We start from the raw sequence: 144,179 nt of genomic DNA, 5'->3' as shown, positions 1-144,179 counted from the left end.
ATACGATCCAAATTTTCCTTGGCCGTGTGATCCCATAATCCCACACGCCCGTGTGGGCCACACAGTCAGTCGAGCCCGTGGTCGCATACGGCTTACCTGGCCATCACACGGTCGTGTCTTGTGCGCACGGCCTGGCCTCGTCGATCACACACCCGTGTTTTGTCACACACCCGTGTGGAATTGACAGTGGGGTTTTTATTTTTCACCAAAACCTCATTTTCTGTGTAATCGAGTACACACCTGTATCGTCTTTGATGCCTACACACTTCCGAGCACTCCAGTACCTATAATTAACCAATATTTCACTCAATTATCACTTAACCAACTGAACTAAACTAATCCCGAAACGAGATAAACATCTTTCAAACAACGATGAATAACATGAATTTCACGCCCTTAGAACGTCGATGAACTATAAACAACCCTTTGATAAGCCCCTAATCACCAAGCAAATCCTTATTAACACTTGTCTAAATCACAATTATAGTTTGATCAAAAACTAGACTTACCAAAAGAGCGACAAGGACGTTGTGCAGGAAGGAAGTAAAAGAGAGGTCAAAACAAGAAAAATAGTAGTAAGAGAAAGGAAGAAAAAGGTGGCTTAGCAATGGGAAGGCAAAAATCGGCAGCAATGGGGGAAAGGTGAAGAAAACGACAGAGAGTTTTTGAGAGAGAAGAAGAACCGAATTTTTAGAATAAATGAAAAACTACCAAATATTCCCTAATCCCCTAAATCACTCCACTACTTCCCACTACATCCAACTACTTAGTTTTTTAATCCAACACAAACTCTTCTAGATAAGTAAGCAAAAATAATGTTCTTGCCCAGACTCGAACACAAGACCTCCTTCACACTAACACTCCACTCAACCACCAAACCAGTAGGCCCATTCTGTTAATTACTTACCATCTTTTATTTAAAAGCTTATCAACCAAAGATTGGACTTTATTCATAAAATACCAAAATTTGCCCAAGTTATGGCTTGAAATTAGGACCTGCCACACACACCTAGAACATATAACCACTGAAGTAAATACACATTTAAGTCAAAATTTACAAGAACAAGAATAAAAAATTTAGGGCGTTACAGCTTTATGGACTTTTCATTAGCTTGTGGTGATGTTGCGCTATTTTCTTACAAATATGAAGATTTGGTACTGGAGGAAGAGTTTGAGAAGCATGGTAATATTTCATTATGGAAGGTTTGGTGTTTGCCTATGGTTCCAAGCATGGTCTTTTGGTTTCAAACTTGGATTTTAAAGCTTATAATTTTAATTGTAGTGTGTCTTATGCTAGATACAGCAACTTGTTATCTTTTCTTGTAGTTGAATTTTTATTTCTTGGATGCTTCTTACCGAGTTGAATTATGGAGTGTAACAACCTTGTTTCCAGTAGTGCTAGAAATTACAGTTTTGGGATCCTGTTTCTATAAACCGAGTCTGTAAATATTAAATAAAAATATTTATGAAGTTATTATCTATGTGAGTTGAAATTAGGATAGTTAATTTAATCAAAATTGTAATTAATTAAGGCTCAAGGACTAAATTGTAAAGTCCAATTGCTATAGATTTTTAACTAGAAATAGCTTGGGGACTTAAATTACAATTAACTAAAGGTTCCAAACAACAATTAAACAATGGAAAAGTAAGTGTTAGCGGACAATATAATCATAGGGCCATTAACTTAATTAATTAAAGATTTATTTAACTAAATTAAGGTTAGTTAACTTAATTAAGAAATTAATTTCACTATATAAGTGAAATTTCGATAGAAAGAGAGACAAAACTCATCTTCCCGAATTGAATTAAAAGAAAAGAAGAAGGCTTGATGTCATTGTTTAGTTTTGGAAGCTTTTGGTCCTTAATTTAAGTAAGTCCCTAACCATTTTTCTTTGGTTTTTTAGATTTTTTTATCTTGAAAGCTTGATTAAGCTAACCCAAGGATCAGTTTGATCAATTAGTGAAGTTTTGATGAGATGTCATGGTTTAAAATTGAAAGTTTTAGTTGTTAAATTGATAGAAATTAAGCTTAGTTTAAGAAAGTGACTAAATTATAAAGCTTAGTTGTTAGTTTTATACATTACGAACCAAATTGAATAAAATATAAAATTGAAAGTAGGAATAATAATAGGAGTCCCTAATGAGTAATTGTGAAAGCAGATTTCAACCTAAAGCTTTAAATTGAAAGTTATGTCTACTTCAGGTTTAGGGACTAAATTGAATAAATTGTAAAATATGATTAATTTTGTGATTGGCCCTAATTTGAATGGAATTTGATAATATTATATAATTTATGATTTTATTTAGCTAATGTTGACATAGAATCATTGAGAAGGAAAGGAAAATCAAAAGTCGACGACGAATAGCTCGAAATTTTGGTTTGTATTTCTATGATTTGGGACCCATTTAATCACTGCATATTTATGTTATTTTGCATCATATATTATCAAGGTGAGTCATTATTGGATTACTGAATTGAATTGTTATGGTTTAGATTGAATACATAAGTAGGGACTAAATTGAATAGAATGGAAAGTTGTATGAATTGATTGATATGTGATAATTGGTATGAAATTTAGTTTATATATGCTCTATATATGATGAATTGGTGAATTGATGGATTATTTGTACATGATTAAATATAATTTGAACTATGTTTATAATGAATCAAAAATTTGGTTACCTTGTTAGCTATTCGAATCGTGTCAGATATAGTTGGCATATCATAGGGTCAGATTATTGATTGAAAATCATAGTTTTTAGGCAACCCGAGGTAGTAGATTAATCAAATTGAGAAAGCCATTATTGCCGGGCAATCTGGGATTGTATTATGTATATGTATAGCATCATCGTTGTTGGGCAACTTGGGATGACGGATCTGCATATCTGTACTGAGTTCGTGTCTAGTTAATAGGGTTATAAACATAAGAATCGATAAATAATATGCAAATGAGTAAATGAAATTGTAATTAATATGTGACAATATTTGAAATGAGCTAAAACGAGTCTTAAGGGTAGATCTAGTAATAATGAGCCAAAAGGGCTTGGGAATGATTGAAATGTGGTATTAATTGTGACATATTCTATACATGCTAAAAGTGATAAAATGAATAAGTATGAATCAAACTAGAGATGGTAAGTGGAAAAAAACCAAATGGTATTTGTAAATGGTAGGTGATCGATAAGCTTGTGTATATATGCTCAAATGAATTGGTTATAAGTTTGGTTATATATATACATATTTATGGTGCTTTGGAAATGAAAGTGTTTTGGCATGATACTTGGTTTTGGATTGAATTGATATGAATGTATGAATATGTTTAATTTGTTCATATTGTCTTGAATCATGGAAATACCATTGAGCTTATTTGCTTCGTGTACGATTTGTTTTTTCCGTGCGTAGGTTTAGGAATTTCCAGTAGTTCAAACGATTATCTCGACATCTAGCAATTGATCCCCAACTTAGCAAAGTTCATATATTACTGTTTTGTTAAAGTGTGGCATGTACCTAGTTGTGTCAATTTTTGGTATATCATTACGTCTCTGTAAACTTTTAAGTAGAAATTGATATATATATAATTGAGTATTTGAATTTCTATATGTACATAAGTAAATCAAATGATTTGGAATGTGTTATATGTTGCAATGTAAATGGTTTTGGTGAATTTGGTATGGATTGATAACTAACTTATAGGTGTTAAGACTTTAGTATATTGATAAATAAGGTGATGTAGCTCATAATCATTGTTTGGGAATTTCATAGGTTAGCTGGTCATTGAGGTGAATATATATAATCGTTGATTGGAAAAAGAAATTACATGTCATAGTTCTTTAGAAATTGCAGAAACAACATGTGACGTTGCGACATCGTGAAAGTGTTGTTGCTATGAGATCATGACTCCAAGCCACAGTGCGATGTTGTGCATGGACGAGACCAGACAGTATGTTGCGTTGTGATGAAGAACCACTGACGTCGCAACATCAACTTGAAGTTTTGCCAACATTACAATTAGCCTTGTTTCAATCTCGAGTTAGCTTTAGAGCTTTCGTAAGCTCGTAAAAGACCCAAAGAATGATTATATGTCGTATTATATACTTATATTAATTTTATTTACATTTTAATCGGTGTTAATTGAATATAATTTGATCGTAGTTGCTTTGGCAACGAATAGGGCACCTTGTAGCTCAGACTCGATGATCAGGTCGTGTATAGGGTGTTACATGAAGTGTCATATGCTTTATGTTTTGTTGGTGTTTTACCTTCGTGGGCTTCTTTTGCTACTATGGTGAACTTTGTTCGAATCTTCTCTTTATTTTTGGTCGAAAGGTGGTTTCAAGTTGAAGGTGTTTATCTGGTTTAGTTTATTGAATTGACAACTTAAGATTAGTTCAGCAGGCTCTTTTTAGCTAAAAGATGGGATTCTAGCAATGCTTTTCCTAGTTTTAGTTGCATCAAGGAGAATCGTATAAGTTTTTTAAGGGGTTCTTTCAATGGGGTAAGCCTACCAGCTAATCAAAGGACTAGCTCGAGAGGTTGTTTTGGGACTATGCTCACAAGAAGGTTAATGGTGATCTTGGGTATGGAGGTAATTAAGAGTGTAGGTTTATATTTGCTTGCTAGATCTAGGTGCTATGGTCTTTTTTGCATGGCCTATTCAATTTAATTTGTTTTTGGTATTCTTATATTTGTTATTGAGTCTTCTTTTGTCTTATGCTATTCGGTGACTATGAGAGTTGGGTTGATGTTTTAGGTATGTTTTGATTTGGGGTTTTTAAGAGCTTGTTTGAGATTTTCTCTTCTTTTTTCTTTTGACATCCCCAACATTGTAATCTTATTTTCGACATTGATTATTAATGAAAATTTTATCGTTTTAGCAAAAAAAATACATATTATTTTTCTTCTTACTTTACATCGTATTGTCTCGTTAAAAATATGTTCTATTCTAATAGAAAATTGAACGAAATAAAAGAATATAAACCAGGTTTTAAAAAAAAATTCCTTTAATTTTCCGAAACAAAGTCTTAAATTTTGGTCTAGGTGAACACAAACGCAAAGTGCTTTTTGCAGTCAAGTTTGAAAAACTAGTAAAACCAAACATGTTAATTAATTTTTAAGAAAAATCCAAAACAAAAGAAGACGATGTATAAATTACAAAAAAACAGTCGTGGAGCTCAAACATAGGGTTCACAAGTTGCAATTCTTTTTTTTTCTTTTTTATAAAGTTTATTCTAGTTAATCACATGTTCTTTTATATTGAAAAACAATTAGAACATAAAATACTCGTTCCCTATTGGTTTAAACAAAAAATACTTTGATAGGTTTAATTTATATTAATTTAAAATTTTACGGATATTTTCACAAATTAACTCAATCAATGTATTAATAGAAAACTTAAATTATGAATTGAAAATATATAATTATAAAGAGATTAATATATTTTACTTTTTCTTAAAATTAAAAATAGCTCTTTTTCATAAATACTGCACTATATTTTCTATTCCCCATCGATGCTTTTTTCTTAATTTTTACCCATATAATAACTATATCATAGTTTTAATTAGAATATATATATCATAAATTAAACCTTATAAATATCAAAATAGAGTTCATGCATGCTAGTAATTAACGTACGTATGATCAACCGACCAACCAATAGAATCTCATTCGCAAGCAAATTTTGTCATTGTAATAAAATATCATATAATTAACTAAACAATCAAATCACTAGGGTTTATGGTTTACAAGTTTGGTGATAAGATAATGATAAAATATTGATAAATGCTTATCTATTTGTCATCGTGTGTTATGTACTGTTGACAGAAGTGTGTGGGGAAATACTATATATAAAATTTTGAATTGGAAATCAAGTTTTTAATTCGTCGACGGATGATAAGATGTAGAGATACGCCATGGACATCATAACTAAGTTATTGTTGATCCAAATGTTGGATAATGAAAGTAAATAAAATAAGAAAAATGGATATTTTTTATTTTAATATATGAAACTGAAATCCATACATAATTTGTATAAAATAAAAATTCAACCTTTGCTAACAACGCCAAGGCTCCTTTGGCAAATAAAAAAGATAAGTATGCATATTTATAAGATTATGTACTTTTTAAAGTTTTTTTTTCTCTAATTTTTCAACTATTCCAAGAAAGGAAAAATATTTTTCTTGTATAAAAAAATTAGATATTATCATATAGTTTTGTTTTGAGCTTTCAACTAAATTCATGGGTTGAAAATAAATAGACTCGAACTATTAACATCAATCACAAGATAAACCACCGTCTCTCAAACTCCTAACTGAATCTACTATAAAGGCCAATGATAGATAATAATTTCCCCTTAATACAACTTACAACTTTCATTGTACCTGCTCTCTAAAAAACAACTCTTCTCAAAATCTCAAAAAAATGATGAGATGGAATCCCATTTGTTTAACAAAGGGTTATTATGCTTCCGGAAGACCCGGCTAGAAGACAAGAAGGAACGATGGAGAATTTTGCCCCCTTCAACTTTTTTTTTTATAGAAAAACCAGACTATTAAATAGTGGCTATTTCCATATCCTTCCTCAATAGTTTTCGTACTTCGTCCAAAGGCCTTGTATACTCCTGGAGGCCTAGTGCCTGATGTCTTGTTGTTTTAGCCCTATAGTCTGCACCTGAATTTACTTCTCGATTAACATGTTGAACTCGAACATGAACAAGCGTACACATTAACTTTTGAATTCTTCGGACCAAAGGAAAATTTTGAGCATCATTATTTTCCTTTAACAACATATTTACTACCTACAAATTATCACACTCAACTATTACTCGTCTGAAGTCATATTTTTTTACTAGCATAAGTCCATCAAACACTGCCCACACCTCTAAAATTAAAAAGCAAACAGCACCCTATATTCCTTTCAAACTCGTTTTTTTTTCTTTTTTGCCAAGTACATTAATATTAATAAAAAGAGAATAAATACTCTAAAATTATTGTAGGACAAATTGAATCTTACCATATACCTACAAAAACATTAATAATTTAAAAAAGTCATATAAGATGCAAACTAAATTCAAAAATATTAAAAGCAAGGACTAAATCATAAAAAAAAAAACTACGAATTTAGGTTGGAATTAAAATAAAATTTAAAAATGAAAGACCTAAATAACAATATCTCAAAACACAATAGTTGTTTCCCTCCCACTCTCGTGGATTGAAAGGTTTGCAAGGTGTAGTGTGTTGTTTGTGCAACACCCACCTTTTTATTTTATTTTATTTTATTATTTTAATAATAACTAAGGATGGTGTCCCCCAAACATGTGCGATACCCAAAATTACTGCAACTTTCTTATTATTTTGGTAAATAATTTATAATTTATTTTATTTTTCATATTATTTTAATAAAAACCCAAGGTTTTGTTATGGTATTGATGGATATACTTTACTTTTTAGTGTTAGCAAGCACTAATATTAGTGCGCTTTGATGTATAATCAAACGTAATTATATACAAAAAGTATCCTTCAATTGTATATGTATAAATATAAAATTATTAATTATTAATTAAAGTTTGCATAATTTAATTTCATAATTACATTTTATTTTTAAATATAATTATAAGAAAATTGAATATTTATTTGTACTGATATGCATCAATACTTACTAATTTTAATGAATTCAATTGAATCACACCAAACCATTCAAACAAACTGAAAATTTTAATTAAAAGGGAATTTATGATAGCCACAACCATGATTAGAAGATGACATTCATCATTTTTAGAATTCAATTTTTAGTAATATTCTTTTAATTAACTGCATTGGTATATATATTACATTTTTAATGAGAGAATATAATTTTGTATCTTAGAGACAACATTGTTTGTATCTTAGAGATGAAGATACCAAAAAAAATTCTGTGTTGGTTTTCCTGTTAATTACGGACTGAACATGCAAGCAAACAATGAGTTGGCCAGTTGGGAATGAATGACAGTAGTGCGGGTTTTATTCATGAAAAACAGACAGTACAGGTGCCAGCTTGCGTAGTCTTTTACATCTGCATAATAATGGCCTCTACAGTATAGTCTAAATGGTTCAAGTTAAAAGTATACAATGGAATAAAGAGAAACTAAATGTAGTATATTTGAGAAGTTTTAGCGTAGGTTGCGGGTGGCAAAAGGGGATCAATCAAAGGGTATATGTTTACTTTGTTTCCCTCTCAAAACCCTCAAAACCCAAGCTTGCCAAAATCCAGTATAATAGACCTGCAGATAAGAAGCTGAAAAACCAAGCATTGTTGTATATGACAACAAAAGCATCTGAAACTGATGATAGAATCCCCACTTTTTGCAAGAATCCTGGGATTACTGGCAAAATCCCAATTACTAGAGCTGCCAATGCTGCCAAATTGAAGCCTCCACAATAGTAATAAGCCCCCTCGGGACTTAAAGAATACAAGTCCTTGAGGCTTAATTTGGTTTGCCGAATAAGATAATAATCTGCTAAGACAATGCCACCGATTGGACCCAACAACGCTGAGTATCCCACTAGCCATGTATATACAAAGCTTTCACTAGATTTTAGCAGTCTCCATGGCTGAAACGCAACGCAAAACAATGCTGACAGCAGAGCACCTGTTCTGTATGTGAGCTTGGAAGGGTAGAGATTGACCAATGCATTTGCTGGCGCAACGACATTGGCCGCAATGTTGGTTGCCATTGTGGCTAGGCTTATTCCTAGAATGGCTAGTATCATTGTTGTCAATCCTCCAATTTGGCCAAGAAGGTGAATTGGATTAGAGATAACATGGCCGAAAATAACTTGAGTAGAAGATGTTACAGCTAGGCCAACAAAAGTAAATAATCCCATGAAGATAGGAAGGCCGGCCTGACCAATAATTTGATCCCTCTGAGTCTTGGCAAACCGAGTAAAATCTGGAATGTTGAGTGCTATAGTAGTCCAGAAGCTTATATTAGCTGTGAGGGAAGGGAAAAACAAAGACCAAAACTCCGAGGAGGATAGCCTAGAGGACATGTTTAGTAAGTGGCCCAAACCAGCAGCCTTGACATAAGCCCAAATGAGAAGAAATGATGTGAGCATGATCAGGGTGGGTGCTGCGTACTTTTGGAAGGCTTTAACCCCTTCCATACCCTTCAAAACTGCGACCAGCTGGACCAACGAAAAGGCAATAAAACAAGCGAATTCAAGAGGGGAAGTGCCAAGCCATGGTAAGGGTTGAGAAAACGAAGATTGTTTAATGGAGTTTGGGAGAAAAAGGTAGATAGCCTCACCTCCAATCCAACTCTCTATCCCATACCACCCACAACAAACCAAAGCACTAAGCGAAGTAGGAACATGTGCACCACGAATGCCAAAAGATGATCTCGCCAGGACAGGGAAAGAGATTCCATATTTGGTGCCAGGGTGACCCGTGAGGACTAACGGCACTAACAAAATCATGTTGGCAGCAACAACAGTGGCAATCCCTTGCCACCAAGCCATCCCCAGCTCAACAAGACTACCTGCCATGTAATATGCTGGAACACCAACAACAAGACCAACCCAATGTCTGGCCATTTGCTTCCAGTGGTAGTTCCTTTGACTTGGTCTTGTCGGCTTGAGGTCATCATTGGTGAGAGTTGGATGAGGATCAAATTCATAAACCTTTTTTCCAACACTGGATTGACCTGAAGACGATGATGATGCCCTGGGGACTAAAATGATACATTTTTTCGGAAACGAGGCCTTAAATATGACTGGTAAGGATAAGTTAGTGGGAGGAAGGCGTGAGAAGTTGGGATGTTGATGAGGTATAGCAGAGTGAAGAGAAAGGTGGGGATACAAATGGAGATGGGAGACGATGCATTTGGAAGCCATGACTCAAAACTAATTCCTAGAAGTTTGAGGCTGAAACCGTGGGGTATAAGTCGTTTCCAGATAAATAAGATGAGTGGTTAATAGAAATATTCTATGATAAGTGATTTAGTATAAGCATCTTATAATCATACACAATTCGTAACCGTTAGATCAAATATGTTCATGTGAACCACTTAAACAAAATTAAATTGATAAATATAATTAACCGGTGAATTACTAAACGGCAGCCAAAAACCAAAATGACCGTATTTGGAATTTTTTCTTTCTCTCTTATAATATTCTTTTTCTTTTATTTCTGGTCACTTCTTTTTCTACTTTTGATATTACTTAACAATTTAAGCTGTGATGATATGATATGTTTGGAGTTCAGATTTTGAAACTACAGTGAAATATATTAGCACCCTGACATGCTTATCATTGCCTTTCGGCATTGGGGTTATAGCTACCTTTGACACATAAAAAGCTAGTTTGTAATTTGATTATTGCAGAACAGGACAAGAATTGATAAGCCATTAACCGTTCGCCACCTGCTAGAATGCGTGTCATGCCGTCATTGATTGCACCAGATATTGTGGACAAAATGATAAGCTTCAGATGTGATGGACGTGATGAAGTTATTTGCTTGGTGGAAAGACGCTTTTAATTAGAATCAGATGCTAAAGACGTCAATGTACTGACCTGGACTCATCAATCTTTTTCTTTCAATAAGAACATATTCATTTTTAAAAAATAAAGCCAGCTACGGAAAAAAAAAGGGAAAAAAGTCCGAAAGGAAAAAAGATACGACAAAGTTTAAGGCTTGGTTCAACCAAAAACCAGTCTTAAAGAAAACCTTAGTTGTCGTCAGCTATTGTCATCACCACAGTACAAAGAGGAGAGGGTGGGGGCTTCAAGAGAGATTGAGGATGAGAGAGTTCTTTAATTATTGAGGATTAAGAACGGTATTTTAACTTAGGGGGAAGCGAGAAATATTTTGCTAAGGAAGATTGAAATTAAATTTTAATTTTTATTAGTCTATATTTTTATAATTTTTAAAAGATTAAATTAAACTTTTATTATTTTTTAGGTGAAAAAATTTAATTTTACCTAAATAGACAATTTTCTATTTTAGAGTGGACCGGGGCCTCTGATACCCCTCTAGATATGTCACTACTCTAATTCTCAAAGAGTTGAATACATATCACTAGCTCTAATTCTCAAAGGGTTGAATACACGTCACTAGCTCCAATTCTCAAAGGGGTCACGAACGTATAATGATGCAATTTATTTACTTCTATATTCCTGGAGGGTGAGAGACTTCTCTAATTCTCAAAATATCGAGAACAATACCTGATTCTTGGAGGGTTGAGTAAATAATACTAGCTCTAATTTTTGGAGGGGTTGCGAGCGTATGTTGATGCATTTTATTTACTCCTGTATTATCGAGAATTCTCTAATTCCCTGAAGGGTTGAGAACGGTACTTAATTCCAGGAGGGTCAAGTAAACATTACTAGCTCCAAATCTTAGAGTCTTCGCAAGCGTATATTAATTCATTTTATTTACTCCTATATCCCCGAAGGGTGGGAGAGTTCTTTAATTCCCAAAGGGTCGAGTACATAACACTAGCTTCAATTCTCAAACCGGTTGTAAGCGTACATTAATGATAATATGTGTATTCGTCCTTGAGTCTGTATTTGATTAACATAGACTAAATAATAAAAATAAAATGGGATCAATATCTTGATAATGAAATGTGGTAACATGACACAATTCATTAATGCCATGGTTATTGCATTAAAATGTATATTGCCAATGAGATTTGATGCTTATAGACAAGCTCATTAATGATATTGTATAAATACCTTGAGGGTGGATTGATATATAGACTTGTGGATATATGCTCATTATTATACAAGTGGAAACTTAATTTAAATAAATTTATATATACATCTTGATGCTAAATTAGTGCATTTCCTTTCGCAATGCATTTATGAATTGAATTCAAATTGTATTAGCGTCACTGAGCTTTTCATGCTCAACGTGTGGACATGTTTATTTATGTGTACAAGTATCAAATGGCGTTCATTTGTGCCTGTATAGTTCGTTGGCACCCAAAGACATATATTTCAAATCACTAAAATCTTCCTAAGATTTATGGAATGTTTGATAAGTAATGACATGTACCTAAGTTTAGGAGATCTTATGAGGCTTACATGATGTTTAGAGTACTTGATTAACATGTTCAAAGGTCGTAAATAATGGTTATGTTTGTGTACATTAATGATTGGGATAATGCACTAGTTTACATAAGTTTCATGTAAGTTTCATGTAGGTATTCACTTGTAAGCGATTGTAGCATGTTTATGCCCGCTATGTTTGGAAATGTTTTGGTGTGTATTTTTTATGTTTTAAACTTGAATTATGAGTTTCCTAGGTCCATGATTTGATACCAAGCTTGTAGGTGCCAAAACAAGTAAGTGTTGAAGTGATTTTTAGATCACAACATAGTTGTATTAGTATTGGGGCCCAGTTGTATCGCGACAAGTGTAATAAAATGCAAAAAGCTATAATAACAAGGAGATGTATCGATACATTTCCCCACTTGTACCGATAGTGGCGTGCACCTACAAAGTGTCTTTTTAAGCTCCAAAATCGATCGAAGATTCATGGCTTCTTTCGTGGGCATGACTTGAGCCAATACATGTCATAAAAATCATTTTAATATAATTTTAAAGTCTTATAATTGTATTTATTTTCATAACATTATAAAAATGTTTTAAAATTTAATCTCTTGACTTGACTAATGAGATGAATGATTGTTGTTCGAGTTGTTCCGGCAATGGATGCTACATCTGGCATTCGAATTCACCATTCAAGACGGGTGTGTTGGAAAAATTGGTTAAGAAAATGGTTTTACAGTTACAACGAAAGATTTAAAAAGTTTCAAAACCGAGCCACTTTGTGATTTAGGTAAGTCACACCATGAACGTCAGAAGTAAATTAATTCACAAACGGATCCAGAATTAATTCAACTTGGCTCTAGTATGATGTATCATCCTTCTAATGAGTACATTTATGTCTGTACTTATGGAGTCAACTGCTTCAATAACCAAGGCTAATCATCTCTCTAATTGAAATTGTAGGCGGCATGATAATCCGTCTATGTATTTGAATCAAATGCTCATTTTGATTTTTTTTACGGGATTACGGATTTGTTTAGATTAGCTACTGAAGTAAGTTATCTTTCTCACAATGTAAATGTTCTTATAGTGTCATTTTTCATCAACTTGAACTTAGCCAATTAATAAGACAATTAATAAGCTAATATTTGCTTGTCATAATTTCGCTATGTATGCAAAACATAAAAGATAGAAACACAAAAGATATAATAGTGAAATGTGAAATTAAATTTATTTATTTATCCATTATTAAAATACATAGCAAATAATTACATGTTTACTACAATATGGACACATTTCCCAACTATCTCTTAAAATGTATGGATTGTAACATCATTTGTCTAGTCCCCGTTTATATTAAAATCCTACATTTGCTTTTATTTTAAATTAATAAATAATTAATATTTAAATAGTCAATAATTGTTTTAAAAAAAATAGAGTACGGAAGTGATGGCAAAATGTTGAATAGAAGTGTTAATGAAAATGAGTACTTTAGATGACACTACGATAAGCCAACAAAAACAAGAGGTAAGAAATTGTTTACACAATTCGATTTCTCTACGCCTGTGATGCTTAGCTTAATGAGAAAATCCACTGCCTTTAATCCTAATACAACAAATGATTTAAGTCCTATCATACCTTCGTATAACAACCTCACTTTTATACCTAAAAATCTAGATCTTACCTCTAAGTTCTTCCCCTAAGAACTTAGGTTGTAAAACCAAGCAACAAACTTGTTTTATGCTCTCAATGCACTCCTAAATACAAGTTTCTCAATAAACAAGTGTTGTATGTAACTACTGCTTTCTAACTTACACAAGTCTTTAATATATAAGGGTTTAATGCTCGCTAAGATAAAGATAAACTACAATCAAGATCCAACTAAAATAGCTTCATAAAAAGGCCTTATATATAACCTCATAAAGTCCACAATAAATCAAATATCTCCAAGACAAGTTTTCAAATTAGTCAAGTTAATCTCCACAAAACAAGGGCTTCGATTTGTTTGATTCGGATTGATTCAATCTTCAAAGATTTGTTGCTCCACAAGATGAATATTCAAATATGAGCTAACACAAGTCCAGAAAATCATCCAAGTCATGGCCCGACTAATTTTGTTGAAAAGATTGCTAACTCCAAAAATGGCAAGTTATGTTGTTTGTCGCAATGCTAACTCTAGTGGCCACTATTGTTGGCATTTCAATAGCCATTTCAAAAAAAACTTGCCTCAACAATATAACATCTATCAATGTCGAAAAAATCTTCTATATTTAGAGCACGAATCTATTTTCACAAAGTAACCTTTAATCCATCATGGTCTGCCCAAACCTCATCAAATCAATGATCCTTAATATAAAGATACAGAAGATCATAAAGTCGGCCCATGTTTTCTTGGAGTACATATCTCGTTATTTAAGATATGTAGAGCACATAAGAACCCTTCAAAAATAACTTTACTTGATTCAACCTCTTCTCTAATAATAAATAAATAATTAAAATATTTTGATCAAACATGCTAATAAATAATAAAATTCGTGTGTCTAGCACAATGATAGCTGTAATATTTACTTCTGTTGGCACATAGGCAATCACTTAAAAAACTTACCTCTACAATCAATATAATATTACACATAAAAAAAATTTTAAATTTACCAAAACCTACCTTGACTACCATACTTTTGTATCCCAAACCCATGGTGTAACACTGAATTTGGTAGAAAATATGTTTAAAACTCATGTTACAAGAGACGATGAATGTTTCAACCGTAACGAATCCAACATCCAAGGTTGTAAAGTTCTCGAATAATCTACTAGTTTAGTTAAGATGTATAAAACAAAATAGGAAGGAAGAATCGTGTTGTATATTTTACCACACAGGTACCGGTTCACGACATTATTGACTTTCAGGACATATTTATCGTTATTTTGGAGTTTTGTCATAAATCGGTGACATATTTGTTGCTACATAAACGAATTGATACATTGAGGTATGACGCGTGTTGATAATTTTGATACTATTGGTTGATGAGTTGTGCCAAAACTTAACATTTGTCATTCAAATATTAATCAAAATATTATTATGTATGGATATTAAAATTTGTGACTAATTTATTTTAATTAATAATTGTTTTTTAAAGTTAATTGATATTTGTAGAATATAAGTAACTCTGTCATATATACAGATATATATACCTGTTCATGGGTCAGATTATTTATCTAGGCCTGAAAATTTTAAAGGATCTGGGCAAAAATATTAGACCCGAAAAAGGGGTTTAGACAAAAAAAATAAGCTCGTTTAAAATATGGGTCGGGCTTAGAATTGAACATTCAAGGCCCAAGGTCGGTCCATTTTTAAGCTTATAATATTTTTTATTATAGTAATGTAATTTAGAACATATTAAAAAAAATAAATCTATACTAAATAAATAATAATATTCTAATGTAAACATTAAAATAATATTAAGATGACTATATAAAAATTTTCAATAAATAAAATATGTATAAAATTATTAAATATTAAAATAAAATAAAATATATATATTTAAAAATAACATAGAAGGGCCTAAAATGGGCTTGGATTAGTCTTTTACAAATATGATAGAGCTTGAGTAAAATTTTAAACTCATATTTCAGGTCGGGCTAGCTTAAGCAAGTATAAAGTATATTAATATTATGTTTAGGCCTGACTCGGCCTCTGAAGACTTGCAATCACATGATTTTTATGTCATTTTCTGACTAAACTCTGATCTTATATTAAAATTTATGTTGAACATTGATTTTAAATTATTTTAAGAAAAAAAAAAGAAAACAACTTTGAAATATTTTATTTCAGTATTTAATAATAAATTGATTTATAAGAAACATAAGAAACTAACATAAAATTTTTTTATTTTATAAAAATAGTCTTCAAAAATTAAAAATAAAAAGACAAAAAATGGATATCCTCTACTCTTACCCTTAATAAAAAATAATTAAAATACTTATTAAAAAATTATCATTTTTATTAAAAAATTAAATTGTAAAAATTTGAAGTTAAATGGAAAATTTTAAATTTAATATTAAGGATGGTGGTGTGCCTTTACAAGCAAATCCAGATTATAAGCCTAATCCAACTCTTAAATTTTCACTTGAATGGAAATCTTGGGTCCAAATTTTTTGGGTCTGAAATTCTTGATCCAAACTTCAAAATGCAATGGACATTATTGATCAATTATCTTAAAGACGAACCAACAGAAAAATGAAGTTTTGGCGCAGGTCACGCTCTTGCTCTGCCAGTTTCTTTCATTTTTCTAATCTCAAGAATACATCTGTTTCTGTTTATGTTTATGGATAGGAAACCCGATCACGCTCAAAAGTTTACTTTAAATTTAAAAATTTATAGACAAAAATATTAAGTTTGAAAATAATTTGGGGTAAAAAATTTAGGTTTATTTAAAATATAAGTCATACTCGGATTTAAAGATTTAAGGGTCGAATCTAGTCCGATTTATTTTTAAGTTTATAATAGTTTATATATTATTTAATTTGTAAGATATTAAAAAATAAACTTATATATAATATTATTCTAACATAAACATTAAAATAATGTTAACATAATTATATTTAATAAATTAAAAAAATAAAATTATTAAATATTAGATTAAAATAATATAAAAAAATTAAAAAATAATATAAATGAACTTAAAATGAGCTTGGGGTTAATCTTTTATAAATATAGATAGGCTTGAACAAAATTTTAAATCTATATTTCTTATTAAACTAGATTTAAACAAATCATAAAATACGTTAATATTATATTTAAGTCTGAGTCTAAACCGAGCCCGACTCCACCCATAATCAACTTTACTCGAGAATCGATAATATTTTGCCAAAGAAGCTACTGATTGGGATTTGGGACCTTGTGTTTGGACTTTGGAGCAGTCTGTTGGAAACGGCTTGATTTTCGAGGATAATTTTCAGGAGTTAGAGGGGATAATTGGTAAAAGGTTGCAGACTGAAAGAAGAGGTGACTCGGGACTTGGATGGAGGCTGGTTGGGAGAAGCCTCCTGAGAGGTGGCACCAGCTTATTTCGGATGGTGCTTCTGTTGCAGGTGGTGTTATCCGACCGAGATTATCGGGGACCTTGGGTGCAGGGGTACACCAGAAGTATTGGGGTGTGCTCTGTCCAGGAACCACTGATCTGGGGTGTGTCTGATGCTCTAACTCTGGCGTGCTGCTGGATGACTGCCAGCTTCTTTCTTTTGGTAACAATCAAGCGTTTCCAAGTATTAAAATAGTAAGCCTTTTAGACATTCTTTCAACAAATAAGGATTGTGCCTATATGATAAAATGATGTGAGCTCCCTTCCAATTCCCTATACGATAAATGATCTGCTCCTGCTCTGCCGGTTGGAGTTGGAAGATAGAAGTAAATTTTGGGTATAACTGCTTTACGCTTAAGGACTGCTAAATTTCAAACATCTGCTATTTGCAGTGCTCTGATATAATATAACAGATGGCCTACCATCAGAATATTGGATTCATATAACCAAAACCGTAGGTTGCTTATTGTAGGGAGTCTCACCTCTTCATTCTCTTGCAATTCACTCTCAATCGTTGCTGTACTATGGTTACCAATAACATTATTGAAAACTTTGTATGTGCGAAACTAACTTCTTAAAAGAGCTCAAGTAAATGAGAGCTTTATCCCAGAATTGGAACATTTCTCAGGTAATCTTTTGGTGGGGCTGGTTCATGCATCAATTCTTAAAAGGTGACATTCAACAGTGTTCTCACTGCATCCTTTCTCTTACCCAACAATGCAACCTCTTTTCTACTAAAAGTTGCAAGCAACTCATGCATCAACTCATGCTTGACACTAAAGGTGACAGCTTCAGTATTCTTTTTACAACTGCATAGATAATGGTCTATTTCCAGTCTTTAGAGTGTAATGGTTGAATGTGCTGATTCACCATAAATTATGTACACTCTCAATACCGTTTGCAAAGTGAAAATATACAAAGGAATAAAGTTAAAGACAAGCCTTGCCTTAGGATTTTGTTGGCAAAAGGGGATCTGAGGGTAAAGATTTATTTTGTTTTCCTCTCAAACTTGTCAAAATCCAATATAACAGACCTGCAGAGAAGAAGCTGAAAAACCAAGCATTGTTGTATATGACAACAAAAACATCTGAAACCGAAGATAGAATCCCCACCTTTTGCAAGAATCCTGGGATTACAGGCAAAATCCCAATTACTAGAGCTGCCATTGCTGCCAAATTGAAGCCTCCACAATAGTAATAAGCCCCACCGGGACTTGAAGAATACAAGTCCTTGATGCTTAAATCCGTTTGATGAATAAGATAATAATCTGCTAAGACTATGCCACCTATTGGACCCAACAAAGCAGAGTATCCCACTAGCCATGTATATACAAAGCTCTCACTAGATTTTAGCAGTCTCCATGGCTGAAAAGCAATGCCAAGCAAAGCAGTAAGCAGAGCCCCTCTTCTGAATGTGAATAGAGAAGGGCTTAGATTAACCAATGCGTTTGCTGGGGCAACCACGTTGGCTGCTATGTTGGTTGTGATGGTGGCTAGGCTTATTCCTAGAATGGCTAAGATGGTTGTTGTGAACCCTCCAATTCGGCCAAGAAGTTGAATTGGATTAGAGATCACTTGGCCGAAAATTACTGTAGTAGATGATGTCACAGCTAGGCCAACAAATGTAAATGCCCCCATGAAGATTGGAAGGCCAGCCTGACCAATAATTTGATCCCTCTGAGTCTTGGCAAACCGAGTAAAATCAGGAATGTTGAGTGCTATAGTAGCCCAGAAGCTTATATTTGCGGTGAGTGAAGGGAAAAATAGAGACCAAAACTCAGGGGAAGATAGCCTAGAGGATAAGGATAACATGTGGCCTAAACCATTAGCCTTGACATAAGCCCAAATGAGAAGAATGGATGTTAGTATGATCAGAATTGGAGCCGAGTATTTTTCAAGGTCTCTAATTCCTTCCATTCCCTTCCAAACTACGGCCAACTGGACCGACCAAAAGGCAATAAAACAAGCAAATTCAAGAGGGGAAGTGCCAAGCCATGGTAAGAGTTGAGAAAAGGAAGATTGTTTAATGGAATTAGGGAGAAGAAGGAAAATTGCCTCACCTCCAATCCAACTCTCTATACCGTACCACCCACAACCAACCAAGGCTCTAAGCAAAGTAGGAACATGGGCACCACGAATACCAAAACATGATCTCGCCAAGACAGGGAAAGAGATTCCGTATTTGGTGCCAGGGTGACCCGTGAGAACCAATGGCACTAACAAAATCATGTTGGCAACAACAACAGTGGCAATCCCTTGCCACCAAGCCATCCCGAGATCAACAAGACTACCAGCCATGTAATAGGATGGGATACCAACAACAAGGCCAATCCAAAGACTGGCCATTTCCCACCAGTGGAAGTTCCTTTGACTTGGGGTTGTCGGCTTGAGATCATCATTGGTGAAAGTTTGGTCAGGTTCAAATTCATCAAACTTGTCTCCAACACTGGATTGACCTGAAGATGCCATTGGAGTTAAAGTAGCACATCTTTTGGGAAACGATTGATAAATATGATAGTGGGAGGTTTTGATTGCGGCAGTTTTGACAGCTGAGAACAAAGTGGGGGCATGGCGTGATAGTTTTGGATTCTGGGGGAGTGCAGAGTAAAGAGAAAGGTGGGGATGGGGATGGAGATGGAAGCTGATGCATTTGGAAGCCATGAATCCCAACAGCACTCAAAACCAAAAGAGTTTGAGGCTCAGAATCCGTGGGGTATGAGTTGTTTGGAGATAGATAAGAATGAGTGGCTAAAATTTGCCAAGCATTGCTTTTGTGCGTACAGAAATGAGATTCCTTGTTCTATGAGTTTACTTGGTTGATGCTACGACAGATCAAAGTCTTCCATTAGTAATTCAATTATTTGTTTTCTGATTCTGAATCTAAAGATAATAATAAAAATTAGAAGAAAGTCGATTATTTGTTTGTCAATAATGCTTTCTCCCGCTTTTGATGAGGAAATAACATGGTTGAAACTTCAATATGCTATTTGAATAACATGTACATGCGTTGAAGTTACGACATAGACTTGGTCAGTGACGCGAAATAAATAAATAGTTTATAAGATTTAATTAAGAGGTGAATTCCGCTTGTAGAGAGTAAACAAGAATATTCATGTAGATGTAGTTTTTGCATTGTTTAGTTGCAGAGTCCTGGGCTAAGCTGAGTTGAGTTCAAAACTCTTACTCCTCACTCCACACCAACCTCAATTTGCTAAACGCTACTTAACAACCATTTTGGTCTATAATTTTCCATCAGGATTTATTTATGATTATGTCCTAAAAGCCCTATCCATATATCATAATATTAACGAATTTAGATATAATTTAAATACATATTTTCTACTTTACAACATCATATCTAAAATAAATATTTGATTTTTTCAAAAGTATTTTTTTATAACAATACTAAACACCTAAAACTTTTGAAAATCACTTTTTCTTTTTCGCAACATATTTTAAAAGTATTTTTCAATCTCAATGATAAATTGACCCTTAATATTATTTATATTCGTAAAACAAAAAAAAAAAGACCATATATTTAGACTCTCCATTATACAAACATGTATATATAAATTGTCAACAACCCTAGTTAGATGGAAGCACAAGTTAACGAAAGCATGGATATTATTTGGATCCTCGCCCTTTCACTTATCAAGGGTAGAGAAAGAAATTATTTGGTGGAGCTACTATTTTCAAAGATAACGATAATATTTTGATAATGGTCTGTCAAAGATTGCAAGTTAAAGCCCATTTCCAAGATAGAATCCTTCTCGTACATCTTATCCTACTCTTCATGAGAGAACAAGGGATCAACAAATTTAAATTGATTAATAGGAGAAGAAATGGAGTAATTTAGTGAAAAAAAAATCTAAGTAGGGATTAAAAGATGGCCCAAACTTTTATTTATATTAAAGTTTTAATGAAAGATTTCGTTATAATAAGATAAACATAAAAAGATAAGTTTAGGTAAAGAAGTAATTAATATGACATCAACTTCAAATGATTTAAAGATTCGTTGTGATGCATTATCTGATCTTTCTTATAGGTTTTTGTGTAGTTTACCAAAAGAAAACATAAACAAATTGCAAATTCATATTTTCTATTTGTTAATCTTTATTGTTTGGATCACTGAAAATCGATATAAATAATAATATTAATTTAAATTTTAAAATTAATAATATGTGTGATGTCAGTGTTGAGTAATAATTTTGTTTGTGTAGAATATTTAAGGTAATTTTTAATATGTTATTTTAATTAATGTTATTACTAAAAAAATATAATTATTTTTTTAGTTTAAAAATTAAATTAATAATACTTTTTTTCTTATTTATTGAAAAAGAAATATGGAAGTAGAAGATTATATTCATGGTTAGACTATATGTAATATATTTCTAACATCCATAATAATAAAAATATTGATAATGGTTCATAAAAATATTTAATGTGTAAACACGTTGAATTATCTATTTCAAATAAACTTTTTTTATTTATTTTAATGTTATAAATGGCTTAATAATATATTTTCAAAAAGTATTAATAATATGTTGTTTTAATTAGTATTATTGATAAAATAATTATAATTTTTTTAAATATTATATTAATAATAATTTTATCATATTTATTAAAAAATATAAAAGTAGAAAAGTATTACATCCACAATTAGATTATATGTCGTAACATTGGTATCGACTCAATTGTCCATATTGAGATGCAAGCAACACATGATAGATTATTTTTAGTTTAGGGTTTAGGAATCAAGTTTTTAATAATAAAAAGCGAGGATAAAAAGTATAAGCGAATTTAGAAGAGGGAAAAATTAGGATCTTGACCTTCCTCAAATGAAAATATTATCTTTTAATTTCTTATAAATGGTTGTTCAAAAATAATAAAATCTAACTGTTTGAACCATATAAAAGATTTCTTACTTTAAAAAAAATTGGATTAAAGGGATAATTAAATGGATGTAAGAGTAGCATGTAGAGAGCGGTGACTTAGCCTTGATAAAAAAACAAGAATTGGACTGCTAAATGCATACATGTATGTAGACAAGGTAAGGCAGCAGCAGATTGTATGGCTAAAAAAGGGAGTTGAATACAATCCAGGTCTTGTACGTTTTAATAATCCACCTGAAGAAATCATAGCTGCTGACCCAGTAGGTTCTGCTTGTAATGTTAATTGTGACTTGAGTATTTCTTGATTGAATAATCTACTACTTTTACCCCCAAAAAACATTAATTTTGCCAAAAGTTGTTTCTATATTTAACAAAACGTACTTGAAGTGAAAAGAAGGAAAAGCAATAAAGAAGATATCCACAACCAAATTGAACTTAAAATGATAGATCTACAAATCTGGGTAACAATTCATCACAAAAAGAAAAATGGGTTTATTTAATTAGTCCTATGAATTAAACAAATAGAAGGGAGTTTTGTTTCTTTATGTAAACCGCCCATGTGATTGATGGACCCATGAAAACTATAAAACAAACTCCACCCAATCACTTTGCTTTTCTTTTTTATAATTTCTTGATTACAATGTACACCTTACAACTATGCAATAATTAACATTTCCCAATTCTTGCATTATTGACCTTTCTTCACAACATACACAGAGAGAGGAATTTGTTGTTGAAAGGGACCCAATTCCAAAAGCCAAAACTTACTTTACTTCCCCCTCCCCCCACCCCCCCTTTTTTTTGTTTTTTAGGACTCCCCCTAACCAAATTATGATACCCTGCATAAAGGAGTTAGGACAATTGGACAAATTCAAAGACCCCCAAACAATCGTAATCTTTTTTCTTTTTTGGTAATAAATAAAGAAATGGGTACTTGGTTTTTTTTAGTGGAATTTTTAGGAGCCAAAAGGTGCACGGTGAGGGATTCCTTTCCTTCTCCTTGCACTTGAAGGAGGTGGGGGAGGCGTGGGCGGGTAAATGTCTTGTTGTGAGCCTTCACGCAATTCTTCTTCTTCCTTTGATATGCCTTCTCTTCTAGTTCTATCCATTACCACCACCTCATTCTTAGCCTCTAAGCTAAAACTTGCATTCCCATTTCTCTTTATTCCTACAAGCTAATTTCATATTAAAAATGGGATTAAAATTATAATTCACTGTTTTAACTGCTTAAAACCATTACTTAATCCAACCACAATTTATACAATTGTTTGAAATATCAAACAATGTGGAGCATTGGCCAGTTAATATATCTTACGGAATATCATATAATCATGATTGATGATCAATGCAGTGGTAGTTGGGATCATGATGCTTTTATATATGGGAAACGAATGAAGAAAATCATCATGTTATACCATATGTTATATATGAAGGTTGATGATAATGTAACCATATATACATCTGATGGGTGGTGAATGGTAATGGTGATGATGATAATTAATGGGAAGAAAGGATGAAGAGATATGAATTAGATAGAGAAAATGCTATTTACCTTACATCCCAAGGAACAAAAGCGAAATGGGTCCAAGAGGCTTCTTCCACAGATTTCGCAGATATGAGCTACACCTTTTCCAGATTTTGGTTGAGGCCTCTCATTCAGAAATAGAACCCTGGCACTGTTTATCACATATGTTTGAACCCCACTTATATCCAATACCTTTTGAATCTCTGTGACCCTCACTACATCATGATATGAAGATCTCCTTATCTGAACATCAAAACCCAAAAGAAAAACCAAAAAACAGTAAGGTTTTAACTTATGTACATTTATCAGAAAGTAAAATTTGTTAATTCCCATACATAGAGATTACCTGAATAACTTGATGATCTTTGTGTTTAGAAGAGCGGCAATAAAAGCAAAACGCATCCCCTTTACAGTCTAAACAATACATGTTACATTCACCCCTAGCTGCATCTCCATGTGTTGTGCAAACTGTGAAAAAGTCTGTACTTAGCAATGACTCTAGCCATGGCGGCACCGCCATTGTCCCCTATCTCCACAAAACCAAAGAAAAAGGATAATGAGACAAAGAAAACCAAACCAACGAAGAAGAATGAACAAGAAAGAAACAGTTAATATTGGGGCATTGATGGCAATGCCATTACCATTGATAATCGAAGCAAAGCAGTGGGATTTTGCCAAGGAAATGTATGAAGCTGGATTAATTTTTGCTTTGACGATAATAGAAGAGAAAAATTTAAGATCAAAATCCAAAGAAAGAGAAAGAAAGAGAGAGGGAGAGAGAGAGAGAGAGAAAGAGAGAGGGGGTAATTAAAATGAATTTGCAACTTAGAATTCAACCAACAAAGCAAACGCCTGAACTAAGGGACAAGGCTCATAAACAAATGCAGCGAAGTAATGTGGGGGAGTTTGGACGGCGGAGATCAAAAGTGGTGGCTGAAGTTGATGTAGAGCCGCTGGATGGACGGACAAGGATGGGTTTGGCGCTTACGCTACTTTTGGTTCTTTGTTTAGCGTCTTTACGTAGGCAGAAGGTCGGGCATCGGCCATGGCCTACGCAATTCAGCCTTCCAATTGAATATAGCTGTTCACACATGTTGATCACCACCTACCTTTGTGCCACCTGTGCAACCTTCCACCTGGCTTAATCACCATGGCTTGTTTTAAATAAGGAGGGGTCCCATCCTTTTAAGAAGGATGTATCTTTTCTACTAATGGCATTGCCAATGATGATTGCCTTCTCATAACTATTCTGAAACTAATTGGATTTTGTACCATTATTTCTTGTTAAAACTTTTTTTAACTAACTATTTTTTATCCAAATTTTTGAGTAATTAATTGTTTTATTCAAGTAGTTAACGGGTTTAATTGTATTTCTTAAAAATAATTATTTTTTAATTGGCATTGAAAACTAAATTTAAAATTTTATCTTATTTATAAAAAAGTAGGTAATATCGAAGTAGTAAAAAACTTCAAATTTAAATTTAATTATTAAACTATGTACGCTTTTCTGGCAAAAAAAAAAGAAACTATATATGCTTTAAATATAATGTAATGTTTACGATTGAAATTAAAATGAACCCTCGATATGATAAAAGATTAATATATGACACCTTTCTAGAATTTATCGTATTAAGTAAAATTAAATAGCCAGTTGTTTAATTATTTTAATATATTTTAGGTTACAACATGTTAATAAAAAGTTCAAACTTTAATAAAATTAAAATGTTGAAAATTATAGTATTATAAGTTTGAATCTTATTAAATATAAGTTTTTTAGAATTTTTTATAATTTAAAATGATAAAAATACTCTCTTATTAATTTATTTTATTTTATTTTTAAATAAATAATTAATATTAGATACATACCTATACATATTTTTAACATCACAAGTATAATTAAGAAGTTCTCATTTGTTATATATATATATATATATTTCAATTTTTTTTTGGTAAAAACACCTCCCTAATCTTTCTAATTTTGATGCTCAATTGTTTTCTTAGAAAAATGAGAGTAATTTAATTTATGTCAATTTTAAAAGTGAACAAACTAAATATAATTAATTACAACAATCCATGTTTTCAGTTAATTATACATAACTGTTATTGATATAATAACAAATTAAGCCCTTAATGTTTACATATTCTATTAATTTGGTCTAGATATGAAAAAACTATCCTAAAAATTATATAATTTTTTTAAAAAAAATCTAAACATAAAAAAGAATATATAAAAAAATTAGGTTAAAAAATATATAAATAGATAATATATGTAAATTTTGAGAGCTAAATTTATTATTATACCAATCAAAATTGTGTAAATTTGACGTAAAACATTAATACTGTGATTATTTATCCTTAAATAATCACTTTTAAAATTGACAAAGATTAAATCACTCCAATTCTTTTTTTAAAATTAATTTATTTAATATAAAAATTAAAAATAATCACAGAGGTCTTTTAGCAATTTTTATTATACCTTTCGGCCCCTTGTTATCACCCCCACTTAACCCCCCTTTTTCAAATAATTCTTCTATATATAATACAGTTGTAGAGTCCGCCGGCAGCACAGTGGTAACTATTGGTGGTTCCAGCGGTAGCACAAAATATATAAGGAAAATATCTTTAAGGATTTAAAATCAAATCATTCATATATTATGTGATTTATTAAAGTATGAAAATTAGAAAATGACATGATCTGATATTAAAAAGAGATTCATAATCTTCGGAATTAAAATGAACTGCCCATCACTACGGATACATAACTTTATTTTTCAGCCTTACTAATCAAATTTAATTTATTTACTATATGAAATTATTTTCATGCATATAGCATTTCTGTTAAAGAAAGGTTTGCCTTTTTAGCATTTTGTGAGAATAAAAAACAAGTATCTTAGGTTGAGAAATATTTGTAGAAAAGAAAAGTCTTTGAAGTAGGTTTTATTATTTTATAATATCTTATTTTTGGTTAAATTAGTGTTACAAATCAACTTGAAATCAACTCGATTAAAGAAATTATCGGATAGTATTACTCGTAGTAAATGTTCACATCTTTGGAGGGCTCTCTCTAATATATGGCCCTTATTTCGGGAGAATTTAGTTTGGTCAGTAGAAAATGGTAATAGCATTCCTTACTAGAAGGATTCATGGATTCCAACAATAGGTCCTTTGATAATATGCTAATCTTGATTTGGATTGCTTTTTTAGTGAAATAGTTACACCGGATGGAACTTGGAATCTTGACCTTTTCTGCATCTAGCTGTCAAAGGATGTGGTCAGGCAAATAGTAAGTATTTCACCTCCTCACCCTTCATCAGGACCGGATAGGGTTATTTGGACAAGTACGACGCGAGGGTCCTTTTTTGTTCAAAGTTCCTTTTGGTCTTTAAAGGAAAATTCTTGGAATTCTAGAGATGATTCTGAGAGAGCATGTGAAAATATCAAGGGCTGCAAATAGTCAAAATTTTCCTTTGCTTAGTATCTAAGTAAAGGCTACTTACTAATGTGAAGCGTACTAGGCGGGGAATTGAGCATAATAGCTCTTGCTCATTATGCGAACTTGAAACAGAGGATACCATTCATGTGCTACGGGATTATTCGGAAGCGAAGGAAGTGTGGATGCATATTGTCGCAATTGATAAACAACACAAGTTTTTTTTTTTTGGGACTCTACAGGATTGGTTAACTTCTAATCTTTGTTGTCCTACGAGGTTGCTTGGATGAGGAATAATTTGGTCTTGTTTTTTGGGCTAATCACTTAGCACATCTGGAAGAATAGGAATTTGTTTATCTTCCGAGGAATTACCTAGAACGCTCTTGAGATTGTTAAAGTTTCCTATAATTGGGCACAATAATATGAGTTAAGTCATAATGAATACAAGCAAAATGAGCATACTTTTGCTACTTGAGCACCATTGACAGGTAAGTGGATACACTTATTCACCAATGGTGCAGTAGATAGAGGATCTGGAAGTGATTTTGTTGGTGAACTATTGTATGGCTAGAATGAGAATTGGATCTTGGGGTATAATCACCACCTGGGAAAATGCACAGTTTTTTGATGTATTTTATGGTATACTTATTTTGCTTAGCAAAGGTTCTAAAAGAGTTACGATTCAAACCGATAATCTGGAGGTGGTCAAAGCCTTACAAGGTAGTATGATGGTAGATTTAGGAACCACAGTACGCAAGAGGGTCTAACAGATTATGAGAACTGAAGGATAGTGGTAGATCAAGTATATTCCTAGGGAAGTTAATCAAGTTGTTGATTGTTTGACTAAGCTAACTTTAGGATGGAAGACAGGCTTGAAGGTTTATGATGACGCACTTAATAAAGTCTTGAAAGTTCTACAACAAGATAAAGCTAGTGATACTTTCAAACAATTTAATTTGATGTAATTTTGTTATTTGTTTATCACCAAAAAAATATTAATAAATATAGATGTTTTTACATTTTTCTTATTTTTATATAAAATTTATAAATATTCAAAATAATATTCAAGTACATGGATTTAAGTTACACTTCAACCAAAACTTCATTATTTTCTTAAATAAATTTTATTTTTCACCTATATTATAAATGTGTCATAATCTAATTATTATAATTCATTTTATTTAAGTGAATATTAAATTTAGTGTTGACAAAAAAGTTGAAGTAAAATTTTAAACAAAGACAAAATTGAGATTAAAGTAATCAAGTATTATTTTTTAAAAAAATTACCTACTTTTCATTTTAGAAAAACAATATCAATATGTTGAATGTTCAAAAAGATTATAAGGAAAAAATCGTTTCATTTACATCATTGTTATACCAAATTCTAGTTTATATAAAATAAATTATCTAATCCAAATTTTACAAAAGAAAATAAAACAATGATAGGTGGTTAAAATAATTGGTCAAAACATGTTTCAAGTTCCAATAATTTACCTTTTTTTATACTTTTCAAATGAAAAAAATGAGACATGAAAATATGTAATTGACTTTTGAGATAAAAAATGTGCTTCAATATGATCAAATTTACATTCTACTGAATATCAATTAATTTAAGATTCAATTAGTATGGATGTGATGAATTCTAATTTTATGTGTAAATATATATTTATATGTATATTCTTGAGAAAAGTAGGTAGGTGTGAGCCAAAGCTTTATGCTTAAACAAACAAGTTATTAAGAAGAGAAAGAAAAAGAAAGTTTTCTCCAACACATCAAACACCATGTCTTAAGGACTTCCTCAACAAATGCTTTTCTTGATGCGCATGTTTTGAAGATGGCAATTTTCAATGTGACTCCCTATACTAAATTCCTGAATTCCTCCCCAAAGGTAATTAAAACCAGTAACACGCATTTGTGATAGAATATAAAATATTATAAATTAATTCACAAATATTATATTCATATAATAATTCCAACTCAAATCCGTAACAACCGCAACATTAGAATAATTTAAAAATAATTTATTATCATAATCAAAATGCTGAAAATTACATTGTTGCCTCATAATCATCATACTAAACTCTTAACCACGAAATTGCTTTTAAGAGCCCTAACAGACCTATCACATTAGTAATGTACAAAAGACTAAGTCTAAGAGTCTATCATTCTCCTCATCATTTGAAATTTGAATTTTACAAACACCATCATTGTACTCTATCATGATAAAGCCATTTGAAAATGGTCCCCGATAGATATAATAACACCCTTGATAAAACTCATATATACACTAGAACATGACTAGAAATTAAAAACTAAAACTAAAATTAAAACTATCATTGCTTTTAAGAAAAAAAAAATAGAATAGACAAAATAAAACCACAAAAAAAATGTGGACAAAAACCACGATAATTTGAATTGAAATTTAAAACAAAAGTAAAATTAAAGAATATTGTTAAAGAAAGTTGCGTTGTTGTTAAGACTTTACCCTTATTTTATAATTCACCAAAAAAAAAATTGAAGATATTAACATAAATATTGTGTATATAATTAATCCGCTTTACTATGGTAAAAATATAAATAAAATTAATGTTTTAACATTTTAGTAAAATAATAAAAGCAGATTATTTGACTGAAATGAAGGTTAACATGAATGTTGATATTTTGTATTCAAATTTTATTATGGGAATATGTTTGAATTTTATTTAAATTTGAATATATTTTGATTTTTAATTTCATTATGTTTTGTAAAAGAAAATTTAATCCCTTGACAAAGAGGCTTAATAGTTTATAAATATATTATTAACTTAAAACTTTCCACATGCCTCTTTTAAAAATTTTAGTAACGATTTTGAAGGATATTTTTAGTAATTATTAAAAAAAAAAGCAGAAAAAGGAAAATTGACATCATAGCATATGATAGTGAATTGTATAAGGTTCAAGTTTGGTGGAGAAATTAGGGCAAAAAGCGGAATTGGCGAAAGCATGAGATTTTTCAAATTTATTTTAATTAAAAAGAAAATACAGAAGAAAGAGTGGGATGGGTTTGTGTAGGAACCAAGGCTGGCAAAGGGAATGTGAATCATGGCAAGCTCTTTTTAGTTGTAAAATCATGAATTAATTAATCCAATCATAAAATATTCCATGTTACCCTCAGAATCTAAGAGTTAAATCAAATAATAATAATTAAACTATGAGTTGCCCAGCATATCATATGAACCCACATGCCACTACTTTTTAATGTTTCTTGATTCAATTTTATTTTGAAACTGAAAATGTAATTGCTAATAAAGCAAAAGATTATTGTCAAATTTGTATAACATCATGACCTTCGAGCTACCAAGACTGTGACTTTGATTTTGACATTTCAATTCCATAGCCCCACTAATCTCCCTATTCAATTCAAATTTTCATTTTCAGTGACAAAGGAGAACAATGTTATGAAACTTCATATTATTCCCATTATAGATTAAACATTCGTAATTTCATCCTTTTATTTTATGAAAATTAAGAAATTAATCGTTTTTTATTTTAATTTACCTGAATTTGCATTTCATACATAACCAATATATGTATATTAGAGAGGAATCGCTCTCTCTCTCTCTGTGCAAATGTTAACAAAGTATAAACAAAATGTGATAACTTAGAGAACAATAATTTGTCTTATGTTCATTTCTCCTTTCCAGGTATTGGAAAACTGCCCATTTCCAAGTTGAGTTTTGTACCAATGTGTCTATTTCTCAGTGAAAATGATAACCCAATTGTGGTCCTCCTAAAAGCGGTATTGTCCCATCCTTAAAACAAAGCAAATTGAAGGGACTTTTCAACTTGTTATCAAATAAACACAAACAAAGGACTGAGTTAACTAAAGTAATTCATGTATATGCTTCACATGTTATATTTCTTCTTCTTTTTTATGACAACCATACAGATAACTATGTTTTCTTATGCGATTTACAATGAGCATGAAAATGAAGTAAATATGATAAATTTGGGTGCTTAATTTTGATGGACCACCAACATAAATGTTAAGTACAAAATTTTGGCATATTGTAAAATAACCCCTCAAAAAGGGACTTCCATGTCTTTCGACTTTGAGTTTCAAAAAGTACTAATATCTGCGTCTATTGTCTTTATACTTGACAAGATTTAGTGATTATCCCATGGCAGACATTGTTCTGTGATTATCCCATGACAGCAGCTTTTTTCAATGTTCAAAAGTCACTTTTTATCTTAATTTATTTTAACTGAAAGTTAAACTTCTCCTAACTAAAAATATTATGGAGACTCCAGTAATAAAAATTAATTTGTATTTTATTTTTTCCACTAAAAAAATAAATTAATTCATGTATATTAAATAGAATAAAATTTTGATTATTTTGTTAAAAATTTCATTTATTTCTGTTCTTGAAAACTAGTCCTTAAACATTAGCATGAGGTACAATAACAAACCATGTGTCATTGTCTAGTTATTTCACCATGCATTTTAGTTTTTAACAATATAAATTGATAAAAATTTTAATAGAAAATATCAATTTGTTCTTTAATTTAATATGTAAAGACTAATTTACTTATTTTTCTAATAGAAAAGGTAAAATACCATAGTCCTTTATGATATTTTTACTTTGATATATGTGAATTTTTTTCAATTTTATTTTTATTTTAATTAACTTATTTAAAAATTAGATATTTAATCACATTATTGAAAAAAAAGAAAGAAAGAAGAAGTTGAACCAGCATAAAATCACCTGAATCGGTAAAAGTGAATTCAATTGACAACCTTAAGTTTAATAAATTAAACTTCAATTATACACTGTCCCTAAAGTTAAATTCAATTTAGTACAATTCAAAAAATTTATAATTTAATCTTGATACCTAATAAAAAAAATTATGTAGGCAGTGAATTTTAATTTTAAGTAATTTGATAGACAAATCTATAAATAATTTATTTTTATTAATTAGTTAAGTTACCAAATAAAATATAAAGTATACATATATATATATATATATATATTAAGATTATTTTCTTTTATTTATAATAGGAACTATCAAACTTGTAGGTAGTTTGAATGGAAATATCTCAAATAAACAAAATAATTTAAATATTAAATTGAAAATAGAAAATAGAAAAAAGATAACATATGGCATAAAAGAAATAGGCAATTAACTTAAGGGTAAACTATCAAAATTGTCATTTTTGTTTACCTCACTTATGTTTGAAATGTTACGTTTTAGTCACTGAGCCATTAATTTTTGTTAACGGTGTAACAGTAAGATGACGTGGCACGTTAAATCATCATTTCATACAAAAATTTTAGGTTAAATCATACAATTGGTCCTTATATTTTTTTTGTTTTGAGTAATTTTTATTTTATTTTATGTTCTTTTTAACTTTTAGAATAAACAAATAAATTGCATTGGATCAATATATATTCAATTTTTAATAATGTATTGAATCAAACTCCACATTTATCTAAAATTTTATGAGATGCAATGGCCTCATCAAAAAAGAAAACAAAGTCAAATTGATATAAAAAGAAGCAATGGATCGATGACATCTCTCATTATCATCTGGTAAAATAAGATCCTTCCTATCTTCAAGAATAATTGTCACTCACTATGAGAGACTCCACCATTTATGATGTAATTAGTCATCAAAGCATTCAACTCTCGCTTTTATCATGATCTCTGACCTCAAATTCTATGAAGAAACTATAATCATTCCAGGCTTGAAAATCCATGTTATTCTTCCAAAGTAAACAATTATGGGTACAATATTAATCACGAAATGTAAAAATAGTATCCCATTAAATACATAAAAGAAATAATATATAAAAGTCATGGTTAAAAAAATCAAAATGAAAAGACTAAACTAACTCATTTACTTCCTTTAAAAAAATTTAAAATGAAATTATAAGATTAAATTAAAATGACGTTTATAACCCTAATGGCCAAAGAACAAGAAGCTAATGTTATATTAAATATAGAGCAGTTGAACTTTTGATTGCAACTTTTAAAATTTCCTTTTGGGTCCTTAAAGGATGAAAAAACCTTTTAACATCTCCATGCATATAACGTGTCACCTAATCAACCTATTATGGGAAAATGATATCTTATTCTCAACACTCCAACTAATCTAACGTTCAATAATTAAAGCTGATGATTTTTATTGCATCATTTGCTATTGATAATTACACCCTAATATCAAACTATTTCCAACATTAATCATTATTTAAGTCATACAACAATTTCTAAAATTTCTTTATGGACTGTTTTGAAAAGTAATAAATAAATAAATAAATTTGGAATTTGGAATTTGGAATTTGGAATTTATTTAGTTGAATAATAAATAAAATTTAAGTCTAATTTTATAAGAGTTAAATTTTAAAATTTAAAATCTATTTTCAAAATCTAAGATTGATTAAAAAACATGAGAACTTTTTTGTTCTTTCTTCTTTCACACTTCCTTCAAAATTAAAATAATAAATATTTAACTTTGTGAGGATTTGATAATCTGTTTTTAGGTTGTTTGGATAATAAATCCTGTTTCTTTAGGGATAGTTATTTGTTTGATTTATTCAAAGTTGTTAAGTCATGGGCTCCTTTTCTTTCTCTTTTCAGTTGTGATGTACGGCTATAAAATGTAACGGCCCGATTTTGGGCCTAGTCGGAATAGTGGTCTCGGGACCACAAATCCGGATCGAATAAATTATTCCATTATTATTTTGATGTTATAGCATGATTATATGAATGCATGAAATATTTGGTGAAGTAATTTTAACATTTGTGAGCCCAATTGCAAAAAAGAATTAAATCACATAAAGTGTAAAAGTCCTGAATTGATAGCTAAAGGTGTCAAATAGCTAGGGAATAAATATTGGGGGCCTTTAAAGGGCAATTAGACCCTTAGAAATAGGGTGGCCGGCCATAGGGGGCAATGAATTGAAAATTTTCAATGTTAGGTAATTGATTTTTGACTTTTTGACTAAAGTAGAAATAAAATAATCAAAGGATGATATCATCTCTTTCACCTCTCCTTCTTCACTGATTTTACCAGCAAAAATAGGGCTTTGGGAGCTTGAAATTTCAGTTTCTTAGTTGACTCACAAGTAAGTGATTTCCATACCCTTTTGTTGATGATTTTTGCATTTTTGATACCCTTGAAGCATAAGCTTTCAAATGAAGGTACTATTTTGCAAAATGGTTAAAAGTCTAAGGTTTTTCCATGAGAGCATTTAGGGTGTTTTCTTAAATTTTATGGAAGAATATAAACTTAGTTGGGTGATAAACAACTTTTGTGAAAGGATTTTTCATGAAAACGCCTAAAAGGACCATTTTGCATAAGTTGTAAAATAGATGTTAAATATGTGAAATAGTGGGAATTTGGAGTTGTTATAAGAGTAAAAAAGGTTCGGCTAAGCTTAAGATGTGAAGAAATTTGATAAAAATCGATTTTCAAACCTAGGGGTAAAATGGTCATTTTGTCAAAGTCTAGGGGCAAAATGGTCATTTCACCGAAGAAGTGAAATTTTGTTTGCCTAATTTTATTTAGTGTCTAAATAAGTGCATTTTGTTATTATAGATTAAGAAATACCGAATCCAAATCTAGACTAGGGGAAAGCCAAGCAAATCGACTAAATTGACTAGTCACCACATTTTGTAATCCGAGGTAGATTGTATGTAAATAGTAAAACTACATAAATAATATATGTATTTGAATTGTATTGAAATTATTATAGCATAAATTGCTTGATTGTGGAAATGAGAAAATGTGATAAGAATAGAGATAGTAAATTTCCTGATTGAACCTTAGGAAATAAATCGGATATTCATGCCATGACATTTGGGTCACTTGTGTGAGCTAGTGTAAGACATGTCTTGGAAATGCCTCGGCCACATTTTGAAAGCTAGTGTAAGACCATGTCTGGGACATGGCATCGGCATTGAGACGAATGCTAGTGTAAGATATGTCTGGGACATGTTTCGGCCTCGAGACGTAAGCCAGTATAAGATACGTCTGGGACATGCATCGTCTACGAGATGTGTCAGTGTAAAACTATGTCTGGGACATGGCAACGATACAAATATGCTAAAACTTGTGTAAGACCATGTCTGGGACATGACATCGGCACCTGACCCCATGTTTAAGGCTAAATGAATATCCGATAATGTTCCAAATGGTTCAATGGTGAAAGTATAATTTCAAGTTAACAAGGAAAGTATAACCGTGTTGTGAGTCGTATAAGTACCTATATGGTATATATGAAATGTGAGCTCGATATATGCTATATGAGGTGTATTGAATATTGATGAGTAAGTTTTGCTTATGCCACTTATGTATTATGATACTTGTTGATAAACGGTAAAGTTATGTTGTATATTTATTTATGTGCAACTTACTAAGCTTTATGCTTACTCCCTCTCCTTTTTCATTTTCTTTTAGTGCCGCCTATCTAGCTCAAGGACCAAAGGAAGTTAAAGATATTGATCACACTATCAATAGAAGCAGTCAGTGTAGTTTGATTTATATTTTTGAATATGGCATGTATAGGGCTTAAACTTTACTATTTCTGTGCCATTGAGAACCAGCCAAATGTGTTGGCTTGGGTTGGAAACCCATCATTTTGTATTAAGCCTCAAATGATGGCTAATATTCATTTTGATTTATATGCAAAGATATTATTTTCATAAATGAATAAAATGCACAAATGGAATGTTGTTTATTGTGGCTGATTTGGTTGCTTGAGATAGTCTTATCTTGATTGTGGTTGCTATTATGTAGGTTATGTAAGTAAGGGTGGCAAATAGGCTTGGTAAATAGCCTTATATTGTCCACACGAGTAGACATACGAGCGTGTGTCTAGGCCGTGTGTGACGCACAGTCTGCCCTATGGGCATATGGTCCGACCGTGTGTCCCTAGCACGTAAAAATTTCAAGTCAGTATGCATGATAGTAAACACACGGGCGGAGACACGGTCATGTGTCTTAGCCTTGTGATGGACACGGCCTAGCACACGGGCGTGTGCCTTGGCCATGTGACATTTTGGGGGTGTTGACGTTAGAAACAGAATATCCATGTTTTTGTACACGAGCTAGGACACGGGCGTGTCATGGCCGTGTGAAGGACACGAGTCAGGGACATGAGCGTGTGCTAGACCGTATGAAAACCCCTGTAGGTGTGCATTTAGAATTAATTCCACACGGGTGGAGGACATGGGCGTGTCTCTGTATTGCTTAGGCCGTGTGAGTTACACAGGCCAATAGCCCGACCGTATCGAATTGGTCACACAGGCGTGTTGCCATTCCACATGGGCGTGTGCCTTGTTTTAAAGTCAATTTTTCTATAGATGGTTTAAGGACCCGGGTTGATCCCGAATAGTATCCAATGGCCAATTTAGGACTCGTAGGCCTATGATAAGAAGTTTAAAATAAAAATTAAAAAAGTTTTAAATTGAGTCGAGTTTAATGACTCGGAAATGTATGAAAGTTTGAGTTTAGAGTTAAGTAATGCCTTGTATCCCGTCCCGACGAAGGGTACGAGTGTGGGGTGTTACATAAAAAGTCATTTTCTCCTTCAATAATTGTTATATTCAATTCTTTTCAAAATTCTCTTTACCTTGCAAACTTTACCTATGATATATCATCAACAAAGCTCAAAATTTTTAGAATTGGACCGCTAGGCGAACCTGTCAGAGCACCAGTTCCCAATTCAACCAGTTCGATTGATCTAATTGGTGCAACTGAATAAATTATTAAAAAATATTTAAAAATAGGTAAAACTAATTCAATTATTGGTTTGATCGGTCTGATCGATTCAACCAATTCATGAGCCAACCAATCTAACCCCTTATTCTGGACTGGTACATTAGTCGATTCTTGATCCAATTAGTTTGACCGGTTGATTCGGTTCTGAAAATGATGAAGCTTCATGCATTTAATTTAATATTGTATAAATATTCAAAATTTTAATTTATACCATAATTTCCACAATTTTAATTTTAAACCCTTGACTTTTTAAGTAAGTCCACTTATGCCTAGTGCAATCTGTTTGACCAGCAAGTCAGATCTGATTTTTAAAACCAAATTGGTGATTGAACTAATTAGCCACTGTTTTGGTCCAACCAGTTTGATTGGTTTGACTAGTACGATTAGTTCAAATGTTCCGCCTAGTTTTATTAAATAAAACAAATTTTATAAATTAAATTCAATACTTAAAAATTTTCAACGTTGTCTTTTTAGTACTTAATTTTTTAATTTATCAAACTAAATATTGTTAAATTATTTTATTTAATTAGTTTTCATATAATAAAATATTTATATATGAAAAATGTCTCACTTATTCTAAGTTTGAAAAAAAATCATATTTAGCTTGATAATTAATATAAATATACTAAAAATAAACTTCCGAAAAATAAAAAAATTTATTTTGAAAAATGAGATTAAAGTTTGATTTAATTTGTATATGGTACACCGATAAATAAAATTAATTTTGATCTCAATGTATTAAAAAAGTATTAGTTAACTATTAATTTTTAAATTTAATGTAAAAAACATTAATTTCAATTTGTTTAATTGTTTTACTATTAAAAACTAATTTCTTCATCATTTTATATTTTAAATATATTTTTAAATTTATTATAAATAAAAAATTATTAAAAAGGTAGATTCAAATTGAATCAAATACATAGATCGTAAAAGCTAAAAAATGGTGACAGCTACTATTGTCAACGCTATATATCTATATTGTTGTAGTGTAAAAATAATATTATAATAAATTTAAATCTTAAACTTCAAATGTAGAAAGAGTATAGATGATAAGCAATAATTTTTTTTGTGAATCAATATTATACATTATACTATTCTATATAAAATCATGACATAGTTTGCATTGCAATTTTTTATCAACTCTAACTTCGGTTGAGGATAAAAGAAAGTTTGCTTCCTTTCTTTTAAAACAACATAAGAAAACATAAGACAGTGAAAGTAAAAGGTTGGTGGTATAGATGCCATATCCGAAAGGTCAGTCCAGAATGATGGTGCCATTGTCTCCAAGCAGAACTTGCATAAAGCAATAATTCCAAATATTATTCTGATTTGCATTCTTGTGTCCGCCCAACAAAAAGGTATCCTCAGTGTTAGCCGTATTGCCATGAAGCAAACACACCTCTTTGTTGGAGTTGTGTATAGCCACTACTTGTGCTCCTGCTCCTGTTTTGCAAATTATTAAGATGATACTTAATTGAAATAATACTACATTATTGGAAACACATTCATATAATGGTTGCTTTTACTTATCTCCGATCTTCATCCTCCTTACCAGTTTACAATCGCTCTTGATTTTTATTGAAATATAAAACTATGACTAATAACAATGACTTTCCCGAGAAAATTTAATCTAAGTAATTAAATAAACAATCCCAAAACATTCAGTATGAGCACTGTCAGAATCATGTGCTTATGATAATCACATAAGATGTGCTGCTTTTATGTTTCTCGAATCAATAACGTTGAAATAAAAAAAAAATTAGAATTTTGTTTATACAAATATCAAGGAAAATACAACATAAAAGAGTATAAGAATAATTAAGGATTGAGTGAAGTGATAAAGTAAATGATTGGAAGGAAGAATTATGAGCTGGACAAAAAAGATACCAAAATAAATAATTATATCTTTGTAGAACTTAGATTTAGTTGGTTATGATTCTTTTCCAATAAACTCTAGATAAATTTTATGTTTTCCTTTTCAAGATTTTAATTGAATATGAATGAGTGTGTTTTAAAATTAAATTTTTTAAGGCAAGTTAGTTATCCCCTACATGTTAGATAAATATATATATATATATAATTTTAAATTGTTTCTCATCCTTATGTAATAAAAAAACTCAAAAGACATTTAAAACGTTGTTGGAAGTTAGGAAAGAGATTGAAAATATAATGATATTAATAAAAGAAATATTATATCACCAACTAACAGGTTTGAGTGGTTGGAATGTTGACATCAATAGGTACTTGGGTGGGGGCATGCCCAGATTTGACACATTACTTGGACATATTTTAGATTGATTTATGACACAGCTAGGAAAATGGGCAACGATGGCTTTCCTTCATTCATAAAATATTGCTTTTTTATTCGATAAAGCCCCTTAGATTTAACCCAAATATGGGCTACATATATGATCCAATTTTAGCCATTTGGATCTGAGTCTATCAATGAACTTTTAAAAGAAACACTTATGGGAGGTTACTTTTAAACTATGTCATTACCATTTATTCTACATATTTTCCCCAAGCTGCTCCTGTTGTTTTTACTTCTAACTGCAGGTTTCTCATTGGCATGGATTTTATAAGTCTCCTAGTTAGCATTATTCACTGATAAACCTGATCTTGCATTTCATCACAAACTGAATATCTGCCAAAGCACTTCCTTTCATGCTTGCCTTTTCCATCCACCAATTTCTTGAATTTTTTAAGCAATTTCTGTCTTTTGGAGCTAACTTCGCCACCTTTTGCAACACCAAAGCGAGGCTCCACCATTTTTGGACTGCCTAGCTGCTCTTCTATTCTAAATCCTACACTTTCTCCACCTTCTTCAAAGTCTTGTTCCAGCTGATCCTTGCTCCCTTGGATATACTCTTGCAGCAGTTGATATCGCTTCAGCTCGTATCTCAAGCATGCATTGCACCATCTTAAGTACGTAAGCTCCATTAATTCATCACTTCTTTCCTTTTGAACTTGTTCATATTCATTGGCAAGTTGCGTGTATTCCTCCCTGGTTATCCCCTCTTCTGCACTCTGAAAACACACAAGTTGGGTCACAGTTAGAGGATATGCGTACTTAAATGAGGAGTCGGATTAGCATAGTACAAAAAGTATGTTCCTAAAATTAAAATTTACGAACCTTTGAGATTGATGAATGTGAAACCTCTGCTAATTCCAACTTCTTTGAAAGCTTATCTTTCTGATCCTGTAATTGAAGAGTCAAGCATTTGAGGTCCCTCATTTCATCGTCTAGTTTCTTGATAACATTGCTTCTTCCTTGTAGCTCTTCACCATTTCTTCTAATTTCTGCATCTTTAGCTTGAATCTTCAAATCTTTTTCTCCTATGAGTTTTTCTAGGCCTTTTGTTTTTCTCAAAAGCCTCTTTACTTTTCTCTCAAGCAACCCATTCTGTGATTTCCAATGCTCAATCTGCTCCACAACTCCTACAAATTCCATAACTATGTTTTCGACCCTTTTGTTCTCGGCCTCCATGGATGAAATTTCTCGATCCATGAACTCAACACACAAACTCTCCATCAACAACATGTTCCTAAGCTCCATAAGCACAGATTCTTGTTCTTTAAGATCAACGAAACGAAGAAACTTCCTTTCTAATTCCCATTCTCTCTTTTGAAGCTCTTCGACTCGGGATCTTAGGCCTAAAACCTCTTCTTCATAAGCAATTCTGTTCTGAATTTCAGAACTTGTAATCATGCTTGTAAAGTCAGTACTTGTACAAATATTTTCTCCATCATCTCCACTTGTAGAAGATGTAGGATAAAGTATAGCTTCACTTGATCTAAACTGTTGAGGATCAGTTTCCAGGGGACTTACCTGGGTTTCCATTGAAGAAACTTGTAGGTTTATTCTTCTTTTGGCAATGATCCTGGCATAGATAAAACCTGCAACAGAGAGTGCCAAGGGAATGGCAGCTTTAAGAAGCATTGGCTTTATTACTTCAGCTCTTGATGATGAACTTTCCATCAAAAAAAAAAAAAAACCCCAATTTCTGAATTTGAATGTTAAGTCTGATTGTAAGCTCTCTTTCTGTGCAAAACAAGGAAAATTTGGGAAAGGTTTATTAGAGTTGGTAAATGATAAATCTGTGCTTAAGTGATTTATATATAAAGGTATAAAGAGAAAGATTCTTAACCTTTATGTTAACATAACTTTTCTTGGCTTATAGGAATAGGTTAAATGGTGGTTGCTTTTTGACTACTCTAAAGCCTTAGTTCATAACTTCATTTTCATTTTGTTATCTGGAATCTGATTCCTTTTGTGTTGCTTAAACGTTATTTTTCTTTATGTTTAGCCAACTTTCATAATCAAACAATTCACCCATCACACCTTATCATCTTCCTTCCATCAAATTTATTATGTTGTTAAATAATATTTGTTGTTCACCCTAATAGAGCCTTGAATCAATTAATACAATTATTTTTACAATATATAAGAGCACTTAATAATTAATACCAATACATGATATTTACGTATGTTGATACCTAAAATTTCATTTTTCACTGTCATAACATGGTTGTGGATTACACTAAATAATAAATATATATAAAAGGTCAATGCTACTCTGAGAAGAGTTGAGAGGGTACTCGTAGAGTAAAAATTAAATATATAAAAAGGGGTTAAAAAAAAGGTACTTTGTTAGTGTTTTAAGTTTTTTTTGGTATTTTTTTATAAATTTTAGTTTTTATACTTTTATTTTTGAAAATTTCGTTTATTTTATTTTTCAGATTTTAAAAATCAAATTTAATTATTAATACAGTTATATTTGTTGGTGTAACATTTTAAAATAAAAAAAATGCCCACTTGATAGTTATATAACTAAAAAAAATAATATTGCAATGAACCTGAGTTAATAAAATTATTTAATATTAACAATTAGACTCGAATTTTGAAATATGAAATGTAACACCCTACACTCGACTTAAACGATGGATTCTAAAGCAAGGTAGAAATTGGGTCATTAAATGAAAAGTAGAAGGACTAAATTCTTAGGAATTTAAAGTAAAAAGACAAATTTCTAAAATTACGAAGAGTGCAAAGACTTATGGCATAGCTTAACCTTAGTATACCTACAACCAACACTAAAATAATTATTAGGGCAAACTACACTCAAAGTTACTAAACTAAAAGTAAGTTTACGTTTTAATCACTTAATTTTAAAAAAGTTACAAAATGATAATTGAACTATCCAAAAATTTTTATTTAAGTCGCTAAACTATTTGGGAGTTTTTATTTAAATCACTAGGTTATTAAGTTTTTTTTTTTAAAAAGTTTGATGATCAATATGATGGTTCAGTACTTATTAATGAGTAGAAGAACATAATTTAGATCCAGGTCGATTTGATGACCAATGTTAGAGACCGGAGAAGAAAGTTGTTTGGAATTTAGTTCACAAATTTGTAACGTTCAAAGTTGTTTCATGAAAAAAATTGTAACAACTCGCCTGAAGAAGTCTCTGTATCTGATTATTGTTTGGTGTGTTATTGGTAAAATAAGGATATATATGAGTAAGTAAAGTGTTTGTTTTGACTAAATATAAGATTTTGTGTGATGCGTCATTTGACGAACTCTTTGTTTTAGCGTGTTTTGTGGTTTGACAGACTTTTCTGTAAGCATTCACCCAACTCAGATGTTTTGGGCGAACTCAGTAAGTTCGCAATTGTTTAGATTTATTTATTATTTAAGTATGGTAATTTGAATTAGTTAAGTTGAGACTTAGTTAAAACAAAACTAAACTATTATAGATGATAAGACTTAAATTAAGTTAAGAGCACTTAATCACGGGAATCAAGAGAGTTAGTGAAATTATCTGCTTTTTCCACTAATAATTGTCTCCGAGTTTAAGTAAATAAAGATAGCGGTGGTCTTTCTGAACACTTTTATGTTTTCTTCTTCTTTCTTGATTTTTCTTTGAAAACTCTTTCAAAACTTAAGTTTAGAAAACCTCTTTGAAGTAAGGTTTGCAGTATTCAACTAACTCATACATTAGTACCAGCGTATTGCTCAAGAAGATAATGAAGGTCCAAGTGATAAGGGAAAGGGACCTGCTTTATAGATTTGTGTTAGAGATTTTAGTGAGTTCCTTTTTATTTCCATGTACTATAGTTTCTTTATTTTATATTTCATATAAGGTAATTATTCTTCCTTTGTAAAGGATGAAAAGTGTGTGAGTGAAAAATGAATGAAAGATGTTTGTGTGGATAATGGTTATCCATAGTTATCAGTCTGAGTACAGTCTGTCTGTAAAATGAAGTAAGTGTCATTATTCATGCTTAAGTCACTACCATCTGCTTTTAATATGTATGATACGATATGATTCGATATGTGGTGACGAGGATGTGGAGATATGTTTGTGTAGCCTCCAGTAGAGTAGATATATTGCAAACTAGATTGACAAATCATGATAAAACATGCTATTTTGAATGGAAATGATATGAGGAGTTAAGGGGGAGAATGATTGTGAATAAGTCTGAATGATATGCTTCTAATTCTGTATTTTGGGTACGTGGCTGGCATGAAGATGGATTTGTCTGAGTTATGTTAAGTTGGCGTACAGTATACGTCTAAAGAATAAGTAAGCTGGCATGTTGAGTCTATCTGTGTTCTGTATACGCCAGTGAGTGTACTTTATGTAGTTCATGTATGATCTTCAGAAAAGTTTGGTTAATGTACTAAGTAATGTACTGTATAATTTTTTTTTCTTTGAAACTCACTAAGTTCAAACAAACTTATTCTGCTATTCTTTTTTCCTTTTCACAGGATTGCTGATAGAAGAAGTCAATTCAAGGACTACGCCAAAGTAGTCCTGAAAAGGAAAATAAATAAGATGCCAACAATCCATTATCTAGTAACAAGATTAATTAATTGTAAAATAAATAAGATGCCAACAAGGCAAACGGAAGGACAAATTATAAACAAAAAATATAGTAAAATAATTATTCCCAAAAAGAAAAAATTTTGACTTTCAATTTTATAATTTTAATGTACTTTACTTAATATAAAAGATATTTTTATTGTGTAAAAAAATTGTATATTAAAAATTTAAGAAATTACAATTTCATTCCAAACTCTTCAATTTCTTTCAATTTCTTACACTTTTAATCCCCATTAATTAATGTAATTAATGAAAATTTTATTGTAATTAAGTTCTATTTCAAATTCTTCATTTCTTTAAATTTTTAGGCATTTTTCAATTCTTTAAATTTTTAGGCCCAATTAATTAATATAATTAAAACAATTAATGAAATTTAATTACAATAAAAATTTTATTTCAACTCTTCAATTTTTTAAACTTTTACTCCCCATATAAAACTTTTTTTAAAGAATAAAAATATGACAATGTCGCAATCTTCTGTCAATGATAAAGTGTCTTTGGCCTTTTTAAAAAATAGTATTGGTCTCGACAATCAGAGCATGCCGACCAAATTTTTTTTCAAAAACCACATCGGTACTGGCAATGAGAGCATTGATACCAAAACAGAAAAAAGTTATTTTTTAAAAAAAATTGAACTGGTGCATGCCGGCAATGTGAATGTTGACACAAAAAAAAATTCAATTTTTTTTAAAATTTGAACCGGTGCTAGCAGCGTGAACACCGACATCTATTAAAATATTATTTTTTCTTTTAAATCTCAGAATAAAAGTACATTTAAAGTGTATTTGAAAAAAAATACATATTGATGCTGGTGAACATAGTACCGACAAAAAAATATTATTTTTTTTATAGATTGAGCAATCATCGAGTAATCATTACAAGATGATAAAAGGTGGTGATGGTAGTGAGATAGCCGACACAAACATGCACTATAAAAAAACATGTCATTTTCATGCAAAATTTTACACTTAAATTATTTTTGTAAATAATTAATTTATTTAAATCAATTGAAAAAAAACTCATTTTATAAGTTAAGTTAATAATCAGTAAATAGTAACATGTTATTTTCGAGGTCTAAACATGTCGGGGCGGGTCAGGCCATGGACATCCGGCTCTAACGTCTAGTTCAATATATGGTAGCCCCAAACCCATAAATTCTACAAAGGCAAAAAGGGAGGCTTGTTCCGGAAAGCTTTTAAAAGGAGCCCACTTAGAAAAACTGTAATCGCCGATAAACAAACCTCTGAATTCTAAATATGCCAACAAATCTTGAAGTGAAAATGCTTTTTCTTTCCTATCAACTAAAAATCAAACAGCTTACAATTTTTTATTAGAGAAAAAGAAAAAAAAAAGCATCTTTAACCCTTTTATTAATGTTCCAGTGGTCTTTTTTTTATACATGATAACGCATTTGCAGTCAAAAACAATTAATAAAATTTCAACGGAATTAGACAGAACATCTAATCTTTTTTATTGGTTTTAATCATGAGTCATGTTGCATAAATAAATAAATAAAATTTAAAATTCTTTTTATTTTTATTTTTATTTTTTAAAATTTATTTTTTTTATTTTTTTAATTTTTAAAATTTAATTTTATTAATTTCTTTTGTTAAATTTATTAGTATGACATTTTAAAATTTTTAAAAAAGAAAATCTCACAATCATGTAACATACAAAATGATATTGTGATGAGTTTAAATCTAACATAAATTTTTTTATAATGTTAACAATTAAATTTATATTTTTTAAAATAAAAATAAGACTAAATTTTAAATTTATAAAAAATATAAAGACTTAACCATAAAAAAACCTTTTGAAACACCAAAAGTCCATAGGAATCAACTAGTTTTTCCATATTATGATATAGAAAATGTTAACAACCATGGTTTTAACTTTTTCTTTTTTTCCACATGCTTGGAAGAAAGTTTACCATTTATTTTTTCAATCTTTTGTAGGATTTTGACTGAGTCTCTTTTGCATATGATTGTGGGCCCCAATTATATATTATATAGACAATCATATTTCTGTCAGGTTCTATAAAAATGCCATCCCTCATGCTTACACTCAAGTTCAGTTATGTAATTAGTCTTATACACTGTCGTTTCTTGAGTTAAAATAATAATAATTTTGTTGATTCAACTCTCAAACTTTAAACTTTAGAGAGATTTTAGGAGGGACACCAGAATGAAAAATACTAAAAACTATTTTTTTATTAAATAATTATAGCTATTTTAATGATATAGATAAATGCTGTAATTCTACATATGCTTATTTCTCACCTTGATTTATTTGTACCCAATAATAAAATAATACAATTTTAACAAAACACCTTTTGTTTGAAGCGGCCAACACAATATGCCTTTATTTTTTTTAACGTATAGACACCAAACGCATAGAAAACCTTAACTTAAATCAGCAAAAAGAAATAGATCCAAAACTGATAGTTGTTAACTATTATACCTCTAAACTACATAACAAACAATTCCAAATTCGCAACTTGGTAATGAAGAACACAGAGGCCAATCTCCCAGCAGCACAGTGACACAAAATGGCACCCAACTGGGAGAGACCATGTAAAGTTATTACAAAAATAGGCTATGGGCCAATTTGGTTAGCCTAAATGGATGGAGAATGTGTACCCAGGAGTCTGCCTGAGAAGGAGGGTCTGTCTAAAAGGCAATTCTTTCGTTTAGGGGGCCAAGAGTCTGTTGGGTATGGGTCCCACTATGTGGGAAACCCATATTTTCTGCCATAATGTTTTGTCTTTCTTTGATTTTGTCAAAAGCCAATTTTTTTATGTGGGGGATGTGGGCAGCCTTTCTATTATTATTGAGTGTCAAATTCTCAATTTAAAAGAGAGAAAAACAGAGAGTGAGATTGAAGCTCGTTGGAGAAAAAGAGAGAACAGAAAAAAAAATCAGTTTTTTCAAGCTTGGTGCAGCAGTGATCAACTCCTCGATCGACGGTCCATCCGTGGTTCGATTGAGCTGATTTTTGGACAGCAGCTAGGTGATAAGGTGTTCTTGACTTTGTACGGTCGGATTTTTCATCCGAGACTTGTAGCGTCGGAAATACCCATTTTTCAGCAGCTACGTTTTTGGTGATGTTCTCTCATTTTTCTCTCTTTTGCTAAAGATTACATATTGTTAGCCTTGTCGGAATTGAATGCTTGTTGTAGGCTTGATATTGTGATCTTGTAGTCGAACATTTGATGATAGTAGAGCTCTTTATCGGACTCTAAAGTCCCGTGGTTTTTACCCTTGATTTAGAGGGGTTTTCCACGTAAAAATATCGGTGTCTCTATTTATTTTTGTTGTGGTTGCATTAGTTGATTTGTGGTTGATTAAGGTTGCTAGAGAACATATCTTATGCTATTGTGCTTGCCATAATTTTTTATAGGAGTTATAAGGAGAGAAAGAACATCGGTTGTGCTTTCGCTTTGTTTCGGTTGTTCGGTTTCTTCCCAACAAACTGGTATCAGAGCTTGGTTATTGTGTCAGGTAATTATGGAAATTAATACGAGCAAGATGATTATGTTGAATGGCACAAATTATCAACTTTGGCGGAATAAAATGAAGGACTTGTTGTTTGTGAAGGCTTTGCATCTTTCGGTCTTTACTACTCAAAAACCCGATTCGAAAAGTGATGAAGAATGGGAATTTGAGCATCAACAAGTGTGTGGCTTTATTCGGCAATTTGTTGAAGAAAATGTTTACAACCACATTGATCAGGAGACACATGCTCGAACATTGTGGGAGAAGCTTGAAAGCTTGTATGCTTCGAGGTCGAGCAATAACAAGTTATTTTTGCTGAAGAAAATGATGGCGCTGAAATATAAAGAAGGAATGTCTATAGCTGACCATGTTAGTGAATTTCAGAGTGTGATGAATCAGTTGCTTGGTATGGGTGTCAAATTTGATGACGAGATTTTAGGACTTTGGTTGCTTGCTACTCTACCAGACTCTCGGGAGACCTTTCGAGTCTCACTCATTAATTCTGCCCCACAGGGTATTATTACTTTGGATTTGGCTAAGAGTGGTGTGTTGAATGAAGAGGTTAGAAGAAGATCTCAGGGTTCTACATCACAGTCCGAGGTGTTGGTTATCGAGAACAGGGGGAGAAACAGAGACAAAGATGGAAAGGGTAGAGATAAAAGCCGAAGCAAGTCAAGATCGAGATACAAGAATCTTGAGTGTCATCATTGTGGTAAGAAAGGTCATATCAAGAAATATTGCTTCAAGTGGAAGAAAGAGAACAAAGGTGGTGGTGATAAACACGATCGGAATGACGATAAAAAATCCGAGCGTGTTACTACTGTTACTCGTGAAGATCTGTTAGTTATTTGTGATGAGAATTTGGTCAACCTAGCATGCGACGAGACTAGTTGGGTGATTGATACTGGTGCATCACTTCATGTCACGTCGAGAAAGGAATTCTTCACATCTTATACTCCTGGTGATTTTGGGGTATTGAAGATGGGTAATGATGGTTTGGTTTCGGTTATTGGTATGGGAGATGTTAGCTTGGTAAGTAACAATGGAACAAAGTTAACTCTCAAGGATGTCAGACATGCACCGGATGTCCGTTTGAATTTGATTTCTGCAGGAAAGCTTGATGATGAGGGATTCTGTAACACCTTCAGTGAAGGGCAGTGGAAGCTGACTAAAGGCTCCTTGGTTGTGGCTCGAGGAAAGAAGAGCTCAAATTTGTACTTGATGCAAGCTTTGACTTCTCGAGAGACGGTGAATGTGACACTGAATGACAACTCAACTGAGTTGTGGCATAAACGACTCAGTCACATGAGTGAGAAGGGGCTTAGCTGTTTAGCGAAGAAGAATCAACTTTCGGGTTTAAAGAATGCTACACTGAAGAATTGTGCTCATTGTCTAGCAGGAAAGCAGAAAAGAGTTTCATTTAGAAGCCATCCTCCTCATAGGAAATCAGAGTTGCTAGAGTTGGTCCATTCAGATATTTGTGGTCCGATAAAAGTAAGATCACATGGTGGTGCACTTTACTTTGTGACTTTCATTGATGATTGTTCAAGAAAGCTATGGGTTTACACTTTGAAGTCTAAAAATCAAGTCTTTTAGGTGTTTAAACAGTTTCAAGCATCAATTGAAAGGGAAACTGGGAAGAAGTTGAAGTGCATTCGTACTGATAATGGTGGAGAGTACCCAGGGTCGTTTCATGAGTATTGTCTACGACAGGGAATCAGACATCAGAGAACACCACCAAAGACTCCACAGTTAAATGGGTTAGCTGAAAGAATGAACCGAACATTGATTGAGAGAGTCAGATGTTTGTTGTCAGATGCAAAGTTACCAAGATCATTTTGGGCTGAAGCTTTGAATACAGTGACACATGTGATAAATCTGTCTCCTAGTGTTCCTTTGAAAGGTGATGTGCCAGATAGAGTTTGGTTTGGTAAAGACGTGTCATATGATCACCTACGTGTGTTCGGTTGTAAAGCATTTGTTCATGTTCCAAAGGATGAAAGATCCAAGTTGGATGCCAAGGCTCGACAATGCATTTTTATTGGTTATGGTATAGATGGTGAGTTTGGTTATAGACTCTATGATCCAGTTCAGAAGAAACTCGTGAGAAGCAGAGATGTTGTCTTCATTGAGGATCAGACCATTGATGACATTGATAAGATGGAGAAAGTGGATTCACAAGGTAGTGGTGACTTGATCGATGTGAATCCGGTTCCCCTAGACTCTTCACCAGATCCTATCCAGGATGATGTGCATGGTGATGTTAGTGGTGACCATCAGACTATAGGTGACTTTGATACTCCCATGGATGATGTTGTGAATGATCAACAACAAGCACCTATAGCTCCACCAGCAGTTCCACTTCGAAGGTCTTCCAGAGATCGACGATCTTCTGTCAGGTATTCTCCTGATGAATATGTTCTTTTGACTGACGGGGGAGAACCTGAATGTTATGAAGAAGCTATGGAGAGTGAATGCAAAGATCAGTGGGTTGAAGCGATGAAAGACGAACTTCAATCCTTGCATGAGAACCATACTTTTGAATTGGTGAAACTGCCTAAGGGCAAAAGAGCTTTGAATAATCGGTGGGTTTACAGGTTGAAGCAAGAAGAGAAGTCTTCATCTCCACGATACAAAGCTAGATTGGTCGTCAAGGGTTATACTCAGAAAAAAGGGGTTGATTTTGAAGAAATATTTTTTCCGGTTGTGAAGATGTCCTCTATCAGAACTATACTGAGTTTGGCATCTTGTTATGACCTAGAGGTTGAACAAATGGATGTGAAAACTGCTTTTCTTCATGGTGACTTGGAAGAAGAGCTTTACATGGAGCAACCAGAGGGTTTTGTTGCACAAGGGAAAGATGACTATGTGTGCAGATTGAAGAAGAGCTTGTATGGTTTGAAGCAAGCTCCAAGGCAATGGTACAAGAAGTTTGAGTCTGTTATAGGGGAGCAAGGCTACAAGAAGACTACTTCTGATCATTGTGTGTTTGTTAAGAGATTCTCTGGTGATGATTTTATTATTCTTTTGCTCTATGTTGATGATATGCTTATTGTTGGTCAGAATGCTTCTAGAATTGAGAAGTTGAAACAAGAGTTGAGTAAATCCTTTGCAATGAAGGATTTGGGGCCAGCAAAGCAAATTCTTGGCATAAGACTGACACGTGATAGAAAGGCTAAGAAATTATGGTTATCACAAGAGAGGTACATTGAGAAAGTACTTCAAAGGTTTAGTATGGACAAAGCTAAAGCGGTGAATACTCCCTTTGCTATGCACTTTAGATTGAGTGTTAAGCATAGTCCTTCCACAGAAAAGGAGAAGGAAGAGATGCAGAAAATTCCTTACTCTTCAGCCGTGGGTAGTTTGATGTACGCAATGGTTTGCACGAGACCAGACTTGGCTTATGCCGTTGGTACAGTTAGTCGGTTTCTTTCTAATCCAGGCAGAGAGCATTGGAATGCAGTGAAGTGGATTATGAGATATCTTCGTGGCACTTCCAACATGAAACTTTGTTTCAGCAATGAGAAACCTGTTCTTGTTGGGTATATAGATTTAGACATGGCCGGAGACATTGACTCGAGGAGATCTACTTCAGGTTACTTAATCACTTATGCAGGGGGAGCTGTGGCATGGCAATCGAGACTGCAAAAGTGTGTTGCATTGTCCACCACCGAATCAGAGTTCATTGCAGCAACCGAAGCGTGTAAGGAGATGCTTTGGATGAAGAAGTTTGTGCATGAGCTTGGTTTTACTCAGGAGAAGTATGTCCTGTACTGTGATAGCCAGAGTGCTATTCATCTTGGTAAGAACTCAACTTTTCATGCTAGATCTAAGCATATTGATGTGAGGTACCATTGGATACGAGATGTTCTTGAAGCTAAGCTGTTAGAGCTTGAGAAGATACACACTAATGATAATGGTGCTGATATGTTGACGAAGGCCTTACCAAGAGGAAAGTTTGAAGCATGTTGTTTGACCTCCGGCATGGAGGCATTCCCCACATAGTTGGAGGGGGAGATTTGTTGGGTATGGGTCCCACTATGTTGGAAACCCATATTTTCTGCCATAATGTTTTGTCTTTCTTTAATTTTGTCAAAAGCCAATTTTTTTATGTGTGGGATGTGGGCAGCCTTTCTATTATTATTGAGTGTCAAATTCTCAATTTAAAAGAGAGAAAAACAGAGAGTGAAATTGAAGCTCGTTGGAGAAAAAGAGAGAATAGAAAAAAAAAATTAGTTTTTTCAAGCTTGGTGCAGCAGTGATCAACTCCTCGATCGAAGGTCCATCCATGGTTCGATTGAGCTGATTTTTGGACAGCAGCTAGGTGATAAGGTGTTCTTGACTTTGTACGGTCGGATTTTTCATCCGAGACTTGTAGCGTCGGAAATACCCATTTTTCAGCAGCTACGTTTTTGGTGATGTTCTCTCATTTTTCTCTCTTTTGCTAAAGATTACATATTGTTAGCCTTGTCGGAGTTGAATGCTTGTTGTAGGCTTGATATTGTGATCTTGTAGTCGAACATTTGATGATAGTAGAGCTCTTTATCAGACTCTAAAGTCCCGTGGTTTTTACCCTTGATTTAGAGGGGTTTTCCACGTAAAAATATCGGTGTCTCTATTTATTTTTGTTGTGGTTGCATTAGTTGATTTGTGGTTGATTAAGGTTGCTAGAGAACATATCTTATGCTATTGTGCTTGCCATAATTTTTGACAGGAGTTATAAGGAGAGAAAGAACATCGGTTGTGCTTTCGCTTTGTTTCGGTTGTTCGGTTTCTTCCCAACAGAGTCTGCCTGCCTGCCATGGCTATACCCTTTCTTTTAGGTAGGTTTATTGGTAATAATAGTGATAGAGAGCCTTGATTTTAAATTCTTTTTTATTTCTTAAATTATTTATCGGAGCGAATCTGATAACTAATTCTTCGTATTTTATAGACCAATTAAGACTACAAGTTTTAAACATATTACATACCTAAGGCGAGGATCGAATCCTCAACCACTGATAAATAAAGAAAAATATTGTCACCTTACCTAACTCCCATAATTAAATTATGTTACACCTAATAATTTAAAAACACTAACATAAGTTATAATATGGAGTCAAGATTTTAAATTAGATTATGCTATATTTATGATTTAGACACAGTTTTAGTTGATGATTTTCATTTATGTATATGTATTTTTTAAAAAATTTATCAAAATATAAATATACTAATATAATTTTTTATTTTATAAATAAAAATTATTTTTAAGGTAAAATTATTTTTTTTATTTTATACAAAAATTATTATTTCAGTAACTTTTAAAGACATTTTTAGTATCTTTCTAATTAAAATTTAATTAACTCGTAAATATAGTGTTTTTAAAAAGAAAAAGGAAATGATATTTTGATGTCCTTTTACCTGCAGTAAGAGGCTTAAGTGACGTGTGAAATATTAATTGGTTGCTTTGTACAGTCCAAAATTGCGCCAAACCAAAAAACCTCTTATATATGCATAGTAATGTCCCGACCGAAGCCGCCCGACTTCTTAGAATAACACATTTTCCTTTTGACACGATTTTTCTTACTTTTTTTTTTTTCAAAAATTTTGAAGGAGAATGGAGGCTCTCCGCCTCTCACCACCTCAGACGCTACTACTCCGGCACAAAGAGAGGGTACCTCAGACACCCTTTGTTGGGTCCCACATTACGAAGAAATGTAACCTGCCTTTGATCAGAGTCGCTGTGTCTAAACCGACAGCTGAGATCTCTTCTCCCACCGTTACTTCTCGCGAAACCGATGTCGTCTCGTCAAGTTTTGCAGCCGCTCCTTCCGCGCCGCGTAAGAAGGTGCCTGCTAATTCCCTGCAGTATCCGTCTGGATACTTAGGTGCGTCACCGGAACGCTCGGTGGATGAAGGAAACCACGACGTCATCAATGCGATGGGTTATTTAACCAATATCTTGTCGTCTAAGGTTTACGATGTGGCGATAGAGTCACCATTACAGTTGGCGACTAAGCTCTCTGAACGATTGGGCAATCAAATTTGGCTCAAGAGAGAAGATTTACAGCCTGTAAGCAAATACTTCATTCTTTAAAAAGATTAAATTTCCGGGGGGGATTGTTTAGTGATTTTAAGTGTTTGACTTTCATTTAAAATTTGCAATCGTTTTGAGGGTGTGGTTTATGCTTTTTAATTCATATTTCTTGAATTTTGATGAATTATTATTTTTGAGTTTTCATTTCTAATGATATTTGTTTCTATGTTGGTGGGTTTTGGGAGATTTGGCTGTTTATACTCTATGATCATGATCGTGCTTTTGCTTTGCTTATTTTGACTTCTACGGAGTGATTTTTTCAGCTTGAATTTAGCTCTCTCTTTTTTTCTTTTTTTTTGATTTATTTGCTCTGAGAGGAATTGTTGTTGCTAGTAATTGTCACATGGTTTTTAGTTGAATTTTCCTTTTATTTGTTGGCATCTGTTAATGAATTGCCAAAGTGGAAACCCTTTATTTTGTAGTTCAATATAAACTTGAAGGAGGAATTTTGACATCTTTTTCATGTTCATTCAGATGAACTGCTTACGTATTTGATGTTTCAAATTTTCAGGTTTTCTCTTTTAAGCTTCGTGGAGCTTATAATATGATGGCAAAGCTTCCAAAGGAGCAGTTAGAAAGAGGGGTTATTTGCTCATCAGCAGGAAATCATGCCCAAGGGGTTGCATTGTCTGCCAAGAGACTTGGTTGCAATGCTGTTATTGCTATGCCTGTTACCACACCAGAAATTAAGGTAACTTTTTTCGTGATCTTCTTTTATCAATTGCAATATTGCATTGCTTATAAGATTTCTAAATTTGAGATGTGGTTTCATATTTTGCAGTGGCAATCTGTAGAGAGGTTGGGTGCAACTGTTGTTCTCATTGGAGATTCTTATGATGAGGCACAAGCATATGCTAAAAAACGGGCTAAAGAGGAAGGTCGCACCTTTATACCCCCATTTGATCACCCAGACGTTATCATCGGGCAAGGCACTGTTGGGATGGAGATTGTGCGCCAAATGCAGAGCCCGTTGCATGCAATCTTTGTACCTGTTGGTGGTGGTGGGCTTATAGCTGGCATTGCTGCATATGTAAAGAGGGTTTCCCCAGAGGTATGTCGTTTCTTTCTACAGACCTCTACTATTTCATAATGCTGGAGGTTGCCATTGTTTCCTAGTAGATGGCAAGTGCATGCCGCATCATGATCCTCAACTTCTTTCGTTTTCATACCTATTGAGCCTTGGATCATCATTTTAATTCCAATGCTTTAAATTTTATTAGTTTTTGGTTAAAGTTGGTCCTTCAGATAGTTGCTACTTGCTAGAGAGACTTGCTTTAATCTTTTTATTTCCAATTCTGTGGCAGCTTATTCCATTTCTGGGCTCTTCTGTTGACATAGCATAATAGGCACTCTGTTCAGATGCTTTGGATCTTCATAAAACTACAATAGCATAGTTTTCAATTGAATATTATCCATTGATGGCAATTCTGCCTTACAGAAATAGATGAACTTGAAAAGTTGAAGATGTAGAAGCATGCATCTGACTGGCATGACAAATGGCAACATTGACTAATTTAGTTATTTAGAGCTTGGTCTGTTTCAAATTTAACGTAACCCTTGAGGACCGCCAGTTATGTCAAAATAGTAGAGGTGACTTAAATTCTTGATGTGTGTTCTCTCATAATTGTATAATATGTGAGGGAACCTCTTAATAAACTGGTCGAAATCTGAGGCTATCTTATTCTTATGTTCTGCTTTTAAATATCTTTTTTCATTCAACTCTAGTTTCATTCTGCAAGCAACATCAATCATACTGTTCTGAGCTACCTAGAGACCTGACCTCCTACAAACCTGCTAAGTGCATAACTGAAACCTTAGGTTATACTGCTGCAAACACTTACATATTAATTCATTTTTATATTTTCTTTCTGTTCATTTTTTTCCTTGTGAAATTGATTTTTTTGACGAGTAGTTTAGGCTTTTAGCTTATTTATATTAATTTTATATTGTTTACGTTTGTCTGAAATGACACTGAGTGAGCTTGTTCCTTGCTACATGACATAATTCATCATTTCATCCACAGCACTTAGTGTTGTATTATTTTGCAGGTGAAAATTATTGGAGTGGAGCCTTTTGATGCAAATGCAATGGCATTGTCACTGCATCATGGTGAAAGAGTGATGTTGGAGAAGGTTGGAGGTTTTGCTGATGGAGTAGCTGTTAAGGAGGTTGGCGAAGAAACCTTCAGCATATGTAGAGAACTGGTGGATGGTGTCGTTCTTGTTAGCCGTGATGCTATTTGTGCCTCTATAAAGGTATGACTTTGATGTTTCAAAATTTTATTTATTCGATTTGCCTGATTTTTTTTCTCCTTTCTATTGTTAAGAAGACATTACAGTCACTTATAATAAACAGGTTCTGGTTTGTCTCTCATGTTTCGGGTGTTTGACTTGAATTTTAGATGCAGTTTGCTGGTATGCTATTTACCTTTTCGGAAAAGAGAGTGGCCTGTCTATGTTATAATTCGTTCTCTAATTATTTATTCTCAATGTTACAGATGTTAGATGCCCTTATTATGTTTTCGATTTTTTCACTCTGGGACTTATTTTATCTCTTATGTATGACTAGTGCTTTTTTTTTTTCGTTAGATACCTGATGGCCATCTAATTAACCCATGGATCTTTGGATGCTTAGGGATTTACAACTGTACTGCTTGTATTACAGGATATGTTCGAAGAGAAGAGAAGCATTCTTGAGCCAGCAGGTGCCCTAGCCCTTGCAGGAGCTGAAGCATATTGCAAATATTACGGCATTAAGGAGAAGAATGTTGCAGCAATAACTAGTGGTGCAAACATGAATTTTGATAAGCTTAGAGTGGTTACTGAACTGGCTAATGTGGGTAGACAACAGGAGGCAGTGCTTGCAACTGTTTTGCCAGAGGAACCTGGAAGTTTCAAGCAATTTTGTGAAATGGTATTTCTTTGCAATTTTTAGAATTTTAACTTTTCTACAAGATTACCAATTTTTTCATTTGTATTGCCAAATAATATAAGTAAAAATAACCATTAACCATTGGGATTTGACAGGTGGGGCCTATGAATATCACTGAGTTCAAATATAGATGTACTGCTGATAAAGCTGTCGTTTTGTACAGGTTGGTTCAGTCTGTGTTTAGTGACTAATGAAATTCAATAAGCTCATACATGTATTATTTCTCTATGCGAGTGTGTTGAACTTAGGATTGTTCTTTCCATGGCTGTGTTTTGTGTTGTTTATTCAAAGGATGATTCAATATTCAGAAATATAAGAACTAAGAGCATTCCATCATCCATCAATGTTGTTTGCAGTGTTGGTGTTCACACAGTTTCTGAACTTGAAGCAATGAAGCAGAGGCTGGAATCTTCTCAACTTAGAACTTACAATCTTACAGCAAGTGATTTGGTTAAAGATCACCTGCGGTATTTGGTAATTATCATTATTTTTCTTTTTCCATTTACTTGATTTTTGGCGGTGGCAGAAGTGCAGCCTTTGCTAATTCATTTTATATATCTCTTTCAGATGGGAGGCAGATCGGATGTTGAAAATGAGGTTCTGTGCCGGTTTATTTTCCCAGAGAGGCCTGGTGCTTTGATGAAGTTCTTAGACACATTTAGTCCACGCTGGAATATTAGTTTGTTCCATTATCGTGGTCAGGTTAGCATCTAAAGACTCTATTTCTAGTTGTTTTTTATTGAAAAAATTGTTAATCCTGATATATCCCATCCAACAGGGCGAAACAGGAGCAAATGTTTTGGTTGGAGTCCAAGTCTCAAAGAGTGAGGAGGATGAGTTTATCCATCGTGCTGATAGCCTCGGATATGAATATGTACTGGTAAATGATGACGAGAACTTTCAACTTTTGATGCATTAGTTAGATTTAATTCCCAAGTAGACAGGGAGAGGCTCAGTTCACATCTTAGAGAAAGCCATGAAGCCGATAGAAAGGGGCTTTCCAATCCTCTTAATCGCCAGTGGAATAGCCAGGTCATGTGGTTATTCTCATTCATTTTTTGTAATATATGGTTTTGGTTACTGCTGCCTTAGTAGATTACTAGTTTTCTTGCTATGTACCATCACACATGCATATATGTGTTTGATGCTTTGAATCAGTTAATAATCTATCTTGGTACCGTTGCTCCAATAATCTATTAGTGTCTCCTTTTTCTGGTAAAATTCACTTATACTACATTTTCTTAATTACAGTTTCATTTTCACCAATAACCTTAAAAGTCACATTTTATAATCTATGCCTTGGTTAGTCAAAAGTTTAGTTGTCATGTATGTGTAAGTGCCTCTTGTCAGTTCATATGGCTTAATGTGCAAATGGCATAGCTTAGGAATATAATGCATAACTTCTCAAAACATTTTATCATCTACTCATTAGTTACTCAAAAGTTGAATATTTTATTATCATGTCCTCCATGTAAGTGCCTCTTATCGATTCATATGGCTTAATAGCTTACCAGTATATGCATGAGGTGAAAAATCAATGAATAACAATGTATAAATTTGGTACACTTCAATCATATATGGGCACTTAATAACCAAGCTATCTAAGGCCTATCATAGTGCAAAACTAGAAACAATCTATTATGCATGAATTAAGTACGAGTTTTTATTTAGGTTTTGTTTACGATTGGGTTTAAAAAGTACTTTTCAAATCAAATTAATTTTTGCAGTCAAAAGCAATGATAAGCAGATAGTTTTTTTAAGCCAAATAAAGAAGGTTAATGACTAGATAAAATAAAAAAGAGAATAAAAAAATAAAGATTCAATGTACAAAATCCAATCCCTCTATTATTAAATGGATCAAATTTGTCTCTACATTATAAAAAATTAGATAATGTCAAATTTTAGGAAAGCTAACATTTACGGCTTAAAAATGTCCTTTATTGTTCAGTAGAGTTATATTTTAAAAACTTTTTACGATTCCACAAATGAAATAATTTGTTTGAAATTAAATTGTATAATGATTCAATTGATCCAATTTGACCTTGTTTGATTCGTTTAATAGTGCAGGGATTAAATTGTTACATATCTCTATGTTTCACCTCTAACCTAAGCAACTCAGCAATCCTTCATTCTTAACTCACTCACCAATTTGTTTCCCCTTTGACCAAAACCATAATCCTAGAAAATTCACAACTAAGCTATTCACATATCCTTACCTTGAATCAACAACCAAATATCACCGCAACCACAACTAAAGTAAATAAAGATACAAAAATGAAAAGGCAAATAAAAACAGGAAAAAGGTCCCATGTTTCAACAAGCCCCAATCAAGACTTACAAACTAGTGGACACAATAAAATCTAAGAAAAGAGAATAAAAATAGAAAAGAAAGGAGACTCGATATACCATATTTAGTCAAGAGTTAGTCAGAGAGTTCTAGGCAATAGAGGCTTAATCCAAAAGGTCAACAAGAAAGTCTCCTTGAGAATAGGAATATATCAGAGTTAGGGGGACCATGCAGCGGTGGTAAACAAAGATTAAAGAGCTTCTCCATCATGGCAATTTCAAAGATAGTTAAGTAATAAAATTGAAAGAGAAGGAGAAGAAAACTCTGGTTTGGTGTGTTTCTTTGCTAGAGGAGGTTAGACGGTGGCAAGATTGTTGGAATAGAATTGCGAAGGAGGTTAGTTTAGTAACCAACTTGTAAGTTTTTAAAAATTGAGTGGTCAAAGTATCAACTTGCTAATAGTTGAGTGACCTTGGGCGCAATTTACTAATATTTGAGTGACCTTGGGTGTAATTTACTCTATGATGAATAGTGAGTTAATAGCCACATCTAACGTTAGTTGCAAAGTTAACAAGCCAGTGACCAACTTGTAATTTTTAAATAGTTCAGTAATGAAATTGTAACTTTTTAAAATTGAGTAGCCTAAGTATAAAATTACTGATAATTAAATGATCTTTAGTGTAATTTACCTTAAAAATAAACACAAATAATTAAAATTTTTAATAAATGATATTTTACAATGCACATTTTTTTAAGACATAGTACATTGTTAATATATAAATTTATTTACCCGATGATGATGATACATCATGTATACATACATTTTCTTTAGGGGGAATTAGGCATACATGTCATGTTTAAAAAAAGTAATTAGAGAAATAAGTCGATTTTTTTCGAATTTAGAGAAATAAGTCAATTTTGGGTATAAGTAGCAAAAACACTACTTCAAAAACTAAAATAGTCGTCCGATTAAAACTTGAAAGAAAAATAAATGAAAACTTAATTGTTGGATTGAAATTTGAAAAAATCGAGAAAAGTTTAATAATTTTTTGAAAACCTGAGAATCCCTAATAAAATTTACAGTTTGTCTGGTCTTTTCTATGATAGAATTTTTTCACAAGAATACGAATCTTAAGAAAGAAAAACTTTTCAGAAAAATGCTTCTTGTTAGAAAGCATGGAAGTCTAAATTCCCACCAATCCTAAATGAAAGTAGATGGTCGTCTGTTTCAAGAACTCAATTTGAATTGCTGCCAAATATTGAATTGCATCACAAACAAAAAGGTTGATTGAAATCAAGTCAAATACGCAACAATATGACAAACTGTGTGTCACATTCGTTGTCAAAGCAACTACGATCAAAATAAACACAATTCAATCCATTTTAACATTCAAATATGAACATTATAAGCAAACAACAAGATAAGTAAACATTTTCGAGACTTATACAAGCTTACGAAAGCTTTAATGTTAACTGAGATCGAATCAAGACTAAATTGTAAAAGTTTCAAATTACAAGATTGACGTCGTAACGTGACAAATGGTTTGGTTTCATCAAGACAACAGGGTTCCTCGTCTTTCCGTGATATTATAGGCTATTTCTCGTCGCGACGTCACAGGCTGTTTCTGGAAAATTCTAAATGAAATCAACTTGTAAATTTTGCAACCCAAATACCAAACATATGCATTTCACATTCAGCCAATATATGTCATTCCTAGACACTAATTGATGCATTTCATTACCTTATACAATTATATACAAATGATTCATGTGCAATGAGCTAACTTCGAATGTAATCCAATCCAACACAATATTTCCAGCATTATGTCATTTCAACCATAATTATTAACCATTTATAAGCTATTACAACATAACTAATCAATACCTGCATTAACATTACAACATAACTAATCAATACCTACATTAACATTCTTAAAGCAAAAGTGAATTTGGACATAATTTGGTACAGAATAGACACAACTTAGGTACATACCAAACAACAAGTGAAAGAGGTACACAAACATCGTTGAGTTTGAGATCTATTACTAGATGTTGAAGTCCACACTCAAGATCACAAATTGAATCTATCCTGTACATGAAAAATAAATCGTACACTAAGCAAATAGCTCAGTGGTAAACCTATGATTCAAAAATAATTTAAACAAATGTAAGTCAATGCATACAACAAATTCAATTCAACTTAAATAAGTTCATATGCAAATTTTATGCTAATCATCTTCCAACATAATTTAACATGCTTATATTCATATTGGCACACCAATTCTACATGCATACATAATATCTTGCCATATAACATTTATTTTATAGGCAATTAGTTCATTTCTACTTGTTACATATAGTTACAATTATAATAATCATTTTTCATCTTTAGCATACATATATATGCACATACTTGTTTTCTCATACCATAATTTATGTCATTTTCGAGCCTATTGGCTCCTTAATACACAATCGACTCCCAGAGCTCGTTTTCGATTCATTTCGCACTTTGTATTTCCATATCATATATCTTATTACATGTTATTTAAACAATTCATTTGTTTAGAACACTATTAACAAACACAGACTCATAATGGATACACAGATCCGTCACCTCGGGTTGCCTAACAATACTGACGTTATAATGATTCATAATATGTAATACCCCCTACCTGTATTCGTTGCCAGAATAGGGTACGAGGCATTACCGGAGTTTACGAATTAATTTTTTTTAACTCAATATAACCCCTTTATAGATATCTAACCTTCCCTGCAATTTTAACCGAGACTAATCCACATCAACCAATCCAATTCAACATATTTTCAAGATAGATTCATGCATATTTATAAGATAGCCTTATCACATACCAAAACCAAGATTTGTTAGCCATATCAATTGCTGACCTTACAATCATTTCACATTAACATTTACTTTATTAGCTTATACATGCCATTGATTTTCAAAATAAAGTTTCCTTATATACCGAAATCTTGAGGTTGATAGTGTGATGTGTCTCCGACTGAATCCGACCTTTGAGCTCTTAACATTATAAAACAGGGGAAAAGGAAACAAGGTAAGCACTTTATGCTTAGTAAGCTCATGTAACAAGAATTATACTTACCTAATATTTTCAATACAATACAATAAACATTCAAATATTCATTCAATGCATTATTACCCTAAAATGCACAAACTCAACATTCAAGTTAGTATAATAATTTCCATGTATCAATAATATATACCATGATTGATGAGCTCATCAATACCATGATTTCCATTTCCTTATTATTTTTCTATATTTATCCCGTTGAATTTTTCGGAATTTCGATGGTTTTTCAGAGGTACACTTTTAGTGTACAATTTCCGGGTTCGTCAATTTATATTCATGTGCGCACATTTCCATTTCAAAGAGCACAATCCCGCAAACCTCATCCTTATAGCGGGATTACCAGTCCAGGCTAAATCTCCTGTAATATAAACTCATAGAGTATTGTCAAGATTACCAATCCAGGCTAAATCCCCTGCAACGACAATTACTCTAATGAGTTTGGATCTGAATAACCAGTCCAAGCTAAATTCAGACCCTAATTGAGATTACTTGTTTAGGCTAAATCCATTTTACACATATTCCTCGGGAGGGCTATATCAAGATAGAATCACCCATCCGGGCTAGATCCTTTTTACCGTTAATTCCTTTTCAGAGATCCATCGAATTTTCCTTTGATTCAACTGGGATTTCTTCCCCTTTTCATCCAATATATGAATGTTTCATAAATTTTCATACAATGAACATTCAAATCATATTCACATCAATAACATACATTTTAAGCATTTAAGAATATAATTCAAGTTACACGAACTTACCTCGATACTTGTTCGTATACAAAAAATCTATTAATCCCAAACTTTTTCTTTTCCTTGATCTAGCTTCGTATTTGAATTTTCTGAATCTATATAACTAAATTTAATCATCAATTTAATACATTTCATCTTCATATGTAACATTCTCTACAATTCCACTATTCTTTATAGTTCACTCAAAACTGTCTACTTGAGTCGTAGTCACTAAATTATTTATATTTTAAGCTACAGAACTCCAAATTAAGATCCGCTAATTTTCTTTGAAACCAAACTCACGTATCTTGTTACCATAAAATTTTAAAAAATTTTGGTTTAACCAATAAGTACAGTTTATTCTTTAAAGTCACCCATATTCTACTGTATGACAGTTCCGGCCCTTCTTCATTAAAAATTAATTATCTCCTCATACAAGATTCAAATTATGTTCTCGTTTATTTCTATTGAAAATAGACTCATTAAGGATTCTAAACATATAAATTTACTCCATAATTATTTTTATTTAATTTTTTATGATTTTTCAAAGTCAGAACAGGGGAACCCAAATTCATTCTGACATTGTCTCACAAAATTTATTATATCTCATGATTTATAATTCCATTGCTTACACCGTTTCTTCTATGAGAAATTAGACTCAATAAGCTTTAATTTTATATTTTGTTCATCTTTTAATTCGATTTCCACAATTTATGGTGATTTTTCAAATTTAGTCTACTGTTGCTGTCCAAAAGTGTTTTGGTGCAAGATGTTTTTTACCATTTTTCCCCTAAGCTTTTAATAAATAATAATTTCGTCCCTACTCAATTAGCCTCTCAATTGAGCTTATTTTTTTCTCAATTAACACTTTATTCTATCACTTTAAATTACTTTATAACCTTTGGGAATTATAATTTCAGCACTAGACTTTAATTCCAAACATTTTCACAATTAGGTCCTAAAAATCAATTTCTATTGAAATTATCTAATAAAGTCATCTCATAAACAAATTAAAGCTTCAATTTCATGCTATTTCATCATAAAATTACAACACTCAACCATGGTCACTTTCAATTTCATCCATGAAATCAAAAACTAATGAATTTAATACTAGGACCTAGTTGTAAAGTCTTAAAAACACAAAAATTATAAGAAAAAGGCAAGGATTAACTCACTTGGTGCAAAAATCATGAAATACCAGCTTAAATAAACCCTTGGGACGTTTTTGGCTGATGATAATGAAGAAATATGAAGAGAATTTTGGATATTCCAATTTGGTCCCCTTTTTATTTTAGTAAATTTTGTTATTTTCCCATTTTACCCTTATTTCACCAATTCTCCTGATTTTTCACGGCTTATGCGGCCCAAAATATCTTCATTTGGGCTTATTTGTAATTTATATCCCTCCTCATTTAACAATTGAGCTATTTAATCCTTTGAGTAACTTTTACATCTTTTTCAATTTAGTTCTTTTTACTTAATTAACTACCCAAACGTAAAAATTTTCTAACAAAATTTTAATACCATATTACTAACATTATATAAATATTTATAAAAATATTTTTGACTTAGTTTTACGAGATCGAGGTCTCGATACATTGTTTTTACCCAATTTCTTCAATAATTTCTTTTTCTAACTAACATTTAAATCGGTAAAATTTTTCTATCGATATTTTTATACGATTTTCCTATCATATCAATATTCATGAAAAAATATTAAAATAAATTTCTCTTTAAATTGAATTTGTGGTTACGAAACCACTGTTCCGATAACCTTGAATTTAGGCCATTACATAATACCACCTCAAATTGCTCGAAAACAATAGTTTTCTCAACTTAATCAATTTGTCACCCTAGATTGCTCGGTAACGATGAATCAATATATATAATCTACCATCCTGGGTTTTCGGGAAATGATGGCTATCAATAATACTCTGACCCTATGGCATGTCAACTATATCCAACTTGGTTTGAACAACTAAACGATATTCCATTTTCGATTCATTATATACAATTCAGTTTATAATTCAATAATCACCAATCAATCAACATGTCACAATTTCATAAATTATATGACATATTTTAGACAAGTCCATGCCAATTATCAAATATCAAGTCAATACTAAGTTTTGTACTTTATTCAATTTAGTCCCTATCTTGAAAATCAATTTCAAACACATTAGATCAGTTCAACTAATCCTAAATAACTCACCTAAAAAATATATGATGTAAAGTGACATGAAAATGAAACAATTAAATTGGTCCCGAATCATAGAAATACAAACTTGAAATTCTGAGGTATTTGTTGATGACTTTGGATTTTCCTTTCCCTTTCGATGAATCTAGGTCGACGTTAGCTATAGATTGACATAAAAAAATATTATTATCAATTATAAACCAATTAGCAGTCAATTATCAATTTTTACAAGTTTTGTAGTTTATTCAATTGAGTCCCTAAAACTAGGACTAACCTAACTTTCAATTTAAAGCTCCAAATTGAAACCCAATTTCACTATTATTCATTAGGGACCTCCTATTTACTATTCCTATTGTCAATTTTATAATTTATTATGTTTGGTCCCTAATGCACGAAATTATTAATTATCTTTTACAGTTTAGTCCTTTTGCATATCTAAGCTTAAAATTTATCAATTTAACACCTAGAACTTCAAGAACTCAACAATAGAAACGTCATAAACTTTAATATTTTTACAAAGTGGTACATGGACTAACTAAATCACAAGAAAAAGACTAAATTGCACTTATCAAATTAAGACCGAAAGCTTCAAACTTCCCCTAAGTTTTTTCTTTCGTTTTGTTGTAGTGATGATATGAAGAAGATGATGAAATGTTTATTATTCTTCCACTATCTCTATATTACATATATTTAATTAAGTTAATAAAACATAATTTAATTATTTAAACTTTAAATTAATTAAGCTAATAGCTCTTAATCAACCGTCGACTATCATATATATTAATATGGTCTAATTGCTATTTTAAACCTTTGGTTAATTAAAATTTAAGTCCTCAATTCATTTTCTAATTAAAAATCTATAGCGATTGAATTTTATAATTTATTCCCTAGGTCCTAATTAACTATAATTTCGGCTAAATTAACTATTCAAAATTCAATTCACCTATATAAAAACTTTATAAATATTTTTATTTGAATAACTACGGACTCAATTTACGGAAATAAAATCCCAAAATAAACCCCTAAATTTTCTTTCAAATTGACATATTCACCTGATTATTCCTTTTCATTAGCCTTATCTCTATCACATTTAATTGGATGCAAATTCTGAGATAAAGACCAACACCAATGCATAATATGTAATCACATTTAAAAATTGTTGAAAAGTATTATGGGCGGTGGAACGATTTTAGTTGTTCATGTCACCATCAATCACTTTCCTTCTACATTATAATAACTGAAATAAATAAAATGTTACAAATTTATCCCTACCTTCAATATTTCTTTAATCAAAACTTTAAAATATTATTTTTGATCTTTCACTCTCACATTTTCACCATTATCTCAATCTCAATTTTCATTTATACATTCATTCAATATATAAATTCAAATAATCCACATCACTTACACATTCATATCATCTATTTCCTTAATTCTCTCACTTTTCAATTTCATTTCACAATTTAACCACTTATATTAAATTATCAGAAGAGATTCTTTTATACCGATATAAAAATTAAGTAATTTTACATTTTTCGATTATTTTTTATTAATATTTTTATAATCTAACTGTCATATTTCAGATTTCATTTATGCATATCATACTTGTCAAGTTTAGCATATAATTAAAAAATTTTAACTATTCGCTTTATGTTAAAAACTTTCGAACGTTAAATATATATTAACAAAGGCGGCAACAAGGAGCTAGCAGGGTCCCTAACCCTCTTAAAATTGGAAATTTAAATTTTGATCCTTTAAAATTTATAAAATTTTAAACGAGTACATGGTAAAATTGTACTTTGGTCCCAAAAATGATATAAGCTATTAAAATGGTGAAATTGCATGTTAGTTCTTATAAAATTATACAAGTTAATTTCGAATCCCAATTTTTTTTTTTTTTTTTGCTTTGTCCTTGTATATTAATGTAGAAAACATTTTAAATCGATATGATAAAGATATCGAATCAATTCAAAATTTTAGATGCATGACAAGTGCAAACAGGGGCAAAGCCAAGGGGCTGGCAGAGGCCTCGCCCCCCTAAAATGGAAACATTTCCATTTAGTCTCTTTTATAATTTATAAAATTTTAAATTAATAATGATAAAATTGCATTTTGGCCTCCCAAAATGATAAAAAATTTGATTTAATCTTTTAAAAATTATAAAGATATAGGCTATTAAAATGGTAAAATTACATTTTTACTATCATAAAAAAAATTGGAGCACGATGTGGGAACCGCAGCGCCCTGGGCCGGCGTGTCGACCTATTTTGGCCTGATTTCGGTCGTTTTCATTTCCTTTTCGGCCCTCGATGTTAAGAATGAGTTGTAACTCTAGAGAGGCCACATAAACACATAGAAATAGCAAAATTTAAGTTAGGTTAAGCGTGGTATGTGTGGGGCAAAGTTTTATCGAATGCTGTTTTTAGTTTTACTCATAAACGATGCTTTGTCTCTTTCCTTCAATCGTGATCAAGGTGCATAATAGGTCGTCAAATTTAACTAGGACCCAAAGTTGCACGAATCGGCCCCTTTTTTTCCAGCATAGTAGCATTATCCACTTTCAGTAACTTCCAATTTTCTTCCCTATCCTCGCCAAGATGGGAGCTTCATAGTACTCTATGGGCAGTTCTAGGAGCCTAATCCATATTGCTACCGTGTTTAGTGAAGCTTGGATGCCCTGAAGTTGGGTTGCCAATTTCAAAATGTTAGAAACTTGCCATTATTGAACCATGGTCCCCCTTGATTGGGGTATCATAGTCTTCCTAACAAATGAATTTTACCAATAAAATTCACACCAGGGTTTCCGTAGTTGGTTTAGCTTGTAGTGATTAGTAAAGATACTGGTAGCCTACATTTTTCCCAAAAATCCTTATAATGAGGGTTTTTGGCCACCGCTGTCTGGTTAAAGTGATGGCAGCTTCATTAGTCTTGGTGTTATGGTTTCTTCTTCCTCAGAGTCTGTTATCATTGCTTCTTCATCCGAGAGCTCAAATTGTAGTTCGTAAGGGTTGTAGCTATGCCCCATAAGACAGTCTTTGTTAGTCCCTTGATTTGTTTTGTGCTTATCTACTGTTCGTCTTCTTCCCGTCAACAGGGGTTTTTCTTCTCTGGCCGTTTTGAGGGTGATTGATTCATTATACAGTTACACCTTACTCCCAAATCAAACAGTCCGCCGGCAATTTGGCTGTCTTTGTTTGGAATTTGGGAGAAAGGGCATTGATCGCTGGCTTCACGTTTCTTAATGTCTAAAAACGGGTAAAACTGAGCTCAATTAAGGAAAGCTAATATAGGCAATGGGATTGGGACGTTCAGTGGAATGAATTCATGGCCAGTTGCTGTTTTCCACTCTGAATGCATGCGGTGGCCAATGGCCATTCCTTTCATCAATAACAATTTAATATATTACTTATACGGTGAATTAATAAATGATCGGTAGGTGAATTAATAATCTCACTTCCAACCATTTGTAAGTACATCTATTTTAGCATCCACTCTAAATATTTAATTCATTACTTTTAGTTCCTATAGGCCTGATCTTCGACAAAGATTTTTAATAATGTGAGTTATTATTTAGTAGTCAATTTTTAGTTTAATTTAATTTAAAAAGTTATGAGTATTAATATAAAACACTAATAATAAAACTGTTGAAGTGAGGTTGGACTTTGGAGTCTCGGACACTCAATGAAAGTATTATATTGTGATTGGATTTTATTTCTTATATTCCGAGAATAACTTAAAAGGATTTTCACTTTTTACAAAGTTTAGGGAATGTCTCGATTGGTGGAGATATACATTGGTTAATAGTTCAAACCCTAGTAAGCACAATATGCATAAATTAATATTACGCACAATACTAACACTTTTCTTGTGAACTTGAAGGCCATATTTCCACCAATCAAGGTTCAAACCTTATGGAAACCCCTTTGAGCTCTTCTCAAAGTACGAAAGACAAAACCCCACCATTAGGATGATACTTTTTGTTGAGGGTTGGAGACTTAGACCTCCACTCAACAAAAACAAAGTCACAAATACTACTAAAGATTTAGGAATTGTATCGTGGTTTAATTTTATTGAAGTTTTTTACTCAAGTCGGATTTAGACTAGATGCAATATCAGTTTTACTATTTAAAAAGTGATAAATCTCAAAACTATACATGAACTTTGATTAGGTGAAATAATACTTATAAAACTTTAATTGTGGTTTAAATATATACATGAATTTTTTTTATGATTTAACTATACGCATTTAAAGAATTAAATACATTATTTTCTTTTCATATTAGATAAATATAATTATTTGAGTGTGTAATATGTAAATGTAAAATGATATTATTTTATGAAGATTGAATCAAATCAAAATTGCCTGAAAACATAATTCATGTATAACCAAAGTCCATATATAGTTTTAAAATTTATCCGATTAAAAAACCAATGAAATATTTAAAAATTAATTTCATATTAACATTTATATATTTCATAATTAATTTAAATAATATATATTTTGATCATTCAATAATAACTTTAGTAACATGAGCTAGGTCTATGCATATTTTATATTTAGTAGAGACAAGATGTTGACAGAGTTAACAAAAGTTGATAGTTAATATTCTCAACCAAGGGTCGTTGGTCACCTATCGATCCACACGCCAACAGGTCCATTTTGCATCTCCGAATAAGATAAAATTGGGCACCCATCCAGAATATGTTCGTACCGTCCACATTGAAAGCATATGAATTAGGATTCTTAAATGAGAGAGGTGAGCACGCACGGGATGATTGCAAATTAATACCTCCCAACTTATGCTCATAAATTTAACCTTCTTGTTATTCACGCCTATTTTTTTAAACATAATTAGTAAATACGTAGGACGGAAGAATTCATGTCAGCAAACCAATACCAACAGTAATGCGTGTTTTTTTCCCCATATAATTTATGCTTGAATATAACATTTTAAACTGATATAATAAATTATTTAATATTATATGCATTTATTGAAATTAATCATAATTTTACATTATGTATACTAATATATATTAAATAACTAGTTTTTTTATGTCGTGTTGTCTTTTTAAATTAAAGTATGCTTAATAATTTTGAAATCTTTTAAATGAATACAAATTGCTAATAAAATTTTAAATTTTCATTTAAATGAAGTTTTAAATAATTTTTTATTTAATTAAAATACAATAAAAATATATTTAATTTGTATACATGTTTAATTAACCATTCCTAATGTGCTTTAACATATTTTACCAATTTTTTAAACATTTATGGAAACTTTTGTAAAATTTGAAAAATTAAACAATTTATTTTAATACATGTTATACCGTTTTAAAAATTTTATTATTTTTTTAAATTTATAAAGTAATTATATAATTTCATAAAAGCTTGATATTAAAAATTAAAAATGAAAATTACTTGTTTAAAGTTGTTTATTATTGAAAATTTTATTATTATTATTATTTTTTATTATTACTGATAACCTAATTTAAAAATGAAATTTACTTTAAATATAATTTTTAAAAAAATATTTTGAAACTCAAAGTTTTCATTTTTGCTTTGGTTTAAATATTTTGAAACTCAAATATATATATATGTTTTCTTTAAAAAAGATCCTATAACTATATTTGATTGATAGGTTAAGAAATATAAAATCGGTTACAGTTAATAGATAATGACCTTTTTACATGTTGATTATCATATGATGTTTTATACCCATGTTGAACCCTCAAACAACCACAAATTTACATTTGATTAACATGTTATATAACTCTTAGTTATAGGGTAATGAATTTTATCCTATAATTATATATTTTTAAAAGATCTTTTAATCATATTTAATTGATAGGTTAAGAAATATAAAACCAGTAATAATTAATCCATAATGATATATTGTACTGATTGCAATTTCGAGTTTTTTATACATTGTCACTATCATATGATGTTCAACACCAATGTTGATTAATGAAAAATTTTTTTAGAAAGTAATTATATATTAATATATACAATTTCATACATTATCAATAAAGCAAATATAATTATCATTATTGATTAATGTGTCAATACATCATCAATAAAGCAAATATTATTATCAGTTTAGAATTTATGTATTTAAATATCTCATTAATGTAAATATACACTATCATTAATAAATGTAAATAAATTTTAATTAAAATGGTAAGAAAATCATATATAAAACTTAATTATAAAGGCGAGAACCACTTTAAATATAACTAAAAAAATGCAAAATTATTTTATGGACTCTTTCCACCACATCATCAATGGTTCCTTTCCAATTATTTAACGACATTTCAACAAATTTTTTTCCATGTTATTGATACATAATTTGGGTAATTTTTTACCCCAAACCTTAAACTTGGAACCTAAAACGTGAACCCTAAGATTCAAGGTTCAGGTCAAGGTTTAGAGTTTAGGGTCCTAATTTGCAGTTTAAGATTTAGGGTTTCGAGTAAAAAATTTACTAAAATTATGTATCAATGACATGTAAAAAATTACTAAAATAATATTAAATAATTGAAAGAGACTATGGATGATATAGTTAGAAGGGTTCATAAAATAATTTATATAAAAAAATAGAAACATTTTGGAACTAAAAAAATTAACCTAAAACTTAATGTTTCTATATATACTCCCATACATTCTTTTAATATATATATACATATATGATTTTTATATCTTCAAACTTTTAGTGAAAAAGAAAACATAAAACCATTTTTTGATATGTAATAAATTAATGATAACTTAATACAATATTTGGTATTTAGACTCTATTCTTTTTCTTAATTTGATATTTAATTTTTTTTAATTCAATTTGATGCTTGAATTTAAATTTTTTTTAAACTTGATATCTAACTCTTTTTTTTTAAGTCAACTTGTTATCTAATCTTTACGTTTTTCCTAATCTAGTACCTAAGCTTTTTTTGTGCCTGATTTAGTACTTAATTAAACTTGTTAATTGTTATACAAATTATTTCAATATACTAATAGTGTTAGTATAATCAACATGTGGTAGATGACATAAAATTTTATTTTATTTTTGTATTTCAAATGTTCAATTCATTTTATTTTATTTTTTAATTAACACATTGAATTTCTTTTATTGGATTTTTAAAATTCTTAAAATTCATTCTTTTAAGTATAGCTCAAAGCACATTTTTTAATATGAATTTCCTCTTATGCTAACAATATTTTTGTGGAAATAAGAGCTTTGTGAAGACTAAGTCATATTTTAAGCATGTAGTCCCTCATTTTTGCCATTAACAATTAATCTCAACTTGAATGAAAATGAAATTTAGATATATTGCTTAGCAAAATAGAGGAAACTCCAAACAAATGTAATCATTCCTGCCACTAAATTCTCATCATCTATCAAATGTCATTTATATGTAGCTATTTTTTTCCCTCATAATAAACTAACACCATTAATGTTCTGAGGTAATTTGTGTAACATTTGACAAAATTAGGTATTAAATCGGAAAAATAAAGCTTGGATACCAAATTAGGAAAATTTGTTAAGTTGCATATCAAATTGTAAAAAAATAATAATAAAGTACCAAATTGAAAACAAGTATCAAGTTTAGATATCAAATTGAAAAAAATTAGATATCAAATTTAAATACCAATTATTATATTAGTATTAATAAAATACATATGTTTAAAGTAATAAAGATAAAAGAAATTGTGAATTACACGAGTGGTTGTTAAATTAGTAATAATAATAAAAAAAACTTAATAAAAGCAAGTCATCCTACTTATATTAACCTTAAAAAAAAAACTGAAAACATAAATAAAACTAAGATTAATGGAAGGAACGATTGGCAAGAGAGACAGAGGATGTGAGCATGGAGCAGGAAGCACACCTAGCAAAGGCGCGTGAAGGGATGAATTAAATAGAGATTCGGTGATTGGAGAGGGGTGGAGTTGGAAATAAAAATTTTGCATGTCGGAACTGGAATAAAGAGGGGGGAAAACTGTGGACGCTTGGCATGAGCTATGAAGCTTTTGTGTCACCCGTTTTATTTCCACCTGGTTCCTTCCTTTATCAGACATCCCCTCAATTTTCCCATTTAATGAAAAACAACAAAACCCTCTTTAATCAATACCAAAGAAAGGGACTTCAGAGATAGAGAGATGAAGGTTTTGATAGCAAAGCAAAGCAAAGTACAGATTTTAGATAGATAGTGAAATTCCCCTTGAACAAACTGAGAGATGGGTAGGGATGGGAATAAAAGTTGCTTTGCATGTTGCTTTTCAACACCCACAACTTCTTCTTCATCGGCAATCAAGCTTTTGTTCTTTATAGTTCCCTTGATTCTGGTATCATTCATTGTGTTTGTTTTAGTACCAAGAAACTCAACTTGGGCTTTGATTTATAGCCTCCCTCCTTCTACCTCTGCGGTGGCGGCGGCGGCGGCAAATAGCAGCGAGAAGCTCGGTGCAGCTGTGCATGCTGAAAGCAGCCAACAAGTATTGGATTTGCCTTCCAGGGTGGTCAAGACGGTGGATGTTGGAGGCAGCTCGGGAGAAGCAACACTGTCTGACTCAGATGAGGTTGCTGTTAATCGCTCAGCTTCACCCCCACTTTCTGCTGTTGAAGCAGTCACCAAATTTCAAGAATTAGTGAGTGATTAGTTTCCTTCTCTTTCATGCAGTTTTCCTTTGTGGAATTTGTCCTTTTTTTCTCATCTTCTTTTACTATTATTATCTTTTTCTCACAGTTAGATTCTTCACATGATATAATGGTTGTCATTGTCAGCACAATTTCTTGCCTGCTGTTGTATTCCCTTTAATTTCCTTTTTAGAGAAGTAGTGTTTTTATCACACATGAATAACTCCCTTGTTGGATTCATTTGAACAGAACGAAACAAAGGAGTATAGTAGCTTAAACACCTCAATTACCGACTCAGATAGCTTAGACATTACCATTAACGGGACTCCAAATAATGCTACAACATCCCTGAATGAAACCATAGCTCTTCCCTTAAAGCACAGCAGACAAGTTCGAACCAAATTGGACAAGGTTGAAGCGGGTCTACAAAGAGCTCGATCGGCCATAAGAGAAGCTAAAAATGGGAGTCAATTACAGGATCCTGACTATGTCCCAATAGGTCCTATGTACTGGGATGCAAAGGCCTTTCACAGGTATATCTGTATCCTCTTTATTCTTGTACTTGAAACTTCAAACTTGGAATCACAATCATGTCACAAAAACTGTAGAAAAGAATGAAAAAGACCTTGACCTTTGTTCTTTTTTTGTTTCAAACAGAGTGAAACTAGAAAAAAGTGAAGAAACAGATAACTAAAGAAATCAGGATCAACTAGATATTGATAGAAAGTTTAGCGTGGAAACATTACAACATCTCTATTTATCTTAGATATATAAGATTCTTTTTTCCCCTTTTGTTGTGATGATTTTCATATGATTAGTAACCATCAAGAATTGGGTCATTATTCATTAAGATTTTGGGTCTGTACTTGCGAAATGGGTAGGAAAACTCGTAAACAGGGTTGAGTGGCAGCAATGGGACATTGAGGTGAGGATGGACAAGTCGTCCCATGTAGAGGTTGAAAGCCCAGTGTCTGAAATGGATAGGCTATTAAGATATGATAATTGCCCACATGGAAATCATACACATTTTTGACAATTCAAGCACAAATATAGAAATTTACCCACATGGAAATCATACACAATTTTGACATTTCAAAAACAAGCAAGGATAATCAATTCGATCCTGCCCGACCGTAGCAGCATGCTGATAGTCCCCAAGTCCCAGGGAACTTTGTGCTAAATCCAAACCGCACATCTATCCCCACTCTGCTTTTTTTTTTTTGGTAAATTTAAGATAGGATTATTTTCCCTTATACTAAACATATTTTGTTATCAAAATAATTCTAAAAATTAATTTATTATTTTTTAGAACATTTAAAATCTTAACCTAAAATCCTAAATTCTAGAACCTAAGTCTTAAACTTAAATCCTAAACTTATATCTTAAAAGAAATTATTTAAAATTTGAATGGTGTGGATTTGTGACTCATGGATTGAAACAACCAAGAAGACTGAGTTTATAGTTAGAAAATAAGGCATTGTATCCAAACAAGAATGTTAAATTTTTTACTTACACTTATTTATTTTGCCAATTTCTTTTTCCACAACATATGGTTAAAATATGTTGTTAGTCCCTGTACTTTATAAAATTTGAGATTTAGTCTGTACTTTAAAAGTTAAAACTGAAGCCCTCTTACTTTATTGATTTAAAAATCTCAGTCCTGTCATTAAAATCATAAATATTTTCTATCAATGTCATTAAAATTGACAAATTTTGACAGAAATTATCAATAACGATAATAATTAGACTATAATTTTTAAATTGAAAATGTGGAAGGATTGAATTTTTAATTTTTAAAATACAAAGATTAAATCTCATATCGGAATTCATGGCTTAGGTAATTCATTTACCAGCGTTTGCTACCCTAAAGTTCCTTTAATCTCTAATTCTTTGTAATTTATAGGAGCTACCTGGAAATGGAGAAACAATTTAAGGTGTTTGTTTACAAAGAAGGGGAACCTCCTGTGTTTCATGACGGTCCCTGCAAGAGCATATATTCCATGGAAGGAAATTTCATTTATAAGTTGGATGTTGATACCAAATTTCAAACTAAAGATCCCCAGAAAGCTCATGTTTTTTACCTTCCATTCAGTGTAGCAAAGATGGTCCGATTCGTTTATTCACGGGACTCGCGTGATTTTAGTCCCATACGAAGGACAGTGGTGGACTACATCAATCTTGTTGCTCAGAAGTACCCTTACTGGAATCGGAGCCACGGCGCGGACCATTTCATGCTCGCATGTCATGATTGGGTTAGTTTTTTTTTTTTTTTTTATCGTTTCAAGTTCTCAATTGATTTCAATTTGAGCTTGAGACGTGTATGGTTTTTTGAATGTAGGGGCCAGAAGCTAGCTTTTCACTTCCTCACCTAGAAAAGAACTCCATTAGAGCTCTATGCAACGCCAACACTTCTGAAAGATTCAACCCCGTCAAGGATGTTTCGATTCCAGAAATCAATCTCATAACTGATAAATTAACCGGTTTGATGGGTGGACCATCAGCGTCTCAGCGTCAAATCTTGGCCTTCTTTGCAGGAGGGGTTCATGGTCCGATAAGACCGGTCTTACTCGAGCATTGGGAAGACAAGGATGAAGACATTAAGGTACATAAATACCTACCAAGAGGTGTCAATTACTACGATATGATGAGAAATAGCAAGTATTGCATCTGTCCAAGCGGGTACGAAGTTGCAAGCCCGAGGATTGTGGAGGCATTGTACAATGGATGTGTTCCAGTTCTCATATCAAAAAGTTACGTGGCACCATTTAGCGATGTTCTACGATGGAAGTCGTTTTCGGTGACGGTGTCAGTGGATGACATCCCGAAACTGAAGGAAATATTAATGAATATATCGACGAGGCAATACATAAGAATGCAGAGGAGAGTGTTGCAAGTCAGAAGGCATTTCGAGTTCAATTCTCCGCCTAAGCGCTACGATGTGTTTCACATGATCCTACACTCGGTTTGGCTTAGAAGACTCAACGTTAGGATCACCGATGACCATGGAGTCGTGGCTAATTGATGGCTGGATTTTCAAGTAATAAATAGTTTCGACCAGATTAATTAAAAAATTTTGTTGTACATGTGTTTTTATGTCTTCTGTTTGTTGGGAAACATAGTAAGTTATGCGTAGACAGACGAAAATGACTCCAAAATTGAGGCATCATGAATTGTTTGTTTCGAGGGAGTTATTTTGTTAATTGATTTAGGCCTAGTTTTTTTTTTTTTATGTTGTTGCGGTTGAAATTTTAATATAATGATGTACGAGATATAAATTTTACATATTTTTGTAAAATTAATGATACTTGATAATAATATTTGAGTAATTTCATGGTACATCATTTCACCAATTCGTACATCATTTTATCAGTTCATGTACCATTTATGAATCATTTCTTCCGAAATGTAAATCTTTCTATGTAATTCTTGGAAACTAAATTATTTACAAATTATTATTATTTTATCCATGTTTCATGATTATTTGATTATATATTCGTATCAAGGTTAAAATTTAGTCTAAATTTCTATATATTTTGTATATTTAAAATTTAGTTCCATCACTTTTATTTTTAAAAATATAATTCTTTATTTTTTTAAATTTCAAATTAAAATTCAAGTGCATTTGTTACCACTGTTAAAATTCTTCTATTAAATTTTTTAGTGTGAATTAAAAAAAAATTATTTATTTGATAGTTATATCACAATAAAACTATAGTTAAAAATACTTATTATGATTTTTCTTAAGAACAATCATCCAAAACCGTTGCAATAAAGTAATTTATTTTTGTTGGAATAGTATTGTTGAGAAAAATTGAGGTCAATATTTTGATTGAAATAGTTGACAATATTAACCATCCAGACAGACTAAACTATGTCAAAAATTTAAGTATATAAATTAAATCTCAAATTTTCTACATAGTTTAGATAGCAAAATTGAAATTTGGCCATTGTCTTATCATATAAAAAATATGATGCAAACTTAAAAGAGATTAAAAGTTACATGTCGATCTCTACAACTCTTAGAATATTCAAATTATATATAATCATGTAATGTTTTAACCGAAAAGTTAATAATATTAATTATTTAATCTAATCAAAAACGTTATAAAATATGTAGAGAGTAAATTATGCTAAAATTAAAATATACAAATTAAATCTTAAAATTAACCGTATTAGAATGACGAAATATGATATTCAACTGTTTTTATAAAATGTAAAAGAAAAGATAAAAGAAAATGAAAGAAGCAATAGGCTACCAAAGAGAATAATGAGCTTGCTATGTGGCAACATAAGAAACATCCCTTTCTTCGTTTTATATATAGGTATATATTTACGGTACTATTTCCTTTTCAAGGGTTTTTTTATTTAAATAATATGAAAAAACAAATTATTTACGAAAATAAATTAAAATAAACAGTAAAAAGTGATATTGTCAATATATTAGACAACACTACTTATAAAAAATAATATTTTAATAAAATAAATAAAATATTTTAATTTAAAAAAGGGTGTCGCCAACACATAAAATTAAAAAAAAAAGTGTCCCTAGCACATAAGGTGACATTCTTTTCACCCATTTTTTTTATATTTTAAAGTTTTTTAGTTTTCATAATTTAATTTAATTTCATAAAAATGGTTGAGTTGTTTTATTTTTATAATATTATTCTTTAATATTTTATATATTTTTTTAATATTTAGAATAGTGACATAGTTGATAATGTGTAAAATATTGGGAGTAAAATTTATTATTATACCAATCAAAAGAATGTTACATCAGCATTCTATTTGGTGAGCAAATACATTTAATGGTGGAGTGACTAGAATTTAAAATTCACCTAACGGGAGTAACCAAATTTAAAAAATGTGATCAAAACATGAACTTGCTAAAAAACTTAAGTGACTACTTAAATAGTTTATTCTAACATTTTTATGTCAATTTACCAAAAATATATCAACTTATCATTATGCTAAATATTTAAAAATTTATAATTATAAAATATTAAAAATTATGAAATTTAAATAATTTAGCCATTTTTATTAAATAAAATAAAATTATAAAAACTATAAAATATAAATATAAAACTAAAAAACATAAAAAGAAAATAAGAAGAGAAATAGAAAAAAGGATGTATGTTGGCCACACTCTTTTTTAAATTAAAATATTATTTATTTTCATTTTATTTTATTTTTATAGTTGATATCACTTAACATGTTGACGATAACATTTTTTACCATTCATTTCAACTCATTAACTTATATAATTTTTTCTAATTAATTTTATAAATTGTATTTTTGGTATTATTAAATAAAAAAACCCCAGGTTTGAAACCGTTGATAAAATTAGGCAATTTGGTGAGTTTTAGCCATGGAAATGTAGAGCTCCATCATTTTGCTGCAAATTCAGCGTGTAATTGATCTGGAATATTAGCTCAAATCCCATATTTAGTTGAGCATCTTACAATGCTTACTTGGATAAGCACTAAAGCTCTTTTTAGATCAACTTTGCAAAAATAGAATGTAAACCAGAGAGCCACGTTGCAAATCATTTGACACGTGGAAAGATGCGTTAATGAACAACAGGTTGCCTAAATCAATGTCATCTCTGACAGACAAGTAGCATCCAATCCATTCCACCGCCTGATGACATTAACATATCTTCATTCCATCAGCATACGAGTCCACGTGTCGACTAATCATCAATTGATTAACACGCGGCAGCCAATCAGAGCAAGCAATCTCCCCCAACGTGTCATGCTCCCAGGAATGCAGCAAATTGTATATTAGATCGATCGCATGCATTTCACCGGCTTAAGGAAAGTATAAAGAGCGAAGGAACATATACACGCTGAACAGTCTTGTTGTGTTATATTATTTCCAGTGAGCTTGCGTTTGAGACTTGAATCGAGGTTGAATATTTACCCATGGCGACGAGGCAAGAGAAGGAGCGAAGAGCGGAGGCGGCAGCTAGACAAGCCGCGGATGATCTTAGGGATATTAACAGTGGAATAGAATGTGAAGAGAGAGTTGTTTATAAGGAGAAATTGGATCGATCGTCACAGCAACAACAACAAAGGTTGCCTGAAGAAAGTTTTGCGTATAAGGAGGAATGGGGAAGGGAAACTTCACCCCAGCAACAGCAACAGAGGCCTGGAGTTATTGGAACCGTGTTGAGGGCTGTGCAAGGTACTTACGAGCATGCAAAAGAAGCTGTGGTCGGAAAGAGCCATGAGAGGGAAGGAGTTTACGGAGGTGGAGGGAAGACATGGGGGACTACTGATGAAGGTGATAATGCGAAGGAGTTTGCTGAGAGGGCAAAGGACACTACCATGGAAAAGGCTGGTGAGTACAAAGACTATGCAGCTGAGAAAGCAAACCAGAGTGCTGATAAGGCCAAACAGATGGATACTACGAAGGAGAAGGCTGCTGAATATACAGATTACGCCGCTCAGAAGGCAAAGGAGACGAAAAACACAGCAGCCCAGAGGACAAAAGAAACCAAAGACACTGTAACAGGTAAAGCTTCTGAGTATACAGATTATGCTGCCCAGAAAGCTAAGGACGCAAAAGACACCACAGCACAAAAGGCTTCCGAGTATACAGACTATGCAGCACAGAAAACTAAGGGTGCAAAGGATGCTACAATGGGGAAAGCGACTGAATATAAGGATTATACCGCCGAGAAAGCCAAGGAGGCAAGAGATACCACAGCCCAAAAGGCTTCTGAGTATACAGATTACGCTACCCAGAAAGCTAAGGACGCAAAAGACACCACTGCACAGAAGGCTTCCGAGTATACAGGCTATGCAGCACAGAAAACTAAGGATGCAAAGGATGCTACAATGGGGAAAGCGGCTGAATATAAGGATTATACAGCTCAGAAAGCCAAGGAGGAAAGAGATACTACAGCCCAAAAAGCTTCTGAGTACACAGATTATGCAGCACAGAAAGCTAAGGATGCAAAGGATGCCGCAATTGGAAAAGCGACTGAATATAAGGACTATGCAGCTGAGAAAGCCAAGGGAGCAAAGGATACGACAGCGCAGAAGGCTTCCGAGTTTACAGACTACGCAGCACAGAAAGCTAAGGAAGCAAAAGATACTACAATGGAAAAAGCGACCGAGTATAAAGACTATGCAGCTGAAAAAGCGAAGGAAGCGAAGGACGTGACAGCTGAGAAGACAAAACAGGGGACGGAATATGCAGCGGAGAAAGCAAAGGAAGGTAAGGATACAACAGTTAGTAAGCTTGGGGAGTTGAAAGATTCAGCTGCAGACGCTGCTAAGAGGGCTATGGATTTCCTCACTGGGAAGACGGAAGAAACGAAGCAGAAGGCATCCGAGACTGCACAGAACACCAAGGTGATGACCTTATTTATTCCAACTTTATTTTTTTTAATTTTCTCATATTGAAAATGTACTCAAAATGTTGCTTAAATTATCTAGGAGACATTGAGTGAAACGACGGAGTCAGCTAGACAGAAGATGGAAGAGATGAAGCTGAGAGGTGATGAAGGTAGAAGGAAGACTTATGATGATGATGCGAAACGCCACGGTCGTGAAGGGTTTTCAGAGACGATAGTGATTAAGGTTGAAGAATCCCCGGCAGGAGCCGTTGATGCTACACTGAGATCATCTGATGAAACATTCAATGATGTTGGGCGTGTTGGGGAGGAAGGCGTTATTCGTGATCGCTCCAGCAAAACCAAAATGTGATCTCACACTGCACACACCCTTAATATAGGGGTGGAATATTTGCGTTGCTTTTCATTGTTTTAACTTCTGTTTGTGTTATCTTTTTGTAATACAAGTACGTTCTTTGTTGCATATCTTCTAAATAAACAGAACAGTATGAATTCTGGGACGAATGTGCATTTCTGGGTGTTTGAAGGATAATGGGAAGTATGGCTAGGGTGTGAGTTTTGGTTCTAGAAATCATGTCTTCATTGTGAAGCCAATTCATGTTCTTACCTTAGCAATGAGTTCGGAAGCCGAAATTAACAGTAATGAATTGATAGATGCTGCGTCTGAAAGAAGGATATAAATGCAAGCTCCTGTTGGTGATAGATCGCTGAAATGTAAACGAAGCCGATTCGTTGCCCCAAAATCATACTAATTCTTCCGAGTAAATTTTCATATCATCATGACGGTTTTTACTTCAATTTTCATGAAGACAATAGATAAAATTAGTATTATTTTTTTAGCTTTTCCACAAAGCCTTTAATGAATTAGAAACTCTTTGCGTAATTGAAAATGTGTATGATTTATCTATATATCTATGATAGTTCCCCAAAAAAATCTATATATATGATAATATACTAATGATATAAGGTTTAAGGTTTTGACCCAACTTTTTTCCACACACACCCGATTTGAGTTGCCTGGACATATTTTATTTTAAGTCAAATAAATAATGACCTATTAGATAAAAAAATTTGATATAATTATGAGTTCTGAGCAAAAAAGTTGGCGAAAATTTTTATTTCTACTTCAAACATGGCTGTTCATTTGCTCATGTCAAGAACTCGGGTTGTAAAATTGTGACGATGATTAAGTTAATGGAGATCCATACTTCCTATTTAAGATAAGAGATAGTTCTTCTTAACTCTTAAATAAGAGATAGTTCTTCTTAACTCTTAAATAGGAGTATATTTCAACGTAATTAAATTCACATCCTTTTATATTGATATTAAAATTTATGTCAATCGAGTTTAGATTCAATCAGTTAATTTTTTTTAGTTTTTTTTTATTTTGCTATTATAAATTTTGGACAGATTATGATTTAATTTATCATTATAAAATCGAGAGAAGAGAGCAAAAGAGAGTTAGAAACCTTAGTTTAGTTTTTAGTTGCAATAAATTTGAAAACCCATCAAATAGCGTGATTCTAATTCTAATGAAAGGAAAAAGAAAAAGAAGAAAGTAAGGAAGTAAAGAGGATGTTTAAAAAGGCGAGGGGTAAAAATTGGAAATAGAAAAAAAAAAGAGTTTTCACTTGTGTTGAATTGCTATTCAGTGATAAAGGAAAAGTTTAGAGATGCTATCTTTTTACAGAATAAAATTATTTTTAAAACAGATGTAATAAATCCTCACTGCCAATTAATATGTAACACATTCCTGCTCCCCCAAACGAACATGATGTTAGCGATAACTTAGACCAAATTTACTACTAAAATTGTAGCCTTGTTGATCATGTTTGTGAGGGAAAAAAAAGAATAGGGCAATGTTTATTTTTCATAATTTTATAATAAAAAGGTGAACAAGAAATAGTTTGGGCTTGGTTATCTGTCATTTGGACCGATGGTTTGGTTATTTGTTAACAATGGCCACTTTAATGTATGCAGCGGCCCGCTCTGGGCCGGTAGTTTTGTGAATTTAACACAATATAAGGGCCATCATATTCCCAAACCTTTGATCTACATTTGCAACGCCGCTAGGGTTTCAAGGGATTTCTTCCGGTGCAAAGAGCAGCAGCCATGGTTCTCAAGTACGTTCCTTATCTCTTCCTCTTTCCCTTCAAATTATTCTTTAATCACGAGTAATTGGTATGATCTTAGAAAATATACCCCCCAAAAAGATCTGCCTACGGCCAGGTCTTCCTTTCATTTTGTTTTATTCCATATTCTAATATGGCGATTGATTGATTTTATTTAGTATTATGCGGGGAATTGAACTTTCAGCTATTACTTTTTTGTTTTTATTAGTTCTATTTACATGTTCATTTCCATGTTAGCGGGATTTTAGTTTATTGGTTATTTGTTATACGAGCTTCAATTGGTTCATTGAAGCTAAGGTTTTTTAATTAATGAAGATAGTTGGAGTATATTGGTTTAGTTTTTTTGGAAAAATAAATATATCTTGGGAATGGAAAATCAGTTTAAATTTTCCCTTGTCTATGGCCTTTAGACCTGTATTTGACACACATATCAGACACTTATCTTGTAATGGGTATGTTATATGATCCTCCAAACATCTTCCAAATACATGAAACAGCTTTGAATTTACAGTTTCAGACAGAACTCTGTACACACCCAAGTTCGAGTAACATTGATTTATATTCAGCTAGTTTTGTAATGAAGTGCTAGGCTTTTGGAAAATCATATAGTTGTTTTAGTTAATTGTGTGATGTTCTGAGTCAATGGTTATGTTCATGCGTAGAGAGCTATATTCAGTTTAAAAGAAGCTGATTGGTATTATTTATTTAGTAGGTTTTGTAGACATTGCAATTGATTGTATTTTGTTGGCATGCTAGGACGGAGCTTTGCCGATTTAGTGGTGCCAAGATATACCCTGGGAAAGGCATCAGATTTGTTCGTGGTGATTCCCAGGTAAATTCTCATCTAGTTCTGATTTCAAGTGGTTGATACTGTGTTGTGGTACTAGCAATGAACTGTGATCTTCATCAATTTGTTTAGGTCTTCCTCTTTTCCAATTCAAAATGCAAGAGGTACTTCCACAACCGCCTGAAGCCATCAAAACTTACATGGACGGCCATGTACAGGAAGCAACACAAGAAGGTGAGTGTCAGCATCATAAGCAGGTTTTCTTTCAGAAAAACTATTTTTGGGTTTCATTTGCCTTACCTGTGGCATTTTGGTTGTGAGCAGAATCATGTATTTTTTGGAAATTGACTTCTTTTACAAAATGTTGATGTTTTGGCATCTCTTTTTATCGCTGCCATCTATCTTATAAAAGTTTTGCAAAATCAGATTATTTTATCAATATATTGTTCTCATGCCCTTTCTCATATTAGTTTTGCTACTTGATGCATATGTTTAGGACATTGCCCAAGAAGCTGTGAAGAAGAGGAGACGTACTGCAAAGAAGCCATACTCCAGATCCATTGTGGGTGCCACCTTAGAGGTTATCCAGAAGAAGAGGAGTGAGAAACCCGAAGTTCGTGATGCAGCCAGGGAAGCTGCTCTCCGGTGTGTGTTTGTTCATTATAAGTTGCACCCATTCCATTTCATTGCTGATTTCGACATGTAATATGGTTTATATTTACTGAGATTTTTACTGTTTAATCTATTGTTCAGAGAAATCAAGGAAAGGATCAAGAAGACTAAGGATGAAAAGAAGGCAAAGAAGGCAGAAGTAGCAGCGAAGCAACAGAAGACACAAGGCAAGGGTAACCCTCCAAAGGGTGGTGCACCCAAAGGTCCCAAGCTTGGTGGTGGTGGTGGAAAGCGATAAGTTTACCCAGTTATTATCTGTTTTTACATAGGTAGTATGTTGATTTTGAAGGCATTTGTATGGACTGAATGGCCATCGGCCGTGTATCTTTTTTTGCTTTTTATGCGTTATCATTAAACCTTGAACTCTGTATTGAAGATGAGTGATCAAGTTATTTTATGCTTGACTTTGTTTTTCAGCCTACGTACCCGGACTTAGACGGTGAAGAATGCCATTCATACTGCATAGTTTTGTAGCCGATGCACACTAAAATTATTCTTACGTCAGAGTTTATATATATTATATTAGAATTTTTTATATTTTATCAAGCTCTGTTTCACTTAAAATTTGTATCTTAAAATTTTCTGACTATATTTTTGAATATTTAATCTAAGCTTGTTTTAGATTTGCTTATATCATGTATCTTTTAATTTTTCTCAAATTATATTATTTTTAATGTTTATATTATAGATATTTAATTCTTATTTGTTATGAGTTAATATATATAAAAATAATAAGGCAAATGGCAAGTTGGGTCGGGTTTGATAGAGCTTAAGTTTACTCATATTTCAATTAAGTTCCATTTTTTACTTTAATTTAGTTTTTCGGGTCTCGTAACATTTTCCAAATCATCTCGTGTTCTGGAATGTGTTCCAAACTTGAATAAGCCGAATAAGACATACTTTTAACACTTAATCGGTAAGAACTAGAAGAGCTTCAATTTCGCATCGATGAGTGATAGTTATCTTCTTTATTTTGTTACCCCAATATTTATTTCATTTTTTTTTTATAATTTTGATTCTATGCTTGTAAATGAATTGGATTTAAAGTTATATTTGAATCATACAATATACTAAGTTGAACTAATATCACATGGGGTTTAGTCGTGTTGTAAATGATGCGCTCTACAGCTTTCATTTATGTAATTAGTGGATAGTATTCACTGGTAACAGAGTGCGTTCAACTTTTTTACCGTATAAGCAAGTGAATTTGGGTGGACATCTGGGAGACTTTGCTCTCTGAATTGTCAAAATTCCCAAACAGAGAGATCGTGTTAGAAAGCAGAAAACAAACGCCAAGAAAAATCAGCTTTAATCATCATGCAAAACTAATTCAAGTTCATAATCCGATCTGCTGAGGCTTGAACATTAATCCAGTTGCATTTGTATTAGTGAATTGATATAAATGTCAATTTTTCAACCAAATCATAGCCGATGGTCTGAGAAAACTTGTAAAACTGAATGTTGTAAATTATAAGCCGGCCGTGCTAAATTAACTCAGTCTAATCAAAATATAAACAAGTTGATTAAGTTTTGTCTATTAGGGATAAGAAGGCAGTTTTGCACCCCCAGTAAGGAGATTGAAAACATAGTTGCATTCGGGGATTGGGACATGCGGGCTTGCTGCTACCGTTGTCTTGTTAGAGCTGGGAACTGAGGTGCTTTCCACGGTCTCTTCACCGGAGATTTTAGTGTCAACTGTGGAGACGACTTGCTCTCTTGTCGCCTGTTGCACTAGCATACCTTTCCATTTCATGACTTGCACTGCACCAAGAGGTGTGAGAGTTTATTTAAGTATTCAAATTTGGTGAACTGTGCATGGAAAGAGAGTCCGGGTTTTGAACATTATCCATCAACCCCTGGGCTAAATAATTAACCTCATCTTGAAGCTTCTGTTTTTCCCTGGAAATAACATCATAGTCGTGTTTAAGGGTATCATATAAGCGCTCAAGCTGTTTAGCTTTCCATTCAGCACGCCTGCATTGGAACCAGATAACAATTTGCCTTGGTTGGTGTCCAAGTTCCCTGGAAAGCTTCATCTCTTCCTTCCTGGAAACTCCTCTCCAATAAACAGTTGTGGTCTTCTCTTGAGCGTTGTAGCTGCTTTTTTGTCCCTGCTTGACTCCGCGGAAGAAGAAGACAAAACAGAATATAGCAAAGTAATATTCAAACAAATAATATTTACACCGTTAGCATCAGAATTCATATATACCTGGACATTGATCATAGTTATAGTTGTAATGGGAGTTAAGAGTAGGCTGTGGTCGAGAAGCAAAGGTGCCATTCCAATCCATTTTTGAATCGTCTGTCTTCAAAATCAACCAGAATATGTCAGTACACCAAAGATAGCACTATTATGAGTTTATGACCACACCATACGAAGAGAAAGCGAAAGTGTGGGAGCAGAAGAGAAGAGTTAGTAAAGAATTTCTTCATTTACATGTCTCTCCGTACTTTGGTGCTGTGTGGTTAATTCCTACATATGAATCTACATAATACATGAACCGATATCTTATACCTTTATTTTATGGCATTTTCCAAGCAGAACATTTTTATATATTAAGTAAATAAAATATGTATCTATTTTTATAAATTATTATAATATAATATTTTAACTTAATACATTAAAAAATAGATAAAATTATGGGTTATCATATTCAACATGAATCGTATATTAATAAAATTTAAAAATAAATTAAAATACTTTTTAATAAAAAAAATGATGTTGAATATTAAAATAAAAGAAATTGAGACTGATATATTCAAATAATGAGATAAGGATTATACTTGAAGATAATATATTAGTTATAATAATAACATTTAGGGTTCTAAAACGAAAATAAAAATACCAAATGAAAAAGTTGTATAGTTTTTTTTATTAAAAAGAATAAAACTTTATTAAAAATAAATAAATTTTATAATAAAAATATTTTAATAAAATACATCAATTTTACTTTCAAAATGAAATAATGTAAATTCATACTACCAAATGCTCATTCATGCATCATCCAAACCATAGCTTTTAAAACTATACATTTCCTTTAAGCGTTTTGATAGTATGATCAAAAAGTAGTATGAAGAATTAAAATATTGATTGTAGATGTTATGTAGTTGGATGTAGTGTAGCATTAGCTTTTTAACCCATACCAATAAGCAATAGCCATACCAAAAATTTAAAAATTCTAACTTTTCACTTTTCAAAACTCAATTTAGGTGCCCCTCATTTGTAGTATTTATAAATTATAAATATAATTTATTTATTCAAATTAAATTTTAGAAAAAATTTATTAATTGCTTGAAAAATATGTAACAATTGTTACTATAATTTATTTTTAATATTTTCATTATAATTTAAGTTGAATATTTAAGGGTTCGAATTGGGGATAAAGACTATAAATAGTTCTAGACATTGTATAAAAAAGAGCATATATAATAGTAATCTATAATGATATTAATGTTAAAAAAAGTGAATATTTATTAATACCAAAATAGTACTACTAATAATAATAACAACATATAATTTGAATAGATCTAAATTAACTTTATCTTTTTGTATTAAAATGTCAGACATTAAATAGTACTTCTTAACAAAAATGTTAAACAATTGAAATATTTTACCACATTCTTAAAGCTTTTTTATTTGAATTGAAAATTGACTTAAGAAGCAGTGGTAATATATAAAATTTTGACATTCACTAACATCATTACTCGCATGTCTTGTTATATACACAAATAATATTACTTTTATAAATGTGTGGAACTGATATATAAGTATGATATTGTTTGCAACTTTGTGGTGTGAAATAAAAGGTCTTAATTCTCATCCCATTTACTTATATGTTGTGTTGGAATTATTTTGTGATAATAATATCTCAAGTATTAAATGATAATTTAAGGATACAAACCTGCTTCAAGCTGTCACAGATTCAATATTAAATCAAAACAACCTAATTGCACAACAAATGTAAAATTTTAATTAATGCTCTTTCTTTTTAACTGGAAAAGATTCAAAACAGAAGAAGGAACATGATCTATCCCAGCCTAGCATGACAGTTGTCCGTGGACCAGCCTTTGGTAAAAAGAGGTCAGTAAAGCTAAGGTCAGGGTTTCATGTAGGAATGCAACTCACTTCACACTCATTACATCTTTTAAATACCAGAACTGGACCACCTACTATCACCACCAACAGCCAATCCAAACCATAAGACTGCCAAGTTTTGGTATTTTGTTTCCTCCTGTCAAAATCTTCTAACACCACATGCAAGATTAAATTGGAAACAGAACCATCGTATTCCTACGTGCAAAAATGGTTCAACTAAATGCCAATTTGTCCAGGAAAAGCATTTATACCAACATCACTATCGCAGTAAAATTAGATAAAACCATAAACTCCAGATACGACCCAACACCTAAACAACCACAGACCAAGTTGCAGGGATGCCACAATTTTCATAATTTATACCAACACTCATTATGGTGATAACTACAGAAAATAATTTAACCAATATTGCAACAGTTAAAAACATTCAAAGAGATAAGAACAGATCAAACAAGGCTTCTCCAACTCCCACGAACCTTTCTAAAAGCATAAGTAAACAACAAGACAATAAAAACTGGGTCAATTAAGATATGAGAAAGGAATTAGATTACCTCATTTGCATCACAACTAAATTACAAAAATTTTAACAGAAAGCTTCTGGTGAAAAACAAGATCATAACCAACCATAATCTCTTAATTTTATGTGCAGAGGTGTAAAAGAGGAAACAAAACTGGATCAAATACATGGTAGTGAAACTTGCGTAATCATAGAGGACACATGCCTACTCTGAAAATCAATTAAGATGAAATCCTCTAAAACAACAAATGCCTTTAGAAGTATAACCTGTACGTGAAACCCCACATGGGAATTCCAGGGATCGCTGATGTCAACAGTAACTCTGATATGCTTCTGGCTATTTCAACATCCCTTTTCTTTTACGCTCTTTTAGGTCAGTGGGGATGATAAATACAGAATCTACACAAAGTCCTCCTTTAGAATGTGTGCAATCTATCTGTTTCACAGAAAATCTGACTTCAGTAACTGGTTCAGAGTCGTTGACAATAAATTCCCCAACCTTGTAGTCTATCCAGCATCCGCGCTTATGATTTCCATTATCATAATCTTGTTCAGTATCATCTAAATAGTGCTCACATGATGCTAGCTGACCATCAGAAGTAGACAACTCAAATGTTACAGGCTTTATGTCCCAACCATGGGTGTGCTCAAAACTAGACACTCTTCTTCCCAACCTTTTGGAAAATCTTCCAAGGTGAAGCCTGAATGAAAGAGTATAGATATCAGCTGGAAGAGGGAACTTTACTACTCCATCTACTTCAAACCACCATATTTGCTGCAAATAGGCCACAGTATGGAATCTGGAAGCAGAGCAAGATAGAGAATATAAAATTTGTTGACAAAGAAAGGCGGAGAGGAGAAAAAATGGGAAAACAACATGTTAACCACTGGCCAATGCAACATGAAAATAAATTATTCAATGGAATAAGAATCTGAAAATCGACTGCAGCCCGGAAAATTTTCCTGTCTTACAGAGACTCTTAACAGAAAAAGAAAAAAGTTCAACAAAAATTTCACAATTAAGCATTATAATATTTTCATAGGTAGAACAGAATCATTAGTAAATATTCTGCTCAACTAATGAAGCACCATGAAAAAAGACTAAACTCAGTACATATAGTATAGAGTAGTGGAAAGAAGTCACTAAGAATGGGAACCCAATTCTCTTGTCACACTGTAATGTCACCATAGGATGGAATAAAGATCAGGATTCGGGGAAATCTTAGAAAATCCTACTACTAATAAATGCATTTAGTACTCTGGAAAGTCGATCACCCTAAACACACTAGAACAAATATGCATGTAAAAATATGTACCCATTTGATACATAACTACATGCGTAAAAGCATCTTTACAAGTGCCAGAAGAGCATAAAAGAAACACGTAAACAGCAATAACTCAATACCAAACGCCATGAACATACTTGTGAGATAAAGATCAGTATTAAAAATCATTATCACTCTCCACCAGATTTACTACACCTCAATCATTCCAATCAATAAATGAACCATTTCTGGCTAAAGAAAAGAAAAACGTTCAAGCTAAGTAACCAATGAAATGATAAGATGAGAGTACTAGAACCTGGAAGCCTGCCTCAGCAATACAATTTTGTTTCTATCAAGCTCTCACTCATAAAAACTACAAGTTACACTCAAAGCAGTTCGGTAATTGTCTCAAGATGATGAGATCATATCATGCCTAAATAAAGGATATAAGGTTTAATAGAAATTTGAAGGGCTACCTCTCAATCATATGGCCTAGGCATTGAAAATATATAAACCAAAAAAAATTGCTCCATGTAAGGCATCGATGGATTAATCATCATTTGGATGAAAGAAACTCGAAATCAGCCTGCCTTATCACAATGGTAGATGTAGTTAGTAGAGTCGAAGGTCTATTTCAAAATCATATAGATTTTGGTTGTAGAACTTTTTGAATAAATCAAAAGATAGAGACTAATAATTTGAAAATCAGAGCTATTCTTTTCGTCAAAACATTTTAACCATGCCTTGCCACTGAAGCAAAAGGTATAATAAAATGTTTCGGGAAGAAACTGCTTCCTTCAATTAGTCAGTCAAATAGTTGACCACTAAATCCCAAAATTCTCACGTTTGAATGTTTTAACATCTGGTATCCCTTAATAACTTCCACCATAATCAAATGGGAATCAAACATAAAAAAGAAGATAGAAAAAGTCAGTATGGTTATGTAACAAAAATAAAATTCAAGTCTACACAGTGTTTTGGGACTATAATCCCATTTCCTGAGGGCTAAATCTTAGAATTAACAACATTGAAATGCAATATCCTCTAGGGAAAAGGAAGTTTTAAGCATATATCGCATGACAGAATACTCTAGAATTGTATTATGAGAAAGAGCAAAGCATCCAATGTGGTTGCACGCTTGCCCAATTATAATCATCTATAGGGCAAGCACAAACTTCTGTGAAGAGATTAATTTTCAGAAGGCACTAAGCAAGAGAAGAAGACAATCTTTTCTCACAGAGATAAGAAAATGGTTAGCACATTGTCTCATTGTATAGGCAACTGGTCGATGCTTATTAACTCTTATCCTGCATTAATGGGAAAATTAGTTCCAGCAGGTAAACACCCTTAGGAGCAGCATATAAAGGGAGATAGAAATCAAAAGCTTAACATATCAGCATTTGTACACTTCTTCATACATTCAAAGAGTTTCACCATCAAAATAGCACTCCTAACCCAAAATACATAGATCTGAAAAAGATAAAGCTATCAACATGAACCAATCATAATGGAAAACATAAATATATGTACAAGGTTCTCTAGGTACACAAGACTTCTCAATCTCTGACTACAAGAACTTCGACAAAAGTGAACTTACACTACACAGCTACACTACACAGCATTATCTCAATTCATTAAAGCTCACAAATTTCTTATTGCAAGATCCAAGCATATAAACGGAATTACCTTTCTTTGAAAACCTCTTCCAAAATCCAACCAATAAAACATTCCTCGAGATTAACAATTCGGCAATGAAGAAAAACATAATCTCTAAACAAGATTTAGTAAAAGATCCCATCATCATCTAGAGATTAATGATGAATCAGCAACAAAGATGCAAACTTTCAGAGATTTCAGTCTTTCTACATAATACCATTTGTATAAAGAAAACATCAACAAAAAGCCAAAACCCTTAAGCAGCACCCGAATGCATTTCCTCCCACCAAAGAATAAATGAGACATGCAATTGACAACGTAGTTCACAAAATGTCCCATTCCAACAAATATATAGCTTAACCATCTATGTGCTCCATGTAGAAGCAAAATTGGCATAATTAATTCCATTTTGTGCTTCTTCAAGTAATCAATACAGAATTCTAACAAGCTGGTCAAAAACCATACTAGAAAATTTTCAAGATACAAGCATCTCAATCCCACATTAAGGCAATGTCAAAATCAATAAATTGTACCAGTAAATTTAGTATTGAACCATAATAATATGAATGTCTAACCTAGATTCTTCTGTAGAAACCCAATTCCAATATCTCCGATCATCAATTCCAGTTATTGCCATCCCTTTGGCAGATATTGCCATGCATACCCTGCCGGTCACTCTGTCCAGCCATATTTCCTACATCATCAAATTTTCAACCGTCATTAGTCTTCGATTATTCAAGTCTGGCCATTATTAAATTCAAAATAAAGCACTGAAGCAAAACAAAAGGAAAAACATTTCATACATAACCACCTCCAAGACCCTCCCTCACGCCAAATGCTCCCCAAAAACACCCCTTTTGCATGAACAAGAGTTGTTAAATTTGTTCTCTTCAAAAAAGAAATAATAACATTAACCCACCAGTAACAACTAACTAACCAAATCCCCATTCTTCCCAGAAAATTAAGATACAAAATATCTTAAACTCACTCAAAAAGCCAAAAACAATTTCTAAAAGAAAAAATATATATATTAACCAAAAAGTTATGAAAACAATCACAAAGCCTCAAGTTCAATCCTTCCCAAGCATAAAACGAAAGTAAAAACGACCAAATGAACCCAAAACTCAAACACCCAGAAATAAATATTTAAAAAAAAGTAATAATGAAATTAACCAGAAAAAGGAGGAGGAAACAAACTCTAAAGACGACCCACCTTATTTCCATCATCAAAAGGTACCGGGCGAGAGAGAAGGGCAAAAATATCTTTTTTGGACGAATTCTGGTACCTTTCGGGTGGCACTAAATCCAGCAGATCTTGATAATTACTGGGTAATTTCATTTCCCAAACAGAATCCGAAGAGGCAGCCCCTCTAAACGCTCGATTCAACCTCGCCAGGTTGCAAATCTCCGGCGGCGTCAAGTAAGTGAAAACGCAGGCCACACAGCTCTCCGGTATGTCCCCTAATCCCGGTCCCATCACCGTCCCATTGCTTCCTTCCGTTAAGTTGGACAGAGACGCACCCATCGAATCTTTTTTTTCTCTTCCCTCCCCTGTTTTCTTTTTTTCCCTTTCGTTTCTATTTATAAAAATTCACTTGGAAATTTGAAGTTGATTTTGTTTTTTTAATTAAGTTGGTGAGAAGACCGAAAGAGTGAAGAAGAAAGAGGATGTCTTAGAGTGGAAAATTTCTGGACGTCTTTTATATTTGGATTCTAACACTGTTCAATTGTCGTTTCAATTACTCGCTTTCCGCTAGACCCGACCCGGATTTTATTTTACACTTTTTTTTTTTTTCATTACTTTTGCGACAAAAAATTAAGGCAATTGTGGCAAACCAGTAGATTTTTTATTTTGTGATTTTGGACTATATTTCTTCTCTAAACTCTAGAATCTCCATTTTTTTCAGATTTATTATTTTAAACATTTAATTAAAACCAACATGTTATTTACTACTAACCTTAAGACTTTCTCTATTTATGCTGCTTTCATTTACTTGCAGCATATTAATAGAGTGATTTTTTTTTTTCAAAAATAACCTAAATTCAATTTATTTTATATATATATTACTTATTTGAAAGTACAAAAGATATATTGTTATTCACCTTTTATTTTCTAAAAATTAATACAATTTTGAAATAACTTGGATTACGCCTACATGAAATAAAACAGAGAGTTTTTGTTGACATGGATAATTTTTTAGGAAATAAAAAAATTATATAAAAAATATATATGTATATTAAATAAATTAAAATTTTAAATATCTCAAATTATTTATACTTATTTTATGATGGAAAGTAAAAAAAAGAAAAAAGAAAAAAAGGGTACGTCGCGATGCAAACAAGATCGTACAGTTATGCTTAGGTATAAGGCTTAATCAAAAGTTGAGCGAGCGTCAAGCAATACAGCAATTATATTTGGGTATACAGTATATTGATTGATATACACTACCAACCCTATTGAATTACTTTGAAAATAATATTCACTGTATCATTTGACAGATGATAAAGGTGTTGGAGATTGAATATCTGTTCGGGCAAACCATTTTCTTTTTTGACTAAATTTTGGTAAAATATTTTATGTCTCTCTATCTTCAAACATTGAACTACAAAGCAAATCATGAAACAACCTGAATTATATAGTACATATATGCAGTCGAAAGGTTTGAAGCCATCCTACTTGTTTTCTCCATTCTATTTGGTTATTCTTCCAAAAGGAACACACGCGATTGAAAATTATATATAAAAATATAAATTTCCTATCAACCAACGTGATTCATGCAATGCAATCTTTTATTACTTCACTTTATCATTAAACAATTTGCTCACGTTCCACATTTCTATTTTCTTTTTATATTTTCTTTGCTTTATAATAAAATAATTTACTAAATAGTAGTATCAGTTGAAAAAATATTATCTACAAATAAATTATTTTTTATTTGAGTTTTTTTTTTAGATTTTGTTTTGATTTAAGTCTCATCATACTGTCGGTTCTATTCAAATTTATCATAATTTAAGTCTGGATATATTACTCACATCAATCAAGTCGTAATTATAGTCATATAAATGTATCTAATACTTATATTTAAACACTTTATTGAGTTCGTGTCACTCTTGACCGGTCACTAACTCAATTATAAAATTATTAAAATATCCCCGTATTTTAAATTATAATTAATATTATTAACATAAAACATTTCCTTTCGCCCATCATAAAATCTAATCATTTATAATGTTGAATTGTATTTATACATACATCCACCGCTAATTAACATCTTTAAAATATAATTAACTAAAACTCAATAGAAACAAATTATTAAATATAAACTAACTTAATATTTCTTACCGAATTACCATAGAATTCATAAAGATATATGAAATTGGTTTTTAATACTCTTTATTTTTGTCCTAATTAACTTTTATATTTGATGTATCCATGATTAATGAAGAAGATTTCGGCATATCATTTATAAATTATCTCATTTGAATTTATTTTAAAAAGGTTAGCAATATGCATGTATTAAATATATATTTTTTTAGGTAATCATCACATATATTTTAGTTTATAAAGGGTTATTATTATTCAAGGGATTAGAGTTTTTTTCTTTTTTAATTTTTAAAATTAGAAGAAAAAAGGATTATATGAAATTCATGTATTTATTCTATACATATTAGAGGACAATGATTAGAGATCAAAATCCTGATGACACGAAAAAAATCTTTACCAACTTCTTAATTTCAATAATTAAATATCAAACCTGATTGACAAAAAAAAATACAAATATTCAAATTAAATACAATAATTTAATTTCTTTTCTTTTCTTTTCTCTATATTGAAATGCATTTAAATAAATTTTTATTAAAAAAAAATCATTTTTCCGGTTTAGTTAGTTGTGAGGGGGATTGGATTATGATAACAGCTTTAAAATCGTCAAAATATAAAATAATCTGAATTTCAACCGTCCAAAAATTATTAAGTGTTACTTCAGATGCACAGCACTATTTGTTGTTAGCATAAAAACAATAATAACAATAAGATTAAATTTGATAACACCGTCCTAATCCTTAAAAAATGCAATTAGGTTTGAAGTAATAATTAGCAAATTGAAGGTGAAATTACTAAACTGAAGAATGAAAACCACAGGCTATATATCTCTTAAGCAACCCCCATAAGAAAAATAGACATCCAACTTCAAATCAAATTAGTTGACAATTGAAAAAAAAAGTAGGAAGCCAACAAATGAAATAATTAGTTAAAATATAAAGTTAGGCGAAATGGACAAAATGGGGTCATTAAATGCAAATCACTTCACGAAAATGATACCTCCTCACTTCTCTCTATTTTGTTAATGTTTGATGATTTTCTTAGGTCACATGTAAATTGACATCACCGGATCGTGCTAAGTTGTAGGTTGGACTTTTCTTTCTTTTTTTTATTTCATTTTCTTTAAATACATTTTGTTTTGACTCATTTATGAAGAAAATTTATTTTGAATGATCTGTTTTCAACTCAACCGTTTATTATTTATTCGAAATAATATTTTATAATGTGATTAAAATTAATAATTTTATGTTTTATAATTGTTAAATATATATTAATAAAATTATATTTAAGATTAATATGATAAATAAATCATCTTGATTTGAAATTTTATATGTATAATAATTATTATTGGTTTACTAAAATATTAATTATACAAAAATTTATGAATATGTGTCAATATTAATGAATTACATATGAATATGTAAATCGAAAATTTATCTTTACTAATAAAGAGATGCATAGGTGATTATAAATGGCACGCACACCAATTGATTACTTTGTTGGTTAAGCTTGTACAACAAAATCCCTCCAAACCGATTGTTCGGACAATGGTTTGGTTAAAATATCAACTAACTGATCAACAGTTGAAATGTATAAAAGTTATGAGTAAACTCGAATATTATTTAACTATAAATTTTTAATTTTATAACATTATGCCTAAAATAAACATTTTATCTTTGCAAAAATGCATTTTAACCTCACTTATCAAAAACAACAATAAACTAACTCTTGACCTACCGAAATCGTATTGTCAATTTTATACTAAAGGGAAACACACATCGGCTTTATGGGTAGAACGACATGACTTCACTATACAAGTGCTTGAATCACCATAGAGTTAAAGGCTTGTACGCATGGATTGACGAATAATGATAGATATTTAGACAAATTGATCTTTTCAAAAAGGGCCGTCCCTTATACTATATCGTGTAAATGGAAACTCCCAAAGCTGCATTTTGGTAAAATTTTAAATCCACTGAAAATGCCACTCACTCTCACATCAACCTTTTGAAGGCTTCACTACGTAAATGAAAGTGGTTGAATGAGCAATAGATGGGTATTGTGAAGAAATAGGGAGGGGACTGCTTGCTTTATTCATTGTATCGATGTCGAAATTATTTTGTCTGGTACCACACTCAAAACAGCTGGGTGAATGAAGTTTACACCATCTTTGTTTGCCCCTTTCACATTTCTTAATAATCAATGGTAAAACAAATTCGGGGGTTTTGATTTCCGTGGTTGATGAGGACATTGGCCCCATAAGTAGCTGTAACCAGTTGAGCGTTTCTGCAAGTGTGACAGTATCAGGCTGTCATGATTTTCTTTAGCTACAAAACAAATGTCCCAACCCAATTTCAAGCACGTTTCTTTAATAACCTTGTGGTTACCTATTTTTCGGCTTTCAAATTTTCAACTCCATTTTATCAAATCCGGTTACCTTCACCAATAAAACCACACTTGCTAATGAATTCAGCTACTCATCTAAATTTGTTGGAAATTTATGAAGGTCTGAGTAAATACTTTGAAAGTTAATTTTTTACATAAAATTAAGTCAATTTAAAATATAGTTTAAATTTAAGTTAAAACATTTAAAACTCGAATTCAACTCGAGTCTTTTTTATGTTTCTAATATATTATATTGTGTTGTTTTATATCTTATGTAATTTATAATACATATAAAAAATAAATTTATAATAATATATAATTTAATAACGTAAACATAAAGAAAATGTTAGAAAGCTTTGTATATAAAAATTTTAATAAATAAAAAATATAAAAAATATAAAATATTAAATTAAAAATAGTAAAATTATTATTTTTTAAATATGAGTGGGTTTTAGAATCAGTCTAGATTAGAAATTTACAAATTTGAATGAGCTCGAGAAAAATTTTAGACTCATATTTTAAGTTAGATTAAGTTTAAACAAACAAAAAATATAAAATATATTAATATCATACTTAACTCCACCCGATCATTGAACACTTTTATTTTTAACTAACATTCCACTATAATACATAAATTCTCAGTTTTATATATATATGGCTTTGGTGTTTATATTTGGAAACAATGGATATTTTTGTTAAATAATTACCTGAACTAATAAGAATTGACATGCAGTAAAAGAAAAGATTTCATAAAAAAAATTAGAAAATTTAAAAAAAGAACCATAAAATGAGAAAAAAATTCCAACAAATTATTAAAAAAGAATCATCAAAATCCAAAAATTTGAAAGAAAATTTCTAAACTTTCTAAAACTAACTTGATTTTTTTAAATATCAAATTTTCATATTATTAATTTTTAATTATAAAAAATATAAAATTACTCAAAAATGCACATCCATATAAATATGCATTTGGACAGTGGTTTGTTTGGATTCACTCTACACATAGATTTTTACTAATTAAATATTTTTATAATTTTAAAAAATAATAATTTCAAAATAAATTTTGATTTATATTTATATTTATATTTATATATTTTTTTTTAAAATTGACAGGATGAACCTAGACATCATGTCCAGGCTTATTCTCAATATGTATTCTTTAATAATTTTATATTTTTTAAGTTTTTTTTTATGATTCTTTTTTGCATTTTTTATTGTTTTTTTTTTACTGTTAAGCTCTTGCAACGTAACATCATTTGATTCACTGAAGAAAAAAATGAGTGAAAATGATAGATGAATATATATATATACACCGCAGATTAAAGTCCAAAGAGATTAAAGTGACTAGAAAATGATTGAAATATCAAATTGAAAATTTTTATGTACAGCTAAAATAGATATTAAGCTTAATTAATAATAATAAAGGGCATTGAGCGAAGTTTAGTTTTTTTAGTAATGGTAGTAGAGTTTTCTCGTGTCTATTTCATTATTTATGTTTTACGTTCGTGATGGTCCTTCTCAATAATATTATTTTTAAGATTTAAATTTGTATTTCTTTTTAAGAGAATAATATATTTTACCATTGTATCCAATAATTATTAATTAAAATAAATAAATAATATAAAATACTCAACAACACATCTAAATGATGTTAATATAAAATTAGATTGAATTAAATTTAAGGAAAATATATATAAATCACCTCTACTATAGTAGTGATGAAAAAACAAATCTATCAAAATCAAACTTTGAAAAAGTCAAGTTTTTACAATCGATTAATTACTCAACATTTCATCATTTAAATGAGTATGCAGGAACTTGTTCAAGTGTGAGCATATAAGAATGATGGTGGCAAATGGGAATATTATTGGTTGTGAGCTTTCTAGATTACCACGTTGCAAATGCCTAGGGCTACGTCAAACCTTAATTATTCAATAATACTAGCAAAACAGAAAGAAGAATGCGATAAACAAGGTGAAAGAAAGAACACATGGGTGATGGGGATGCTTGACCTTAGTTGGTGTTCGTTTGGGGGTGGGGGGCAATAATGCGATGGCTTAAACAAGCAAACTCCAAATAAGTGTTTCAATTTTCAAATTCCTACCAAGTTATATTCACGTCTAATTTGTCTTCTTCTCTCTGTCTCCTTTAATGTTGCCAAGTGAAACACATGACTTTGTAGAATTTTGTGCAAATAAACCCTATTATTCCACCCTCCAAATTTTGCACTAACATGTTTTCTTAACAATTTTGTCAAAATATGAATATATACATGTGATGGAGTTTTTTAAGAACATAAATGAGATTAAAATCTTATTTATTTAATTTTAAAAATATTTAACCTTTTTTTTAATATCGTTCGGAGGTTAAAAAACCAAACTATCAAATAATTACTAGACTATATGTGGCAGCTACAAAATGAGTAAAAGGAAAAATAAATTATAAAAAATAAAATGTTTATTTAAAATCTAGACCCTATAAGAAGAATGACCAAATTCAAATTCTAAAATATGATTTAACCCTTATAAATAAAAATAAAGTTTCCCACTAAAAATAATATAAAATCTCTAATTAAGCAAATTTCATGAAAAAGTCTTAAGACATCATTATTTAAAAAAACAAATAAAAAACATTTTTTATATCTTTTAACAATTTATATAAAATTCTTAAATGAAATTACTTGAAAACGTTATACTAGAAGTCCAACTTTAGACCTTTAAAGTATATATCAACAAAAAACCTTCAACCAGGAAATAAATCCAAATAAATGTTTTCACATTAAGATTTTTTTATCCAAATAAATCCCCGAGAACCCTAAAGTTCAGGTTTCAATATAAGAACATTTGTCAAGTTTAAGATCCAACTTAGACAACAACAAAAAAGTTCAGGCCCCAATGTGAGAACAATTGTCAAGTTGAGAACTTAACTTTAATTAAAAAAATTCAAACCCCAATATGAGAAAAATTACCTAGTTTAGGCCCAAATAATAATTTAACCCTTTTCATAACTAGGGTTGATATATCTTTTATTATTTTATTACCCCTAAAAAGATATGTTTCACTCATTTTACCATGCTTGCAGAATTTTTAAACTTGATTAGCGAATAATTTTCCTTATTTTTATTAGGTTTAATTATTTTATTAGTTATTGTACTTTTTTTATCAACTTTTGCCCGTGCACTTTTTGAATTGATCAATTTCAGTCCCTATACTTTTTTGAATTTTAAAATTTTAGTTCTAACCCAAACAGTGAGAGTTATATAATTTGTTTGGTTAAATTCAATTACTAATCTTATACTATGCATACATTTGTACATTTGGTCCATGTTTTCTAATTGAATCATTCTAAGTACCTAAACTTTTCAAATTTTGAAATTTTAGTCTTGATGCAAATGAAAGTCATTAATACATTAATTAAATTTTTAATAAGTAATGTGTAGAAATAACAAGTTGACATGACATTACACATACGATAATTTGTATGGTGCATCGGATTTTAAAAAATAACAGAACTTAACTTAATGAATTTAACAGTTTTCAATTGGTGAGAACTGGAATTTTAAAACTTGAAAAGTATAGGGGCTAACATGACCAAATTAAATTAAAAGGAACAAATTTTGTAAAGCTTAGGGACTAAGAGCAGAATTTAACCTTTTGACTCACACAAATACTCCAGGATCATGCCATTTCTTGTGCATTGGGAATGGGCCTATTGGTTTAAATGGATCATACTGTTTCTGAGACCCATAGTCTTTTCCCCTTCTCGTGGACAAGGGCACCTATGGAGGCCTATTGGGTAGAAAACGGCTTTTGCCCAAAGGCCTATATACAATTTCCAAATGGTTGGTACCAAAAACAGATGAAGCCAGCAAATTTTTAGAGTTAGTTCAAGAGAGATCAAACAAATTATTTTTACTATAAATTCTATTATACCACCCACGTGAAAATCATAAATTTAGAATATAAATGTGAGTTTAAAAATAATATATAATAAATAATAAAATTTATTATTTGAAACTAATTAATAACACATGAAATATATACGTTATTAAAATAAATAAATAAATGAGATTAAATTGTTTATCACGGTGTTGTCATCAATCTTGAGTTGATGTCGAATTAATTTTGTGATACCAACTCAATCAAATATATTATTAATATATACAACTGATGAAAGTAATAGTATGCATAATAAAATAAAAATGTATAAAAATATTTAAATAATGCTTTAGTTGAATGATAAATTAAAGGATTTAGTGATGCAATTGATATGGGTTCAAATCCTATAATATGCATATTTTTATTGCTTTTTTAAATGAAAAGTATTAAAATACCCTCGAATAATATAATTTATTTTAATTACGAGAGGGCATTCACATAATTAAACACTTAAATTTATGACCTGGTTGAGGGTGATTCCATCTACGTAAAATACTTAAATAATAATATAGATACATTTATAAATATTATTCTATTAATATTTTAAACATATGATTGAATACGCTATTAAAGCCTTGTATAAATCATGTGTGATTTTTATTCATATTTATTTTTAATTAAATCTTATTATGTGTGATTCCTATCTAGACTTATTTTAATTCAAAGTAAGTTATGACCCTTCAGAAATATTACGTAAAGTAAGCGACCAAAAATTAAATGAATGGTTAAAATGACTTTTTTATAAAATACTAAATAAGTGATTATATTTTTTTATTAAAAAAAGTTATAATAATCTTCTTTATCAAAATTTAACAAACCAGAAAAAAGTAATATTTCTTTTTCAACCACACCAAAAAAATGAACATTGAAAAATCATTAAATTTTAACACTTGAATAAATAAAATAAAAGCGCTCTAAAATAAAAAATAAAATAAAATAAAAGCATCCTAACCGACTAGTTTACCCTATTTTTTAGGTCTAAATATCTAACGCTAAAGGGCATCATGGTTTAGACTTGCCCAACCCATTGTAATATAGCATTCGCTACAATGGTAGATTCGATTTCTCTACATATTTATCAGTATAATTGTGCGTAAAATATTTTAATAATTATAACCTATTTTATAAATTATCTTCAATTTTTTATTAAATTATAATTATGTTTAACTTATAAATTGATATTTAAATTATCTCAAATTTTTATTTTGATACTCGAATATTTTTTTATCAACCTATATATATATATATATATTTAAAGTTAGTGTCTTTGTAAGTTAAACTATTAAGTGTGGGTTTGGATATGCGGTGCGGTATGGTACATTTGACTTACTGTTTATCTCACGTTATAATATTAATTAATTTGTATTGATTTGTAGGTCAATCGTTTCAACCCTTATCTTAGGACCATTACCCTAGCTGATTTTTGGTCCAATTAGTTTGACCTACTAATCCGGTCTAATTCTTTTTGATTGATAGAAATAACTTTTTTAATCCCGTTAGGTGAAATTTAAAAAAAAATTATTCATTAATATCTTGACTTTAAGAAAATAAATTTTGAACATAGTTGGCATGGATATATAGTATAAAAGAAGAAGAATAGAAAAGAATTTAAAAAATTATATGAAAGGATGCTTTATTAATTAAAAATTTAAAAAATATATATATAAAACACATTAATGTAAAATGGGGTAACAAAAAAGGGTATAAATTAATGACATGCTTAATACATACTAAACCTAAAAAATGATATAATAAAAACAAATTGAGTTCTACTTTCTACCCTGTTTATAATGTACCTTTTGCATTTCAAATGAAAATCTTGAAGATGAAAATGTAGAAAGTTGATAGGAATTAAATTTGATAATATCGTAATTATTTTGTTGGATTGATACTGGTATGGTATGTATAGTGTAGAGTATAGAAGTCATTTTCCTCACCTAGTTTTGAAATCCTGTGGGTTTATAGATTAACTTCTTTTTTTTTTTTTTAATAATGAATCTAAAAAGCCGGTTAGTAGCGGAAACCAAAACCGAAACCATGGGCTTGTTTTTGAAGCTCAGCACCACGAAATGTAAAACTTTCCCAATCTAAAACCAGCTGCTCCGCTCTTTGTATCCTCTCTCTCTTTCTTCTATATCTCTTCTATCTATTCCTTTGCCTTCTATTTCGCTTCACCTTTCTTTTTCTTCTGTTACATTATTCAATTTATTAAACAATAGCTTTCGCAGCCTTTTCCCTTTTCCTTCTTCTTTTTTTTTTTAAACTTCTGTGGGTGTTGAAGAAGAAAGCTTTCAGCTTTAGGTGCCTGGTGATTGTTACAACTCTGTTGTAGTCAGTTGTTTTACTGGGTATGTCTCTTTTTCCTGTTCCAACACTTGTATGAATCGCTTGCTTGTTTGGAATTTGTATCTTTTGTTTCTTTTTATAACTCAGGAAAATAAAGTAGTTGTGGCCAATGACAATTACCCTTCTCAGGGGTGTTTGAGATATCCAATAATTGTTGTACAAGCTTTTAAATTTGCCATTCTGAATGGATACTAGTGGTGTGAGTGGTGGGGTGTTTTCTGGGATTGGTTCAGGTATGCTAGGTCTTGAAATGCCATTACACCCCCAACATCATCAACACCAACAACCCGCTAGAAACCCCCAAACTGCCCCAAACTTGCATCATTTGCAACAAAACCCACAAATGGTTGGCTTCCCGCATCAAGAAACTGACCACTCACTGCACCAGCAATCTGTCAAACAAGGCGGCTACCCTTTTGGTTCCAAAGCCAAACAAACCTCCCCTCTTAGTGATGAAGATGAACATGGTTTCAATCCTGATGATGCCTCTGCTGATGCTAAGAGAAAGGGTTCTCCATGGCAAAGGATGAAATGGACGGATAGCATGGTTAAGTTGCTTATAATGGCGGTTTATTATATTGGTGATGAAGGTGGATCAGAAGGGAATGGATCAGACCCTACTGCCAAGAAAAAGGCTGGTGGGTTGTTGCAAAAGAAAGGGAAGTGGAAGTCGGTTTCGAGGGCTATGATGGAGAAAGGGTTTTATGTTTCACCCCAGCAATGTGAAGATAAGTTCAATGATTTGAATAAGAGGTATAAGAGGGTTAATGATATACTGGGTAGAGGGACAGCTTGTAAAGTGGTGGAGAATCAAAGCTTGCTTGATTCCATGGATTTGTCTCCCAAAATGAAGGAAGAAGTTAAGAAATTGTTGAATTCTAAGCACCTGTTTTTCAGGGAGATGTGTGCTTATCATAATAGTTGCGGCCATGTTGCAACTGCTGGGGCTCATCAATCACCAGTAGTGGCTACGGAGATATCCCAGACTCAGCACCAGCAAGCTCAATGCCTCCATTCCTCGGAAAATGCTCAAATTGCCGGTAGAATTGAGACAGAGGCATCGAAACTGTCTAAAGTGGGGAGTGAAGAAGAGGATGACGATGAAGATGAGGACGATGAGGACGAGGATGATGATGACGACGATGATGATGAGGCAGTGGATGGTCACTCAAGGGGCCAAAATGGACATGGGAAGGAAGATGATGAAGATAACAATGAAAAGCCTTCACATAAGAGGCCCAGGAAGGGAGCATTTTCAATGTCACCGTCGCCCTTGATGCAACAATTGAGCTGTGAAGTGGTGAACGTGATACAAGATGGGTCAAAGAGCGCTTGGGAGAAGAAGCATTGGATGAAGATGAGGCTAGTGCAATTGGAAGAGCAGCAAGTGAGCTACCAATACCAAGCATTCCAGCTGGAGAAGCAAAGGCTCAAGTGGGTTAAATTCAGCGGCAAGAAAGAAAGGGAGATGGAGAGAGCAAAGCTGGAGAACGAACGAAGACGGCTCGAAAATGAGAGAATGGTGCTGCTTGTTAAGCAAAAGGAATTGGAATTGGTTGATGTTCAGCAGCAACATCTGTCTCAGCAGCATTCTTGTAGCAAGAGGAGAGATCCGTCTAACATAAGTGGATGAAAAATAGAGATTTTAGTTTTAGATTTTAGATATAGATACTTAAATTACATGAAAGGTTGTTCTCTGCTTTTGTATTGTCAAAATTTTTGTTTATGAACAAACATCTATGTTTTCAAACATATGAATTCTGTGTTTGAATTATTGTTTTCAATCTTGTATTGCAAACAGGTGTTTTGGCTCACATGAACAAATTTTACCATAACAATTTTAAACTTCTTGCTAACAAGGGTGTCAAAGTTTCTTAAATTTCTAAATATATCTGGTATATTACCATAACAACTCCTCCTGGAAAATAATAATTTGTAGTGAGAATCCAGAATCTACTAATAATAAAAACACAATGTAAAAAGGTCGATCCAAAATCTAGAAAAGGGATGAAATGAAGTGAGTTGAAACAATAAGATTCCAACCTAACTCCTAATGCTTATAAATTATAATGGAATAAAAAGGGTCGGTTTAAAATCTAAAAACTCGAATATTCTATTTCTTAGAAAAAGAATAAAGGAAAGTCGGTTTAGATTTCAACTTTAGAATCTAGAAAGCAGCAAAAATAAAGGGTTAATAAAACCAAAGTCCCAAATTATGGCCTAGACTTTTAAATTGGTCCCAAATTTCAACATTTTAATTGAGTCAACAAAGTTTTATATCATATCAATCAAGTCTTCATACGATCTAGCTGTCAATATGGACATTAAATGTAAGTCTAAATATGAAAAAAAAAAACGTATGCATATTGCATAAACAATTTAGCTCTGACGTGATATTATTAATTTTTTTAACGAAACACTTGATTGATATGAGATTAATAATATGAGGACTCAATTAATCAAAGAACAAATGCAAGAAATCTCAAATAAAGTTTCATATTTTTTTACTTCTAAATGAACTCTTATCTTGGCTCTAATTTCTTTTGGCTTTTAAAAACCTCCCCTCTATTGTAGAGATTAAGCTCAGTCTACGAAGATGATTATATTTAAAGCTTGAGTTGGACTTTTAATAAAGTGGATGACAAAAAGTGCGTTGAAGTCTAATGCCCTTGGTCTATCATGGACAAGCATTTTTACCTTAAAGATTAAACGAAAAGAGTTGTGCTTGAAATGTTTGACTTCAAATATCTAATCCGCCCTTCGCCTTTCTGTCTAGAGAGAATGTGTTTAAAATTGAAAACCTACTTCTAAAATTGCAAGAGGTCAATTTTAATTGAATGGAGGAAATTAAATGAAATGAAGTCTTACACTTAATGATTAAATGTGGATGAACAACTTTGAATGTCATGAAAACAAAATAATAGAGGCCAAGTTTCAATACGAAAGAATGCCAAAAATTCTTGCTACCGAGGTGAGAGACTGGGTCATAGGAGCAAAGAATGCATCTTTAGAGCAATAGTGGGAGATATTGGAGGAAAAGTGGTAGGGGGCCAATTTCTCCTCCAATTATGTTCAATTGTTGCTCACCTAATGGGAATTAGGATCCATTAACGAGGGGAGTGTGAAGATTAGCCTCCTTAAGTTTAGGAAGGTAGTTTAAGGCTTAGAAAGAGCAAAAAGGACTCGAAGGCGTGTAACATGCTATTGAGTGTACTTGATTGGTCTTGAAGGATCATATTGCTTTGACTTAATCGAAGCTTATATTGAGGAGGTGCCTGAAGCACCTCATCCATTGTTTGACGAGTTGCTGAAGATGTTGGAGCTAATACGGTTGCTTGACATCACATCTTTTTTGTTATGTTTAATGTTTCCAATCCTTTGTTTTGTTTAAAGCTTCACTAATCAATGAAAATGGGGACCTACGGTTAAAAGGATTATATGCATTTACGTGGCTGTTTCGTGTAGATGGCTAAGCCTTTTGATTGGTAATAATTCCTCCTTGTTTCTACTATTAGAAGGGTTAGTGAGCTTGTTCGGATTTCGTGCTTTTAGTGCAGTTGTTTGGTTATTATGTTTGTAATTTTTTCAGTAAATTGATTAATAAAATTCTATAATTAAAATTATTTTTTTCTATATTTGTTTTCAATGGTTTTTGCATGAAAAGTAAAATGAACAAGTAAATATTGACTAATTGATTACTTAAAATTTAAGTAATATTAAATTGCATCATAAGGATGAATTATGATATGAGAAAACTTATATTAGTAAGTAATCTAAATAGTACGTAGTTTGAGAAATAAAAATGAGCAATTGATTCAAAAAACTATTATGTTATTTATCAAGATCAATTTAGGAAATACATTATCTTACACATAAGAGTGAATGACTTCTAGGAAGATAGAGATATAGGTGTGATTGTTTGGATTGACAATACATCAGATAGTACTAAGTTGAATTTATCCTGAATCTGTTATATTGATTTATTTACTTGTGATGTTCATAGTGTGACTTACCTCAACACTAAATAAGTGATAATCACTATGTGCAGGTAACTAATATGATTTGATATATGGAAAGCTTGTGTTAAGTTGGTATCTGAGCCGAAGGCTAGTATGTTGAGTATATGACTTATATATGGCATGACTTCACTTACAACAGTGAAATTCATATATTGATTAAAGAGTAAATGATATCATCTCACTGGCATTGCATAAATTATAAAAAAGGAACGTGATCATGGGTCATTCGTATTGGACAAATGATTATTATTACTATTTGTTAGTAATAATATTTTTCATTATGGAAGATGTAATGATGACCTAAGATAAAATGAGATCATATTGGGTGAACGGATTTAACCAAAAGAGATTAAAGATATCCTATTAGAGTAATACATTTATGATAAGGTCATTAGACAAAGCATAAATCTAAGTTGCTTTCGTAATGATATATAATGGGGAGTTCAGTTATAGTACTTTTAGTGGATTGACTTCATGACTAAAATAATGTTCTAATTAATAGACGAAAAATGATACAATGAAAATGAAAAAAGAGAAATAGCTTGCATGTATTACTATATGCAATAAATGCATTTTCTCAAAAGGAACGAGAGATGACTTAAGAATTAATTCAATTTCTTGGAATTATTATTTAATTGATTGTAATTAAATAATTGAGTTCAAAGTAAAAATTAATTTATTAGTCATTATTTAAAATTAATTAATTGAGTTCTCACACGGTAAAGTCTCAAATTATGGCCTAGACTTTAAATTAGTCCTCAAATTTTAGTATTTTAATTGAATCAACAAAATATTAATATTGTATCAATAATTATCAATCTAATTGTGGATATGAGCATTAAATGTAAGCTTAGATATGAAAAAAAAAACACAGATCAATTTCATATACATATTACATTTTTTAACATGTGAAGTGTAAATTATCCATTTTGATCTATATGTTGTAATTATACTCCACAATGTTTCCGAACTAGCACGGAGCCAAAAAAACGATTTTATTTTATTATATTTTAGCAAAAAAATAAAAATAAAAATATGAACATCGATAAATTTTCATATCATTTTTACTTGAAAATATACTCGTTTCTTTTGGCTCTTAAAAACCACTCTGGTAGAGATTTGTTTTGACGTTTCTTGTGATAATTTTATTGTTTTCTTTTTTTAGTTTCGTGTTTCCCTTTGGTTTGTTGGTGAGTATTTATGGAGGAGCATATTGCCATTGGTCTGACTTACCCAAACCTTACGTTGATGAGCTTGCTGAAGGTATTGGAGCTAATATGGTGGGTCTTAGCTGCACATTGTTTTTATTGAGCTAAATGTTTCCAATCTCTTTGTATTTGAGTACACGTTTATCCCAAAGTAAATTTAGGAATTTTTGTTCCGATTTCTCTACTGTAATATTCTTGCATCGCTAGAATGGCAAACAAAAATTAAAACAATATGGAAACAATGTTATAGCAGTCTTTTGCATTGTTTGGAGCTAATTCACGAGCAAAAGTTTTTTGCTTAAAAAAGAAAACAAATCCAATCCCTTCATCAATTTGGAACTGAAGGGGATGATGTTCATGCAAACAAACATTAATTTGGGGTATGTTTAGAATAATTTTCAGATTGTAGACGTGGGTGTTATACAATCTCAAATCCACAGTTCACAAAAACCTGGAGCAAAATAGCTCGCAGTTGCCACCAAAAACACTACCCCCCCCCCCAATTCACCCACTGCAAAAATATCCAACAAGGAGAAAAAGAGACGATAATATCTCATTTCATTTAATCTTCAAGCTCTATAATCTTCACCACAGATGCATCTCCGACCTTTTGGCATACCACAACTCGATCATGTGGCTTTACAACTCCTGAAGCCTTCCCATGGTCAAGAGCTACCTTCAACACCGACTCATTTGTTGCACTTGTTGACTCCGCCTGCAATACGACACAAGTTCTGAGTCAATCCAATTCTCTACATCTACGAGTTTCTTTCAGGGTTGTAATAGAATGAACATATAAATGCGGAACTCACAGGATGTCGAGGATCAGCAAGCATAGGGAAAAGACCTCTCACAATCAGGGATTGCCTTGCCTGCAAGGATTCCCAAAAACATCAGCACATCCTTATTTATACAAGCCATGAAATAAACGTTCCCTAAACACATGGTGAACTTCCACAAATTTAACTATCTATAGAAATTAAAGTTGACAACTATGAATATTCCGACTTCCAAGACTTCAGCGACAGGATTATACCACAAATTCTTCTTTCAGATGACTACTGCAAGGCATTATTAACTGCATCTGAAAAAACTGCCAGCTGTTACCAATGATTTCATGGTGAATTAAATTGCTTTTAGGAGAGAGCTTTTTCCATATTAGTGTAAAGTAATCGTCAACAAATTCATTTCCCAATTCAATTTTTACAGAAAAGCAAGTTATAAAACAATTTGAACTAGAACAAGGAATCAGTTAGCACTTCACTAACACTGCACAACAATGTGAAGACAACAAAATGAACTTCTAAGCAGTTGCTTGAACATCCAGGATTCATGATAAATGACATACCTCAAAGGCCCCACTGAAGCTCCACTTCAATTGATTTGTCTTAAGCCGAGGGATAACAACTGAGAGAACTGGCATGGTTGGCCTGTACTTTGCAATCAATCTGGTATATATATACATGGAATACATTCAGAAACCCCATAAATAAATCAAGGACTATGAATGTTAAAATTGTGCAGGCCCCAGTTAAAACACTATTGAAATTTGAATGATAAAAGAAGCAATTGGAAACAATGAAATACCTTGCAGCTCTCCCTGATGATGTGAAGCATATAATAACCGATGCCTTTACCTTAATTGCTGCTCTTACCTAAACAAGAAATTCAAGAGGTCAAAAACACACTTGCAGATGCATACTTGATTTACCAATAATTAAAGTTGGTAAAGGCCACTAGATTACAATGATAAAAACATTATTCACAATAGAATCATTAGGATGAATAAATACCGCAGAGGAAGCAATGGATTCCAAATGGGTCATTGGTTCTCCAACATATTTGACTGTTTTCTTGAAATATAGGTCTTGGTTGAAAACCTTCTCTGCCTGTGAAATTTATAATGAAAATGAGAAAACTCAGATTGAAAATGCTTACAAAATGGAACAGTAATACATATTTCACTTCTAACATTTCAAGAACAATAAGTGATCCATCTCATTGGCATGCTCAGCAAGTGATACTTGATTTCAATAAAAGTTTATGCATGAATTTTGAGTTATTGCATAAAAATTGCATCCAAAGGGCAGGATTTTGGTTACTAAGATAAAAAGTTAAATTTGAAAGTGTTTCCTTAGTTGAAAAGGCAAGTAAAACCATAGATTAAGACAAGAAGTTAAGAACACGTGTGGATCTCATCCAATGAAGCATGTACTTTTATTCATCCACAGAGATACAGCTCTCCAGGAAAACCTGAACAAATGCAGTGTATTTTACAACAAAAAGATGGTTACCAAGCCCCAACATGATATCAGTGAGTTAAAAGAGGAATCTCATTAGCAGCTTGCGTGTTTTACCACAAAGGCAGTGTGTGTTACCACAGATAGATGGTTACGAAGCCCCAACATGGAAACAGTAAGTTAAAAAACAGAATCTCATTAGCAACTCATGTCTAAAACATACTATGTCTGGAATATTTTAGGACTATACATAGTCACTCAAAGGGCATCAAGGCCATAGGTATCCAATTTGGAGCTGCATATATCAAAAGATTTAACCATGCACATTTATGAGACAGAATTTACCTCTGCACAAATTTTGCCAACAGTAGAAATGGTTTCAACAGGGTACAATCCACGCAGGGTCTCCGCACCAAGAAGAATAGCATCACTTCCTGCAGCAAAGAAAATGGGTCACTTAAAAAACTGAGGTTGCAAGTCTTGTATGGTGCTGGGTGTAAACATTAAATAATAGGAACAGACTTAAGTCTTCGATAGAAACAGTTTCAGTCCCAAATGGCACAAACAGAATGAGAACATTCATACATAAAATATCATCACGTATAATATGAAATTATAAATAATTTGAAAGACATAAACAAAGAGAAATTCTAAGCAGTAAATGTCCACAATATGCACAGTAATATACCATCAAGAACAGCATTGGCAACATCAGTTGCCTCAGCACGAGTTGGCCTCAAGTTGTCAGTCATACTGTCCACAACACGAGTGACCACTGCAGGCTTTCCAGCCACGTTACACTTGTAGAGGGCAGCCTTTTGAAATAAGAACACCTGCAAGGAAAAAGGAAGTTAATTACCAGCAAAGCTCTAACAAATTGCCATGAACACACAAATCCACGTATCAAACTAAATTACAAAATTAAAACAAGCACCAAGAATCAAGGCTGCTAGGAAGCATTTACAAAGTAAAGTTATATGTGACAGAACAATGTGCTCTATTATTCAACGAGAAACATTTTGCAGAAAAGCTTCCACATCATACCCTCTTTGCAGATTTGATCTCTGGTATTTTTATAGATGACTTGCATACTTTATAACAAAAACTTTGAGTCACAAATCACTGCTGACTTTGAGTCACAGATCACTGCTGGTTTAAGTTTAGAAACTGACCTTCTCAGGTGGGAGATCAATGCCCAAATTTCCACGAGAAAGGATGATACCATCTGCTTCTTGTAGGATCTCATCAAAATGGTTTAAACCCTAGAAATTCAAAATAATGTCACATACATATTCATAGCTTCTGTAACTATATATTCATCATTCTCAGTAAACACAACATATAATGCACCTCTATGTTCTCAATCTTGGCAAAAATTTGTGTCTGGTAGAGGTCACCCTGCTTCGAAAGGAACTCACGAGCCTACAAAGAACATATAAGAGCAATCAAAGAACTGCATAAACTGCATAAAGAACCACAAGGACATGCAAAAATAATACTTACATGACGAACATCTTCTGCATGTCGCGTGTATGATAGAGAGAGGAAGTCGATTTTGTTTTTAACTCCCCAAGAGCTTATAACCTGAAGTAAGTATCACTAGGTCATGAAAGGAACTTTAGGAATTATCAAAGCAGCAAGCTACAACCTTACTATGAGAGAAGTTTCTTTCACCATTACTCTTTAAATGGACATAATATCAATGGCAATCTTACCTCCTTGTCTTTATCAGAGAGGGTAGGCAACTCAATACGAATTTGAGAAGCATGCAAAGTGAACAACGCACCAGTTAATGTTGCAGTGTTCTTTATCACACAAACCACATCATTTCCTTGTACCTCACTAACCTGCACAGTTTCATTCCCACTTTAGGCAATTGAAGATGTATAGGAAATTGTAATTGTGAAGATCAAATTCCCTAATCAACCAATCAACTAATAGGTAGTACAGTAACAGCAAATGAAACACAAATAGAAAAAAATAAACTCGTATTTCTAGTTCCGCATTCCTTACCTCCAGCCATACAGATGTGGTTTCACTCCCAGTAAATAGGTACTGACCAATAAAAATAGTGTCTCCCTTCTTCACTGCCTGCAGAAAACCAGATTGAGTGGTTTGTCAGAAAGATTGCTCGTAAAAAAGAGTGACAACCACAAATTTGACATTGAATTGACATGCCTCCCAACCCCTAATTAATGAAAAGCTGTCCTTGAAGTTTAACATGAGAATCAAATAGCAACAAAAGAAGGCTCATAGATACTTCTAACAGCCAACCAAATGGGATACACAAACTGCAAAGAGAGGTAGAGAGGGCTAGCATTAAACCTTTGACAAGCCATCAAAATTGATAGGCAATAAGTTGGAAGATGCCTCCTGTCCTTCATCTGGTGTCAAAATAACGGTAGCATCTGCCTCAAGTGAAATCGCTTTCTCACTTTTATTAACAACCTGCAACTCAGGGCCCACAGTATCCAACATAACCTGAAAGGCAATAACCCACATACAGATCGCTTTACTTTCTGAAATTTCATTGTCCCCATCTGTACAACGATAACCAACTACCCACTTTTTGCCACACTCAAAAAAAAAAAAGTATTTTGTTTTCTGCTGAACATAAAGATTACATCGAAACAGACATTTTTTCTAGGAAACAAACAAACAAACAGGAAGCAAACAAAAAGATACATAACTAACAAAATTCGATCAAAATACAAATAACATACCGCACAAAGCTTTTTAGTGAGTTTAACGGCTGCCTTTAAATTCTCTAATGTTTCCTGATGATACTCCGGGTCATGCCACGAGAAATCGAACCTAGCCACTACAAAAAAAAAAAGAATTACTTCCAACAACACAGTAATAATTAATAACTTGAAAAAAATTAAGTCTATGGCAGCAAATAGAGTACCAGACATTCCAGCCTTAAGGCAACCAGAAAGAACCTCAACGGATCGAGACCTTGGACCTAAAGTTCCCACTATCTTCGTCATTGCCGGGAAAAAACTCTGGAAAGAAGACAAAGAAACCATTCAGAATCCAAACATACATGGATCTGTTCACAGGCTCCCTGAAAAAAACTCCTAAACAGATTGACTTGAAAAACATCGAAAGCGAAACTTACAGCCTTTGATGGCTCCAGGATTGAAGCCATCCTGATTGGCTCTTCCAGAAGCAGATGACTCGACTGCATTTTTTTCTTCACAGTTTAAACAAAAAAAGAAAAAAGGGAATCAATTAGGTTCCCTTGTTGAGAATCCTCTGAGCTTTAGCGTTAAGAGAACGAAGGGTTTATATATTTATATATATGCTTTTGCCCTGGTAAGTAGAAATTAAAAACCTAGAAACCAAAGAATAACTTTTTTTTTTTTAATTGAAGGAAGGAAACCTGGTTCAGCAGGCAGCGCACTGTTTAGAAATTACAACGTTGGTAAAGAAGATGGACCGATTGTGTTTTCAACGGCTCACGAGTTTGACATTAGGGTTGGTATTGGTAAAGCATGGATCGTACGGTTTCTTGGCGGGGGGGTTAAAATGAAGTGGCGTGGCCATTCGAGGCCGTAGCGCGTGTATGAAACGAAAGGGCAGGATTGGATGGATGGATGGATGGAGTGAGAAAAGTGATTGGATGTGTTATATAGTAAAAAGAATGGAAGCACGTGCTTTTTATAGAATGGCGGCATGGCGTCGAAGGTGGAAAGTTAGCTCCGCACAAGGAAACCAAAACAACAAGGGTCAAATCCAGTGGGCTTGTCCTTTTACACTTCTTTTAAGAATATATTATAATTGCTTTATAGAACGGGCGCTGGCCGCTGTGGGGAGGTGTTGAGTGGATGGGGCACGTTTCTTGAGTAAAATATGAATCTAGAAGGATGGACTCACTAGACTGTTTAGATCCAAAAGTTATTTGTCCAATCAAAATCAAATATTTTTCTAGAGGAGCAGGCTATCCTAAGAATGCCCCTGCCAACCTACTACTTACCGTCACAAATGTCCTTGTCTAATTAAATTTTATACACCAAAATTTATTTCCTTCTTATAAAATAAGAATAATGTTTTTGTATGTTAAAAACAATTTAAAATGTTAGTAAGTTTATTTATTTATTGTTTTCATATTTTTAAAATAAATATATTCACTTCATTATCATATAATTTAAATATATAATAAATTTAAATTTAATGAAATAATAATAAAATTAATAATTAAACTTAAATTTTAAATTTTAAATTTTAAAAAATTAAATTAAATTCTATAAAATAAAAATAAAAAGACTAAATTCGGTACTTTAAAGACACATATTAACCTTAAAAAAAAATATTTAGTTGGACTTAAATGTTATCTGTACTTGAAAATGGTAGTTTTATTAGGTGCTTCGATGGATGTCATTACTGACAGTTAACAAAATAGCCACATGAGTTTTTAAAAAGTTAAATATTACACCTCACTTAAAAGTACCATATTATATTTTAAACTAAATTCATATGTCTAGCTCATAGCACAACAATGATCATTTTAATGTAATAAAACATTGTGCTCATTTTTAAAATGTATAAAACCAAAATATACTTCAAACTACGGTAGAAAAACTCATATGTCAAAGCCGTCAGATGAAAAAGTCAAAAGAACCATCACAAAGAAAATTTCATTGGTAATTTCACGTGTGATGATTTTTCAAACCAGAAAATATTAAAAATATATACGAAATAAAACCCATGTTCAATTTATTATTTTTATAATCATTAATATATTGTAAAAACAATAACTTCATATATTATTTTTTTTGTAATTCTTTCAAAATAAAAATACCTAAGTTGAATATTAGTTCACTGTGAAATGAAATTATAGTTTAACATGGATATAAATTTTATATTTAATAAAATTATTTAATATTGAAAAATAAAATTTTATTTTAATATCAAATTAATAAAATAAAAAAATCATAAAATATATTTTTATCGATTTAAAAATTTCTCTAAATTTATAAACTTATACTTTTATACCGATAATAGATTAAACAAATTATTTTTAATCCTAATTTTTTTTGGTCAAATTTAGTCCTAATCTACTATAGTCTTTTTTAACAGCCTTTTTTTTTTTTTATCATAGCAAATTAGTAATAGCTTTGCCTTTGAAGCTTGCAATTATTTATTTACTTTACCTTTTCTTTTTATTGTAAAAATAAAATGAGTAAGAAAAACTTACCAAACTTAGTTTGAAATAAGATATGGATTAATGTGATATTTATTAGTATAAATCAACGTGATTTTACTCGTTGAATTTTATAATTAATTTTTAAATAATATATTTTAATTATTATAATTAGTGTAAAATAATATTTGTTATTTAAATTATTAAAATAATTGTGTCATAATTTAGTTGTAAATTGAACTTTTCACTATTTAACTTTTCCCTCTTTTTAATAGTTTATAAATTCGTCATAATGTAAATAATATATAATTAATATAAATATAATATATTAGATTGTATTAAATATAAAAATACTTATTATATAAATGATTAAATTTTTTTATATAAAAACTTTTTAAATGGGAATATAATCATCATATATATGCATACATATATATATATAATATAATAAGGTACACAAGTCTATATTGTGATAATTTTACATTTGGATATAAGTAAAATTTTAAAAAATCAATTATCAAATTTAGGTATAATTTGGATAATTGAAGTAAAATTAAAATATAAGTAAAATTTACATTTCAAAATTTTATATATTGTCAATTTGATTATAAATTATTTATTTAATAAAATAAAATTGAAATAAGAAAATTAAATGTAGTAATTTGGATATAATTATATTTAATAATTAAATTATATAATAATTTTAATTAAATAATCAGAGACTTTAAAACCCTCATTTAAAATCTTTAACTACTACGTCCTTATTCATGATTATAAATAGGTGATTGCTAAAAATCATTTTCATCGTAATATATAGGTTACTTAGCATTTAGCCCTTTTTTTTGGGGGGGGGGTAAAATATTTTTTGTAATTTCTTAAATGATAAATAAATGGAAGAAGCTGGAAATAGAAAAATATGTATTTAATAGGGAAGGAAAAGTCGGAAGGTAATATTGATGTGATCGTCAGAGGCAAAGAAAGTTGGAAATGAATATCGGAAAGTCATTACAATTACAATCTAACCATTGTGATTTATCAAATTCATAGTTGTAGTATATGAATTTTTGAATAAAATATTTTCAATTATTTATTGATTTTAATTTTTTTAGCAGATTAATTCTGAAAAATAGGTTTCTCCATAAGTTTTATTAGCATTATTATTGCATTTCCATTAATATTTTTACTCTTTGTTTAGGGGCATCTTTTTTAAATTTTATATATAAATAAAATATTGTTTGATACATTATTCATAAAATTTAAAAGAGTTATTAACACAATATTTAGAATTACCTATAACCCGTCCCTAACTTATAAATAGGAAGATAATGTGCTTTAGTATACTTGAGTCTACGTCTTCCTATATTAATAACAATACTCATATTAATCGAACTAAAACTCAATTAACAAAATTTTATCAATAGGTTAATAATATCATACATATTTTTGTTCCACATAATAAATAATAATTAATACAATAAAAGCTGATTGCGGTTTTTCTAAAGGATCTCAACCTAAAATGATTTTTACCACAATGTCTATGTATACAACTAACTCTCTTATTTGTTCATATCCATGTAAAATAGAATAAATATTTCAAAGTTTAATTAAATAAAATAATAATTTATAAAAAAATTGATATTCTATTATTTGTCCACATACATGTAAAATAAAATAAACTATTTCAAATTCTAAATTCAATAAAATAAAATAAAGTCCATTATAAGATACCTGATCATATTTTTTTTAAAATAATATATTTTAATTAATAAATATAATTCACTCCTGTATTAAACTACTATTAAATTTGTCGAAATCATTTTTTGAAAACGGGAATCGACTTCGTTTGAAAATGAAAATTAAAACGGGAGTCGTCATTGATCTTTATTAGGTGTGATCGGATCACCTTTGCTTTAATAAAACGTTTTAGTTTATTAAAACAATGTTTTTGGTCTACGAAACTCGAGAAAACGGGTTCAGGAGTCAGTTACGTGCGAGGAAGGATTAGCACCCTCGTCACGCCCAAAATTGGTACCGAATTGATTAGTTAGTGTCTTGATGTCGAAAGTTAAAAATCAGGAACGAATTTAAAATATGATCATTTTTTATTAACATCAGTTTTAAAAGCGCTTGAATTAGATCAAAACGATTGCTAAAGATTTCCTCGTCTCGAGATATCAGAGTATCACATCCCGTAAGTTAGGACGCGATACCATGAACTCCTGAGCACAAGTTTATCTTTAATTTTAATTGAAATTTCATGTGTTTTGGAACTTAAAAGGATATTTGGCCATTTAGGTTTAACGATAAAACCGAAACCCCGTAAGTTAGGGCACGATTTCTCAAATTTCCTAAAACGTAAAATATTGCCTTATTTAAAAAAATTTCGAGTAATAGCGATGATAAAACAGAAACGATGTGCATCTATTTATTTGGAGAAAAGTAAAGCGATCTATATTGGATAACAATGTTGGAGCTTAATTCACGATGCGATTTGAATGAAATAGCTAAAAAATGATGCGGAACACGAGGTAATAATATACAAATGCTATGAATGACAATAATATGAAATTACAAGTAAATGAATCATAGTATCTACAATGACAACAATCACGCAACATCCATCATTTAAATAATAACATCAATAAATAAAGGCCGATGAATTAAATAATATATAACAATTAAAAAAATTATAAAGCAAATTAAAATAAACAAAATGTAAAAACAAATTTAAAATGATAATAAATGAATTTAAAATAAATAATGTGAAAAAATAATTTTAAAATCTATAATACACAAAACAAATTTTAAAAAAATTTATATATATGAATAACTTTAAAATAGATAATACATGTGTATATAAGTTTAAAATAAGGTAACAATTTAGCAAGTAATAAAACAATAATACATAAAAGCAAGTTTAAAATAATATATAAAGTAAGTTTAGAGTGAATAGTATGAAATAACTTAAAGTAGTTAATATATAATTCAATTTAAAATAAAATAAAATATATAGTAACCTTAAATGAATAGTTTATATAATAAAAAAATTAAAATAACGTATAAAAGCTTAAAATAAATAATATGTGGAAAAAAACTTTAAAATAAATAATAATATATAAAAAGTTTTAACATGAATAATATATAAAAAATTTAAATTGAATAATAATAATAAAACATTTTTTTTAAAAAGGGATAAATAAATAAATAGACAGACGAATGACTAGGTTGAAATCGGATCAAAACTTAAGGGTAAAAATTGTAAATAATGAAAAAAGCTATCAGGGATCGAGGTGAAACGCGCTAAAGCAATGAAGGACTAATTGGAAAATATTTCCATCCCTTAGGCGCAACTTTTCAACACGGACCCGAATGTAAACAAAAATAAATTATGCGGTCAGATTTATAAAAATGAATAAAGTGAATGAAAGGGCCAAATTGCAGGCGCGCATAACAGCGGAGGGACCTCACGCATAAATATCTCGATAATGGGAAACACGCAGACCCCTCTGGGGGGTCGGGTTGCGCACGAGCAGTCCAAAACGGTGCCGTTTCAGCACCTAAACTCCCAAAAATGGCTCCGTTTTTGTAAATGTTTAAAAGGCCCCTCTTTTTTTGTTTATTCCATTTTAGCCCTAAAATTTAAAAAAAAAACAGCTGCCCTTCTCCTTTATTTTCATTTTTCTGCTAAGGTTTCTTAACCGATCATCGCCGCCGTGACTTCCACCGTGGACGGCGGTCGAGGCGCACGACATCGGTTTTTTAACCCTTTTTAATAACAAGTTTCATGGTGAGGGCTTCCTAAACCAAAAAAAATCAAAAGAAAAGGAACTGACGACAGAGAAGAGGTCTCCGACGACAGGGCTGCGAGGATTTGGGTAAGTTTTCCTTTCTCTTTCCTTTATCCTACGTTTTTATTAAAAAATCAATTCGTAAAAAAATATATATGTACATATAAAAATGAAAAGAAACAAGAATGAAAAGAAAAAATAAATAAAAAATTAACACCTTTTTTAAACTTCTGTTCTCTTTTTTATTCTTAGGCTCCGTTTTGTAACGTGTAAAAGCTTTTCAGGCTTTTCTGATGTTTGGTTGGGTGGAAATGATTTCCCAGGTAAAATATTTTACAAACCCGAGGAAAAAGAGAATCCTTTCTTAAGGAAAATGTCTTACCCTTTTGAATTCGGTAAGACATTTTTCGGAAAATGACACATTCTTCTCCCCTTCCCCTTCCCCTTCCCCTTAGGTTGCAAATCAGTTTGGTCAATGAGCTTTTCCGGTTCCTCCTTCATCCAAGTAAGGCTCCTTCTCATTCTTCCGTTCTTCGTTCATTTTCCTTCTTTTGTTCTTCATCTTCTCTTCCAGGTAAAAGTCTGTCGCATATTCTGTTCTTATAGAGATAAGTTTCCACATACCCAACGCCAACACCCAATTTGTTGGTGATGAAAATCATCATTCTGCTCAGGTAAGTCTGTTGTCACTTCTTTATTAAGAAAATGTGAATTTACAACTAATGATTACTTTGGTGATCTATGTACCATTACCTTCTAGGTTTTCCGTGAAAAAAATCATGTCAGTGGCAGATGTTGGTACTGGAGTTGAGGAAGTTGTTGTCACTTTTGAGGGCATTGCAATCCTCACACCAAGGTAGCACATTGACATTTGGGATGAAAAATCATCTAATCAGAACCAATGTGTCTTTTGTGTATATTTGATTTTTGGTTTGTTTCTTTTAGGTTATACAATTTTGTTTTCTTCCTTTAAATGTATGACTTAGTATGCTCTTCATACAAGGGTTGGTATAGTGTTGAACTTTATCTGTCATTCTTGCGACTCCAAGGAGAGGCTAATGATTTCAAAATTCAATATAGTAGTGTTGTGCATCTTTTTTTGCTTCCAAAGGTTCAATTCTTTCACTGATATAATATAGTAATGTTCATTGGTATAAGAGAGGCAAAATATATTTACAACCTCTTTAACATACTTTTCTATACTCTGTTTGTTTGGCAGTTCAACCAGCCTCATACTTTTGCCTCTTGATTGATTGTTGTTCTAGATGCAAATGACAGATACCCATTTTAACTGACATGCTTGGTTATCTTTCCTTTTCTGCTCAAAATGCCAGATTGACTATGTTGAATTTGAGAGGCATGCTGCTGGTAGCTCAAATATGCGTTACTTTGATCTTCTTATAAGATTAAAAACTAAGCAAGAACATTTATTTCGGAATACTCAGAGAAATGAATATCACAATTTGTTTGACTTCATCAGGTTAGGTTAATAGGTTCTTCCATTGAGTTAGTAATTCTGGTCATTTTGGCAATTCATTAACTGCTCTTTTACCATGTAGTTCTAAGAGTTTGAAGATTATGAACCTTGGAGATGTACAAACCGCAGATAGTATGGCTAAGATTCTTTAAAATGATGATGATGATGCAGTTGATCCACATCTTGAACGCATTAAGAATGAAGCTGGTGTGGATGAAAATGATGATGAGGTATTTTTTTCTTTCCCCATCTTTATTTAGGTCTTTAATATGCACTTGGTTCTTTGTTTTTGAAATATGCATTGATTACAATTTTCACTTGGTTATCGAGTGACCCCTAAACACATTGGTTTTAGTAGTAGTTATAGGAAAAATATCTAAACACATTCTAGATATTGACATCTGAGCTATTAGCTTCTGGCTATCCCTATTGATGAAGTTGTAAATGCAGGATGAGGACTTTGTTATTGACAAGGACGACGGAGGTTGATGCGGTCGTTGAGAGCACCAAAAATAACCTATTCCATGTAAAACAATAAAAATAGAAAAAGAATAGTAAAGGAAAAGTAGGGTCGAATCCTCAGGGACCGGATTATACGAATGCTTGTTTCTCGAAATCCTGGACAGAATTGTGCCCAAGAAAACCTGCGTTCCTGGAAAAAATAAAAAAAATAGATTTTAAGAATTGATTTTGGAAGCGAAAATAAAATTAAAATAGATTTTAAAGTTTACTGAAATTATGATTACGAAAATAATAAAAATAATAAAAAGAGTTTTAAGTGAAAAGAAATTCTTATGGGAAAGTTCCAGCCTCTGGTTGTCTCATTCCGCCTTGGGCTCAATCCTTGGCTTTCGGATGATCCTTCTCGACTCGAGTAAGCCAGTTATAGTGGAAGAGGACGCCTACGACCACCAGCTCCAAAGATTAGACTTACGATTTTTAGGGAACCTGACTCTAGCCAGTAATCTATGCTAGATCAACGCTTCTCAATGGCGAATCCCACGCCATTTTGTCTCTTTGGCTCGCCAACCTCTGACGCAGTAAGTTAACGAACCGACTATGCAATCCTTCCAAAACATACAAAGCGGCCGCCTTTGTATTTGCTGAAAAGCTTACTTCTTAAGGGCCATGGACGGAAGCGTCAGCTCGTAGTGCGGAGAAACGATGAATATTTGGCGAGAAAGCTAAGTACGGATTCTAGGCCTCAAGAACATTTTTTGGGGAAATATTGACAACTTTTTGTTAGAAGGGTTTTAGTGGCTCATGATAATTGTGGGAAAGAAAATAAATAAAAATATGGAAAAAGAAATTTTATTGAAAAGAAATATGAAAGAACAAAAGACTTTTGGGGGAGAGTGTTTACAGAAAAAGATCCTCCAAATAGAGTCACTTCACCCCCTATTTATAGTGCTAGGGAGATAGTCTAATTGAACTTAAATTCTAAAAAGATAAATACATTTAATTAAAGATAAACAAAGATAATTAAAATAAAATCCTAAATTTGAATAATCCTAATAATTATCTTAATATTAATTATCCTAATAGAATAAAAGAAAATAGAGTCTTCCAAAATAAAATCTCTTCTATTTGCTTTTAAGTCCTTGTGCCTTCCATGTTCGCACTTTTGGCACCATATTTGTCCCACGTTGCATATTGGCCCATTTAATCTCCAAATTTACGCTTTTTCCCTTGAATTTACTTTTCGCCTCCAATTTAGTCCCTAAAAGATAAAAAGACATAAATAGCTTAAATTAGTAGGCTCAAGCTCAAAATAAACACATGATTAATATATAAAAACACGTCATTTTAAAGTATTATCAGAGGTTCTCCAACTGATGGTTTTGGGGAGGAAGAATCTGATGCTAGTGAAGGTGGAGCTGAGAAATAGGTAAGTCATTTTGTTCATTCATATAGTTTATTCTTGTAAATGGAAATTGTCGACAAAGTATAATTTGGTATCTCACATTGAATTGCCAATTACAGAAACCTGCGAAAAAGGATCAAATGAAGGAAGTTGCTGTTGCTGCAGCTGCAGCTACCTCTTCTTCTAAAGAAAGTAAGAAGAAAAGTAGAGATGGAAAAGATGATGGAAAGAAGAATAAAAGGAACAATTATTATCCTAATGCACTAAAGAGGGCAATGACCGGCTTCTTCTATTTTTCACTGGCAGAAAGGAAGGTGGGTCATATATATATACACACACATTTATAGTGAAGAAATCGGGCAGCTAATGAACCGAATCCCTTGATTTGTAATGCTCATCTACATTAAAACACACTATTTCGACTTACAAATTTATCTACTGTGAGCAAATTTAGTAACACTTTGGGCTCTATGTCAAAGGTTTAACTTTGCAGACTGCCTTAATCTGATGTATCAGACAGATAAACAGCAAGAACCACAATTATATCAAACTTTGCAGCTTCTTAATTACCATTCTTGCTTGATGTCTGTTCCAAATCGATCTTTTCTTGCCATGACCGCTTCATGGTATTTAAGTTTGATATTAGTATTTAAGTTTGGAAGTAGACATGACTGTCTGGTCTTGATTGTTGTCACTCTGAGATTGATACCTTGCACCATACCGAACAATCACTTTTGAAACAAATGAAATCAGTAATCGCCATTGTTAGGCGTGTAACTATGTGCAGCGCTAATATTAGAATATAAGGCTCCTAAAAAACATCATTGACTGTCATTTTCTACTAGCAGCCTCGTAGTGGCTTAACGAAGTCCACCTATGTTCGCTACTAGTCTTACAATAAATACAAGAGTGGTGGTTATTATGTTTTTATTTCTTAGGTTAGAGTTGGACCTGTGTTTTACTTAAGAATTACTCTGAAACACAAATGAATGGTTGCTTTGATGCAGGGATCTCTTTCATCAACCTTTCCTATTGAGAACCAGAACAACCTTGTGACAATGAGGACACTGAAGAATCATCTAGATAGGACAAAGAGCCTTCCATTCGTGAAGTGTATCACGGATTTCCATTTGCTGTTGTTTCTAGCCGTGTCTCATGGCTTGGTTCCGATGTTCTAGCACTAGCAGCGTGTGTTAGCACAGGGTTACCAGCTCCTAATTGAGTTCATGGCCAACACATCCTGGTTCACTTATTATGCTTGGTCGTCTATTGGAAAATACTGTATATTTATGATCATAACAACTTACTCTTTGTCATTGTTTACTAGCATCATTAGAAATCTCAGTTATTCCTAGAATCTTAACATTATGCTTTACATTCAAAGCTGAAAATTGGTGAGCTGTCTCTGATACGAAATTTATGATAAAAAAATATTTTCAAGTAAGAAGCATAGAAAAATTTTTCCTTCAAAAATTTTCTCAAGGTTGAAGATACTGATACTTTTAATGTGGTGTAATATTAGTTATGCACTTGAACAATATTATTGTTATTATGTGGTGTACTACTAATTATGCATTTGGATAATATTATTAATTTCTAGTATTAATTGTGGTTTGGAAGCTAATTTATAATTATTCAATCTTTGTTTTTTTATTTATTTTTTATAACACAATTACAAATAATTTATTTGACTTTGGTTGTTTTTAATTTATGACGGTTAATATTCTAACTTAATAATTGAGTATTATTATATGTTTAATTTGATTTATTTATAATAAATCATTGCAATACATGTAAAAATAATTTAAAATATAATTTTATTAATATATATAATTTTATTAATATATGTAAAAACAGTTTTTTTAGAAAATATTTTCATGAAATCTGCCAAACAACAGAAAATATTTTACACAGATTCATCCAAACACCAGAAAAGTAAATCATTTCCAGAAAAGTAAATTATTTTCCAGAAATCATTTTCCGGAAAACATTTTATTGGCAAACAAACGGAGCGAATGTGTGTAAAAAATACAAAATAGAAGAATCGGGCTCTTATAGCCGATTAAAGTGACCATCCATTTCATATTTTTGTCGTTTTTTGCTTGATTTCTTCTACTGCCCATGTATTGCTCTCTGTCTTCACATTTACTCCTTCTTGCATGTGTCAGAGAGGTGAGAGATGCGTGGAGGGGTGGTGTGCGGCAGATGGGAGGCCAAAGGTGGGAGCGGCGGCCACAATAGGAACTAGCCCTAGGGTTAGTTTGTTGAAAAAAAGTTTAGGATATTAGGCTAAGATTTGGGCTAGGGTTTGATGTAATGGGCCATTTGGTTTTGGGTTTCGGCCATTCAATGTGGAAATTGGGTCTGCTGTTTGATTTTGTAAAATAGACTTTATTTATTTTGAGACTTTTTATTTTGGAATTAATTTGATTTGTTTGGGTTTTTTTTTGTTTTATTGATCTGGGCCAAAATTGGCCCTTACAAAATTGATTCTAAATAAATATAGATATTTAATTTTAATGTCAATTATCATTTTTTAAAAATTTAATTGTCAATTATTATATTTTGATTTTTCAAGATGGGTTTGGATGAGCGATGGAGTGCACTGTAGTATATTTAGTTTATTTTTTTGTCTCACGCAATAGTATTTAATCTTACCATCAACACTATTATTACACTAACAGCATATAAAAGCACCACTTGTCCAAACGCACCCTTAATCATATTTGTCAAAACTAAAAAGTTAAAAAAATATATTATATGAAATAATTTTGTTAAAAAAATATTATATGAAATAATTTAATAAAATTTAATTATTAAATAAAACCAAAAACTTAAAAATCACATGATTCGTATTTCAGGTGGGTACCCTAAGACTCCTAATTTCTTACTAATGGAATCCAAATGCGAGTAATGGAGGTAGTGACTGTTGAAAAGCCAAAATAGCCAATTCCGAATTCCCAAAGAAATGTGTAATTATTCGTAAAACTTTGGGGCTTCATTGTTCTCAAATGTTCTCTCAGGAATACCCATTTTAAAAGGGCCAATTTTATCTTGTGGCCCCAAAATTTGGATAGATTTAAAGATTTGCTGTTGCTCTAATGGATGCCAGGTCTGCAACATCTTGTAGCTAGTTGCTTCACTTCACAATCTTTATTCTCTTATTGAATTTTAATGTGTTAGAAATAGATTCAACTTATTGAAACATGAGCTATGGAAGATGGTTGCTGCGGTGTAACAATGACATTAGTGATACTATGGGAAGAGTTTGTAGTTCACTGATATTACTCTTAGATTAGAATTAAAATTTACAAGTAGGAAGATGTCACAAGCTGAAAACTTATTAGTGGCATGTACCACTAAATTGCTTACAATTTGTATCACTGTTTATTATGAGATTTCCATGAACAGAAGGGTGAAACCCGATGCCATTAATAACATTTTGTTTTGAAGCATTCTGCAAATACTTCCATTTTCTATAATGTTCTTAACAGTGAGTAATAATACTAATCCAAGTTCATTAGACATCATTTGCAACATTTTGTATTTACTTATAGGATGGTTTCAGAAGAAGGGAATAAAAGAATCACCCCGGAGCTTGAGTTTTTTTATCAAGACAGTTCCAAATGATGTGATGAAACTTGGTGGATTTCAATGTTACCTTTCAGATTATATACGGCTCAACTTCAAGTTCTACTCGAAATTTGAGGTTGTATATTTAAATTGAGGTTGATTGAATATTAATTTTAAAGTTCAAGCTCGACTCAATTCTAGATTAGTTGAAAATAAAGAAAAAAAATAAGAAAGCAAGGCTTGAGTTTTACTAAGCTCTTAACCATTAATACTAAGACTCAATTCGTAATAATTTTTATAAATTCTAACCCTATAATTTTTTGGGTGTTACAAAATATATTTGTTATATAAATTTTTTTCTTGCTTTTGATCCCATTGTTAACTTGCTTCTAATTTTTTTCTTTAAAAAAAATTAAATTTAAAACTAAGAGATTAACCAAAAAAAATTTCAACCTAAAACTCGTATTACACAGTGAAAAGATAACTCAGTAAAATAATTTTGCTGGAAACAAAAAAAGATGAGAAGAATAAATACATGATACACAATATAATTTTAAAGGACATTGTCGTTGGCGGGTTAGGCGAAATTTGGATCATAGAAACCGAAAAGAGTAACCAAATTCAAACCACCACAAAATTAATAATAATACATTGCCATTTATTTTCAATGTCTCTGCTTTCCTTTTTTTTTTAATTATAAAAGGAAGATAAAATACTAACAGTTACATAATTAGCGCGACTCAAATTTAAATTACACCTGAAATGTTGAACACACTAACCATAGTTCAACACATAATTTGACAATTATAAATCCATATGTATATTACGATAAAACAAATCACAATATAAATAATAATGATGCTAAATTAAGTGTCCTCATATTGCAATAATGTAATTTGAAATTAAATTATTATAAAAAAAACCACACATTGCGATTTACTTTCAATGTCCCTACTTTCCTACCATTAGTATAAAATAATGTAACAATTATAAAACCACCATATGTATATTACTATAAAACAAATCACAATATAAATAATAATCATACTAAATTAAGTCTCCTCATATTGCATTAATCTAATTTGAAATTAAATTTTTGTAAGAAATAACACATTACGATTTATTTTCAATGTCCCTACTTTCCTACCATTAATATAAAATAATGTGACAACTAAATCCACCATATGAATATTATTATAAAATAAATTACAATATAAATAATAATGATGCTAGCCGGTTAAGTTTTAACTCGATTGATATAAATATTGTTGTCAATATAGATATTACACTTTTACAATTTAGTCTATTTTCTATAATTATCACTCGATTCATTTTAATTTACTAAATAATTTAACTCATCACTATAAGAAATGACACATAAGTTTTTACTTCCGAACTTAACTATATCATTTTAACAATTAAATTTTAAAACAAAATTTTTCTGATACCATTAGAAATTAGGTTTTTACACTTATATATTAATTCATTTTATAAACTTCTCTTTAGAGCGGACAATTGTTATACCCTTACCACCCATGTATAAATAACCTATTCCACAAATAGAGCAACATTGTGACACAATTAAGAATAATTATCACATCATATCCAATGTAACTCACGTTTGAACTTTTCAAGCTCATTAACCCCCAAATATGTCACATTAAGATACATTCAGGCCACACCCTAACTTAAGACTAAATTAGACTTTACCAAGAAAACGATTATGCAATGAGAGACTTGCTCAATACCCTCCTCCGCATATAAATACCTCATCTTGCAATATAAGGGGACACAAGATTAACTATATAGCGCACACTTATCTCAATCAAGATAAATAATAATCTTTTGTGACTTTTCGCAATACTTATGGTGTGAACCATCATCATCCTTAATAACTTTCTGCATCATCTACAATGTGAATCACATCATTATTTAACGCTATATATAACTTAATTATTATAACATAAATGCTAACAAATTTTAGTAAATAACTAATAAGTTAAAGTGAATATTATAACTGTTCCCAATGACATGAATTTTCTATGGTAGGACAACTTAGAGCATGTAAGATTCCTCGAATCTCTTAATTTTGACAAATATGATCCAGGGTAGGTTTTTTTATATATATATAAATAGCATTAAAATATTAATTAATTACGAAAATGACTTGAAGGAAAAATTATATATGAAAATGACTCGTATGCTATAATGGGAGTCGATGCCGCCTAACTAGCCGGCGGCACCACCTTCCATTTCCCCTTAATCATTATCAATCATCAGTTAGGCGGTACCAATCAAAATTTTTTTAAAAATATTTGTATCTTTGGATGTACACTAAAAGAGCAAATACAAAAAAAAATTATGGGTGCTAGAAATGTAAATGCACAATCAACGTGTGGCTACAAATTAATGGCACGTTTAATTCACTCGAACGAAATAAAGCTGTAATGGAATAGTTATTTTGTAATAATTGTAGAAGCCCAAATTAGCCCGGGCCTTTTACAAAAATAAACCATTACAACTAAAATTTAACCCAATTCAAATCCCAAAGGCCCCCCAAAAAAAATAACTACCTAGCCCAAGCCCAATTAGCCCATTAGTCAAACTAGGGTTTCAGAAAAGCTGAAACCCTAGCCACTCGCAGCCACCTGCCTCCACCAACTGCCCTCTGTACCACCAGCTCTGCAGCACCTGCAGATTAGATGAAGAAAAGACAGAAATAATAAAAGAAAAAGCTTGTATAATGGCTATATAAAGCCAATCAAAAATCTATTGTAGAGGAGGGAGAAAAATTCGAATTTTAGAACATACATACATTATTTTAAAAACAAAAGAACAGTTGATCAATACCATAGATCGTTCGAATACCAAAACCAAGATCGAAAGCAAAAAAGGTGATTAATTTTTTTTTACCGAATCTGTTTCTTTTTTTTCTTCTTTCTTTCCTATTCAAACACATATCCATATACATATATCTATTATATCATTTAACTAAAAAAAAAGTTTTACCTTTTCCGGCCACCGGCGCACGGCGGTCCGGCCACAGGGCCTTTTATAGCCTCCCAAAACGACGTCATTTTTTGGGCTGCCTTTTAACCCTAAAACGACGTCGTTTTGCCCTTTACCCACGCACCGACCCGATCCGATCCGCTCCAGGCCAGGATCCGAGTGTTTTTGAGCGGAAGGGCAATTTGCGCATTTGGCCCTTTCGCTTTTTCAAGCTTTTGCAATTAATTTTTTTTTAAATTTGGCCCTGAAATTTGTCACGATTTTCAATTTAGTCCCCACTGAAGCGCTGCGTTTTGATGGGAATGAGTAATTGCTGTTTTGGTCCCCCTATGTTTTGTGCGCATTCAAATAAGCCCCTTTCTTTTATTCTATTTCAAAATTCGCCCCAAAACTTCATTTGTAATTCAATTTTGTCCTTTTTTTTACTTTTTCTCATTATTTTATTTTAATTTTAATTTTATGTATACTATTATATTTTATTACTATTATTATATTTATTATTTATTAGCATTAGTATTATTTTTACTTAATACTTATATGTATATATAATATAATATTATTAATAGTTTTTTTTTGCTATTATTATTTTTCTTAATATTATATTATGTATATATTCTTTTAATATATTAGGTATATTTTAAATTCTATATTACATATATATATACATTTTTTATACTATATTATGTATACATTCTTAAATATTATTAGTTATGTATTTTTATATTTTCATATATATATATGTCTAATGTTATATTACATATATACTTTAAATGCTATATCAAGTACGTATATATTATGTACAGTTTTTCTTAAATATTATATTATATGTATTTAAATACTAATACTATGTATATATGTTTTCAATGTATATATATATGTTTATGTATATATAGCGTTACTAATTTTCTTTTATTATTTTTATTTTCCCCTGTATATATTGTCGTTTATATGTTCTTATTATTATTATATCTATTATTTATTAGTATTTTACTATTACTATTATTAGTATTATTTTTTAATCAATACTTATATGTATATATTATGTTTTTTTAATACTATATTTTTAATACCATATATATTGTGTATATTCTTAATACTATATATTGTATGTATTTTTTTAATAACTATATTATATGTATATATATTATGTACGTATTTTTAATATTATTATATATATTTTATTATATATATGTTTATATTTATGTAGTATTATTAATAGTTGTTTTTAATATTATTATTTTTTCTAAATGTATATATTATGTATATATTTTTAATACTATGTATATACTTTTTAATACTATTATTATGGTTATATTTTAATATATATATGTATGTATATAGGTAACATTATTAGTGTTTTTTTTATATATCATGTTTCCGTCACTTTACTAACTATTATTATATGTATATATATATTTATTGTTTTTATTTCGTGTTTAACACTATTATTACGTTTAGTATCGCATACATGGTTATTGTTTTTAATATTATTATCATATTTATTATTTGCTTCGATGTATTTCTAATTCTTTTATTTTTTGTTTCTTACCCTCTGTATCAGCTTGCTTTTCTTATTATATTATTAGCATATCATTTATTATTATTATTTTCTTTTTATTGTAAATATTGTTTTTATTATTATCCTAATGCTCTTATATTATATGTTAATATTTTTTTCATTCATTATATCATTGTTTGCACTGTTTATTTATTTATGAATTTTTATTTTTTTAAAAAAATATTTTTATTCATGTTTTTTTTCAATAAATAAGGCAATGTACCAATTTAACATTAAGTCATCGATTTCATCGCTATGTTGGGTGAAATTCGTCGGCTTGTGTTAAAAACGGGACGCCCTTCAAAAGAAACTAAAATTTAAAAAATTCTCGTTTTTTGACCGAATCACGATTAAAATTTAAATTGAACTCGTATTTTTGAGAATTGAGACAACGCGTGCTTAATAAGATATCAATTTTGGGCGTCGCGAGGGTGCTAATACCTTCCTTACGCGTAACCGACTCCCGAACCCAACTTTACTCTGGCTTTTGACGTAGACCTAAACTCGGCCTTCTTTTTGTTTAAAAAAAATAAATTTTCTTTTAAAAAAAGGATTTATTAGGTGTCCGATCACACCTAGGAAAAAGGATCGGTGGCGACTCATTTTCTCTTTAAAACTAAAATCCTGTTTTCAAATTTTCAAATAATCGCCTCAACTAGCGACCAAAGCAAAATTTTTACGTCGCTACAACTGGCAACTCCGCTGGGGACCTATTTTTGAGAGTCGAGTCGAATTAAACGCGTGTTGTCAAAATTTTCAAAATTTCTTGTTCAAATTAATATTTAGTCGTGATCCTTAAATTTTGTTTTTGAAAAGTCATGCATTTGCATCATGTTATAAATATTCTTCTAACTTGTTTTATCTTGTTGTTTTTCAGCTCTACGTTTTTATGGTTTTAGTTTTTTTTAGTTTAGTTTTTAAATAAAACGTAAAGGTTTGTAAGTTTCTCCCCACACACCGTGCACTTTTATTTTTATATAACATGAGCTCTCTACCCGGGCTCCATTCGCTTAAGTGGAAGTAAACGCTATGCCTTCGTGAGTTAACTCGTCCCTCCGCACAGGCAAGTGAATACTTCTGTGTTACATATGACTTATGCTTTCGTAAGTTAACTTGTCCCCCCGTATAGGCATAAGTAAATGTAATCCATCGAATTGAACTCGTGAACCTGTAATGGGCTACGACCGAGGCTTCGTACTAGTCTTAGTAGACGATAGTGCGAACAATTCGATTTCCTGTCTAGAACTGAAACCGAATATAGTAAACCGTATGAGCCACCTAATTAGAGCCATGCCGAACCTTTGTCCGTTAATAGTCACCAAAATAAGTACACGGGAGAAACGCCTCTTACCTTTTATTTCATTTACATTTATACTTTGCAAAGGAATCGGGTATATTGGACAAGGTAACTTAATTTGTTAGATTCTCTATAGTTTTTTCTCTGTTCATATTTGTTGTGATTATTAACTAAGTTTGTTTATTTTTTATTTTTATGTTTCATCATGTATCATAGGCATCTTGATTAGGAAGGTGTTGATTAGAGATCGGTTGCCAAAAACGGGTTTCTGATGGAGGAGTCAATTACGCAAGTAACCGAGAAAAATGTCGTGGTTCGGGACTGGTCTTTGAAAACCCAGAAAGCAAAAGAGGACAGTTTAACGGAATGATGTATCTCCAATCTTCCCAAGCAAGTAATTTTAAATGCTCGTCAAAATAACCTCAAAGATTTGACTCAGATTTGGAAACAATGGGACTCAGATACTAAGGGAATTTTCACTGAAAAGTACGGGGATATAGCTCACTTGATCGCCTTCAATATAGACGAACAGTTGATTCAAGCCATGGTTCAATTCTGGGACCGAGCATACCAATGTTTCACTTTCAATTAGGAAGATATGACACCGACCATAGAAGAGTATGCTGCCTTGCTTTGTGTTGACAACGTAAACTTCAACAAGATATATGTGAAAGAGCCCAAGCCAATGACCTTCAAGAAAAAACTAGTGAGATTCACCGGAATGACTGATATATAGGCTGAAAATAGATAAAGAAAAAGAATGAAGTCAGTTGTGTTCTGTGGTTTTCTCTGCGAGACTTAGTTCAAAACCATCCAGATATTGCGAAGAGAATGGATCTGTTTGCTTTGGCCATTTACGGATTGATCGTTTTTCCAAAGGTTTTGGAGCATATAGAAGTCGCGGTAGTGGATTTCTTCGAAAGGTTGGGGCAATGGATCAACCCCGTCCTAACTGTCTTGGCTGAGACTTTTAGATCTCTGCGTAGTTGTAGGAGAAAATGGGAAGGACATTTTATCTGATGCGCGCAGTTACTTAATGTCTGGATTCTGAGCCATTTCTGGAAAGTAGAGCGCACACCTTTCCGTATGTTCTCAAAAATATTTGCCCCATTAAAAGCTTACTTTGAGAAAGATTGGCCGAAAGATGTCACCGAGCAGCACTAGGTTTCGGTTTTTTAAAACCTTCACACTGAAGAGATAACCTGGAAAGCACCATGGATTCGTCCTTCAGTTCTAATATACAAATGCGTAAGCCAGGATTGGGTGCCTTTACTAGGATTATGAAGAGGAATTGGATACGCTCCGTTAATGGTTCAAAGGCAATTTGCTTCACGACAGTTCATACCCGCTACTGGAGGATTGGCACAATCAGAGTTCGTCTTTACGGGTGAAGGTTACATGAAAAGAGCCCGAGATACTGCAAAGTCTTGGAAAGAAATTCACCTAATGTAATTAGCCCTTTATGCTGATACTATCACTCAAGATTATGACTTATGGAGAAAACGATGAGTGAATAGTCAACAAATCTCCCCGACGAGTTATGCTTTCCAGAATCTTTTCTCAAAAAAAATGCCATCCGAGTTGGAAATAGCGAGACATGAATTCAAACGTGAAAAGGCCAAGCTGTTACGGGATATTAGTTCTCTTTAAGAGGAGAACTACTAGCTGAAGATCGGGGTTCAAATTGAAGAATCCAAAACCATGAAGTTTCAAAAAGAAGCTGAGATCGTGAGAAACAACTTAAAGGACCTTCTTTTGGAAAATAAGAAATTAAGAAACACTATAAAAAATAGTGGTTTGGGCAAGTCGTCAGCTGAATGGAAGGAAGAAATAAGCAACATCAAAGGTGGGATGGAATTCTGGAAAGAGAAAGCAAAGAAAGAAGAGGAAAAAGCTGCGCGTGCTATGATAGAGTTAAGAAAGAAGAATGCTGAGTATGAAACAGTGTCTGCAGAATGTGTGACTAGTCAGTCTAAACATCAAGAGCTAAGAGGGAAAGTACGAGATTTAGAAAATACACTGCAAGCTCAACAGCAACAGTTGGATGATCTCCTAAAAGCCTTGGAAGAAAAGAATAATCAATACGATAGAGACACTCACGCCTACGAAAGAGCTCTCCAAGAAAAAAAATACAACTCGGCTTTTTGATCAATGAAATTCACAAGGCGGCTATGCAAGTTGTGCAGTTATCAGATGAAGCTGAAGCTCTCAATTGTCAATTCCCTCCAAGTCAAAGATTAACCATATCAGAATTCTTAGAACGAGTGAAGAAATAAGGCAATGTGGCTAGAAAATTTGTGTAACTGTTGAATCAAAATAGCGAAACATTTTGTAATAGGCTCTTTTGATTAATGAAATGCCTAAGTAGGGGCCATTTTGAAATCAACAGCAAATTCTTACACATTCATTCATGACTAACATTCATTTGACATTCATTCATGCATTCATTCATTGTATGTACATATCACCATAATCATTCACTGAGGCTAAGACCGTATAATACGCAGTTGTAACACTACAAGTCTGGAATCACGCCATTTTTATAGGACGCGCCGAAAAGTTAGAATTATGGAAGCTAGTTTAATGAGAGAATTGAAAGGATGAAAATGACCCAAAGAGAATTGCAAGAGCAGTTGACCAAGTCACAACAGGAAGTAAGAGATCTGATGTTAAGATCTCGAGAGGAATCGCTCGAGCAAAGAGATTAGATGGCCAAAATGATGAAGATGATGACAGCTTTGGTCAAAGGAAAAGGACTTATGCAGAGCCCTGATACTATGAAGCCTCAGCCAAGAACTAATCATGATCAGGATCCGCTCTATTCCCCAGGATTCACTCCACCTCATGCATATGTAATGCAAAGAGAATGTCCTTGAGGAGAACCTGCAAGCTTGGAGCAACGACCCGTACCCCCTACTCATCTAGGGCAAGGCATATTCGTATCGAACCCCGGAGCTAATTCTACTGATCCCAATGTTTCAGATTTGGATGATCCGGTAGAAATAGCCATGTTGAAAATGGATGATCATGATGCCCAGGATAAGTATAGAAGCTTGGAAGAAAGACTCAAAGCGATAGAAGGTACTGAGGCCTTCTCTGCATTGAGTGCTAAAGAGCTCAGTTTGGTGCCCGATCTGGTTCTGCCTCTGAAATTTAAAGTACCAGATTTTGAAAAATACGATGGCACGAAATATCCAAAAACGCATCTTATCATGTTATACCGGAAGATCACTGGTTACGTGAATAAAAATAAATTGCTAATACACTGTTTCTAGGACAGCTTAGTCGGATCGGCCCTTCGATGGTATAATCAACTTAGTAGAGAAATGATCCGGTCATGGAAAGACTTGGCATTAGCATTTTGTGAACAATACAAGCATGTATCCAACATGGTGCCTGATTGACTAACTCTGTAGATGATGGAAAAGAAGCCGACGGAGACTTTTAGGCAATACGCACAAAGGTGGAGGGATATCTCGGCTCAAGTAGAACCCCCATTGATCAAAACTGAAATAACGGTCCTCTTCATCAGCACTTTAAAAGCACTGTTTTATGATAAGTTGGTAGGAAGTGCCACGAAAGACTTCGTAGATATTGTAATATCCGGGGAACTTATAGAAAATGCCATCAAAAGTAGAAGGATGGAAGGTTCCGAGAGCTCGAAAAGGGCAGCACCTGTAAAGAAAAAAGAGGTAGAAGTCCATATGGTGGGAACTAAGAGTCACCACACTTCTAATCCTTATCCAGTCCAGCCACGACCTCAATATCACCCACCTCCAAAATTTTACTATCCTCCCCAAAGCCCTTACTATCAAGCACCTCCTCCTTACCTCGTTTACGCCACAGATAGCCAAAGCTCATTTGCCATGTTCCCACCAAATACCATGCCTGCTCAAATTCAACCCCAAAATGAACAAAGACCGACAAGATCCAATTCTGAAAAACCCCAGTTCACCCCAATTCCCGTGTCATACAAAGATTTGTACCCAAAACTGTTGGAAAAACAATTAATATCCCCACATTATATTGCATCTTTGAAGCCTCCATACCTAAAATGGTATGATCCTAATGCCAGTTGTATGTACCACGCCGGAAACCAGGGGCATTCTACAGAAAATTTCCTAGCCTTTAAAAGGAGGGTTCAAGGTCTTATCGATGCATGTATTTTACGATTTGATGGTACTGGCAATACGGCTAAAAATTTGCTCCCTTACCACACTGAAGGGAACGTGAGCACGGTGACAAAAGAAGATAGGTGACGTGCCAAAAGTTGTGTTTCTGAAATAAAGACACCACTGTGAAAGATTTGGGAGGTAATGGTTGAAAATGGGCTGTTTTGTCATCCCAACAAAATTTTCAAAGAAGGAAATACAAAAAGCCAATGTTTTTGTGATTTTCATTGGATCGAGGGGCATGACATCCAGTCTTGTGAAAGATTCAGCAAACTACTTCAAGACATGATGGACAACAAGAAAGTTGAGATCCTTAACAAAATGAAAGAGGCCGATGAATGAGAAGTATGCACTTCTGAAAATCAATCATCAGTTTTCCCTTATAGTGCCGATCGACCGTTAGTGATTTATTACGATACAAAAAAGGAGCAAGTGAAACCAAAGATGATAATTGAAGTACCATCTCATTTCCCTTACAAAGACAACAAGACAGTACTATGGAAATACAATGTCAACATTATCATACCTGAAGGTGAAAAAGCTAAAGTCACGGCCGGAAATGTTGGCGAAGTAGGACGTTTCACCCGCACGGGAGGTGTTATTCTAAAGGGGTCGAACCAATGAAGAAGACTAATGACTTGAAGCAGAAAGGAAAGGCACCGATGCATGAGGACGAGGTTGAACTTGAGACTCCGTCCGAACAAGAAGTTAAAATACTTGTGAATGAAGAGGAAGCACATGAATTCTTTAAGTTCATCAAGCATAGTGAATAAAATGTCGTGGAATAGTTAAGCAAACAACCGACATGAATCTCGGTATTATCCCTACTATTGAATTCAGAACCACGTCGAAATGCTTTGCTGAAAGTGTTAAATCAAGCTTACGTGGCAAGTAATATATCTGTTAAAAAACTTGATAGGTGGGTGAATAACCTGAACACGGATAATTTTATTTCTTTCAGTAATGACGAAATACCGCCAAATGGTAGGGGCTATATAAAAAGATTACATATCACAACCCGTTGCAAGGGTTATATAATACCGAATGTGCTCATTAATAACGGGTCAGCACTCAATGTCATGCCTTTGGCCACGCTTTCTAGAATTCCAATTGATATATCTTATCTGAGGCCTTGTCACTCTACAGTAAGAGCATTCGATGGGACAAGGCGATAAGTCATAGGAAAAATTAAAATTCCTCTAGAAGTGGGCCCCTATATATATACATCGATTTTCAGGTCATAGGCATCACGCCTTTGTATAATTGCCTTTTAGGAAGGCCTTGGATCCACTCTGCTGGGGCAATTCCTTCATCTCTCCATCAAAAAGTAAAGTTTATGATTGATAGTCTTTTGGTCACTATCGTGGGTGAGGAAGACATTGTCGCATCTATCTCTGCTGATACACCATACCTCGAAGTAAGCAAAGATGCAGGAGAATATTTCTTTCGTTCCTTTGAATTCATCAATGTTACATTCGTTGCTGAAGGAAATAAAATTCCCATGCCTAAGTTGTCAAGGAATACCAAGATGGGAATTAAGTTGACTGTGGGAAATGGAGCCTGAGCGAGGAAAGGTCTGGGAGATATCAGTAATGGATAATTAGAGCTCTAAGACCAGTGCCCCATAAGGCTCGATATGGTTTAGGGTTCGAACCAGATATGCGACAAAGAAGAAAATAGTTGCAGAAAGATCGAGAAAGGCGAATTGCAAGAGCCTTAAGCCAAGAATTAGAATGGGAGCCCACGACGTACCTTCCTTTGTCAAAAATATTTACATCTGCAGGAATGAAATACCCCGGGGAAGATAATCCATGAAACACGCTGTTATTAATTGAAAGGGGTCTTCAGAATGTCAGTATAAATGTCATTGACAAAGGAAATAATGCAATTAAAGATGTTTCAATGATACGCCCTTGTCCTCCTGAATTCGTTTTGAACAGTTGGACTGTTGTGGATCTCCTTCTAGTTTCTAAGTCTTCTCTAGAGTAATGCTCAATGTTAACACTCTTCTTTTTGTGTGTCCCTAAGTAATAATAGGGATTCTTTTGTAAGAGCTTATGATTTGCTCTTTATCATTTAAATGAACATTAATGGAGATGCATTTTGTCATAGTCTTTTCATTCTCATTAACTTCATAATTTTCCCTCTTCTCACACCCTATCATTGCATATATCTCATATCATGCCATAATATTATGTTTGTTGGTCCCAACACTTTGATGCTCCTCTACAGTTTTCTTTTCCATTTAACTTTCAGGTGCTCAGATATCAACGATATGAACAAACCCGTTAAAAATCTTGAAATTGATTTCGAGAAGGCTATTTGTTTAGGAGAGTTTGAAGTTGAGGAAATGTTGAAGAATATGTCTCGTCTCCTGACTTACTAAGAATGGTAGAACAAGAAGATAAACAGATTCTACCTCATCAAGAATCTGTTGAGATGGTAAACTTCGAAAATTAAGAAAAGAGGCAAGAAGTGAAGATTGGGACCTCCATTTCAGATAACAGTAAACATGATTTGATCGCTTTGCTTCATGAGTACAAAGATGTATTTGCATGGTCGTATCAGGACATGCCAGGATTGGATGAGGATGTAGCGGTTCATAAACTCCCACTGAAACCAGAATGCAAACCCATTCAACAGAAGCTAAAACGAATGAGACCTAAAATGGTGTTAAAGATAAAAGAAGAAGTCAAGAAACAATTCGATGCTGGCGTCCTACAAGTCTCCAAGTACCCACAATTGGTAGCTAACATAGTCTTAGTACCGAAGAAAGACGACAACGTACGAATGTGTGTAGATTATCGCAATTTGAATCGAGCAAGTCCTAAAGATAATTTTCCTTTGCCACACATCGATACATTGGTGGATAATACAACCAAATGTTCATTATTTTCGTTCATGGATGGATTCTCGGGTTATAATCAGATAAATATGGCTCTTGAGAATATGGAGAAAACTACTTTCGTAACGTTGTGGGGAACATAAAACTACTTTCGTAACGTTGTGGGGAATATTCTGTTATAAGGTGATACCGTTCGGATTAAAGAACGCTGGGGCAATATATCAGAGGGCCATGGTGATGTTGTTTCATGACATGATGCACAAAGAAATAGAAGTCTACGTCGATGATATGATCGCCAAATCTAAGGGGGAAAGAGAGCATGTTGGGAACCTCAGGAAGTTGTTTGAAAGACTGAGAAAGTTCCAGCTGAAGCTTAATCCAGCCAAGTGTACGTTTGGGGCAACCTCGGGAAAATTACTAGGCTTCATCGTTAGCGAGAAAGGCATTGAAGTTGATCCAGATAAGATAAAAGCCATACAAGAACTACCACATCTGCGCACTCAAAAAGAAGTCAGAGGATTTTTAGGGAGGTTGAACTACATCGCTCGGTTCATCGCTCAACTTACCAACCAGTGTGACCCAATTTTTTGACTTCTTCGAAAACATAATCCGGGAGAATGGAACGAGGAGTGCCAAGTAGCTTTTGACAAGATAAAACAGTATTTGTCTAGTCCCCTGGTACTAGTACCGCCAACTCCAGGAAGACCGTTAATATTGTATCTGACTGTGTTTGAAAATTCAATGGGTTGCGTACTAGGGCAACATCATGAGTTAAGGAAAAGAGAAAAGACGATTTACTATCTCAGTAAAAAGTTCACAGAGTATGAGGCAAAGTACTCGTCAATTGAAAAATTCTGTTGCACTTTGGTTTGGGTAGTTCGGAGGCTCAGGCAATATATGTTGTATCATACGACATGGTTAATTTCGAAGTTGAACCCAATAAAGTGCATGATGGAATCACCTGCACTCTCAGGAAGAATGGCACGATGGCAGATTCTACTATCAGAATATGACATCGTCTATGTAAGCCAAAAGTCGATAAAAGGGAGCGCAATAGCTGACTTCTTAGTAACTCGAACAACGGAGGAATACGAGCCATTGAGATTTGATTTCCCAGATGAAGACTTGATATGCATTACAGGAAAAGAATGTGAGTCATCCAAAGAGAAGTCATGGAAGATGAGTTTTGATGGTGCATCGAATACATTGGGGCATGGGATTGGAGCAGTCTTAGTATCTCCAGAAGGGAACCATTATCCGTTCACTGCCAGGCTGAATTTCTTCTGTACCAATAACATAGCGGAATATGAGGCATGTATCATGGGACTTCGTGCAACTATTGAACGAAACGTCAAATCTTAGAGGTGTACAGGGACTCAACGTTAGTGATATACTAAATCCGTGGAGATTGGAAAGTGAGAGATTCGAAATTAGTTAAATACAACGATCTAGTGGCAGGACTGATTAAAGAATTCAAAGAAATAACTTTTAATTACTTTCTACGAGAAGAAAGCCAATTGGCTGATGCCCTAGCCACTTTGGCTTCAATATTCAAAGCGAACAGAGAAACAGAAATAATGCCTCTTCAATTGAGCATATACGAAGTCCCTACACATTATTTCAGCATTGAAAAAGAGCCAAACGGACGGCCATGGTTCCATAATATCTTAGAATATGTCAAGAATCAAAAGTATTCCGAACAAGCAAATGAGAACGATAAAAGAACAATCAAAAGAATAGCAGTAGGATTTGTTCTTGATGGGGACATTCTGTACAAAAGAGGAAAAGATCAAGTGCTCTTGAGATGAGTAGATGCTATTGAAGCCAAAAAAATAATTGAAGATGTCCATGAAGAAATTTGTGGAACACATGCCAATGGTTTCACTATGGCCAGGAAGATTATGAGACTCGGTTATTGCTGGCTGACGATGGAAAGTGATTGCATTAGTTTTAAACGAAAATGTCACAAAGGTCAAATTTATGGTGATAAAATTCATGTAGCCCCTTCGCCCCTTCCTGTCATGACTTCGCCGTAGCCTTTTTCTATGTGGGGCATGGATGTTATAGGGCCAATTTCCCTAAAAGCTTCTAATAGACACCGATTCATTTTTGTAATAATAGATTACTTCACGAAATGGATAGAAGCTGCTTCATTTGCTAATGTGACGAAGATTGCAGTCTGCAGGTTCTTAAAAAAAGAAATCATTTGTCGATACGGTTTTCCTGAAAGAATCATTTCAGATAATGCCTTGAATTTGAACAACAAGATGATGAAGGAAGTGTATGAACAATTTGAAATAAAGCATCATAACTCATCACCCTATCGCCCAAAGATGAACGGAGCTGTTGAAGCGGCCAACAAGAATATTAAGAAGATTATTGGGAAAATGACCGAGACATATAAGGACTGGCACGATAAACTACCATTCGCTTTGTATGCATATCACACATCTGTACGGACATCTACGGGAGCAACTCATTTCTCTCTGGCCTATGGAATGGAAGCTGTGCTACTTATCGAAGTTGAGATCCCCTCTCTACGGGTCTTAATGGAGTCGAAACTAGAGGAAGCAGAGTGGGTTCGAGCTCGATATGACCAGTTAAACCTCATCGAAGAAAAACATTTAAAGGCAATTTGTCACGGACAGATGTACCAGAAGAGAATGATCACGGCCCATGACAAGAAAGTACGGCCAAGAGAATTCCATGAAAGTGGGCACCAAATTGGGAATGACCATATGTCGTGAAGAAGGCTTTCTCAAGTAGAGCTTTGATTTTCACTGAGATGGATGGGAAAGAGTTACCTAATCTAGTGAACTCAGATGCTGTAAAGAAATATTATGCCTAACAAAAAAAAAATGATCAAGGTGAAAACTCGAAAAGGGCGTCTTGATGAACAAGAAAGGATTAGGATGAAAACCTGAGAGGGCGTCCTAATGAAGCAAACCTGGGCTTAAAGAGCAAGGCGATTTGAACGATGGGTCAAACGACAAGACTATAGTATTTGAAGCATCTCTGAAAGCTCGAAATCTTCTACGTAAAAAGCCATGCTTGAAAAGATTCTTGATTAAGTAACGTGGAAGAAATCATGCGTTGAATATCTAGAGCATTTGCGTTTACTGAATGCGATTCCCCTTTTTTTATTACACTTTTTACTATTCTTGGTTAACTTTCTTTATTTGTCACCTTTGAAATAAATAAATGGAGGTATCCCTTTTGTACCTACCTGACCATTTTCATGCACCTCATTGTATGGTTTATTTGAATGATAAATAGTAGAATGACATACTCTAAATAAAAGAAAGGTTGAGCATTACCCGGATGAGAATTCGATAAGTACGAGGCCTCAAAGCAAGGACAAAGTTCAACAAGGGGCAAAAGAGTGGTATCTGAGAAATACAGATTACTCGTAAAGCTGGAGAATGGGTACAAAGCCTAAAGAGAAAGTCAAGAATCGAAGCAATGAATGCAGATCATCACAAAAATCGTGACGAAAGGAGATATGCGACAAACAAATCCAAAATGCAAAGCATAATCATGTAGGCATACAGGCATTTAGGAAAGCATGTGCATATCATGATAACATCATGCATGACGTATGCAGGTACTCTAGCAGATCGAAAGGTTTTGATGATATTTATACTGGATCAAGGAAAAAAACACCTGAAGTTCCACTAGATGATATGTTTTGGTATCCAGATATTTTTATTTTTGTTGTTCAAAAAAATCAACTCATATTGCGAGAGGTGAGTTGAGCCTCGGGCCACATGCCGAGATATTTTCAATTTCTATTTTTAATTTCTGTTGTCCAAAAAAAATCAACTCATATTGCGAGAGGTGAGTTAAGCCTCGGGTCACACGCTGAGGTATTTTTAGTTCCTATTTTTCAAAAAATCAACTCATATTGCGAGAGGTGAGTTGAGCCTCGGGACACAAGCCGAGGTATTTTTAGTTCCTATTTTTCAAAAAAATCAACTCATATTGCGAGAGGTGAGTTGAGCCTCAGGTCACACGCTGAGGTATTTTCAATTCCTCTTTTTTTTTTAAAAGTCAACTCGTATTACAAGAGGTGAGTTGAACCTCGGCTCACACACTGAGGTAATTTTAATTTCTGTTATTCAATTTATGTTCCAAAAAATCAGCTCATATTGCGAGATGTGAGTTGAGCCTCAGGACACGCTGAGGTAATTTCAAGTTCTATTTTTCAATTTCCGTTTGTCAAAAATCAACTCATATTGAGAGAGGTGAGTTGAGCCTTGGCTCACATGCTGAGCTATTTTCAATTTCTGTTTTTAATATCTATTTTTAAAGAGTCAACTTATATTGCGAGAAGTGAGTTGAGCTCAGGATCACATGCCGAGTAAAGGATAAAGATTGGAGTTAATCGAAGACACAGATCTTGCCTCCTTGAAGTTGCAGTAGAGCTGATCGAGGTTGCAGTGGAGCACATTGA

At 32.1% G+C, this 144,179-nt stretch overlaps 11 protein-coding genes and 1 long non-coding RNA gene across 15 annotated transcripts; 6 read left to right on the top strand and 6 right to left on the bottom strand.

Annotated features, from left to right (window-relative positions):
• Window positions 1-7,974: 7,974 nt before the first annotated feature.
• LOC107889792 (purine-uracil permease NCS1) lies at window positions 7,975-9,955 on the bottom strand. The gene has a single exon (XM_016814354.2). The coding sequence runs from the start codon at window positions 9,865-9,867 to the stop codon at window positions 8,194-8,196; it is 1,674 nt and encodes a 557-aa protein (XP_016669843.1). The 5' UTR covers window positions 9,868-9,955; the 3' UTR covers window positions 7,975-8,193.
• A 7,880-nt stretch (window positions 9,956-17,835) lies between these two features.
• On the bottom strand, window positions 17,836-20,029 carry LOC107889790 (purine-uracil permease NCS1). The gene has a single exon (XM_041076702.1). It carries the CDS (start codon window positions 19,766-19,768, stop codon window positions 18,056-18,058), a length of 1,713 nt encoding a protein of 570 aa, XP_040932636.1. The 5' UTR covers window positions 19,769-20,029; the 3' UTR covers window positions 17,836-18,055.
• A 2,438-nt stretch (window positions 20,030-22,467) lies between these two features.
• Window positions 22,468-24,471, bottom strand: LOC107889791 (protein RGF1 INDUCIBLE TRANSCRIPTION FACTOR 1). Of its 2 annotated transcripts, none has more exons than XM_016814353.2 (4): window positions 24,166-24,471; window positions 23,871-24,054; window positions 23,552-23,767; window positions 22,468-23,174 (listed from the first exon to the last, which is right to left on the bottom strand). In XM_016814353.2, exons 2-4 carry the CDS (start codon window positions 24,042-24,044, stop codon window positions 22,956-22,958), a joined length of 609 nt encoding a protein of 202 aa, XP_016669842.1. In that variant the 5' UTR covers window positions 24,045-24,054; window positions 24,166-24,471; the 3' UTR covers window positions 22,468-22,955. The 2 variants fall into 2 exon arrangements, with proteins under 2 accessions (XP_016669842.1, XP_016669841.1); XM_016814352.2 differs by having other exon boundaries at window positions 23,871-24,050; window positions 24,166-24,467.
• A 14,588-nt stretch (window positions 24,472-39,059) lies between these two features.
• Window positions 39,060-40,829, bottom strand: LOC107889789 (protein CHUP1, chloroplastic). The gene is made up of 2 exons (XM_016814350.2): window positions 39,851-40,829; window positions 39,060-39,744 (listed from the first exon to the last, which is right to left on the bottom strand). The coding sequence occupies exons 1-2, from the start codon at window positions 40,694-40,696 to the stop codon at window positions 39,319-39,321; spliced, it is 1,272 nt and encodes a 423-aa protein (XP_016669839.1). The 5' UTR covers window positions 40,697-40,829; the 3' UTR covers window positions 39,060-39,318.
• An 11,779-nt stretch (window positions 40,830-52,608) lies between these two features.
• On the top strand, window positions 52,609-57,297 carry LOC107890152 (threonine dehydratase biosynthetic, chloroplastic). The gene is made up of 9 exons (XM_041076701.1): window positions 52,609-53,150; window positions 53,686-53,865; window positions 53,956-54,225; window positions 55,223-55,429; window positions 55,839-56,087; window positions 56,201-56,268; window positions 56,462-56,579; window positions 56,673-56,807; window positions 56,884-57,297. The coding sequence occupies exons 1-9, from the start codon at window positions 52,695-52,697 to the stop codon at window positions 57,022-57,024; spliced, it is 1,824 nt and encodes a 607-aa protein (XP_040932635.1). The 5' UTR covers window positions 52,609-52,694; the 3' UTR covers window positions 57,025-57,297.
• Window positions 57,298-72,158: 14,861 nt separating this feature from the next.
• On the top strand, window positions 72,159-76,390 carry LOC107908730 (probable glycosyltransferase At5g03795). The gene is made up of 4 exons (XM_016835986.2): window positions 72,159-73,065; window positions 73,304-73,587; window positions 74,958-75,306; window positions 75,393-76,390. The coding sequence occupies exons 1-4, from the start codon at window positions 72,655-72,657 to the stop codon at window positions 76,074-76,076; spliced, it is 1,728 nt and encodes a 575-aa protein (XP_016691475.2). The 5' UTR covers window positions 72,159-72,654; the 3' UTR covers window positions 76,077-76,390.
• A 2,479-nt stretch (window positions 76,391-78,869) lies between these two features.
• Window positions 78,870-80,914, top strand: LOC107889787 (embryonic protein DC-8). The gene is made up of 2 exons (XM_016814347.2): window positions 78,870-80,412; window positions 80,497-80,914. The coding sequence occupies exons 1-2, from the start codon at window positions 78,976-78,978 to the stop codon at window positions 80,764-80,766; spliced, it is 1,707 nt and encodes a 568-aa protein (XP_016669836.1). The 5' UTR covers window positions 78,870-78,975; the 3' UTR covers window positions 80,767-80,914.
• Window positions 80,915-82,394: 1,480 nt separating this feature from the next.
• On the top strand, window positions 82,395-84,540 carry LOC107889786 (60S ribosomal protein L24). Of its 2 annotated transcripts, XM_016814346.2 has the most exons (6): window positions 82,395-82,537; window positions 83,303-83,378; window positions 83,466-83,567; window positions 83,830-83,978; window positions 84,087-84,274; window positions 84,423-84,540. In XM_016814346.2, exons 1-5 carry the CDS (start codon window positions 82,527-82,529, stop codon window positions 84,241-84,243), a joined length of 495 nt encoding a protein of 164 aa, XP_016669835.1. In that variant the 5' UTR covers window positions 82,395-82,526; the 3' UTR covers window positions 84,244-84,274; window positions 84,423-84,540. The 2 variants fall into 2 exon arrangements, with proteins under 2 accessions (XP_016669835.1, XP_016669834.1); XM_016814345.2 differs by lacking the exon at window positions 84,423-84,540 and having other exon boundaries at window positions 84,087-84,421.
• Window positions 84,541-88,630: 4,090 nt separating this feature from the next.
• On the bottom strand, window positions 88,631-93,275 carry LOC107889785 (F-box protein PP2-A15). Its single transcript, XM_016814344.2, has 3 exons — window positions 92,753-93,275; window positions 92,115-92,233; window positions 88,631-89,418 (listed from the first exon to the last, which is right to left on the bottom strand). The coding sequence occupies exons 1-3, from the start codon at window positions 93,062-93,064 to the stop codon at window positions 88,956-88,958; spliced, it is 894 nt and encodes a 297-aa protein (XP_016669833.1). The 5' UTR covers window positions 93,065-93,275; the 3' UTR covers window positions 88,631-88,955.
• A 9,932-nt stretch (window positions 93,276-103,207) lies between these two features.
• On the top strand, window positions 103,208-105,314 carry LOC107908725 (uncharacterized). The gene is made up of 2 exons (XM_016835981.2): window positions 103,208-103,532; window positions 103,618-105,314. The coding sequence occupies exon 2, from the start codon at window positions 103,715-103,717 to the stop codon at window positions 105,161-105,163; it is 1,449 nt and encodes a 482-aa protein (XP_016691470.2). The 5' UTR covers window positions 103,208-103,532; window positions 103,618-103,714; the 3' UTR covers window positions 105,164-105,314.
• A 3,719-nt stretch (window positions 105,315-109,033) lies between these two features.
• LOC107908724 (pyruvate kinase 1, cytosolic) lies at window positions 109,034-114,537 on the bottom strand. Of its 2 annotated transcripts, XM_041076699.1 has the most exons (18): window positions 114,383-114,537; window positions 114,119-114,193; window positions 113,906-114,002; window positions 113,721-113,818; window positions 113,323-113,478; window positions 113,011-113,088; window positions 112,713-112,844; window positions 112,501-112,581; window positions 112,348-112,419; window positions 112,170-112,259; window positions 111,686-111,830; window positions 111,343-111,431; window positions 110,551-110,646; window positions 110,345-110,412; window positions 110,106-110,205; window positions 109,794-109,841; window positions 109,570-109,629; window positions 109,034-109,472 (listed from the first exon to the last, which is right to left on the bottom strand). In XM_041076699.1, exons 2-18 carry the CDS (start codon window positions 114,185-114,187, stop codon window positions 109,320-109,322), a joined length of 1,632 nt encoding a protein of 543 aa, XP_040932633.1. In that variant the 5' UTR covers window positions 114,188-114,193; window positions 114,383-114,537; the 3' UTR covers window positions 109,034-109,319. The 2 variants fall into 2 exon arrangements, with proteins under 2 accessions (XP_040932633.1, XP_040932634.1); XM_041076700.1 differs by lacking the exon at window positions 109,794-109,841 and having other exon boundaries at window positions 114,383-114,535.
• A 6,158-nt stretch (window positions 114,538-120,695) lies between these two features.
• LOC121206186 (uncharacterized) lies at window positions 120,696-121,984 on the top strand. Its single transcript, XR_005901214.1, has 4 exons — window positions 120,696-120,787; window positions 121,266-121,411; window positions 121,491-121,638; window positions 121,859-121,984. It is a non-coding gene; the product is annotated as an uncharacterized lncRNA (long non-coding RNA).
• The last annotated feature ends 22,195 nt before the right edge of the window (window positions 121,985-144,179 follow it).

Source organism: Gossypium hirsutum, chromosome A09, assembly GCF_007990345.1.
Source record: "Gossypium hirsutum isolate 1008001.06 chromosome A09, Gossypium_hirsutum_v2.1, whole genome shotgun sequence".
Lineage (NCBI taxonomy): Eukaryota > Viridiplantae > Streptophyta > Magnoliopsida > Malvales > Malvaceae > Gossypium > Gossypium hirsutum.
Note: the sequence above shows the minus strand (reverse complement) of the source record. Positions and strands in the feature narration are given on the sequence as shown.

Excerpts from the sequence above, each read along its gene's own strand:
- LOC107889792 (XM_016814354.2), bottom strand. The coding sequence starts at position 9,867 with ATGGCTTCCAAATGCATCGTCTCCCATCTCCATTTGTATCCCCACCTT.
- LOC107889790 (XM_041076702.1), bottom strand. The coding sequence starts at position 19,768 with ATGGCTTCCAAATGCATCAGCTTCCATCTCCATCCCCATCCCCACCTT.
- LOC107889791 (XM_016814352.2), bottom strand. Across the intron at positions 23,768-23,870 it reads AAGATCATCAAGTTATTCAG|ATAAGGAGATCTTCATATCA; the intron begins GTAATCTCTATG and ends TTTGATGTTCAG. Across the intron at positions 23,175-23,551 it reads TTTGTTCCTTGGGATGTAAG|CTTGTAGGAATAAAGAGAAA; the intron begins GTAAATAGCATT and ends ATATGAAATTAG.
- LOC107889789 (XM_016814350.2), bottom strand. The coding sequence starts at position 40,696 with ATGGAAAGTTCATCATCAAGAGCTGAAGTAATAAAGCCAATGCTTCTT. Across the intron at positions 39,745-39,850 it reads CACATTCATCAATCTCAAAG|AGTGCAGAAGAGGGGATAAC; the intron begins GTTCGTAAATTT and ends GTGTGTTTTCAG.
- LOC107890152 (XM_041076701.1), top strand. The coding sequence starts at position 52,695 with ATGGAGGCTCTCCGCCTCTCACCACCTCAGACGCTACTACTCCGGCAC. Across the intron at positions 54,226-55,222 it reads TAAAGAGGGTTTCCCCAGAG|GTGAAAATTATTGGAGTGGA; the intron begins GTATGTCGTTTC and ends ATTATTTTGCAG. Across the intron at positions 56,808-56,883 it reads TGTTCCATTATCGTGGTCAG|GGCGAAACAGGAGCAAATGT; the intron begins GTTAGCATCTAA and ends CCCATCCAACAG.
- LOC107908730 (XM_016835986.2), top strand. The coding sequence starts at position 72,655 with ATGGGTAGGGATGGGAATAAAAGTTGCTTTGCATGTTGCTTTTCAACA. Across the intron at positions 73,066-73,303 it reads TCACCAAATTTCAAGAATTA|AACGAAACAAAGGAGTATAG; the intron begins GTGAGTGATTAG and ends TCATTTGAACAG. Across the intron at positions 75,307-75,392 it reads TGCTCGCATGTCATGATTGG|GGGCCAGAAGCTAGCTTTTC; the intron begins GTTAGTTTTTTT and ends TTTTGAATGTAG.
- LOC107889787 (XM_016814347.2), top strand. The coding sequence starts at position 78,976 with ATGGCGACGAGGCAAGAGAAGGAGCGAAGAGCGGAGGCGGCAGCTAGA. Across the intron at positions 80,413-80,496 it reads AGACTGCACAGAACACCAAG|GAGACATTGAGTGAAACGAC; the intron begins GTGATGACCTTA and ends TAAATTATCTAG.
- LOC107889786 (XM_016814346.2), top strand. Across the intron at positions 83,379-83,465 it reads TTGTTCGTGGTGATTCCCAG|GTCTTCCTCTTTTCCAATTC; the intron begins GTAAATTCTCAT and ends CAATTTGTTTAG. Across the intron at positions 83,979-84,086 it reads GCCAGGGAAGCTGCTCTCCG|AGAAATCAAGGAAAGGATCA; the intron begins GTGTGTGTTTGT and ends TCTATTGTTCAG.
- LOC107889785 (XM_016814344.2), bottom strand. The coding sequence starts at position 93,064 with ATGGGTGCGTCTCTGTCCAACTTAACGGAAGGAAGCAATGGGACGGTG. Across the intron at positions 92,234-92,752 it reads CTTTTGATGATGGAAATAAG|GAAATATGGCTGGACAGAGT; the intron begins GTGGGTCGTCTT and ends TTGATGATGTAG. Across the intron at positions 89,419-92,114 it reads GTTTCTACAGAAGAATCTAG|ATTCCATACTGTGGCCTATT; the intron begins GTTAGACATTCA and ends CTCTGCTTCCAG.
- LOC107908725 (XM_016835981.2), top strand. The coding sequence starts at position 103,715 with ATGGATACTAGTGGTGTGAGTGGTGGGGTGTTTTCTGGGATTGGTTCA.
- LOC107908724 (XM_041076699.1), bottom strand. The coding sequence starts at position 114,187 with ATGCAGTCGAGTCATCTGCTTCTGGAAGAGCCAATCAGGATGGCTTCA. Across the intron at positions 113,479-113,720 it reads TCACTAAAAAGCTTTGTGCG|GTTATGTTGGATACTGTGGG; the intron begins GTATGTTATTTG and ends ATTGCCTTTCAG. Across the intron at positions 111,831-112,169 it reads TTGATCTCCCACCTGAGAAG|GTGTTCTTATTTCAAAAGGC; the intron begins GTCAGTTTCTAA and ends TTTTCCTTGCAG.